This window comes from Schistocerca americana, chromosome 7 (assembly GCF_021461395.2).
Source record: "Schistocerca americana isolate TAMUIC-IGC-003095 chromosome 7, iqSchAmer2.1, whole genome shotgun sequence".
In the NCBI taxonomy this organism is placed as follows: Eukaryota; Metazoa; Arthropoda; class Insecta; order Orthoptera; family Acrididae; genus Schistocerca; species Schistocerca americana.
The window spans coordinates 439,204,890-439,349,068 of record NC_060125.1 but is presented as its reverse complement, the minus strand read 5'-3'; the positions used below and the strand labels follow the sequence as shown (position 1 = coordinate 439,349,068).

Genomic DNA, 144,179 nt, shown 5'->3' with positions numbered 1-144,179 from the left:
AGTATAAGGCAAGCTTAATTATCCAATCCTCCACAGATCTACTGACAGTTCATAGTATCCAGCATCATAAGGAACGATTTGTGTAATCTCGTGCAAAGGAATGTGGTACTGTTGGGTAAAACTGTAGAATAAAATACCACACTAGCTAGGGACCTTGCATTTGCCACACGTGTGATGCACAAAGGGTATGTGATGAAATCTCACAGGCACTGCATAAATAAATAAGCAACTAACTCAAATACCACTTCACCGTTTTCCAATTTTAAAATTTCAATCTTTCAATGCATAAATCAATCAATTTAGTAAGGTAAATGTGTACATTTGTGTGTAAGAAGGATGTGGTACCGATGTGTAAAACTGTAGAAGCAAATACCACACTTGCTAGGGACCTTGTGTTTGCAACATGCATGAAGCTCAAAGACTGCGCATGCACCCTCCTGAGGGTGCATGTAATGATGAAATCTCACAATCACTGTATAAGCAGTCAACTCAAATATTACTTCACTGTTTTTCAATTAACAAATTTCAATCTTTCAATGCATATATCATTCAGATTAATGAGGTAAATGTGTATATTGTGTGAGAAGAATGTGGTACTAATGTGTAAAACTGTAGAGGCAAATGCCACACTAGCTAGGGACCTCACATTTGCAACATGCATGATGCACAAAGAGTCAACATTTCCCTGAGGGTTCAAGTTAATTAGTATTGTACAGTTTCAACTGAACAATATTTGTCAAAACCAAATACTTTTATTGATCTTGGGTAAATAAGTTGATAATCATTAGGATGTGGTATATCAGAAATTTCAAAAGGTCCAATGTATATATCAAAAAACTTCTTAATTTCTTTGTTTATTGCTTTAGATTTCTCGTAGCTTATGGTTGATATCAGGTCACCATCTTTGTACTGTGTTTCCTTCAAATCTTTATCATGCCTTAACTTTTTCTTATTATAATAGACTTCCATATTTTTCCTCACGTTATCCCCTCTCTCATCAGATGAAAGTTCAGAGCATACAGGAAACTTAACTAAGTCATACAAAAGGTTTGCAGGCTTCTCATTGTAATAAATTTCATATGGAGAAAACCCAATAGTGGGGTGCTGAAAATGGTTGAGGATGTCCTCAAACTGCTTTGATGCAATAATACCAGTTAGTTTGGTCCTTAGCACAATAAGTCCTATAAAGGTGTCCAATCTCTCTCATGTACCTCTGTGCTGGATTGCAAGAAGGTGAATAAACTGAAATGCATTTATGTTTGATGTTCTTATCTATAACAAACTGCTTCCAAACATTGAATGTAAGTTGACTGCCATTGTCAGATAGGAATGCTTTTGGTTACCCACTTTGGCAAAGTAACCATTGACAAAACATTGAAGCATCTTGTGGCTAGTGGCTTTCTTCAATGGACACAGCTTAACTAATTTAGTTAACAAATCCACAACTACAAACCCGTAAGAGTATCTCTCTCTTGAACGAGGAAGTTGACCACAGAAGAGGACTCCAATGCACTCAGACTTACCTTTAGGAATAATGCTATGTAGGAATCCTTTATGACGTTGCTTTGTCACCTTTACCCTCTGATATCAGTCACAAGTTGCAATATAAGACTTTACTCTTCTAGAGATATTATTAAAATAAACATTTTCCTGCAACTTCTGGGTGTGGTTCATACTGCCACAATGTACAAAGTTGATAATTAAATCAATGTGTTGTTTAGACCAGCATACTTACCACTGATCTGAATCAGGTCTAAGTCTTCTAAACAGAATTCCCATGTGTACCTGGTAGAACTGTGCAACTTTCTCATAACCCGTTTTTTCCAAGTAAGCTCTTTACTAACTTAAGGCCATCATCCTGATTGTGATGTATCCTCGGCTGTCCACATAACTCAACTATTTCTTTTTCACCTTTTACACCTTTGATAAACATGATTTTGAAGTTCTTATCATCCTGTATTCCAACATTTTCCTGCTCATTCCCTATTGGAAAACTAGACGAAGCATTTGAAACAGTTCTGTATACCCTTAATATGTAAAATAGTATAATCAAACTGCTGTAAGAATAAGGCCTAATGTGTTATCCTGTTATGATAAAGTTTATATTCTTGCAAATAGCATAAAGCTTTATGATCAGTAAAAACAATGACGTTATGTCCAGTTAAATAATTTCTAAACTTTTTGAATCCCTATACAATGGCAAGTAGTTCCTTTTCTGTTACAGTATAGCTTCTATCAAATTTTAACAAACTACAGCTTGCAAACCTGATTGCACGCTGCTTCACCTGTCTATCTACCTCCTTTTGCTGGAATAAGTAAGCACCAAAATCACAGCCACTACCATCAGTCATAAGACAAAATGGTAAAGTAAGATCAGGTCTGTGTGAAATTTGGCTGTTACAAAGTTGTTTTTCGATCTCATGAAAAGGTAACTGGCAAAAGATGATATAAACTAGGTGCATTTAAAGCTTGAGTCCTAATGTATTTGTGATAGAAATTGCATAGTACAAAAAATGATCTTAATTCCTTCTTATTTCTTGGTTCAGGAAATTTAGCAATAGCTTTAATTTTGTCTGATGAGGTAATGTTCCTTCTTTGCAAATGCTGTGTTCTAAAAAGTTCAAAGTTCTTACATCAAACTTACACTTAGCTAACTTAAGTGTCACACTTCCCTGCCTAATCTTATTAGCTAGTTCTTTGATTGTACTGACATGCTTGTTCCAGGTTTTGCTTGTTATGAGTATGTCAACAATTCTTCAGTCTCTCTCCACAACCTGTCTTTTAAAAACAGGAACTGAATATGGTTTTATAAAGAAAGGCTGGTGCTCTTTAAGCCTTAACTCTAGCTGGTTTCTCACTAAACATATCTGTATAGGATCTAAATACTTCTGCCATTTATGACTACTCATCTCCAGGAAGCTTGTCTGTCTATTTTACCTTGTCAGTAACAAATTGACCAAAATCTCTATCAGTTGTATCTTTATTTGACAAATCATCATCATCTATATAGCCTCTTTCTACGTCAAAACCATATATTTTATTTGTAGATGTGTCACCAGCTCTTAAGTGTAACCTAGTGTAACCAGAAAAACGTGTATTGGCGCTAGAAAAATTTACTCTAAACTTTACCCAGTCAAATGTTAGATTGTTTTTCAATATCCAATCCATGCTTAGCAATATCTCCTCATTCAGATCACTGACCACCAGGCATCCTTTCTCAAAAACTGCATTGTCAACATGAAATGTGATTAAAGCTTGTTTGTTTACAGCATTACTGAACTTACCTGTAGTACCTTTAATCCTAACTCCTGTTATAGGAAATTCATTGTACTCAGAACTCTGCTTAGCTCCATCCCTGAACTTTTCAGAAATAATAAAAATAGCACTACCTGTGTCAATCAAACAATAATAATGTCAATCACCAACTGTGGTTTTAATGTAAGGACTACCACATAAATCCTGCTGTTTGTTGGTGTTAGTTTCTCTAAGCAAATCAGCCTCTTTATCTTCAAAACATAAATCTTTCTGCAGATGGTTCTCAGCTGTACAGGGCAAAGTGGTACATGTGTGCTTGTGTCATGGATAACTTCTAATGCATGATTAGACTCACAAATTTGACTTGAATAAGTGCACTAATTAGTGTTGTAAGCAAAACCTGGCTGAGAATGATCAATAAAATAAATATCTGACCTGAAATCTGACTCGTCCTTACCAATATCTCTGAAATGTTCAATAATCCTCTTATGTACCTCAAAATGCTGTGTTCTAATGTCCTGGCATTCACACAAAATCTGGCTGAGAATGATCAATAATATAACTATCTGAACTGAAATCTGACTCACCCTTACTAATGTTCAATAATCCTCCTATTTACCTCACAATGCTGGTTATAATGTCCTGGCATTCATGCAAAATATCTCTAATGTCAACTGGGGCACATTGACTCTCCTGGGCCTCACCACAGATCTGATCATGATCAATTACTTCAACATGAAAAATAATGTCCACCTCTTCTAAATGAAATGTATCAGCTTCACTTTCAACCACTAAATCATTAGTGCTGACACCGCTCACCTGGATGTCACACACTTCCACTACTGACTCAGGATAAGTCTCCCCCCTCCTTATCACAATTAGCACACCTTGGGCGATGCACTTGCCGTGGCTCCGCCCCGTCACTCGGCTCTCAATCGCGATCTCGCGCCTCTGCTCGAGATTTCGGCTGCACCGGCAGTTGACCCGCCCACACCTACAGTGCTGTGCTTGTCGTGTGGCCGTACAGATTCCATGCCTGCAAGGGCTGGATACCACGTCTCACCTACACAGCTAACAGACGTTCAACACAACACATCGCCTGCCACTGAGGCACATTTTGCACCAGTGAACACCGTGCAGAATCCCCGTGCGTTTCGTGCCTCTCCTACAGCCCCACAAACACTGACCCCCGGCCGTTTTCCGACGCTGTTGCCGTTACAACCGGACAACCCAGTGACGTGGTTTACCATGGTGGACAACGTGTTGGACATACACAGTATTGCGGACGACAGTGAACCACCTGCACGACCACCCTGATCTCATCAGTGACTTATTGCTGAAGTCACCTAAGAGCAACAAATATGCCTTTGCTCGCGCATTACTTATCGAACGCCTCTATCGTCTGCTGGCCAATACTATTCACAACATAATTTACGATGAGACTTTAGGCGACAGAACACCCTCACAGCTGAGGCGACGCTTGCGTGCACAGGTTGGTACCGAGATCCTGCCGAACGTAGCACTCTGGGCATTGTAGTTGGTGAAGCTGCCGCAAGAACTACAGTTACATTTGCTTCCACATACCACAGCATCACTCGAGGATAAACTACGGCTGGTGGACCAGGCATATGCCATTATTCGACACAGCCACCTTCCCCCGTGCAGCACAGTGTCTAACACCGCCGAGGTTGGTAACCCTGTGGGTATACTTCCACTGTCGGGCGGTAGAGGCTGGGCACGTGCGTATCGCAGACAGCACACGGAACAGCCACCTAGCGGCCAAGACTGGGAACCGCCAGTGGGTCAGCAACAGCCGCTCCCCACCCCAACCCGGCTAGCGCCTGCCCGCCCTGCCTTCCCTCCACCTGACGCTTCGGCTGGCGGGATGAGTAAAGCCGACTCACACATATGCTGGTTTCACACCACTTTCAGGGACGCCGCTCGCAACTGCCGTCCGCCCTGCGCGCTCCCAAATGCCGCATGCGGGCCGCAATAGGCGCCATGGCCCGCGGATACAGGCAGGGGCGCCCACAGACATTGCATTCTGTCAGATCCCCCACCCCACGAGGACGTCTGTACGCCTTGGATGTAGGTTCGTGCCGGTATTCTCTCGTCGATACCGGAGCAGACGTTAGTGTCATACCTCTCACATTTTCTGTAAAGGACACGACACCAACCAAACTGTCCCTTCTAGCAGCAAATAAGTCGACACTTCGTATCGAGGGTTTGGCCAAGTTACCTATTGAACTCATACCTGGTAAACAGTTCACTTGGTCCTTCTATGTGGCTGATGTCGAAGATCCAGTATTAGGCATCGACTTCCTTTTCCACTTCGGACTGTCTTCAGATCTTCAGTCAGCCGCATTATTGCACCACGCCTCATCCACGCACATTGCATGTTCAGTCGCCTCTTCGGCCCCCCCTCCCCCTCGGCTGCCCGACGACCTGGACACAGCTCCCATCAAGTGCTCTTCATTGGCGGACAGCCTCACAATTTTCACCGCCCATCTCCAGCCCGAACGCCATGCAGTCGACGATCTCTGTGCTCACAACGTCGAACAGAACCGTGCCAGATCATCGGCTACGCAAGCCCTCACCGAGGCACGACGCCTCGTACAACGCCTGCCAACGCCGCCACCACCTGACACCGGAGATGCACCTCATGGAACTTTGTCGACACCAAAGCAGACAGCTTCCCTGGCACATCAGGTTAGTGACTCTTGTGTGCTACCAATTCCTGTTCACGACGGCCCCCAAATGAGTTCGCCACCCAAGCTGAACACCATCATGAATGGCACGCCACACAAAATTGTCACGACAGATGGGCCTCCAGTGCACCATAAAGCGCGCCGACTGCCACAACATAAACTACGCCTTGCTAAATCTGCAGTGGAGGAACTTCTAAGGACAGGCATTGTTTGCCCATCGGACAGTAACTGGTCCTCCCCCATACATTTAGTTCCCAAAACGGACAGCACTGTGTGCCTGTGTGGCGACTATCATCGCCTCAACGCGCGGACGGTATTAGACAATTACCCGATACCTCACATACAAGACTTTGCGCAAGTACTTAGCAGAGCACGCATCTTCAGTGTCTTGGACTGCCGCAAGGCATATTTACAGATACCAATAGAACAGAGTGACATCCCAAAGACAGCAGTAATCACACCTTTTGGCCTGTACGAATTTTGTTACATGCCTTATGGTTTCAAAAACGCGGCCCAAACTAGGCAGCGTTTTATAGACTCACTTCTTTTTAACTGCACATATTGCTACGCATACCTCGATGACATACTAATTTTCTCCCCCTCTGACAGGGAACATGAACTCCACCTGGCCACGATACAGGACTTATTGACACGTAAGGGAGTCGAGATCAATAATGACAAGTCACAACTCCGCTGCACCGCTGTCACTTCTCTGGGGTACACAGTCTCCTCGGATGGTATATGCCCCCCGCAGGAGCGGGTTGACTGCATTCGTGAGCTACCCCTCCCAGTGTCGTTTTGCGAATTACGCCAGTTTTTAGGAACTGTCAATTTCTACCGTCGTAACCTGCCGATGGCGGCAGCAATTCATGCCCCTTTGACTGATGCATTGGCCGGCAAACAAACCTCAGGCAGTCGCTGAGTACCGTGGTCTGACAACATGGTGAGAGCTTTTGAAGACCTTAAATCAGCGTTAGCACGTGGTGTCACTCTCGCCCATCCTTTGCCAGATGCCTGCATCTCGATTACAGTGGATGCAAGTGATTTCGCAATCGGTGCAGTCCTACAACAGCATGTCAATGACACGACTCAACCACTCCGGTTTTTTTCCAAAAAATTATCTACAGCTCAACGTAAATGGTCAGCATTCGATAGAGAATTGCTTGCAGTTTATGAAGCTGTAAAATATTTCTGCACAGACATTGAAGGAAGGAATATAACAATTTTCACGGACCACTGCCCCCTCGCGGAGGCTGTCCTTAACCCCGCTACTGACCTTCCCCCACGTAGGTTCCGGCAAATGGACTTAATTTGCCAAAACACAACAGACATCCGTTACATTCGAGGGTCAGAAAATGTGGTGGCTGACTACCTATCATGTATCACTGCAATTTCATCCCCCATTAATTTCGATGAATTGGCCCACTTACAGGACAGTGACACCAAATTGCACAACCTCCGACAGGACCCAGATACTTCCCTTCAGATCGTTTCGTGCAACCTACCGGGCTCGGCCAAGCCACTGTGGTGTGATACATCCATGGGCACCGCTCGGCCTATTGTTCCCCCTGCGCTGCGTCGCCAAGTGTTCACTACTTTACATAACCTGGCACATCCTGGTGCTAAGGATACTACGCGCCTGGTTACAGAACGCTTTGTGTGGCCAGATGTGAAGAGGAATTGTCGTACTTGGGCTCGTGTTTGTTTACAGTGCCAGCACAGCAAAGTCGGCAGGCACACACAACCCAGTCTAGGTAAATTCGACATCCTGAAAGGCTGCTTCCATCATGTACATGTGGATCTCGTAGGACCGTTACCCGTGTCGGATGGTTTCAGGTATATCCTGTCTGGCATTGATCGCGTTACACGTTGCGTGGAGGCAATCCCCCTGCAGGACATCACAGCAGATTCCGTAGCACGTGCATTTGTATCCTCCTGGATAGCTCGATTTGGCTGTCCTACATCCATCACCACCGACCAGGGAAGACAGTTTGAATCCCTGCTGTTTAACAAACTCTGCGCCCTCTGTGGAGTGGATAGATTCCGCACTACGACTTACACCCCCAGAGCAATGGACTGGTCGATTGGTGGCACAGAATGCTGAAAGCAGCACTCATGTGCCACGGGGGTGAGTGGTGCAATGCCCTTCCCTGGGTTATGCTAGGAATACACACGGCTTACAAGACAGACCTCCAGGCGTCACTCGCAGAGCTCCTGTATGGCGAGACCCTAGTCCTCCCCGCAGAGTTTGTCAACGACGAAGCAATCACCAATATGTTTGACCTCCCCATGCTAGTTGAACGGATCCGGACACACATAGCCGTGATCTGCACGCCTCCTCCACGGCCACATACCCGCCCTTGCGTGTTCAGGCATGCGGCACTGGACTCTTGTGAGTTCGTTATGTTACGGAACGGCATTACAACCACCCTACTCTGGCCCACATCGAGTAGTGGCTCGCAGGGACAATACTATGGACATTCTCGTCAGTGGTCACCAGCAGACAGTTTCCCTCCAACGCGTGAAACCAGCCTGGATGATCGAAGAATCTGTAACTCACCCCCCCGAGTCGAGTGTTCTTCCATCAGATGGTGACGACCCCGATCCCATACAGACCACCCACCCTCCTGCGTCCCACCATGATCGTATGTGCACCGAGCCGACACCTGAGGGCAACTCAGCGGTTGCGTACAATGATATTCTACCCTCGTTCCAAACAGTGTGACAATCCACAACCTCAGGCTTATGTGTGACATTACACCATCCCAAGTGTTGGTACCCAATACCTCCACAGAGTGTTCCAATGTTTCTCCTGAACTACGTTACTTTTCGCCCCCACCCCCCCTAGTGCACCCTACATCCACTGTTGACGAAATTTGCATCGCAATCAACGCCTCTGAGTGCCAACCCGACGAGCTTTCCTTGCAGCTCCACGAGGGATCCATCTTCATCCTCTGCATAGGGGACACTTCACGTGGGTCCACACCCATATCACACATCACCATCCTGCGCACAGTCCCTATCCCAAATGGGGTGGATACGGCTGCCATAACCGCAACGTTCAGCACCAATGGGATGCTCAAGATTCGCATCCCCCTCTCCGCCGGCATTGCAACGACATCTCCTGTGCCCGTCCAGTTCACACGCGCAGGTCGACCAGTCCGCCCCCCCCACTGGATGGCGGACTATACGAGTGCTAGTCCACCCTGCACAGACAGTATGGACACTTAGCATACGCTGCTATCAACCAGCGAGCATCCCACAATGCCACTACACAGGAAGACACCCACGTCCTTCTCCCAGTGCTCCGCACTCCCGGGGGGTGGGGGGGGGGGGGGGGGGGCGTGAGGGTGGGGGGGGGGGGGCTCTGTGGCGACAGTTGACTGCCAGTAACTTCACCGGCGAAGTGCAGAGTAAACGGTCTTTGGAGACTCGAGCTTCTTGGGCAGTCCTGTCTGCGACTTGACTAGTGATACACGTGTCGTGAAATTGTGCATTGTTTTTCTTGTGAATATACGAACCGTAATAAAAGTGCCTTATCGTAATAAGTTGGAGTTTTCGGTGCGTGGTCCGCCACTATAGCCATAAAAACCCACAAACTTATCAAAATTTTTTGTAGTAACAACATTTTGCTTTTGCATATTACATATCTATTTCTATATTAGATATACATTAAAATATATACCTATATTACATAAATCTGTATGTTCATTGGAGTATCATGTGAAAATCTGAAATAAATGTAATACCTTTTGAGATTTTTGCTAATAATGTTTCCCCTTTGTATATTACATATATATTTATATATTATATACCATATAAATTACAAATACGTAGCCTGTGCCTGTTTGAAAGTTTATTAGAGTATCATGTAAAAATCCGAAGTAAGTTAGTCACCTAATTCTCAAGATTTTTGCTAATAAAATTGAGCATTTATATAGTATATATAAATACTTACATACCACATATATTAAAATAATATGTAGTTTACGTCCATCCAAATGTTTATTAGAGTATCGTGTAAAAATTTGAAGTAAATTGGTCAAGACCATTACGAGTTTCCCGTTAACAATATTACCCCACTATGTAGTAAATATATGTACTTAGTTACCAGGTATAGTAAGAAAATCTGTAGCTTATGTATGTCCAAACATTTATTGGAGTATTGTGTGAAAATTTTAAGTAAATCAGTCACAAAATTTTAAAGATTTTTATGACAATGTTAAACAATAACTTGTCATTATAAGATAGTATAGATTTTGATTACATATTTATGTACCATATGTATTAAAAATACATAGCCTATGTTGATCAGAATGTTTATTAGAGCATTGTATAAAAATCTGAAGTAAATCGATCAAGAACTCACTCAGATTTTTGCCAATAACATTGTCCCTTTTTTGGTAACAATGTTAAATGACAACTTGTCTTTATATGGTAGTATAGATAGTAGGAATAATACAAGATTACTTTGTAATTTATTTTGAGTATACAAAGTGCAAAATTTAGTAAACAAAACTGACACTTCTGGCAGTAACACAGATTCTAACCCAGATGGGCGTCAATTCAAACAGAAATTGGATGACAAATATGGGTATAACATACCATGGTGCTCCAACTCTGTGCAGCAGTTCATCAATTGCAGTGGTTGGCAAGTGGTGCTGTCCCAGGTTCTTAGCAACCCATGGCCTGATGTTTTCAAATGGTGAGAGATTTGCTTCTGTATTGAGGTAGATCAGAACAGCGTGGGCAGCATGGAGTCTCACATTATCTTGTTGAAAGATATCATGAAGACTTGAAGATAGGGCACAATCACCAGCCTTAACACATCAGAGATGTAACACGTGCTGTCCAGTCTACCAGCTATGAGAACCAGAGTGGTTGCATTGTGTACCTGATACAGTCACACCAATAGGACAATGATGAATAGAATCTGGCAACATTTGACCTTATGGAATGTTGCACATATCTGATGAATTACACAGAACTGGGACTCATCTGCATAGATAACACAATGCTATTCCTGTATCCAGTGTCATCATTGGATGCACCATTGTCACTGCTGCCACATCAAGGGAAGCTGCAACAAAGGTTGCCATGCTGACAGCCCATGGTGCTCCAGATGTCACTACGATGCCATTGTGGGTACTTGTCTTGTTGCATACATGCTCATTTCCTGATTCAAGGTACATGATATGACTATATGGTCCTGCATGGCCAAGTGGAAAGTATGTCTGTCCTCTTAGGTACTGAGTGCACAGGGCTGCTGAAACCCTGCACAGCATTGAGTATGGTCCTCTTGGATGCATCAATTCTACATTTGCATAACAGTCATGGAACTCCCTCCGAAGTGAGCAGCAATATGACAGAATGATAAACCACAGTCTTGATAGCCGGGGTCCTGCTGCTGTCAAATGCCGACACATGCTAGTAGAACCTTCTCCTTCTTACACAAAGCATAACAGAATCTTCTCACAATAAACACACCATTCAAACGCAATTTTTGAATGAGAAATCTGCTTTGTAATCCTACCTTATATACAGAATGTAGATGGCATCACTGAATTGGCACAGTATACTCACATTGTTAATAATAGAAATTGCTTTTAGAGTCTAGATGTATTAGAACAGGAAAAGTTACTTTGCAAAAAATCTGCTGTCTACCTGTTACACTAATCAACTGCTGTTTTCATCTAGTACTTCATACTAGGCATATGACTCCCCTGGTTTCAGAGACTACTATACCTGTCTGTATAATGGGACTGTTGAACCCAGTTTCAAATGAACATTAGTGTTAATCAGAATATACATCCCTGAGCCCAAATGTTCTGATAAATTACAGAAAGACTGGCTAAGGTACTCTTCCATTTTGTTGTTGAATACCTGGGATATTCAGTTTCCTGTCTAATGGCAACTTTATGTAGACTTTTGGACCTGAATATAAAATTCAGTTTTAGAACCTTGATAAGGAATCACACTCTATGTGGAAATTATTTTTACTTCTAGTAGTGTGGTTGTGAATTTCACAGTTCATTCTAAATACCATTAAAGACTAAAGGTATTGGCATCTATGTGTAAAAATCTCAATGTTCTTTATTATGCCATAGGTTAGTATTCTAGCAATTTCATCTGCTGGTCAGAACAGTGAGATTTCTAAGTACAAAACTAGCATAATGTAGCTTCCTGGTTAACTGGTTCACATGCTGGTACAATTTCAGTTTATTGTTCATCTGGATATGTAGGAAATTCACTCATGAAGTCCCATCCAGTATCTGCATACTGAGTTGTACTTCCAATATGTGTAAGTCATTTTTATTTCTCTGGCATTACATAATATGCGTCTTTGTAAGAGAAACATTTCATCTGTTTACTGTGAATTACTTGTAAGCCCATTCCATTATTATCTTGACTGTGTCTAATATGGATATGTCAAGTCCTTTATCAGTATACTTGTACTATCAGTAAACATGAAAGTTTTTGAAAGGCTCTCCGGTGTTCCACATAAATCATTCATATAAGTAAAAACAACAAAAGCAGATCAGGCAATGAACTTTATGAAACACAGTTTTTATTGTTTCTTCAGTCCAAATTTGTTCTTATTCTTGTTGTATCATTTGTTAACACAACCCTTTGTCTTCTGTTGTTATTAAGATATAGCTACAATTGAAAGGGGGGGGGGGTCTTTTAACAACATATCATTCTAGTTTTTCTAGTAAAATTTTGTAATCTACACAAAGGCCTTGGCTAGTTTGCAGAATATGTGTATTTCTTTCCTGAATTGTAATGCCAAGATTAAACGTGTGCAGGACCGACACTCAAACTCAGAACATTGCCAAAAGTGCATATTGTGCTGCAGAGTAAAACATTCATTCTGGTAATTTTTCTTATTTAGTTCAATCAAGATGGAGTTTGTGAGGCATTTACTGCCTTCTCTGCAGAGAAGCCTTTATGGAAGCAGAACTGAGCCATTCTTGTAAGGTTATTCTCATAAAGGTGGTGCAATATTCTGTAATAAACTTCCTTCCCAAAAACTTGTGATAATATATCAAGGAGGGAGATGGATCTATAATCAAAGGCCACTTGCTTATCTCCACTTTTATAAATGAGGGTTCCCTATTGCAAATGTTGTAACCAGGCACATAAATGAAGCTCTATTATAAGTCTGTATTTACAGAATATTTTTTAAAATATATATAACAACTTATTCAATGGCAGATGACAGTAAAGCACACAGAAAATAAAAGCATCTGAAAAATGGAAGTTAATTCAACCAACAGAGCATTAACATTTTACAACTAACACTCTCCATAAGTGCTGATCATCAGCATTACAAAAATTAATGACAAGTTTTAAATAAGTCTACATCTATATTCTGCAAACCACCATGAGATGCATGGCAGAGTGTATGTTTCTTCCTGATCCAGTCACGTATGGGGCATGGAAAGAATGATTGTCTGAATGCCTCTGTGTGTGCAGTAATTATTTCTAATCTATTCCTCATTGTCCCTATGTGACAGAGACATTGTAGTATACTCCTAGGGTGATCATTCAAAGCCAGTTCTTGAAACTTTGTAACTAGACTTTCTTGGGATTGTTTCCATCTTCCAGTTCAGTTCCTTCAGCATCTCTGTGACAATCTCCCATGGATTCAACAAACCTTTGAAAATTTGTGCTACCCGTTCTCTGTATACATTCAATATCCTCTGTAGGTCTTATTTGGTATGAGTCCACACACTTGAGCAATATTCTAAATCCAGTTGCATGACTGATTAGTAAGCAATCTCCTTTGTAGACTGATTGCACTTCCCCAGTATTTTGCCAATAAACCAAAGTCTACCACCTGCTTTACCCATGGCTGAACCTATGTGATCACTTCATTTCATATCCCTACCCAGGTTTTTGTATGAGTTGACCAATTCCAACTGTGACTCATTGATATTATATTCATAGGATACTACATTTTTTTCATTTTATGGAGTGCAAAATTTTACATTTCTGAAAATTTAGAGCAAATTCCCACTCTTTGCACCACTTTGAAATCTGATCAAGATTTGACTGAATGTTTACACAGATTCTTTGAGATAGTACTTCATTATAGATAACTGCATCATTTGCAAAAAGCCTGATTGCACTATTAATATTGTCTGCAAGGTCATTAGTATACAATATGAACAGCAAAGGTCCCAACACAGTTTCCTGGGGCACACCCGAAGTTATTTCTACATCTGACAATGACTCTCTATCCAAGATAACATACTATGCCCTCCCTACCAAAAAGTCCTCAATCCAGTTGCAAATTTCACTTGATATGCCATAGGATCATTTTTTGACAGTAAGTGTAGGCATGGTACTGAGTTAAATGCTTTTCAGAAATCAAGAAATACTGTGTTACCTGACTACTTTGATCCAAAGCTTTGACTATGTCATGCGGGAAATGTGTGAGATAGTTTTCACATGATCAATGTTTTCGAAATCCTTGTTGGTTGGCACTGACGAGGTCATTCTGTCCAAGATACCTCATTATGTTCCAGCTTAGAATATGTTTTAAGATTCTACAATAAACTAATGTTAAGGATACTGGTTGGTAGTTTTATGGGTCACTTCTACTACCCTTCTTGTAACCAGGTGTGACCTGTGCCTTTTTCCAAGAACTGGGTGCAGTCATTTGTTCAAAGGATCTAGTTAGAAGAGGAGCTAACTCAACTACAAATTCTATACAGAATCTGAGGGATTCCATAGGGCCTTGGAGGTTTGTTTAGTTTTAATGATTTCACCTGTTCCTCAACACCACTGACAGTAACATTGATTTCAGTCATCTTTTCAGTGCAAGGATTAAATTTGATCAATTCTCCTAGTTTTTCCTTTGTAAAGGAACATTTGAAAATGGAGTTAACCATTTCAACTTTTGCTTTGCTACCTCAATTTCAGTTCTGTCTCACACACTAGGGAGTGGACACTAACTTCAGTGCCACTAGCAGCCTTTACATATGACCAGAATTTCTTTGGGTGCTGTGAAAGATCATTTGACAATAATCTGTTATGGTAGCCATGGAAGGACTCATGTATTGCTCTCTTGACAGCCAAATGTATTTCATTCAGCATCTCTCCTTCTATGACCCTATGCTTTGTTTTACATTTCTTATGCTGTAATCTCTTTCTCTTTAGAAGTTTCTTTACAGTGACTGTGTACAATGGAGGTTCCCTCCCATTATGAACTGTTCTATGGGGTACATGTCTATCCATTACATAGTCAACTATTCTTTTAAACTTCTACATCTACATCTACATTTATACTCCGCAAGCCACCCAACGGTGTGTGGCAGAGGGCACTTTACAAGCCACTGTCATTACCTCTCTTTCCTGTTCCAGTCGCGTATGGTTCGCGGGAAGAATGACTGTCTGAAAGCCTCCTTGCGCGCTCTAATCTCTCTAATTTTACATTCGTGATCTCCTCGGGAGGTATAAGTAGGGGGAAGCAATATATTCGATACCTCATCCAGAAACGCACCCTCTCGAAACCTGGTGAGCAAGGTACACCGCGATGCAGAGCGCCTCTCTTGCAGAGTCTGCCACTTGAGTTTGTTAAACATCTCTGTAACGCTATCACGGTTACCAAATAACCCTGTGACGAAACGCGCCACTCTTCTTTGGATCTTCTCTATCTCCTCCGTCAACCCGATCTGGTACGGATCCCACACTGATGAGCAATACTCAAGTATAGGTCGAACGAGTGTTTTGTAAGCCACCTCCTTTGTTGATGGACTACATTTTCTAAGGACTCTCCCAATGAATCTCAACCTGGTACCCGCCTTACCAACAATTAATTTTATATGATCATTCCACTTCAAATCATTCCGCACGCATACTCCCAGATATTTTACAGAAGTAACTGCTACCAGTGTTTGTTCCGCTATCATATGATCATACAATAAAGGATCCTTCTTTCTATGTATTCGCAATACATTACATTTGTCTATGTTAAGGGTCAGTTGCCACTCCCTGCACCAAGTGCCTATCCACTGCAGAACTTCCTGCATTTCGCTACAATTTTCTAATGCTGCAACTTCTCTGTATACTACAGCATCATCCGCGAAAAGCCGCATGGGACTTCCGACCCTATCTACTAGGTCATTTATATATATTGTGAAAAGCAATGGTCCCATAACACTCCCCTGTGGCACGCCAGAGGTTACTTTAATGTCTGTAGACGTCTCTCCATTGATAACAACATGCTGTGTTCTGTTTGCTAAAAACTCTTCAATCCAGCCACACAGCTGGTCTGATATTCCACAGGCTCTTACTTTGTTTATCAGGCGACAGTGCGGAACTGTATCGAACGCCTTCCGGAAGTCAAGAAAAATAGCATCTACCTGGGAGCCTGTATCTAATATTTTCTGGGTCTCATGAACAAATAAAGCGAGTTGGGTCTCACACGATCGCTGTTTCCAGAATCCATGTTGATTCCTAGATAGTAGATTCTGGGTTTCCAAAAACGACATGATACTCGAGCAAAAAACATGTTCTAAAATTCTACAACAGATTGACGTCAGAGATATAGGTCTATAGTTTTGCACATCTGCTTGATGACCCTTCTTGAAGACTGGGACTACCTGTGCTCTTTTCCAATCATTTGGAACCTTCCGTTCCTCTAGAGACTTGCGGTACACGGCTGTTAGAAGGGGGGCAAGTTCTTTTGCGTACTCTGTGTAGAATCGAATTGGTATCCCGTCAGGTCCAGTGGACTTTCCTCTGTTGAGTGATTCCAGTTGCTTTTCTATTCCTTGGATACTTATTTCGATGTCAGCCATTTTTTCATTTGTGCGAGGATTTAGAGAAGGAATTGCAGTGCGGTCTTCCTCTGTGAAACAGCTTTGGAAAAAGGTGTTTAGTATTTCAGCTTTACTCATGTCATCCTCTGTTTCAATGCCATCATCATCCCCGAGTGTCTGGATATGCTGTTTCAAGCCACTTACTGATTTAACGTAAGACCAGAACTTCCTAGGATTTTCTGTCAAGTCGGTACATAGAATTTTACTTTCGAATTCACTGAACGCTTCACGCATAGCCCTCCTTACGGTATCTTTGACATTGTTTAGCTTCTGTTTGTCTGAGAGGTTTTGGCTGCGTTTAAACTTAGAGTGAAGCTCTCTTTCCTTTCGCAGTAGTTTCCTAACTTTGTTGTTGTACCACGGTGGGTTTTACCCGTCCCTCACAGTTTTACTCGGCACGTACCTGTCTAAAACGCATTTTACGATTGCCTTGAACTTTTTCCATAAACACTCAACATTGTCAGTGTCGGAACAGCAATTTTCATTTTGATCTGTTAGGTAGTCTGAAATCTGCCTTCTATTACTCTTGCTAAACAGATAAACCTTCCTCCCTTTTTTTATATTCCTACTAACTTCCATATTCAGGGATGCTGCAACAGCCTTATGATCACTGATTCCCTGTTCTGTACATACAGAGTCGAAAAGTTTGGGTCTGTTTGTTATCAGTAGGTCCAAGATGTTATCTCCATGAGTCGGTTCTCTGTTTAATTGCTCGAGGTAATTTTCGGATAGTGCACTCAGTATAATGTCACTCGATGCTCTGTCCCTACCATCCGTCCTAAACATCTGAGTGTTCCAGTCTATATCTGGTAAATTGAAATCTCCACCTAAGACTATAACATGCTGAGGAAATTTATGTGAAATGCATTCCAAATTTTCTCTCAGTTGTTCTGCCACTAATGCTGCTGAGTCGGGAGGTCGGTAAAAGGAGCCAATTATTAACCTAGCTCGGTTGTTGAGTGTAACCTCCACCCATAATAATTCACAGGAACTATCCACTTCTATTTCACTACAGGATAAACTACTACTAACAGCGACGAACACTCCACCACTGGTTGCATTCAATCTATCCTTTCTAAACACCGTCTGTACCTTTGTAAAAATTTCGGCAGAATTTATCTCTGGCTTCAACCAGCTTTCTGTACCTATAACGATTTTGGCTTCGGTGCTTTCTATCAGCGCTTGAAGTTCCGGTACTTTACCAACGCAGCTTCGACAGTTTACAATTACAATACCGATTGCTGCTTGGTCCCCGCATGTCCTGACTTTGCCCTGCACCCGTTGAGGCTGTTGCCCTTTCTGTACTTGCCCAAGGCCATCTAACCTAAAAAACCGCCCAGCCCACGCCACACAACCCCTGCTACCCATGTAGCCGCTTGTTGCATGTAGTGGACTCCTGACCTATCCAGCGGAACCCGAAACCCCACCACCCTATGGCGCAAGTCGAGGAATCTGCAGCCCACACGGTCGCAGAACCGTCTCAGCCTCTGATTCAGACCCTCCACTCGGCTCTGTACCAAAGGTCCGCAGTCAGTCCTGTCAATGATGCTGCAGATGGTGAGCTCTGCTTTCATCCCGCTAGCGAGACTGGCAGTCTTCACCAAATCAGATAGCCGCTGGAAGCCAGAGAGGATTTCCTCGGATCCATAGCGACACACATCATTGGTGCCGACATGAGCGACCACCTGCAGATGGGTGCACCCCGGACCCTTCATGGCATCCGGAAGGACCCTTTCCACATCTGGAATGACTCCCCCCAGTATGCACTCGGAGTGCACATTGGTTTTCTTCCCCTCTCTTGCTGCCATATCCCTAAGGGGCCCCATTACGTGCCTGACGTTGGAGCTCCCAACTACCAGTAAGCCCACCCTCTGCGACTGCCCGGATCTTGCAGACTGAGGGGCATCCTCTGGAACAGGACAAACAGCCATGTCAGGCCGAAGATCAGTATCAGCCTGAGACAGAGCCTGAAACCGGTTCGTCAGACAAACTGGAGAGGCCTTCCGTTCAGCCCTCCGGAATGTCTTTCGCCCCCTGCCACACCTTGAGACGACCTCCCACTCTACCACAGGTGAGGGATCAGCCTCAATGCGGGCAGTACCCCGGGCAACCACAGTCGATCGGGGGATGCGTGGGACGAGCTGGCCGTCCCCGACAAACCCCCATCCGGAACCCCACAGTGATGCCCATTGGCAACAGCCTCAAGCTGTGTGACCGAAGCCAACACTGCCTGAAGCTGGGAGCGAAGGGATGCCAACTCAGCCTCCATCCGAACACAGCAGTTGCAGTCCCTATCCATGCTAAAAACTATTGTGCAAAGAACGTCTGAACTAATCTACAGATAGCACAAACAAATCAACACAAAATTTAAACGGTTATTAAAATACAAGATTGTCTAGTAAATGCAGTAATGCTGCTACTTGCGCACTGCTGACACACTGCTCGGCGGCCACAGTTTATCTGTATGCTCCTGCCCAGTGACACACACACACAAACACACACACACACACACACACACACACACACTTGTTTTAGTTGTACTTTGTTAATCATTGTTGCCACGACTGTGTCATGGTCGCTAATTTCACTTTCAATGTGGACATCCTCAAAGAAGCCAGGTCTAGTTGTTGCCATTAGATCCAGTGTATTGCCATCATGAGTGGGAGTTCCTAACTATCTATTCTAGATAGTTTTCAGAGAAGGCATTTAGTAAAATTTCACAGGATATCTTATGATGCTCACCACTAACAAAATGTAATTTTCCAATTATTTGTTGGATGATTTAAGTTTTCTCTAATGATTGCAGTATGACTGGGGACATTATATGCAATTGAACTGTGGTTATCTCTAAGGTTTCTAGTTATATCAGGAGATGGGTGAGAGAAGGATTCAGTCATCAGTTTAAGCCCACCCCTGATACTGAAACTTGCCCAAACAGTCTCACATGCCACTTCAATTTCTATCTTGGTGCATTTGTGTTTCTTGTCTACTGCAACAAATATGCCTCTTCCATGTCCCATTTGCCTAGCCTTTCAATATACGATTAAATTTTCCCCAAAAATCTCACTGATATCAATTTCAGGTATCAACCAGCTTTCTGTACCTAGTATTAAGTGAGTTTCACTGCTTTTCATAAACGCTTCAAACTCTGGCACTTGGTTATGAATGCTTCAGCAGTTTACCATTAGGATTTTAATGCTCTCACCTGTGGGAGATATTTCTTTTGATCCTACACCTCCGGCTGCTGTGGCCGAGCAGTTCTAGACTCTTCAGTCCGGAATCGCCCTGCTGCTATGGTCGCAGGTTAGAATCCTGCCTCAGGCATGGATGTGTGTGATGTCCTTAGGTTAGTTAGATTTAAGTAGTTCTAAGTCTAGGGGACTGATGACCTCAGATGTTAAGTCCCATAGTGCTTAGAGCCATTTGAACCAATTGATACTACACCTATAATTCTGGTTTTCCTACGGCTGTTGTTACCTGAATTTATTGGAGAGTCACCTAATCTAAAAAACCCTTGTGTGCATCCCACACTCAGTCAGCTTCCTGAATAGCACCCTCTGATGTGTAGCACACACCTGACCCATTTGGGGGGGACCCTACAGTTCTCGACCATATGGCGCAAGTCCAGGAAGTTGCAATCTAGCATGCCACGGAACCTTCAAAGTCTCGGGTTCAGTCCTTGCACTCAATTCAGAACCAAAGGGCCATGATCATTTTTGTAGATATGCTGCAAATTGTGATATTCATTGAAATTCCATGCACAAGACTGGTCTTCTCAACCTTCTTTGCCAGCTGCTGGAATGACCAAAGTATGACCTTGGAGCCCAGATGAAAGGCACTATTTGCAGGTGATTGCTCCCCGTACGCTCAGTGGCTGCTGGAATAGCCTCTTCAAAATGTTGAATAAGGCCCCAAGGCGTGCACCTCGTGCCATCATTCACTGTACATTTGAACTGCCAATGATTAATAAACCCCTACCCTTTTGTGTTTGTTTTCTCTTGACACTGGGCAAAACAGATTTCTCCAAAACAGTTGAAGTGAGTCCCACTGGCTCATTTTCAGTTTTTGTGAAAGACAGCACCTCGAACTTGTACTACCAAGTCCTAACAAGGCTCTAAATTTCTCAGGTTTTATTTTACCTAGTGCCTTTGTCAGAACATCATCTTGTTGATCATTTGTGCTAATGTGCTTTAAAAGAATTTTTGAAGCAAACACTTTATCCCTCACAAAAGAAATTTTGACATCTATATGCTTTAGTATATGATGGAACTGTTGTTTCTTGTAAAGGCTTATTATTGGCACATCTTCTTCATAAAGTACTCATTGTCCAGTTCCTCTGGAGCAGTCATAGAATGTGAATCATTATTGTTGATTGTTGCTACTACTGTGTGAAGGCTGAGCAGTTGTACTCATTGGCTGCATGCACCAGGCAGACTTGTTGTGTAACTGTTGTTACAGCAACAGCAAATTGTCATGTGTGTGTGTGTGTGTGTGTGTGTGTGTGTGTGTGTGTGTGTGTGCGTGTGCCATGGGCAAAGGAAGATGTGGAAAGCAGAAAAAGCTGACTGTAACCAGAGGCTCGTTGATGACGTGTCTGAGGACTTGACAGAGAATACAGTCTTGGAAGATTAACTGGGTAGTCCTGACAGCCATGTCTCATAGCTGACACTTGTGTCAGCTCTGAAGAGGAAGAAGCTTCTGACACAACGGAACATGTCCCTCATGACCATGAAGAAGAACAACATGGCACTAGTGATCCTCCAATCACATAGCAGGCCTCCCCAGTCATCAAAGTGCTGATACCACAATCCTACACCCCTACACAGATGGAGACTGGCTGGACTATCTGAGTGTACTCAAGGATGCCACAACAGGAGAAATCAACATCAGGTGTGTTGACAATGGTGCTCTTCTGGAGGTGAGAGTAGACTGCTGGCTTGTCTACGAGGTCATGCAGACCCTGCCTAAATTTGACCTCATCACAGTGCCAGAGAAGAAACCACAACAAAAGAAGAAGACAGTGCCTAAGACCACCACATCCCTCTGTGACAGATCTGCAGTGAAGACACAGTCTGCCAAGGGCTATTGTGGGCTGGATTTGGCAGTGTAGCCATCAAACTTCACAATAAAAACAACAGAAGAACACCACAATTGTTCATCCTAGTGATGGATGCAGACCAAAAACATGCAGTGGGTTGCATGTCGCAAATTGATGTGTCTGCAGTATCTTCACAGGCTGTGAAACCTCCAATGCGTCAAACAAAGTGAGATCTTCAAACACTGATCAAGCAAAGAAGAGACACAGAAAGAGATGTAGACAGCACAGCCTTGGCTTCACATCCCAAGCAGACCAGTGATGATCAGATAGCAGGCCCCACTCCTGCAAAGCTCACTACCCCCTCCAACAGTGAGCATGGAGGAGTGGGAAACCACCCGCATACAGTAGAGTACAGGCTGTCTGCACCGCACCGCCTTGCTGACCAGGACACTGCAGTGGCAGAAGGTAGTACATGCTCAGAACAGAACTGGATTAACATAACCCTGGAAGAATCTGTAACATGCTTCGAAAAAGCGCTCCATGTAGAGCTGGAGGCAGCATGTCCATTGCTGTGCGAGACCTTCCAACAGCAGCCACAACTTGAAATGCAAGCAGCCCAGACCAATGTTCACACCAGAGTGGTGACAATCTCCTAAAGAGAGGAACTGATACCACACCAGCAGAAAGCACAGTCAACCCAGATGTCAGACAACAGGTCTGTGGCCAAGGAAGGTCACAGAAGAAAAATGCCTCCCCAACCAATGATGGTCAACGAGGAAGTGATGACAACTGAGTACGTCAACAGACAGGGTCTCCTGGTAAGCACTGACTTACTCAAGAAGATGGACTGGATTAACAACACAACTCATGTATATCATATGAGTTGGTTGAAACCCCACAACAAACTAAGAGGACCACAAAGAAGCACACCAAGGAACCGCAACAAAGCTATGTGGCAACACCAGCTGCTGTGGCTGGGTTTTGCAGGTTTTCCTCAAGCTGACCCCCAAATAAATTCCCAATTGGGAGAAATAAGCTCCCCTTCCCAAACCCTAGTTGTAAGTGCCAATGAAGTGTCAAAACAGCATTCCATAAGCAAAGACCCCAATAGAGTGAAATGCTCTCCAGTGATCCACCTGATTCCGTAAGGATAGAGAATGAAAAAAAAAAAATCATAAAGTACAGTTAATGAGCCAACAAGCTTCTCTAATAATAGTATCCACCTTAAATTCTGAACAGTTTTCATTCCCAAGTAGTTCCTAATCAGACCCAAATTCATCATATTAAAGGTATCACTTAACAACAGCTTTAAATTATCAATTTCACTCTGGAAAGTTGAAGCTATCAGTGTATCATCAATGTAAACAAGTAAGTATGTTTTATGGCTATTTTCTGTCTTTATTACTGTGTGGAATTAAACATTTCAATTTTTGGATATGTCCTTTAAACACTACAGAACCTTTTTAAGTTTACAAACTTTACCATTCACGTTATTGAAACATCCAGCAGATAATGTAACATAAAAGTCTCCAACTATCTCTCCACAGGAAAAGCACTTCAAACATCCAGTTGATAGATGGGAAAGTTGTTCTTATTACAAAAAAACAAGAAAAAGTCTCAATGATGTTAATGTTGCTGCTGGACTGTGTATTTTTTTATAAGTCAATCTTTATTGGAAACCTTTAGCTACAAGATGAGCTTTATAAGAAACTTCACTTCCTTCTTCATCTCTTTTTCATCTAAAAATCCACTTTGTGTCAGTAAAATTACAATAATTTGGCTTACATACATAATCCCATATATTATTTCCTTCCAGGGCTTGCAAGTCTCTTTCCAGTTTTCTGCATTACTGTGCTGTGCTCATCATCATTCACTGCAGTCAACAAGCCCAGTCATAATCCTCTAAGTAATGTAGGTACTGAATATTCCTCCTGTGTCTCAGATTGTATTTTCTTTCATTCTCATCATCTATACTGTCTCTGTATCCTCAAAAGAAATGTCACTGTTTTCTCTGTCTTCACTGATATCTTATTCTTCTCTAAGATGACTTCTATTTTCTTCCACAACATCAATCCTCATTTCTTCTCTCTGACTCTCTTATTCTGAAATTTTATCTATGTTCTCTTCATCACAATAAGCAATATCTGATTCTATTATAGGAATATCAGTTTTTGTTACCCATTCAGATACCGCTAGTAGCAAGAAAACTACATCTCAATGCACCGCAGTTTTCTTTGTGGAAGGTATAAATATTCTATACCACTTCACATCATTATTATAACCCATAAATAAAATATCTTGGGGTCTAGTTTCTGTCTTTTTACTTTGGGTGCAAGGACAGACACATAAACTCCAAATATTTTCAAATCTTTTAAGGGCAATTCTCTTTCACAAAAGGCTTCAAATGGAGTTTTACCTCTGACAGGACTTGGACCAGTTCAATTTAGTACATAAGCTGCCATGTTAAGTGCTCCAGCTCAGAAATGTTTGGACATTCCTGAAGTCATCAAACAAGCAGCTTCAACCAATGTGAGCATTTCTCTCTCAGCTCCTCTATTTTGCTGTGTTGTGTACACAGTGCTTCTTGGATGGGTTGTGCCATTTTCACTCAAAAATGTACCAAAGTCAGTATTTATAAACTCCAGTCCATTATCATTCCTTAGAACTTTAAGTTTCAGACCAGTTTCCTGTCAGCTTCAACAGTAAAGTTCTTGATCAAACCTTTAATTTCATCCTTGTGTTTCATAAAGAATACTTTGTGACAATCTTAGTAGCCATCCTTCAAAAGCAAAAAATTCTTGCTCCTCCATGTGAATGCATCTCCATTGGTCTGCAGAGAACTGCATGAACCAATTCAAGTTGGGCATTAGATCTTGACAAACTGATAGGGAAAGGCAAGTGATGTTGTTTATCCACTAAACGCTCTTCACAATTGACAAATTCATCAACAAAGTCCACTTCTTTACATGCCAAGAATTCTTTCAAATGCATTATGCTCTGATAGCACAATTTTTTAAAGCCAAACACTGCAGTTTTCAACACATTGAGACAAATTTACCAGACCACTATAAAAACTGGCTAATGAAAGCTCATTAGTGTCATTACTGTCAACTACAGAGTACATTTTAGCTGAACACTTCAGAGTAACCCTGACAGTTCTGTTGTGTTCCATTTAGGGAAAACAACATATGATACATTTTACTGACATATCTGAATAATGCATAAACTTCACCTTTACTGTTCAAGAATTCACATTGTTCCTTGTTTGACACTAAACACATACCTTTGTCCAACACAGTTCCTACTGAAAACAGCTTGAATTTCAGTTCAGGCACAAGATGCATTCCACCATGTACTGTTTTTATAAATTTACCCTGTTCTGTGCATATCATTCTACAGTATCACATCCAGTCACATCAAATAATTTACTGTCACCCATAGTTACCTTATTTTATGGACTATAAGACACTACAAACTATAAGATGCACCTTAATTTTAAAGCAATTTAAAAAAAAATAACATTTTTACCATTTTCATTACTTGACTTCAAAGCCAGATAAATAAAATTCTTAGTTTATAAAACCAAACTGATCTTTAAAATCCTTGAAAACTGTCATCTGAACTTTCTTCTTCTTCTTCTTCATCATTATTGTTGTCCTCTTCAAATTAAGATGGTCTTCACTGCCATCAAGAGTGTTATTTATGCTGCACTTCTAGAAAGATTTAACAAGTATGTCTTCTCTCACTCTAAATCATAATTATTTTATCCACTGATGCACTTGTTTGATTGTAGGTTGTTTTAAAGCTCCCTTTGGCATGAACTAATGTTGGGTTCCATCCATCATCCATTTCTTCCATTCTTCTCTCATGTTGTTGTTGTGGTCTTCAGTCCTGAGACTGGTTTGATGCAGCTCTCCATGCTACCCTATCCTGTGCAAGCTTCTTCATCTCCCAGTACTTACTGCAACCTACATCCTTCTGAATCTGCTTAGTGTATTCATCTCTTGGTCTCCCTCTGCGATTTTTAACCTCCACGCTGCCCTTCAATACTAAATTGGTGATCCCTTGATGTCTCAGAACATGTCCTACCAAACGATCCCTTCTTCTAGTCAAGTTGTGCCACAAACTTCTCTTCTCCCCAGTCCTATCCATTACCTCCACATTAGTTATATGATCTACCCATCTAATCTTCAGCATTCTTCTGTAGCACCACATTTCAAAAGCTTCTCTTCTCTTCTTGTCCAAACTATTTATCGTCCATGTTTCACTTCCATACGTGGCCACACTCCAGGCAAATACTTTCAGAAATGACTTTCTGACACTTAAATCTATACTCAATATTAACAAAATTCTCTTCTTCAGAAACGCTTTCCTAGCCATTGCCAGTCTACATATTATATCCTCTCTACTACGACCATCATCAGTTATTTTGCTCCCCAAATAGCAAAACTCCTTTACTACTTTAAGTGTCTCATTTCCTAATCTAATTCCCTCAGCAACACCTTACTTAATTCGACTACATTCCATTATCCTCGTTTTGCTTTTGTTGATGTTCATCTTATATCCTCCTTTCAAGACACTGTCCATTCCGTTCAACTGCTCTTCCAAGTCCTTTGCCGTCTCTGATAGAATCACAATGTCATTGGTGAACCTCAAAGTTTTTATTTCTTCTCCATGGATTTTAATACCTACTCCGAATTTTTCTTTTGTTTCCTTTACTGCTTGCTCAATATACAGATTGAATAAAATCGGGGAGAGGCTACAACCCTGTCTCACTCCCTTCCCAACCACTGCTTCCCTTTCATGCTCCTCGACTCTTATAACTGCCATCTGGTTTCTGTACAAATTGTAAATAGCCTTTTGCTCCCTGTGTATTACCCCTGCCACCTTTAGAATTTGAAAGAGAGTATTCCAGTCAACATTGTCAAAAGCTTTCTCTAAGTCTACAAATGCTAGAAATGTAGGTTTGCCTTTCCTTAATCTTTCTTCTAAGATAAGTCGTAAGGTCAGTATTGCCTCATGTGTTCCAATATGTCTATGGAATCCAAACTGATCTTCCCCGAGGTCGGCTTCTACCTGTTTTTCCATTCGTCTGTAAAGAATTTGTGTTAGTATTTTGCAGCTGTGACTTATTAAACGGATAGTTCGGTAATTTTCACATCTATCAACACCTGCTTTCTTTGGAATTGGAATTATTATATTCCTCTTGAAGTCTGAGGGTATTTCGCCTGTCTCATACATCTTACTCACGAGATAGTAGAGTTTTGTCAGGAATGGCTCTCCCAAGGCCGTCAGTAGTTCTAATGGAATATTGTCTACTCCCAGGGCCTTGTTTCGACTTAGGTCTTTCAGCGCTCTATCAAACTCTTCACACAGTATCATATCTCCCATTTCATCTTCATCTATATCCTCTTCCATTTCCATAATATTGTCCTCAAGTACATCGCCCTTGTATAGACCCTCTATACACTCCTTCCACCTTTCTGCTTTCCCTTCTTTGCTTAGAACTGGGTTTCCATCTGTGCTCTTGATATTCATACAAGTGGTTCTCTTTTCTCCAAAAGTCTCTTTAATTTTCCTGTAGGCAGTATCTATCTTACCCCTAGTGAGATAAGCCTCTACATCCTTACATTTGTCCTCTAGCCATCCCTGCTTAGCCATTTTGCACTACCTGTCGATTTCATTTTTGATACGTTTGTATTCCTTTTTGCCTGCTCCATTTACTGCATTTTTATATTTTCTCCTTTCATCAATTAATTTCAATATTTCTTCTGTTACCCAAGGATTTCTACCAGCCCTCGTCTTTTTACCTACTTGATCCTCTGCTGCCTTCACTACTTCATCCCTCAAAGCTACCCATTCTTCTTCTACTGTATTTCTTTCCCCCGTTCCTGTCAATTGTTCCCTTATGCTCTCCCTGAAGCTCTGTATAACCTCTGGTTTAGTCAGTTTATCCAGGTCCCATCTCCTTAAAGTTCCACCTTTTTGCAGTGTTTTCAGTTTTAATCTGCAGTTCATAACCAATAGATTGTGATCAGAGTCCACATCTGCCCCTGGAAATGTCTTGCAATTTAAAACCTGGTTCCTAAATCTCTGTCTTACCATAATATAATCTATCTGATACCTTCTAGTATCTCCAGGATTCTTCCATGTATACAACCTTCTTTCATGATTCTTGAACCAAGTGTTAGCTATGATTAAGTTATCCTCTGTGCAAAACTCTACCAGGCAGCTTCCTCTTTCATTTCTTAGCCCCAATCCATATTCACCTACTATGTTTCCTTCTCTCCCTTTTCCTATTCTCGAATTCCAGTCACTCATGACTATTAAATTTTTGTCTCCCTTCACTACCTGAATAATTTCTTTTATCTCATCATACATTTCATCAATTTCTTCATCATCTGCAGAGCTAGTTGGCATATAAACTTGTACTACTGTAGTAGGCATGGGCTTCGTGTCTATCTTGGCCACAATAATGCATTCACTATGCTGTTTGTAATAGTTTACCCGCACTCCTATTTTATTATTCATTATTAAACCTACTCTTGCATTACCCCTATTTGATTTTGTATTTATAACCCTGTATTCACCTGACCAAAAGTCTTGTTCCTCCTGCCATTGAACTTCACTAATTCCCACTATATCTAACTTTAACCTATCCATTTCCCTTTTTAAATTTTCTAACCTACCTGCCCGATTAAGGGATCTGACATTCCATGCTCCGTTCTGTAGAACGCCAGTTTTCTTTTTCCTGATAATGACGTCCTCTTGAGTCCTTCTCTCATATACACTTCAAATGGTGTATTTATTGAGAGATCATGAGGTTGCAATTGTGAAATAAGTTCTCCAGAAATAATAGTAAGCTCTCTATTTCCCTGTCTCAATTTCTCTTTCACAGAATTTTTCAAATTACTACTAAACTGTTCTAGCACAAGAAGAGAACTCTGCTTCAATAAAGCACCTTCTCTTCCACACTCTATAAATACATAATTTCATACTAGCTTTAACCATCCAACCCTTGTCATGTATGTGCACAACACCTGGCTGTATTTCAGAAGATTTTGGCATTGTTTTGCACTTGAAAATTACGATTGGATTAAGTTTAGTACCGTCAGCACAACATGAAAGGACCATAGAGTAGTGTATTTTTTTTATGTCCACTTGTTTTTATACACACATCAAAAGTGTTTTACACCAACTTGGTTCCCAGAACTTCTGAAGATAGACATTGACTGTAGATATTGTATCACAGACACAGTCCCTTTGACTGTTTAGAGATGTTTCTCAACCCACCTAAAGGTGTAAACAACCATGCATGAGCAGCACCTATTAGACGGAGGGGGTCCGACAGCCAATCAGTTCCAGTACCAGGAGACATACGGCTCTTGTTATCTGTAGTTCAACCATTCCTAGACTGTCAGTACCATGGTTTGGTTGTGTCTGCATTGTTACTCTGTGCCAATAAGGGCTCTCAACAAGGGAAGTGTGTAAGTGTCTCGGAGTGAACCAAAGCGATGTTGTTCGGACGTGGAAGAGATACAGAGAGACAGGAACTGTCGATGACATGCTTTGCTCAGGCCGCCCAAGGGCTACTACTGTAGTGGATGACCGCTACCTATGGATTATGGCTCAGAGCAACCCTGACAGCAACACCACTATGTTGAATAATGCTTTTCGTGCAGCCACAGGACGTTGTGTTATGACTCAAACTGTGCGCAATAGGATGCATGTTGCACAACTTCTCTTCCGATGTCCATGGTGAGGTCCATCTTTGCAACCATGACACCATGCAGCGTGGTACAGATGGGCCCAACAGCATGCTGAATGGACCACTCAGGGTTGGCATCACATTCTCTTCCCCGATGAGTGTCACATATGCTTCCAACCAGACAATCATCAGAGATGTGTTTGGAGGCAACCCAGTCAGGCTGAATGCCTTAGACACACTGTCCAGTGAGTACAGCAAGATGGAGGCTCCCTGATGTTTTGGGGTGGCATTATGTTGGGCTGATGTACGCCGCTGGTGGTCATGGAAGGCGCTGTAATGGCTGTACGATATGTGAATGCCATTCTCCGACCGATAGTGCAGCCATATCGGCAGCATATTGGCGAGACATAGTTACTCAGCACATCATATATCAGAGGTGTTTCATCCATATTCACTATTTGGCTTAGTTCCACATTGGTTTTCTTCCAGCATTGGATAATAAAGTGATGGAAAGGCAATATTTTCTCTTCACACTCCTGTGACATTTTCTGAGATATTTTGGTTTTGGTTCACATGCTAAGCCCATGACACTTCATAAACCTGTAACACCAACCAGCTCCACCCTTAAAGTCTGTTAAGCTCTACTGTTACGCTAGCTTATGAGTGTATATTTGAATCATTTTTCTATTAATTCAAATGTTATTTTGATGATGTCCTTAAATCCATCTCAATATGTCCTCTTATAGTTTTGGCCATTTTGCATTTAGTCCTCTATTTGCACATTTAGTCTTCCTCATTTTTAAAGTCTTCATAAATAGTTTTTTTCTGTTGGTGGAGGGCTGGTGCCCAGCTGCTCTGTTTCCATGTACTTCTGCATATGCAGTGTTAGCAAGTTTGTGAATCCCCGCAACTCATGTTCATTTCATGGGTGCAAGATAGGTTTCCTGTGGCTTTGGATATATGACCATTTTTAAGACTGGCAGGAATTTTAAATCAAACACTCAACAATTTTATATTAATTTCAAGTATAAGATGGACTTGAATTTTGAAGGCAATTTTTTAAAGAAAAAAGTGTGTCTTATAGTCCATAAAATAAAGTACTTTGAGCTTTGCACACTATCCAGTTTTTTTTAATAATTCTCTCTTCTTGCACATATGCTCACTAGCACCCATATCCATCAACTAACAATGTTCTAGGTCAGCTCCCAGACTCATACACCTAAAGGCATCGATATCTCAAGCCTTTTTGCTTTCCTTGGACTCCAACAATCTGCACTATGACTTCAAATGACGTCTTTTCTTACAATAACTGCAGCTTCTCAGTTCTCTTTCTGCTTTATTTTTGCAATCCCTTGCAAAATAGCCCTCCTTACCTCAAGCCTAACAAGTAATTTTTGCTGCCTGCTTACACTGGCCAATATTACCTCCTGCTGATCAGAATGATTGTTTCTGTCTTCTTCAAAAAGTAATCTGGAAGTTTTTGCTTCTCAAAGGAGAGGGACTCCCATGTTGAACAGAAATGTTTACATCACTCTGGCAATGACATTAACACTTTAGTTATTATAATTTTATCTAAATGAGGGTTCACACACTTGCTTCAATTTAAAGTTAATTTCTTGTACTTTCAACATAACTGTAACTGATGAGTCATCACTAAATTGGAGCAAGAAAAACTTTTGCTGAAGTAAGTGAATGCTCATCATGGACTCCTTCTCATAAACAGTTGTCAGTTTAGTTCACATGCCAGCTAACATTGTACATAAAAGTCAATGAGTCAATGATGCTACCATCATCTGCCTGACAATAAGTTCCTGTGCTTTTTTCCTCAGCTTCTTTCTCTTTTGGAGATTTAATAGCCTATGCCACTGACAATATCTAAAAAGCCTATTCTTCTGAATATCAGTTCCATCTGGAAATTCCACATCGCCCAATTGTCCTCTCCAGACAACTTCAAACACTGATGCATAGATAGTTCCATTGTTCCATGCCAGCAGTACACCAGTAACGTCAACTTTGCCACTACACTGAAGAACAGACTTATGCGCCTGGGGCCATAACTTGTAACCATGTGCAGTAAATGAAGCTCTATTACAAGTCTGTTTGTACAGATTACACTCAATGACAATTTTATGAAAAGGATGTTTGCTATTCACCATATAGTGAAGATGCTGAGTCACAGAGAGGCATATCAAAATGACTGTGAAACAAAGCATTTGGCCAAACAGGCCTTCATCAAAATTATGCAACATACACACACAACACACTCACACAAATGTAAATCACCCTCACATGACCACAGTCTCTGACTGCTGAAGTCAGACTGCAAGCAGCAGTGGATGATGGGAGAAGCAACTGAGTGGTGGAGTGGGAACTAGTAAGGGATAGATGGGTAACGGACAATGACTAATGAAGATTGAAGATAGTAGTGTTATGGGCATGTAGAATACATTGAAGGGAGAGCTCCTAACTAAACATTTCAGAAAAGTTGGTGTTGGTGGGAAGAATCCAGACGGCACAGGTTGTGAAGTGGTCATTGAAATGAAGAATGTTGTGTTGCGCGGCATGCTCAGCAGCTGGATGGTCCAGCTGTTTCTTGGCCACAATTTGTCAGTGGCCATTCATGCAGACAGACAGTTTATCAGTTGTCATGACCACACAGAATGCAGCACAGTGATTTGAGCTTAGCTTGTAGATTCATGACTGGTTTAACAGGTAGCCCTGCCTTTGATAAGTTAGGTGATGCTTGTGACTGAATTGTAGTAGAAGGTGGTGGGAGGATGTATGGGACAAGTCTAATCTCCATATAACTTCTGTCTAAGCTCCCAACTGCACCTAGCTGCCCTATCCTCTCCCCACCTCATTCCTGTAGGCTCCCACAAGCAACACTTTACTGTCCCCCATTCCTACCCAGCTACCCCTCCCCATCACTGCCCCAATCTCCTTCTTACCCCCACCACCCACTTGCTTCTTCCATCATGCACTGCTTTTTGCAGTCTGCCCTAGGCAGCCAGAGACTGTGGTCATGTGTGTGTGAGTTGCATTTGCATGAGGGTGCATATATATGAAGGCCTGTGTGGCTGAAAGCTTTGTTTGACAGTCTTTTTGTTGTGCGTATCTGCTACATGGTGAGTAGCAACTACCCTTTTCATGATTTTGTCATTATTCTATCCTGGATTTTCCTTTGTTTCAGCATTTTACATATTCATAAAAGTATAGTTGTTACTAATTTTTACATTATAAATTATATATACTCATACATATACATACATCATCATTTTACATATGCATAAATAATAAATACATAAAAATACATAAATACATAAACTTATTACTAATCAGAAGATTTCACTAATAATCATTATACAGTTTACTATCAAGAATTAATTATACAGTTTTACACATTTAGTTAATGATAGTTACATTATTTCATTGTTTATACATTCCTTCCAAATTACTTCCAAGATATTCTTCAATTGAGTAGTATGCTTTATTTTTAAACCATGTGTCTAATACCTCCTTAAATTGAAAGAGGGTGAGGGTTTTGACTGATTGTGGCAGTTTATTATATAACTTTAGGCTTAGGTGTTTGTGACTGTTGTGTGTCAGTGACAGCCTAGAATATGGTATATCAAGCATGCAGTTATTTCTAGTGCTGTGGAAATGTAAATTCATTCTCTGTGTAAATTGTTGTATATTTTCTTTCACATGTATTAAGCATTTATACATATAGAGACTTGGGAGGATCATTATGTTTAATAGGCTGAAGTGCTCCTTACCGGTTCTTCTTGGACCAAATCCTTGTATACATCTAATTGCTTTTTTTTTTTTTTTGCCATTTGAATACACAGTTTGTGCCTGTTGAATTACCCCATAACTGAATCCCACATTGTAGTTGTGACTGAAAGAATGCATAGTAGCAAAGCATCGATAACCTTTTACTGACAGAATATCTTAGTTTATACAGGAGGAATATCACACATGCAAGTTTGCCTGTCACATAGCTTATATGGTCATCCCATGAGAGCTTTTGGTTAATTTTTAGTCCCAATAATTTGACACTGTGAATCTCTTCTTCTTCTTTCTGGACCTTCGGGTTAAAATAATTATGGTTAGCAATACACCACACCCTACATTTTTCAAAAAGTTCATTATTTTTGTTTACCACCTCTTGCATACTCTCACCTGTGGAGATCATGGTCATATCATCAGCATATAAAACATTCTTGCAGGCTATACAGTTTGAGAAGTCATTAACATATATAATAAAGAGGAAATGTCCAAGAACGGAGCCCTGTGGAATTCCTCTCTTAATTTTCATTAGTTCTGACCTTTCATTGTTCACATACACTAACTGTTACCTGTTATTTAGGTATGACTTAAATTAAGTGGTTTGTCTGCTGTACCATAAATTCTAATTTTTTAACAATTATCTCATGTGATATTCAGTCAAATGTTTGCTTAAGTCTATGATTGTTGCACAGGTGGTCAATTTCCTTTCAAATGCATTGTGGATTTTAGTTATCAGGCATTTAATGTCTTTTATGGTTGATTGACTAGTTCTAAATTGAAACTGACTGTCATTAAGTAATTTATTGCTCTCAAAATGCGTGTAAATCTGTGTGTGTTTGAGCAGCTGTCTATGATTTTGGCCAGTCTAGAGACAGTTGATGTTGGTCTATAGTTATCTGGCAGTTCTCTGTCACACTTTTTGTATAAGGGGAGTGTGACCATAATTTTAAGGCAATCGGTGAAAATACCATCATCAAGGATTTTATTTGCAAGATAGAGTAAAGGAAATCTAATTTCCTTAATTATAGCCTTTATTACAAAGTTACTGAATCCATAGTAGTCTTCTGTTCTAGAGTCATTCAGCTTGTTTACAGAGTTATTTATATCTGTAGCAGTTATTCTACTCCAATTAAATCTTTTATCTGTTTTATTCTGTGGTTACGAAAGAAAACCTTCCACATCAATTAAATCATCACTTTTTGGTACATAGGCATTTACTGAATTTATGAAGTGTTCGTTGGGAGTGATACAATTGAAACTTCCTGGCAGATTAAAACTGTGTGCGGGACCGAGACTCGAACTCGGGACCTTTGCCTTTCGCGGGGCAAGTGCTCTACCAACTGAGCTACCCAGGCATGACTCACACCCTGTCCTCACAGCTTTACTTCTGCCAGTATCTCGTCTCCTACATTCCAAACTTCACAGAAGCTCTCCTGCGAACCTTGCAGAACTAGCACTCCTGAAAGAAAGGATATTGTGGAGACATGGCTTAGCCACAGCCTTAGGGATGTTTCTAGAACGAAAGTTTCATATCAGCGCACACTCCACTGCAGAGTGAAAATCTCATTCTGGAGTGATACAATTAATTGGGTTACTGATTTCTTCCTTTCCCATCTTTATCTCACTTTTAACTAAGTTCCAGGCAGCTTTACATTTGTTTTTAGAATTTAAAATATACTCCTCATTAGCTTTCATTTTGCTTTAATTTCAGATTTGTTTATTTTTCTTAAGTTTATACATCTATTCTTGTTTTCTTGACTGTATTCAATTTTGTCCTTCAGCGTGAGTAGAAGGATTCTGATTTTATTGAGGTGTGGGGTGTACCACTTTTTTGTATGCTAGGGTTACATCTCTCAGTAATAAGAGGGCAGTTACTGTCTAATGTATTTTTTCACATTGGACATGAATGCAGAAAAGCTTTCACTTATATCCTTGTCAATGGTTAGTATTCTAGCCCGTTCTATTCTACTCAGTTCATTTCTCATTATTTCAGTGTTCTCTTCCTTGAGAGCTCTATATGTAGTTAGCATCCTGGTATCATCAAGTGTCAGATTTCCAATTTTGAGCCATATGCCATCATGGCCAGATCGTCCTAGTTTGGTGGTATCCCACTCTACTTCATTCCTACACACATTGCTAATTATATTGTCAAGGCTTGCCTCCATTCTGATCAGTTTTTCATTTAAGCAGTAGTAATTAACTGATCTTAAGATATTTAGGATGTGTAGCACAGTTTTTCTCTTTACTCTTACATCTATATTAATGTCTCCTGTGATAGACGTTTTATATTGCTTATATTTGGCAGTCAGTGAGATTAATTCAGAGAGTTTTTCTATGAATATCTCATCATCAGAAGCTGGTGGTCACTGAACTGTTGCAATAATGAGTTTCTGGGTGTGCTTTAAAAAGTCCTTCAACAGACAGGCTTGTCAGGTCTGTGGTTGAATATTTTAGATTCAAGTTTTTGTTGATATAAATGGACACTCCACCATGGGCATTGTTTGGTCTACAGTAGCTTGTTGCCAGTGAGTAGCCATATGGTACAAATAAGCTTATTTCCTCACTTCTAATCCAAACTTCATTCACACAGAGAGTACCACACTGAATTTCCTCCAGCCAGTACTGTAGTTCACTGACTTCATTTCTTAGGGACTGTACATTTATATGTAACAAAAGTAATTCATTTGTGTAAACATCCTCACTGTTGGTAAAACCCTTTCCCCACAAATGTTCTGTCAGCTTATAGATGGAAACACTCCACGTGGGAAAAATATATCTAAAAACAAAGATGATGTAACTTACCAAACGAAAGCATTGGTATGTTGATACAGATACTAACAAACACAAACACACACAAAATTCAAGCTTTCGCAACCCACGGTTGCTTCATCAGGAAAGAGGGAAGGAGAGGGAAAGACGAAAGGATGTGGGTTTTAAGGGAGAGGGTAAGGAGTCATTCCAATCCCGGGAGCGGAAAGACTTACCTTAGGGAGAAAAAAGGACAGGTATACACTTGCACACACACACACACACACACACACACACATATCCATCCACACATATACAGACACAAGCAGACATATGTAAAGGCAAAGAGTTTGGGCAGAGGTGTCAGTTGAGGCAGAAGTACAGAGGCAAAGATGTTGTTGAATGACAGGTGAGGTATGAGCAGCAGCAACTTGAAATTAGCAGAGGTTGAGGCCTGGTGGGTAACGGGAAGAGAGGATATATCAGAACTCCAGAGATGGGAACTTGTCCTTCAATATATCCTCTCTTCCCGTTACCCACCAGGCCTCAACCTCCACTAATTTCAAGTTGCTGCTACTCATACCTCACCTGTCATTCAACAACATCTTTGCCTCTGTACTTCCGCCTCGACTGACATCTCTGCCCAAACTCTTTGCCTTTACATATGTCTGCTTGTGTTTGTATATGTGCGGATAGATATGTGTGTGTGTGTGTGTGTGCGAGTGTATACCTGTCCTTTTTTCTCCCTAAGGTAAATCTTTCCGCTCTCGGGATTGGAATGACTCCTTACCCTCTCCCTTAAAACCCACATCCTTTCGTCTTTCCCTCTCCTTCCATCTTTCCTGATGAAGCAGCAGTGGGTTTCAAAAGCTTGACTTTTGTGTGTGTGTTTGTGTTTGTTAGTATCTCTATCAAAATACCAACACTTTCGTTTGGTAAGTCACATCATCTTTGTTTTTTTATATATATTTTAAAAAATGGAAATTGTATGAAGCAAGATGTGGACTGTCTGGTGGATGCTTACAAACCACTACAACAAATTAAATTTTGCCTATTAATTAAGTACCATGCAGAGAGACATGTATATCCTTGAACTCAATGTGCTAGAGTTGAAGGAATAATTTTGTTCTTCTTTTATATAAAACAAAGAAGGTTCCTGAGAGTCCTACTTACTTCACTCTCTTTCTTCTGTCTTGAAGCATGTAAGATTGCCATGTTCATTGCTTTAAGTTAATTATGAATAATAATCTTGCTATTGAGTTAAAATGACTTACTATTTATTGAGTATGTACCTTAAATATCACTAATTGTCTGTATAAATTTATTACATGTTTCAGCAGTTTAATTTCACAGGGAAGCAAAAATTTGGTGATGTGACAATTACACATCATCAGAATGCTGTCATATGCATATTTGCAACCTTCCTCTAAGACCTGCAGTCTAAATTGCTTGTTATATAAAGTCAGATTATTCTTGCTATGCACTGTGATGTATTTCACCACATTGTGCTGCATTTCAACACAGTCGCCCAACACCCAACTTATCACTCTCCTACAGTAATCTCTGCACCTGGTTTCATCATAATAGGAAAAGTAATGGTAACAATGTGCAGAATCAGCTTCAGTAAGGAGTTTCTTCAAATCATCTCTTAACGGAAAACTAAATATGATTATTTTCAGTCCCACTGCAACCTTTGTGATTTATCCCACCTCAGAACAATTTGTTTTCAAGGTACAATGCAGCCTAGCATTCCATCTTTATTTTGATGAAGTTACAGGATAAAAAAATCACACCTCCCTTTAGAAATGCTGAAGCAAGGTTTGTGTCATGTGCACCATGTGGACTGTTGCATTGTCTTATAGGAGAGCACTACCTTTGATTAATTTTCGACTCTTCTTCTTTATGATGTTGTGCAGCAACATTAGTGTTGGACAGTAAGAGTCAGGATTAATAGTTGTGCTGTTTTCCATGAACACTGTATATGCAACTCTTTCACTGTCAAAGAAAATGGTGGCCATCACCTTTCCTACTAGTGAAACAACTTTGTATTTCTTTTGTGGCAGTGGGGAGGTGTTTCCATTCCATAGACACTCTCTTTGTTGCAAGTGTGAAATGACGGTCCTGTGTTTCATAGCCCATCATGACATGGCTTAGGAAATCATTGCCTTCTACAGAGAAATACTCAAGGAATTTCAGAGATGACATAGATCTTGCACCTTTGTGTGTAGGTGAAATTAATCACAGAACTCAGTGTGAGCACCAGCATATGCAGCTGATTGCCGAACAATTCTACTGCTGCCATCATATGTTTTGTATGAGGACTGCAAAGTCAAGATAAGAGAAATTAGAACTCGTGCGGAGACATATAGAAAGTCGTTTTTCCCTTGCTATATTTGCAAGTGGAATAGGAAAGCAGTGGTATGAAGTACCCTCCACCATGCATTTTATGGTGTCCTTTGAAGTATGTATGTAGATGTAGAGCACAATTTTCAATACTACAGGTGATCTGGGGCAATGAAATGATCACTGCCTATTGAGATGCACTTCTGCTAAGCAATGTCCCTGATAGTCTCACTGCAATTGCTGCAAATCAATTCCTTGACTGCCTTGACATTGTTGTCTGTGGTCAGCATTGGTGGTCTTCCTTCTTGATCTGCATTACCCATGTCCCTGGAGCCTTGGTTAAATTGTTGGCACCATTTCACTACACTGCTGGACACGACATTTCATTTGGTCATTTACCGCCATAATTTCGTGGTGCAGCTTTGAGTGATTTAGTTGTTTAACAATAATGGAAATTTCTGGATGGAGCAATACATAAAATTATGGAAAGACACCCATTCACCTGTAGCACCCATTCACATAACAGCATTCACACTAACTTTTGAGCACTAGCTTTTTTTACAGCAATAGTACACACAGTCACACACAACCACACAGACACTCAAATGCATACTCAGTATGTAAGAGCTAGTGCTCAAAAGCTAGTGTGAATGTTGTTTTTTGTTATGTGTTTCACTGCTCCATGCACTGATCCAATTTAGATGTTTTTTTTCATGTACTTCAACTCTGCCGTATGTTTCTGGTTGCTATGCCATTCTGCAAACACACTGTGATGCATCTGTTATCCATACAGCTGCAGAACTATGTTTGCAGGAAACCTGGATCATGTAGTCTCTCCTGACAATGTGCCACTCTTCTCGCTATCTTAATGTAGGACTTTTACTTTCTGAAGTCCATCCGTTCTTTTTCAATTTTTCATTTTCCTGTAGTTATATGTGAAGCTCATATTTCACTATGTTCAAATATATTATGATTGCTATTCTTTTGTGCTATACCAGCTGATGGGGTTTTTTATTACTTTATTAATTGTTGCAATGTGTCTGCAGTTATTCTACAGTAGTATTTTGCAAATATTTAATTCGTGTGGTGGATGAAGACTGATATTTTATAACTGTTTCTGTATGAATATGTACACACTTTTTGCTACACTTTGCCCTGACACTACAAACTTTGTATATTGTAACAATACGAGGCCTTCTATGTGTGTTAGTGATGTAGACTACACTAGTAATAGCCAATCACATAACGAATTGCGTAGATTTATTCACCATGAAAACACAACACAACACGAAACTTTACAAAGCATGGTGCAAAAACTACTAAGAAAATAGGCCCCAGTCAAAGAAGTCAGCATAGAGAATACAAAACCAGCAATTATGCTTTGGCATGGTCCACACTCGCCAAAAAGCATCTCCCCCCCCCCCCTCAAAGATAGTGTGGAGGTGGGGTAGGTGCAGAGCTGGAAATAGTGTCAATAAGACAAAGTCTCGAAACCATCAGGGAGGACTTACGCGGCAACCCGTGCAATAGTAGAAATGGTCTCTGGCAGTCGGGGGTAGAATGGTCAATGGCAGGCAGAGAGGCACGTAGATTGAAAAGATGCCATCACCTGAAAGAGATGCTGTTAGAGTGTTGATGTTGGCATTGTTGGGGACACCGAATGTGGCAAGAGGGGGGTGACATTAAGTGCACTGTGCACTGATGTGTCCTGTGGTGGGGCTGAAGGAACGTTGAGGATGAAGATAGTGCCATTGCACACTCTGATAGATAGGTGATTGGTGGTAAGGCCATAGACAGGTCGTTGATGGTAAGACCGTAGACATTGACATGGAACACTGACCTATCTAAAGGAAAAGAATCTCACACAGAGGAAAGGACAGTGCACTCAGGCAGTGAAGAATCCCTAAAGGAATCACTCAGAAGAGAAATGGTAAACTCACCCTGGGGACCAAAAATTGTAGAATCAGAACTGTCATCTATACCGGAGGAGGGGAGGGGGGGGGGAGGGACACTTGCTTCCTTCTTCCCATTACAGATAATGTTTAAGGGGGTTCGTCCTTTACTGAGTGCTCTGTGTGGGCCAGAATAGGGAGGCTGGACTGTGGCTCAAACTGAGGCATTACATATCATAACATAGTCACAATGTTTGAGGTCTTTATGCAGGAATATGTGAGGAATGTCTTTTAAAACTGTATTTGCACACTTGTTTAACCAGTTCTGGACATTCATTCGTGGTTAGAATGGGCACTGGCTTGACAACCTGAGTGGGTAGGACATGGGCTTCATCATATAAGACCTGTGCTAATGAGAGGTTGTCTTTATGTACTATGTGCACTCTAATTAGAATCCATAAGAGTTCCCATGCTCCATATGTGAATGGAACAGGAAGAAACCTTAACAACTGGTACAATGAAACATAACCTCTGCCATGCACCCCACAGTGGTTTTCAGAGTATAGATGTAGATGCAGGTGTAGAGTGCGGAGGACCAAGATCCACCATGGCACATGAGTGCCACCTTCAGAGTGTGATGCCATCTCTCCCTGAAGCAGTAACTCTGAAGATGGTGTGCTGTCATATGGAATTTCTCCAACCCACAGAGCCTGCACAGGCAGAAGAACAATGCTGATACAAATTGGCAGCCCTGTTCCACGGTAACAGTGGAAGGACAACCAAATTGAGCAATCCACACATTGATAGAGTAGGACAGCTTCAACCCACCATGTCTTACAATCAATAATAGAATGGATGTAAAGGAATCAGTCAGATAGGGATAGAGGACAATGATGTTGATGTGCACATCTTGTAACCTGCCCTTCAGTATGCTAAACATTCTGAGAGGTGGCTGGGCATGTCTACTGACTTTGGTCCTTTGGAACAGTACGCAAGCACGTGTCCATTCCCTGCAATCCCAGCCAGATGAAGTGCTCCATTACGATGGTAGTCATAGCTTTAATCCCTGGATGGGCGAGGCCATGAAGGGTGTCAAAAACTGCACAATGGAGAAAGATGGGGATGATTGGGTGGAGTGTGCCTGTGGAAGTGTCACAGAAAATATGTACTTGGAGTGCAGGACGAGGCACTGCTCAAGCATTGAGCACAGTTCAAATCCTGAAGCATTTACAACAATTCTGGGTCATCTGCTTGGAGGTTGGCAAGCTCATCCATATTAATGGGGGAAGTTACAGAGTTCAGGTGGGAGAGATAGTCTGTGATGACACTGTCACACCCCATATATGCTGCACATTGGTGGAGTATTGACAGAAGAGGTCCATGTGGCATAAGCATTGTGCAGGTATATCCTAGCTTGGATTTTGTATCGCATCTGCCAGTGGACGGTAACCTGTACAGATGGTGAACTCGCAGCCCTCAGTGTCATCACAAAAGTATTGTACCACTCCAAAGACTGCTGGTAATTCACAGTCAAATGTGGACAATTTGTGCTGAGAGGCTGTCAGCTTCTTGGAAAAAAATTATAAAGGCTCTGTTGTACCACCCACAAGTTGTTGTAACGCTGAACCTATTGATGAATCACTTGCATCTGTTGTAATGGATAAAAAGTGTCTGGGATAGGAAGGGCCAAAGTGAGAGCATAAGAAAGAGCTGACTCTAGTGTGTCAAAAGCCCAATGCATGTCTCCCAGCCAGGCAGTCTTCCTGGTGCCATAAGTGTTTTTGCCTTTAAGGGCATCAGTGAGGGCAGCCTGAAGGGCATCTGTAAAAGCTGATAATGCCAAGAAATCGGTGCAACACGAAGTTGTCACCAAGAAGTCACCCAGTCAGAGGTAGGATGGATGCCACCCACCAAACCTGCATGGTCAAGGAAGGTGACATCGCCTTTCTGCAGTTGAGATTTCTCATGGTTAATCTCAACACCATTCCTATGTAATATGTTCTGAACATCAGCAAGATGTAATTCATTTTCAGTCTCAAATTGCCCCACAAATATGGATATTGCAAGATTCGACCACAATGAGGTGTCTTTCAAACTCTGTCAGGCCCTGATAATGCTGTACCACATGAGTATGCAGCATCTCTGTGACCTTCACACTGATCACTCAGCATCTGATGCTGTTCACGTCCCTTACATATCTTACCACACCTGTTAACAACACTAAAAAACTTAAATTAAAATTTTAAAAACCCAACACAAAAAAAACTCTAAACAGTAAAAAAAAAAATGTATTGCCGCTTCAAGTTTAATACAAGTAGTAATATTTTGATCCAAGAGCTGTCGTGTCGGCGAACCACTAAGTAAATGAAAAAAATACGAAGCTGTTCTTTCGACAACAGCATACTTTCATTATTGCTGGGCATAAGCCTCTTCTGTTTGGCGTCATCTCTTCCAGTCCTGTGTGTCCCAAAACCACACCTCAAAATAGCTAGTGAAGTTATTACTTATTATGTAAAATAAAAAACCAACCCATCTATAATTAGCTTAAAATTGTTAAGAAATTGTGTTACCTATTTATTTTATATAACATTTTAACAAAACTATGTACAAACTTAGTTTCATACATTAATCTGTCTTAAGAGGCCTATGTCCTACAGTGGTTTGATGATTGTGTACTAAGTCACACTTCTTTGAACCACAAGTTTGACGAAGTTTGTGACCCAAGTGCAGCAACTCAATTGGGCAGTCACGGAAGGCAGGTGTTGTTGACGGTATAAACTATGGTGGTAAAACCATTTGATGGAGTATTGTATTCTAGGCCTGAAAAAGAACTACAAAAATGTCTATGAGGTCATATGTTTATGTTTTACAGTTGAGTCACTATCACCCTTTTTCTGCTTTGTAGGTACTGGAACGGACCACTTCAAAAGACAATCATCATTTTGGTCAACAATAAAAATAAACATATTTTCTCAAGGACTTTTAGTTAGACCTTTTTGAGTTCTACAAGCTTGATGTAGCTCTTACATATTATGTAGCATATATTGATAGAACATACTAGCGCAAAACATTTTTACGTAATCTACTGATGAAATGTAAATGGTTGAATAGACTTTCATAGAACATAGCTAAGGACTATCCTGATTAAACCAGTTTTTTTTTAAAAAAAGGAAGAGCATTAAAATTGGACCTTTTGTTGGACAGTATGATACACACATTAAACTTACTGTATTATATAACACCCCTCTCAACTGCAGCTGCAATCAGTTACATACACACTAACAGTGAGTACCTGTACAAAATTACATTGTCATCTTATGAGTGCCTCACATTTTTGTCACACATTGCGGCACTAAAGAAACAAAGTAAAAACATACACTGCTAGTCATTACAATTGTAATAATGTGAATATGGCTTGCAAGAAAAATTACGTTGATGTGAGGTGTACTTCATGCTTGGATGGGCAAATGATTAGCACTTCAGCACAACATCCTAACACCATAACTGTGAAGTGGATGTTCACGCATGTCTTTAAAGCTTTTGTCTGACCAAGAGTAGAAGCTGCTGCTGTTAAAATAATGAGGTAAATGGAAATGAGCTCTGTTGAGCACTGGGAGAACAAAGTTAACTGTCATCAGTTCAAGCAAATTTTTATGGCCATTTTATAAGGTTGTTGGTGTAAATTGTAATGAAATATTTATCTTGCACTGCTATCAGAGATGCATTGCACAATTGTATTTACAGTTTGCTTGGTGTGGGCCAGTTCCCACTGTGTGTTTTACTCGCTGAATGTTATCTGGTGTTCCAGCTGACAAGGACAATCTATTGACTTCTGTTTAAATATAAACCTGATTCTTTGATGCTGCCTATTCATTAAAAAAAACTGTGTTACAGGATGAAACACATCATCTTTGATCGCCGCTGATATGATGGCAGAATTGAAACTGACTTGGAGTGCAAGAATCTTCACTTAAAAAAACTTTCCATAATAAATGCTTGGGGCCTGCATTATCACAGTCCCTTCGCAATTGAAATGGCATCAGATAGGACACAATGAAAATGTGTAAGAAATGTGTTGTTGTGAATTTAAACCGTCAGATCTTTTCGCCACATCACGTAAACCATAAATAGCAGTGGTCCCCACCCAGTTTTCTGGGGCACACCTGAAGTTACTTCAACATCTGTCGATGAATCTACACCTATGATAACATTCTGCATCCTTTCTATCAATAAGTAGTCCATCGAGATGAAAATTTTGTTTAAAACCCTGTATGATGAGACATTTGCTAATCTTTGTTGATGGTTGGCAAAATCCTTCGCCTATTTTTATGGCCACGGAATAAAGTGGTTATCGAGGTTAGGATGTAGATTAACACAAGCTCTGAGTAAGTCTCTGACGAAATTTTAGCAATGTCCTATTACTCATTTGTGCAGCATGCTAAATAGGAGCTTATAATGTAATCAGATAGATAAAAAATCTACTCTTCAAGTGGCTGCAGAAAAACACACGTACAAAGGTACTGAAACTTGCAATCTTTCGGAACCAGTGGCTCCTTCTTCTGACAGGAGGGTTCTGGGGAAGGAAGGGGGGTGAAGGAAAGGGCTGGTGAGATTTACGAAATGGAGAAAAAGTCTTCCCTGATCTGGGCAACTTTTCCAAACTCTCATCATTTCCTAAACCTCACCAGTCCTCCTCCTTCACCCCTCTTCCTTCTACTGCAAAGATGCTCCCAGAAGAAGTCACTGGCTCTGAAAGCTTGCAAATAATTTCAATACCTTTATTTGTGTGTTCATTCTCCTGTGGCTTTATGAGTAGATTTTTTTTTATCTATCCACTCACATTATATTTTCAAAAATTATTTTCATAAATGGGAACTTAGGAATTGCCTGCAGGGCAATACAGCCACACATAATTTCAAGTGTGTCCACAACTGGACATCCAACAAAACAACACAAAGTCAGGTTTCCTTTCACAGGAGTAGCTGCTATTCTACACTCTGAATATTATAAGCTCCTAACAAATTTTAACTTCTATTATTGGAAGAAAGTAAAAGATGCAAAGTATATGTAACTTGCCAAATTTTATTTAACATTTAAAAATTTTACAAAAATATTCAATGTAGCAAACATCAACAGTGCATTTGTAAACTCTGAAACAGTACAATATACAATAACAATACTTACTTTAAAATGGAAAAAAGTTACAAGTGTATAAAATTACAAAGATTCAAAAAGACAATAACAACATTATGATTTGTTTAAACTAGCATTTGCACATTATTCAGCTATATACTCAATGCATCATCTTGAGGAATGAAAGTTTTACTGGTGCAATGCATATCACAGTCAAAGGGAAAAAAGCTAATCTGTACATCTCCAGTTTTATACTAAACTGAATAGATACTTCATAACAAAGAGAGAGAGAGAGAGAGAAACAGGCAGTTGGTATTCCATACAAACAGAATCTGAGGGGGATCTAATTACAAAAAATTGAACATAATTAATTTTCAGTTGGATACAGGAACCTAAGCTGCATGCAGCAGTTTAAATTGAGGAGTACAAGACATATATATCAATTTCGAACAAGCAACATTTTAGGTTTTTTAAGTGAACTCTCATTTTTTAAAAATAAAATTCAGTTCAATTTTAATGTCCACTCAACTGTTATTCTTCCAAAGCCTCAGTCGATTTCAGCTCACTCTGGATAAAATTCATAAAACTTCCATATTTTCTCCTCTCATTCTACACAGGACTGTTTATAGTAGTAGAAACAATTGCTCATGTGGAAACTAATCACAAGAAATTTTCATATTTAAATAAATTGCATTTTAAGTACAAAGACTGCATATCTTGTCACTTTGTATGACAGTCATACATACACACAATATATCTGTTTATAAAGGCACATGTTTTGTGAAATTCTGAAACAAACGGCTATTTAATACAGAGAAGGATGGTGGATATGTATCAATAAAAAGTACAATTAAGTCTAAACAAAAGGTAAGGGTGACTTGCGTGATTTACTATGTGTAAAAATTTGATGACTGATGTCCATTGCTAATTTAGACGTGTTAACCCTTTGACTGCCGTGCATGAGTTAAGTTGTCATGCTCTCCCACGCCCCAGGTGGCTTTTGGGCCAAGGGTAGGAGCATTTCGCGCAAATAGACATGCAACTGTTGAGCAACTGAACCAAGCACAGTTGAACCAAGCAGCTCCCAACAATGTCTCCTCTATGCCCGTTCAGCAAACATTGCTGCATGTGGGCCTCTGCAGCAGGTGCCTGGTTCATGCACCCATGCTGACTACTGTTCATCAGTGACAAAGGCTGGAACTGACACACCAATATCAGAACTGGACATCCACTGTGTGGCAACAGGTGGCCTTCTCAGATGAATAACTGTTTATGCTCTACAGAACTGAAAGCTAACATCGTACAACAATTGTTGGGAGGATCCTGGCTGGAGGAAAGTGCATGATAGTCTGGGAAATGTTTTCCTGGCGTTTCCTGGATGATCTCGTCAAGGTGGATAGCATGGTGGATCTACACACATATGAATTTATCCTTGGATACCATGTCCACCCTTACATGCAATTTGTTTTTCCTCAGTATGCTGGCATCTACCAGCAGGACAATGCAACATGTCACACAACTCATGGTGTACATGCCTAGTTTGAAGAGCATCAGGATGAACTACATACTCCCCCAGCCATCAAACTCCTTTGGTTTAACCCAATCAAGAGTCTGTGGGACGTGTTGGTACCTTCCAGAACATCACTGACTCTCTCTCTGAACAGCTTGCAGCAGTCCGCACTGCAAAACATGGTTATTTAGGCTTTTGATAGTTTGTCACATTAATGTGACTGGACAGTGTTTAAGAATTTATGCACTTCTACAAAACCTGATATATGAAAGGCATTTCATGGGGCATGAGTAATGAATGCTATGTCAAACATTTACAAGTCTGCAAATGAAATTCACAAAAATAAGCAGTACATAATAGATATCCACTCTTAATGCACAAGTTCAGCAGATTACAGCCATAACATCACACTAAAATATTTTTAGTAGACTAGTTACTAAATACATACAAGCAAAAACAGAAAAAAATGCCAACTGTTTTCCCTCTGAAACAATATAACAATTCTTTGTACTCATACTTAACATGAAAGAACTATTACATGGCTAATACAGAAGTGATGGCTGTAACAAAAATTGAAAATCTGAGCCAGATTGGGACTCAAACCCGCATTTCTTGCTTTTCGCTATCAGTTGTCTTAATTGTTAGGCCTGACTCAAACTTTCATTGTCACTGACATCATTTCATGTCATTACAACTTCCCTGATTTCTATCTCATTGATTCACTTATTTAGTTTCAGTGCATTTAATTTGCTTCATAATAAAGAAGTTTAGCTAAATGTCTAATACGAAACTGTAACAAAAAATATGGTAATCTGCTTTCAAAGGAAAAAAGGTTATAGTTTAATGTCCTGTTGATGATGGGGTCATTGTGGACAGGGCAGAAGCTCAGATTAGGGAAAGATAGGAACCATCCCAACATTCACTTTAAGCAATTGAGGGAAATCATGGAAAACTTAAACATGGATGACTTGATGGGGATCTGACCTGCTGCCCAGTCACGTAAAAGACCAGTGTCTTAGCACTGCACCATCTCACTCAGCATCTGCTGTCAAAACTGACAATGATCTCTGATGTAAGGCAGTAAGTTAAGTGATCTATTTAAAAAAATGGAGACAGGAGGTCTGCCCCTCTGTAACAGCATGGCAACTAACGTATTAGTTCATCTGAGTATTTATCACAGATGACAGATAAGACAATTTTTTTTTAAGTGTCAGAACATGTCGTGTATATTCCCAGAACTTAATGACATCACATAAAATTTCATTTTCACATAGTACAAACCTGTCATACATTATACAACTTGGAATTTAGAGTATATAAAGCATTCTCCTGTTTATTTCAACTGGAGTGCATGTAAACACATAATACCAGTTATTTTTTCTTTATTTTGTTATGAACTGGATGAAAGATAATCTTTAACAGTAAGTCATTTAATCGCCCATTGATGTAGATCCACAAAATCTTGTTTCTTTTAATTGCTTCATTTATACACCACACTGAACTGCAATTTATTGTTGTGTGGCACTTAAGATTCACTACACCCATACTTGATCAATAACACCACACATTAAATGTATTGTAGCGACTAAAATTTTCAGTGAGTAACTTTTCAGCAGTCTATATCTTGTAACAACTGAATTATACAGGTGGAATACTGAATATTCACTGACACTCAAATACAATAAGAACTGCAACTGCAAGGCTATACTCAGCACACACAAAATAAGGATTTTTTTTTAAAAAAAGTGACATACATACAACAGATTCCATTACATAACTCATCCAAACTTATTAAGCTATGTGTATAATAGGCAAAATGCCTCCAATACAAAAATTTCCGAAGACACAACTTTTGCTAAGTAAATATTTGAAACACACATTTAAACTGGATACAATAAGCATGACTGATTTACTAAGAAACATGTTCAAGTATGTCTCCGTCAGTGTAGATCTTAATAAACCCAAATTACACATATTCTTATTATGTCACACAAGTCACAATTATTTAATCATCTGAAAGAAGAAAGCTTAAAGTTAAACAATGCTGTGCAGTTTTCTGCAGCTGCACAAGTCATTATGATTATAAAAGCAAACTTCTTCCTCCCTGAATCAATTTCAGTCTGTTAAAAACCCATGCTATATGTAATTTAAGAGAAACTTAAGCAATGCAGTGCTCTCAAGTTAGAAGTAACTTTCTTCATAGATTGTGTTATTGATGATCTGTAAATACAGAAAAAGTGCTGATGACTGCTAAGATACAGCACACTTCGCTGGTTGTACTGTGTGTTGCCTGTTTGGTTGTCTTCTGCCATCTGAATCTTCTAATGATAAGGCAATGGCACGTGCAAGAGCTTCATCTTCACTCTGCAACAAAAATTGAGAGTTCCAAGCAACTTTAATAAGGAACAACATAATGAAACTTACAAATAATGGTAGAAAAATGGATCTGTACCAGACAGTTGCAGTCACTAACAAAAAATGCTACTTTTCAAAAGCATGATTTCTTTCATTATGCAACAGAGAACATGGTGCAATCAATCTATAAACTGAAGAGCAAGCAATTTTCATAGGGGGGAGGGGGGGGGGGGGAGTGGTTGTTCCAGGAAGAATGCTACAACTGCCCTAAAGGTATACTCTGAATCAGTTTCCGGTCTAGCAGTGTAGTGCAGTGTGCAATGATTTATGTAGATTCTGCTTGTGTACATATCTTGTGTGTTGTATTAACTACTGGCAGCAGTTAGTTCTATTTAAATATTTTGTGAGTGCTTGCTATTTGCTGTTTGCACAACATCAGCAATGAGTTAGAAATATCACCTTCAACTCATCAATTTTTTTCACCAATATTTCACGCAATGTTCAATCATTTAGTTAAAGAGTCCGTGTAGTCTGTCCAAAATTACTATAGCACTAACAGCAAGGATGGAAGTGATACAGGGGGAAACCCACATGGCAAGTTCAAGCTACTTCATGCCAGTATCATGCTTCCCATTCCCAACGTTGCCAAACCTTCATCCCACACCACAACACTTCCCGCTTGCAGTGAACTTGCTGCACTGTGCAATTTTTGTGCCCTGTGACTTTCTGTGTGTTCATTTTCATTGTTGTAGGAGTTGTTCTTTTTGACAATGAAAGTTTCTGCATCAGCAATGCGCCAGAAGGATGGACATACTCTAAGTATAAACTGACATTTTTGTATAAAAGTATGTAAATGTATGAGAAGATTTGTGAGTGCAGCGTACAGCAGAACAGGTGTGAAACTCAAGGATTTGACTGTGAATGTGTTCATTGGCGCATGTGAAGGATGAACACACTTGAAATGCGAACCTGTACTACCCAGTAAAATTATAAGATGATGTACAAAATAAAATGATTACTGGAAGATATGTCAAGTGTGAGGAGGTATTACCTAATTTACACTGGCTGCTATTGGAAAGCTGTGTCTATCATAATACTTCTGCTCTCTATTCAGAAATTTTATTCTGTGCCAATAGAAAGTCGGTCCTCCTGAGAATTTGAGATTAAGTATTAAATTTTTATGAGTGGTAATCTCTCTTTCCACTGAACGTTTTGATTATTAAATGTGACTTTTTTTTAAAAAAGTGATTTTGTGTCTGACGACATTAACTCAAATTTGACCTGACAAAGCATTCCAGCACTATTTCAGTTTTAGTTTGACTCACAGGTTGAAGGTCTTAGATCTACAGTTACTGTTGCAATTTTATCACATGCAGTGCTGAAGGGTAGTTAATGTTAGTAAAAGGCAATAACACCAAGTCATTTTCATAATTAGTGCTGTGATGAGTAAAGTGCCTCATTCATTTTTTTTTTTTTAATTATGAAATTACAAGAGAGACCAACTCGTTTTCAAATTTGTCAAAAGATTATTATTGAAAAGTGGTGGTGAAGTTGTCTTTACATTACAACAGTGAACAGTACTTTGACAAACTAAGTAAATGAAATAATTATCACAAGGTAGATTTATTTTCTTTTCAAACAATAATGCATGATGCAACCATTACAGTAATTTTCACTAAAGCAAATAAAATCTTTTAAACCATACTTTATCTTACAAAAGTATTTTTCTATGTCCATTTTCTATGTATTTTTGTAGTATATGCATGCATGAATGGGAGTGTATTAGGCAGCCCCTATAAATGTGATTCGTCACAAAGGGAACAGTTTTGTCATTTTTGTTGGTTGTCATTTAGATGCAAATAGGGTATATTCATTACAAATTTACACCTCATTTGATAAGAATAAATATTTATCTGGGACTTAAGTATAGGAAAAATCACAAAATTTTACAACAGTGTCATGGCACCAGATACTTTTGTAATATAACTGAATAAAATTTCTCCACAATTATTATTATAGTGTGAGTATTGTTTCTGATGAACTCATCAATGTGTATGCGGACAATCTTCTCACAACTTTCTCAGGTTTGTGTGATAATGGTTAAACTTTTTGTCTGTAACTGCATAAAGTGGTTCACCTTCAGCAATACACTTTTCAAATACTAAAAATGTGATTGCAATGATAGTCTTTCAATTCAATCATGTGGTATTTGTTTTATGACTGTTCTTTTTCTATCAGGACGCACACTGTTCCAAAATACATGGCTGCCTGAAAAATTAACGTAGTTCTATGGTCAAGTACGCACACTATCTAAAATCATCACAAGTTGCCTACACTTCTATGCCAGGGTGGTAAGCTCACAGTTTTGTCTTTAGGATATATTATGTAAGACTTTTTACAAATTATAAATTCGGCCTCCAAGTATCTGTACAACAGTGAAATGTGTGTCAAAACAAAAACTGCTGCTTTGTATTAGAGCTTTATTATTAGGCACCTCTGTAAAACTACAGCTTGCTACACAAAAATTATCACAACTAATTCACTATTTTCCCTTTACATTTTACTACTAGTAAGATGGTCATGTAATTCAGCACTAGATCACCAGGCTTATCTTTCCAGTTTACAAAAGTCAACAACACGTAGTTCCTTTAACATAATCACAAATTTCTAGTTCTTTAAAAGTCACATTAATCATTTGAAAATACTTTCTTCAAACATGGTCTCAATCTTAATTACATTCTGACCAGTTTCCTTCTATGATTAATAATTAATAGTACTGGAAAGTATCTCTTTAAGACTCAAAGGAAGTGCCGAAACCCATACACACATCTCAAGAAATGTTTGGAATCTCACAGAGTTTACTACAATGACTTCTCACAGTACACCAACTGAGGTTTGTACAATAATTTATGAACAAAATAACCATAACTCCTTCTGATAACAACACTGATTTCAGTTAGTTACAAAAAAAAAATCATTACAAACAAAGCAGGCTCTCTTCTAAGTGCACTTCTTGAAAACAAGTCCTTCTTGAAAACAAAGACAGTGAAAATCTGTATGTCATGATGATGATGATGATTATCAGTCATTAGTAGTGAGTATGTCCTCCCCACACATGGATGTGTTGTTCTACTTGGCAAGGCATGTTCTGGATGAGATCATCAAGTGTATCTTGGAGAATGAGGTACTGCTCCTCAATGACAACTCCAGTGAGGTCCAGAAATTGTCAGGTGGGTTTGAATGCTGTACAACAGCCACCTTCAACATGTCCTGCACATGCTCAGTTGCATTCACGTCTGGGGTCTGTGCTGGTCAATGCATTCGGTTGATGTCGCATCTTTCAAGATACCAAGAAATTGCTACAGCACAGTCTGGCCTTGCATTGTCATTGACTAGGATGAAGTTGTCACTGACTTCACGCCTGTAGGGCCTTACAAATGTTTTAGGACCTCTTGGCTTTATTAAGGAGCAGTTACATTACTGTAGATGGGGATTAGAGGGGCCCACCATCCCATCATTATTGCCACCCAGAACATTACACTTCCACCTGCAAATGGATGGACCTCCTGAACATATCACCATTCCTGGTGTTGCCTAGTGCTTCTACAAACCTGAACATGTCTAGAGTCTGGTCATAAACCAATCCCAGTCTCATCAGCAAACATGACATTTACTCCATTCTGCACTGGTCCAATGTTGTTGTGCACAAGCCCAGGTCCTTCAATTGTGTCAGTTTCATTTGTTCAGCGCAAAACTTCTCCTTAGTCTTCTGGAAGGAAGACCATTCTGATGCAATCTTCTACGCACTGTTTGGTCTGAGATACAAATCCGTTATTCTCAAGAGATGTCATATCCAATATTTTTGGCAGTTGGTGTCAGGCTCCTGTGAGCTGATAGCTGGAGGAAACGATCTTGAATTGCTGTTGCCATAGGAGGATGACCACTGTGAAGTCTATCGTTCACATTCCCTGTCTTTCACCACACCTTGGACACACCACACTGAGTGACATGTAACTGATCATCAACACCTTGCTGTGTATGACCTGCTGAAAGTAATGCCACTATCCTGACTCTATCAAGATGGTGTATGCCTCTATGTGACATGTTCCTGCAATGCTGAACACAAACTGAATGAAGCTGTTGTTGATATTGGACTGCTTGGGTGTGTCACTGCAGCAGCAGTATGTTTACATGACTGGGAAACAGCCACAAAGCATAACAGTAGTAAATACCATCCAGTATGCGGGCTCTAACTGAATAATGCATGAAATCCCTAGGTGAATGAGACCTTTAGTATCACACACTATATTTTACAATAGTATTCCAAACTTTTCTTGAGCATGTAATTCAATGAAAGCCAATTCTGACTGTGGTCAGAAATACTTTAAGCTACTTGGCTCTATTCCAGAACATGAAGCACACTTTTCTTTTTCACTGTTTTTAATGAAGAAGGATTTGTGATAATAAAAGCTGAAGTTACAATAAATAATATATATTACAAATTATTCCTCTGGCTAGTAGGACTACAAATGACCAAGTGAGCAGAACAAGCTCTCTCCAGATGGCATACTAAGGCAGCAGACTCCAGAATGTAAGAAACAATAAGGCTAAAGCCATTTCTGATACAAAATTGTAGAAACGGTTTGATGTGTAACTTACCAATCCACCCTGCAACTGTGCAGCAGTGGCTGTTCGTGTGTTTGTGGAGCTGGACACATTCTTGTTGTAGCCTGGACCATTCTGACGAGCAAGAGCTGCCTCCCTGCACAAGTAATATTGTTTTAAGTATAGCTCAGATACTTCGTATTGCATTAACTCAATAATTTACTGTTTTAACACTTTCAGCAATCTGAAACATACATACACAAATATCACATGCATGGGCGAGGGAGAGGAGCTGCCACTTCTAGATTGACGGATGCTACCTGTTCCAACTACTGGAACTGTTATTTTGTAAAGTAGCGACAAATCATTTTCATAGTTATGTATGTAATTTCAATTGTGAATTTAATGTAAAAGCATTAAGTTTAATCACTCTAGAGGGTAACTGAATCTGTTATTTAATTACACTGTAGGAAATACTGCAACCAGCCACAAGTTTTCTTGAAATGATTTTATTAAACTATAACTAGTTTCAGGCCTGAGCCCATTGTCAGATGATAGCACAGATTTCTTGCAAGTTCTTCGTCTGTGTCTTCCCGTAAAGCCCTCCTTTATGTATTGAAGGACAAAGGTTTGGTTTTCTTTTACAATCCATACTGATCTTGCTTTTAGTTCAGTTCATTGGTCAATATGGATTGTGAAAGGAAACCAAACATCTGTCTTATAATGTGTGAAGGAAGCTTTTCTGCAAGAAACAAATGTAAAACTTGGAGGAGGCAATGCTATCATCAGAAAAAAGGCTGAAATGCGAGACCGTCACAGCCTTGCTGCTTGTACAGAGCAGATTTAAATATGTAATTATTTCTAATAGGGGACAGAGCTCCAGGAGTTGTCATATTTTAGAAATAGACATGTGGCATGCCTGGAATCTGTTATTTCTGTTGAAAACTTTGCTTAACCATTCCACTTAAGACGGGCAGCTCTAAGTTTGAAGTTTCAAACACCGATGGAAAAAAATAAATAAAATGAAATTAAAGAAAGATTAGCTTAATTGCTCTTTAGTGTGCAGTGTGTTTTTAATTTTGAGATACACAACATGAAACCAGATGGAGGCACATTTTATTGTTGTCATGAGGGCCCAAGTATGAAAGGTCCTAATCAGTGCAACTGTCATGAAAAGCAAGTGAGTACTAATTCCAGATCAATATATTTCACTCATCACCAAATCTAGCAGCCTTGGTCACTTTGAAGTTTACACAGTAAAAACAAATGAAATAGCGAATTTTAAAACATGATGGATCCCTTTATACAAAAAGATCATCTCAGCTGGAGCAATGGTAAGAGGCACTAGAAAACAGGACAAAGTATCACTTGTTTTTCATTAGTTTCTGTACTATGATGATATTTCAGAAAAGAAAAGGCTAATAGCTGCTTAGTCCTATATCGAATGACCAGAAGTCCTCAATGCCTTTGCATTACCGAAAGCCAGGAATATTTTCCCAACAAGCACTGGGTTTCCTGAAACAGTTGCATGTTATGGGGAAGGACCAATTACAATAAGGAAAGAAGACAATAAGAAACCACTTAAGTATATTACGAATAGAAAGCATCAAGTTTTTATAATTACCTGCAGATGTAACCTTCAACAGAAGTGGATGAAGGTGACTCAAAATTGACTAGACTGAAGCATTTTTGTAACAAGCTTAATACAGTTTTGTGAATAAGTGGCCAATTATCATTTATAACATGTTTTTTATTCATTTTTTTAACTTATGGCAGTTTTCTATCTTGTAGTTATAAATGTTATATTAAACATATTCAGTGGTTTAAGTTCAACAATTAGAAACAATCAGTTATTTGGTTATCATTTAAGTGTACATCCTATCATGATGATGTATGCCAATTTTTCTGTACGCCCCAAATAGACACATATAATTTACATTACATTTATTGCACACAAAATACTGTCACTCATAAAATATAAGTTTTTAATTTCAGGTAATTCAAATAAGTGGCTTAAAATATATTTGCTTTCTTATTCAACAATGGAAACTCCATGTTAGAATGTCAACAATGTAGGAATGACATATATTGCAGACAGGCAAACTTAAAAGACACGTACACACAGGCTTTCAGCCACATCCAATGTCAGGAAAAGGAGAGACACAACACCATTCATTCACACAAGTAACCACACCTTATGCACCCATTACCACCAACTCTTGCAGCTCGGACCAGTATGCAGCTGTCATGTGGAATGGAAGCAGCAATCTGGAGGGGGCGGGAAGGAGAAGGGATAGCAGTGTACGGGTGGGGGGAGAGAGGAGCGCTGTCTGGCAAAGTCGCAGCGTCAGGAGGTAGTGGGGCAGGGAGGTGGGGAAAACTGAGTGGAGTGGGGAAAGGTGGGTGTAAGAGGGTGGCAAAGAGGGTGGTAGATATGAATGGGGAGGAGTTGATATTCAGAAAAGCTTGTGGTGGAGGGGAGGATCCAGATTGCTCAGGTAGTGATGTAGCCATTGAAATCAAGCATGTTGTGTTCAGTTGCATGTTGTGCCACAGTGTGGTGTACTTTGCTCTTGGCCACAGTTTGGCATTGACCATTCATTCTGGTAGACAGCTGGTTGGTAGTAATACCAATATAAACACGAGGGTTGCCCAGAAAGTAATGCACCACAATTTTTTTCTCAGCTAAAAACAATGCTACAAATGCAAAACATTACATGTGTATTATTTGAAGTCTCCTGAGTGAGCATGCCAAATTTCTGTCACTTCTGACAGACAGCTGCAGGACAGTTTCAAAATGGGATCTGTAGGTGATATACATTAGAAGGAATGTGCCGTCATTGAATTTCTCGCTGCAGAGAAAGAAACGGTGGGGAATATTCACAAACACTTCTTCAAAGTCTATGGAGCACCTCCTGTCAATAGAAGTACAGTTAGTTGCTGGGCACAGAGGGTGAGGTCATCAGAAGGCGGTCGACAGAGCTCCACGATTTGCAGCAATCGGGGAGACCTTCCATGACTGTCAAACCTGACATGTTGCAGAGAGCTGATGTCATTCACAAGGACAGATGCATTATGACTTGACAGTTGGCACTGGATCTATCCATCAGCAAAGGAAGTTCACACAGTGAAGCACTGGCTCCGCCACCAGGACAAGGATTGGTACCGACAGGGCATACAAGCCCTTGTTTGCGCTGGAGGAAGGCCACAGAACGGGATGGAGATAACGCGGAAGAATAGGATGTGCAGATAAAACACCATTATTTCATGTGTGTAATTCTCATTATGTTCAACAGAGAACTGTTGAAGAAAAAAATGTGGTGCATTACTTTCTGGGCAACCTTCGTATATATAGTATGAATACCAGCCAGCTGTCCACCAGGACGTATGGCCACCAAGAAACTGTGGTCAAGAGCAAGGTAGACCACCCCGTGGCACAACATGCAACTGAACGTAACACACTTGACTTCAATGGCTGCTTCACTACCCGAGCCATTTGGTTCCTCCCCTCCACCACCAGCTTTTTTGAACAACACAGATGGAAGTTATCCTTACAACACATTGTCTGCTCCTGTAAAGAGCTCCTCACCTGGCAGCTCACAGGCACTGTGGGCAGCTCAGTTGCTGTAAGAGCACAATACACACGGGAAACGGCTCCACAGATGCTAATGTACTTATTTCGTCATACAGTTTTAGTTCATTTCGTTTTGAAAAGTTGAAACATATTTTAAATTTCATGGTCACAAGCAGAACACACACAATATATTCTGGTAACATATTTCAATTAATCTTACACACTTAATCTTACACACCTACTAGTGGGAAAAAAAGAAAAAAAAAACATTTCTACAGCATGTAACAAAATTTTAAATGGCTTTTAGTTAACATGTTGATATTTGGAGTGGAAGTACTGGTCGTCAAATGGACTGCTATGGTCAGATGAATGTCACTGATATGGACCATAAAGTTTAATTTTGTTAATTTCACATCTGAAAATACACTTTCACATGAGTATGCAGTTCTAAACACATTGCAGACTAGAGCTGCGAACTGTCAACACCACAAACTGTGCATTCTGACAATCAATATGTTAATTGTCTTTACAACTATGTCCACAGTGCCATTTATTTGAGCACATTTTGCTGATATACCAACACGATATAAGATGTAGTGAACTGCTGGTATTTTCTGCTGGATACCAGCTTTTTTCAACTCTTTTCTCACCAAAGCAATGGCAACAGACTTGTGATCAATCATTGTAGCAGCCCCATGTGCTGCGACTGAGGAAAAGTTTTCCCAACATTAGGCTTCTCCATTATATTTTCCAAGAAAAAAAATTTATCTGCCATGGTTGGTTGTGCAAAAGGGTCAAATACCAAAGAGTTCCTACTTCATGTTGAACTCAGCATCAACATCTCATCCTGTTGAACTCAACGTCAACACCTCATGAACATGTCAAGTAGGCCACTACCAGTTACATCAGCACTTTCGTCTAAATAAAAAGAGAAAAAAAAAAAACCAAAATGATTTTTAGTGTTATTTTGACTGCACTACCACTCTCTTCTTCATTTTTTCATTAAGTCCACAAACTGTTCACCTCAAATGTGAAAAGGTTTTGAAAAGAGGATTTTAAGCCAGAAATGAAATTTTTGTGGTATTATAAATTACTTCTTCCCAAATCTTCCATTGGCAGAAGGTCATACTGCTTTTATTTTAAAAGCTATAATATAGCTCAGGTTCATTGCAGCGTTCTTATGTGTTGTTTGATATTCCTCCTATGAATATGTTAAAAAGCTGGAGGTAAATTTGAGGATAAAATGACATAATGCATCATCCATAACAATCTTTTTTTTAAATGACATCCATTTACACACAACCTTTTTTCCTCCCTGTTCAGCATTAGCTAAAGAAATTTGGCTTTCCTTTTTTCAGTATTGTAACTGATGAGTAATTTATTATGAAGCCATTACAAATATCACATCACAGTATATTTCTTCAAAGTCAATAATTCTATTATACAAAATAAACACTGAGTATCACTTTCTGCTTTAATGAAAAAGTAAAGTTTTTCTCACTGCGAGACAAAGTGTAAGGACTCATTATATTTTCATTTTGGAGATCTGAACTACTCCTCTGCCACTTTAGTCTCACTATTTGTGCATTATTACCAAAAACGAGACTTTAACATGGACAATGTTAACAACAAAAGGGCCTTGTTACTGCGTGCATGTAGGATTTAAATGTGAAATGCTTGAGTGGCTAGTGGGATGGAGCATGGAGTAATGACTGCCAGAGAGTGGGAGAGCCATGGGAGGCACTGGAAGCCTTTCAGTGTCCCCCACACTCTATATAAGAGCGTCATTCAGAAAGGAAGATCTAAATCACTGCAGCTCTGGCCTGCTGAGGAGCACCACAGTCCTGGGTCCGTGGATAAACTATGAAAATTAGCTGCATTACGCCACGCACAAATAGACCTTGCCTGCGAGCATATCAGTAAGGCTACATCCAACAGGCAGGGCCTACACTTCAGTGGGAACTGAACGGCTTCAGATCAACAGGCCCGATCCATTACGGATACCAGCAGAAATGGCCTGCATTTTTGGCCCGCCACGGAAGTCCACTTGTGTGGCGAACTATTCACAAGCTCCAGAAAGCATGTTGATGAAATGAGACTGCGGTGATCAATCCATGTAACAGAAAACTTTCTCAAATACTCTGAGAATCAATAATAATGGGAACAGATAGCAATTCACCATAAATATGCTTGATGAGCTGCAGACAGTCACATGGAAAAGGCAATCACGCTCTCACAACTAAGATTTCAGCGACAGATTTTGTAAAAAAAAAAAAAAAAAAAAAAAAAAAAAAAAAAAAAAAAAAAAACCCGAGAGAACACACACATTCACACAACCACTCAGACACAACTCAAGCACACATGACCTCCGTCTCTTGCCATTGCATCTACAGTCTCTGAGAATCAGATCCAAACAAACTAAGCCTCATGCCTCCCTGCTGCTTGTCGGTAGCTGCTAGGCTAGTGGCAAGAAGGGTGGCAGCACTGACTGCAAGCTGAGGGAAGTGGTAGCAAGGGGAGAGGCAATAGTAATGACGGGAGCAGGGAAGCGGTGCACGTACTCAGCTGCACCCAACCACTGAAAATGCACGACACCTCAATAAACAAACCATTTCATCTACCAAGACAAAAATGAGATTTTTGATTTTTCCAGTTTTTTTTTTTTTTTCTCTTTTTCTTCTTCTTCTTCTTCTTCCAAATTTCCCTGATGTGTTTGAAATTCCATGATTTCCAGAACCTGTGTCTAACCTGGTAACACTTGTATATCTCATTTGCTCAGCCCTAACCCAGGGCCACTAGTTTCACCTTTTGTAATAAATCTTTGTATGTCCATCCTTTTAATGGATGGTTACTAGGACTTTATCTGTTCAACATTAAATGAAAACTAAAACACTTGCAGCCATCATTTTTGCATTTAATTTATTTATGCATCTAGTTTCAGTGTTTCATCACACAATGTGCAAGCCCAAGTGTAAAAAAAATAACACTCAAGTTAACAAACGTACTAGTACCCAAAATAGGATCAATAAGTGGATGATCTACGGGTAAACTGGTTGGTAGTTAGTTGCCACAACAGATTACAGATTCCTGATTTAAGCCTACAAAAGTGTATGTAAATATCTGCAGAGTATGGTAGGTATATGAAAGGATATATTCAATGGTTGGCTTGCTAGATGGCACTGCTATAGGTCAAACGGATATCAACTGCATTTTTTAAAAAAAAATAGGAACCCCCATTTTTTATTACATATTCATGTAGTACATAAAGAAATATGAATGTTTTAGTTGGACCACTTTTTTCGCTTTGTCATGAATGGCTCACAATTTAAGACGAACAGTTGGTAACAGGTAGGTTTTTTAAATTGAAATACAGAATGTAGGTACGTTTGAACATCTTATTTCAGTTGTTCCAATGTGATACATGTACCTTTGTGAACTTATCATTTCTGAGAACGCATGCTGTTACAGCGTGATTACCTGTAAATACCACATTAATCCAATAAATGCTCAAAATGATGTCCGTCAATCTCAATGCATTTGGCAATACATGTAACGACATTCCTCTCAACAGCGAGTAGTTCGCCTTCCGTAATGTTTGCACATGCATTGGCAATGTGCTGACGTATGTTGTCAGGCGTTGTCGGTGGATCACGATAGCAAATATCATTCAACTTTCCCCACAGAAAGAAATCCGGGTACGTCAGATCCGGTGAACGTGCGACGACCAGTCCACCTGTCATGTAATATGCTATTCAATACCGCTTCAACCGCTCGCGAGCTATGTGCCGGACATCCATCAGTTAGAAGTTCATCGCCATTCTGTCAAGCAGTGAAACATCTTGTTGTAACATCGGTAGAACATTACGTAGGAAATCAGCATACATTGCAGCATTTAGATTGCCATTGATAAAGTGGGGGCCAATTATCCTTCCTCCCATAATGCCGCACCATACAGTAACCCGCCAAAGTCACTGATGTTCCACTTGTCAAAGCCATCGTGGATTTTCCGTTGCCCGATAGTGCATATTATGCCGGTTTACGTTACCGCTGTTGGTGAATGATGCTTCGTCGCTAAATAGAACGCATGCAAAAAAATCTGTAATCGTCCCATAATTTCTCTTGTGCCCAGTGGCAGAACTGTACACGACGTTCAAAGTCGTCGCCATGCAATTCCTGGTGCATAGAAATATGGTACGGGTGCAATCGATGTTGATGTAGCATTCTCAACACCGACGTTTTTGAGATTCCCGATTCTCGAGCAATTTGTCTGCTACTGATGTGCGGATTAGCTGCGACAGCAGCTAAAACACCTACTCGGGCATCATCATTTGTTGCAGGCCATGGTTGACGTTTCACATGTGGCTGAAAACTTCGTGTTTCCTTAAATAACATAACTATCTGGCGAATGGTCCGGACACTTGGATGATGTCGTCCAGGATACCGAGCAGCATACACAGCACACACCCATTTGGCATTTTGATCACAATAGCCATACATCAACACAATATCGACCTTTTCCGCAGTTGGTAAACGGTCCATTTTAACACAAAGCAAATATCGTCTGCACTGGTGGAATGTTAACGTAATGCCACATACTTATACATTTGTGACTATTACAGTGAAAAAAGTGGTCCAACTAAAACATTCATGTTTCCTTACGTACTACACGAATATGTAATAAAAAATGGGGGTTTCTATTTAAAAAAAAAGAAACGCAATTGATACCCGTTTGACCTATGGCAGCGCCATGTAGCGGGGCAACCATAGTGCCATCTGGTTCCCCCCTTCAAGCTAGATGAGTTTCATTCTTTGTAGTTTTTTCGTTTGATGCTTATTTTGTGAGATATTTGGCCCGGTCAGTATCAATGGACCACCCTGTATAAGGGGTGTTCAAAAAAGAAACAAGCCGGAGGCATAATTACAGAACGTCAGCATAACCTTTCCTGCACTCGTGTGGATGGTGACATCCAGCTGTATGTGTGGAACTGGTTAACATCTCAGCCCAGGGAATTTTATGAGACAGCCATTCACCGCCTTTTATCACAGTGGCACAAGTGCCTCAACAGCCAGGGTCAATACTTCTAATATACAGGTACTGGTTTCTGTAATTATGCCTCCAGCTTGTTTCTTTCTGAATGCCCCTTATATATCTACATGTCACATAGTAAATATGAAATGTTGAGATGGAAGACATCAAGATTGCAACGAGAACAGACAGTTATGACGTATGTATCCAAAAATGGTTGGTTGGTTGGTTGGTTGGTTTGTTTGGTTTGTTTAAAAGAGGGGGGAAGGGACCAAACTATGAGGTCACTGGTCCCTTGTTCTGAAGGAAACAATGCCACACGGGTGAGAATAAGACAATAAGACAACATAAAACAGAATGAAAGGAAAAACCACAAGAACGACTGAAGGGCAACAAACACTTAAATGGACAAAAGGGGACAAGAACACCACAAAGACATGCAAGAAACAGGTAGAAATTAAAACAAGAAAGTATGTTATCATGGCTGGCTGACCATGAGAATAAACAGGAAAAGCCAGCGACTCTGCAACACGTTAAAACCCCCACCCTGAAACCACTAGGGTAGACACACAGGGACAAACAACATGTGCTAAAACTTAGAGCAAATGATAAAACTCACCCTCATGAATAAAACTTAATACTAAAGCTGCTGTTGAGGCATTGTCGTCCAACACCGAAGGCAGGGTGCTGGGAAAGTTAAAAGTCCGCCGCAGTGTGCCTAAAAGTGCGCAGTCAGCAAAAGATTTGTGAGCCACAGCAACACCAAGGTGGGTCCTCGCAAAGGAGGAGGTAACCATTCGTCATCCATGTATGGCCAACTACGAATGTGTCTTCCACACATTCGTAGTTTCCTTAATGGCATGCAGCTCATTGTGAGTACTGAGGTTATACCATTCCGTCTCCCAAGGCCGCAAAGCCCTGCAGCATAATACTGAACGCAGGTCAGTTTCAGAGAAGCCGATCTCGACAAGCAGTTTCTGCATAGCCTGTCTGGCCAGGCTGTCAGCAAGTTTGTTGCCTGGGATTCTGACGTGACCTGGGGCCCTGGCAAACACCACTGAATGATTGGACCATTCTGGGGCATAGATGGACTCCTGGACGGTCGCTACCAAAGGATGACGAGGGTAGCACTGGTCAATAGCTTGTAGGCTGCTCAAGGACTCAGTACACATTAGAAATGACTCGCCTGGGCATGAGCAGACATGCTCAAGAGCACGAGATATGGCCACCAGCTCTGCAGTGAAAACACTGCAGCCATCTGGCACAGAGTGCTGTTCTATATGTCCTCCATGAACATATGCAAAACCAACATGGCCATCAGCCATCAAGCCATTAGTGTAAACCATTTCATGGTCCCGGTACATGTCGAGAATCAAGAGGAAGTGACAACGGAGAGCTGCAGGGTTAACTGAGTACTTAGAGCCATGTGAAAGGTCCAGGCGAAGCTGCGGCCTAGGTGTACACTATGCAGGTGTACGTGAATGGACCTCAAGTATAGATGGTAAAGGCAAGGACTCCAGTTCGGAGAGAAGGGATCACACACAAACTGAAATTGTAAGCCCTGACCTAGGCTGCCGATGCGGGAGATGAACCGCCATGGGCGGGAAAAGGAGACAGTAATTCAGATGTGCAGGAGAACTACGAACAACATAAATGGAGAGCAACTGCGCACGCCTAACCTGCAATGGAGGGACTCCAGCCTCCACTAGGAGGCTGGTCACCGGACTCGTCCTAAAAGCTCCTGTCGCTAGGCGAACGCCGCAGTGACACACTGGATTGAGTAAACGCAATGCTGAGGGTGCCGCCGAGCCATAAACCAGATTTCCATAGTCAAAGCTCGATTGAAAAGGGCTCTGTAGAGCTGCAGCAGCATACAGCGATCTGCACCCCAGATGGTGTTGCTCAGGCAGCAGAAGGTATTGAGGTGCTGCCAGCACTTCCGCTTAAGCTGACAAAGGTGAGGAAGCCAAGTCAACCAGGCATTGAAAACCAGTCCCAAGAATCAATGTGTGTCCACTACAGTGAGTGGATCATCATTCAGATAAAGTTCTGGTTTAGATGAACGGTACGACGCTGACAGAAGTACAAAACACACGACTTTGTGGCCGAAAACTGGAAACTGTGGGCTAGAGCCCATTACTGCGCCTTGTGGATGGCTCCCGGTAGGCACCGCTCAGCAACACTAGTACTGGTGGGGCAGAATGAAATGCAGAAGTCATCTGCATACAGAGATGGTGAGACAGACGGCCCTACAGCTGCTGCTAGACCATTAATGGCCACTAAAAATAGAGATACACTCAATACAGACCCGTGTGGGATCCCATTCTCCTGGATGAGGGGGCAAATTATGGGAAGCACCAACTTGGACACGGAAAGTACCGAAGCGACAGGAAATTTTGGATCAAATTCAGGAGCGTGCCTCTGAGACCCCACTCGTATTATGTGGCAAGGATATGATGTCGCCAGGTCGTGTCATACACTTTTCGTAAATCAAAAAAGACGGCAACCATGTGTTAGCATCTCAAAGAGGCTGTTCAGATGGCAGACTCGAGGGACACAAGATTATCAGTGGTAGAGCAATGCTGGCGGAAGCCGCCCTGACATGGAGCCAGTAGGCCACCTGACTCCAGCACCCAATCCAACTGCCGACACACCATATGTTCCAGCAGCTTACAAAGAACATTGGTGAGGCTGATGGATCAAGCAGGTTTTTACCGGGTTTAAGCACCAGAATGATGGTGCTCTTCCACCACTGTGATGGAAAGATGCCATCGCACCAGATCCAGTCGAAGATGATGATGAGATGTCACTTATAGTCAGATGAGAGATGTTTAATCATCTGACCGTGGATCTCATAAGGCCCAGGAGCTGGGTCAGGGCAATGTACAAGGGCATTGAGGAGCTCCCACTCTGTAAATGGGGCGTTATACGGTTCACTGTGGTGTGTAGCGAACAAGAGGACTTTCCTTTCTATCCGCGTTTGAGGGTGCGAAAGGCTGGGGGGTAGTTCTCCGACGCAGAGGCTCAAGCATAGTGCTCAGCAATTGCGTTTGCATCGGTAGATAAGACGCCATTGATGTTAATACCAGGGACATCTGTTGGGAGGTCTGGTACCCAAAAAGACATCTGATCTTTTTCCAGACATGGGAAGGTGACATATGGCATCAAATGGTCGAGACGTATCTCTCCCAACACTCCTTCACACTTCCGTCTTTTGATAAGCTGGTGAACGCGGGCACGGATCCACTTAAAGGCTATGAGGTGCTCCAGGGAAGGGTGCCGCTTATGCCGCTGTACAGCTTGCCAACGATCCTTAACTGCCTCAGCGACTTCTGGCGACCACCAAGGGACTGCCTTTCGCCGGGGGCACCCTAAAGACCGAGGGATTGCGTTTTCTAATTGTTGTAGTCACCTGCTCGACCATCACATTGATGTTACCATGTGGGGGAAAGTCAATGGTGACCACAGAGGTGAAAGTTTCCCAGTCTGCCTTGTTTAAAGCCCATCTGGGCAAGCGTCCATGGGCCTGACGCCGGAGCAGTGACAGGAAGATGGGGAAGTGGTCACTACCACACAGGTCATCTGTGCTCTCCAGTGGATAGATGGGAAGAGTCCTAGGCTGCAAATGGATAAATCAATGGCTGAGTAACTGCCACGAGCCACACTGAAATGTGTGGCGGCCCCAGTATTTAAGAGGTAAAGGTCGAACTGAGACAGTAAGCATGGTGCCACCCCACAAGGGGTTATGGGCGTTAAAATCTCCCAAAGGTAGGAAAGGTTTACGGAGTTGATCAATCAGTGCAGCTAATGCATTCAGGGATATTGCACCATCTGGAGGAAGATATACGTCGCAGACAGTTATTTCCTGTGTCATCCTCATTTTGACAGCCACAGCTTGAAGAGGGGTTGAACAGGGCACGGGTTCAGTACAGACTGAGTTTAGGACATAAACGCAAACACCACCTGACACTCGATTATAGTCGCTACGATTCCTGTAATATCCCCTATAGCTGCGGAGGGCTGGGGTCCGCATTGCAGGGAACCAGGTTTCCCGGAGGGCAATGCAGAAAGCACGTGTAGAGCTTTCCAGTTGCCATAGCTCAGCCAGGCGGTAAGAATAAACCACCACAATTCCACTGGAGGATGACATCGTGAGACTGGGAAGGCATCGAACACAGGGTCACCTGCTGCCACGGCTGTATTGCCTGAGCAGTCTATATCCACTGTATCTGAGGGTTCGGCAAGATCTAGGTCCTCAGCGGACACTAGAATCTCCACCTCATCCCCAGACGCAGAGCTTGTAGGTAGTGGTAGTTTGAGTGCCACTGCGTATTTCCTTGGTCTTAAGGGTCTTCTTTTTGGACTTTTCACACTGATCCTTGGATTTCTCTGGCTGGGAGGGCTTCACTGATTCAGTCACCAGGACTGAGGAGGATCATGAAGCCCTATGACCAGCTGCTTTTGGGCACTTCAGCCATTGGCGGGTGTCATCTTTCCCACTAGCAGAAACGTGGGAAGTGAGTGGCCGAAGGGATCTCATCCTGACGGAGCAGCCGAAGAAGACTTACGCTTCTCCGGCTGGGAAGTGGGGACTGATGTCCCCGATGGTTGGAAGAGCAGTGCTCTTGAGGTACGTGGTGCAGGAGCAACAGGGGGGAATTGCCCCCCCCCCCCCCCACACACACACACAATCAAGAGGGCAGGTGTAGCCTTCTGGTCCTGACAAAACTGATGGGGCTCCAACTGTTCTCGTAATGGCGGCATACGGGGTGGTCAAAGCCACAGGATGTAGGTGCTCATATTTTCTCTTAGCCTCACCGTAGGTCAGTCGGTCCAGGGTCTTGTATTCCATGATTTTCCTCTCTTTCTGCAAAAGGTTGGTTGGTTGTTCGGCAGAAGAGACCAAACTGTGAAGTTATCCTTCTCATAGGACTAGGGAAGGATGGGGAAGGAAGTCGGCCATGCCCTTACGAAGGAACCATCCCGGCATTTGCCTGGAGCGATTTAGGGAAATCACGGAAAACCTAAATCAGGATGGCCGGACGCGGGATTGTTTCTGTAGAATCCTGCAGTCTGGCAATCAAGGTGATTGATGCTCTCCATAGCTGACACAGATGAGAGGTGGGGCAAATGGAATATTGGGATGTGATGGACATCCACAATCTCGACATGTGATGCTGGAAGTACAGCGGGAAGACATATGGCCAAACTTCCAGCACATAAAGCACCGCATCGGGGGAGGGATATATGGTACGACATCACAGCAGTAGGCCATCACCCTGACCTTCTTGGGTAAGGTGTCACTCTCGAAGTCCAAGATGAAGGCACCGGTGCCAACCTTATTATCCCTTGGACCCCGATGGACTCGCTGCACAAAATGAATACCTCGCCACTCTAAATTGGTGCGCAGCTTGTCATCAGGCTGCAAAAGAAGGTGCCTAAGGAATATAATACCCTGGACCATATTTAAACTCTTATGTGGCGTGATGGTAACAGAAACATCTCCCAATTTGTTACAAGCGATTTAAGCCCGTGACTGGAGAGTGGATGCTGTTTTTATCGAGACTGACCCAGAGTGCATTTTGGACAAGCCCTCCATCTCCCCAAACTTGTCCTTTAAATGCTCTACAAAAAAACTGTGGCTTCATCAAAACAAAGGAGTCCCCATGAGTTCTCGTACATATGAGGTACCGGGGTGAATAAGTTTCGCTGCCATCCTTAGCCTGGCGTTCCTCCCATGGTGTGGCCAGGGAGGGGAATGATTTAGGGTCACACTTTCTTGCAATGTACTGTGACTTGGAACGCTTAGAGATTGCCGGTGTCTGATCACCAGCAAGTGATGACACGGTACGCTTCATCGCGAGTCATCTGCTCTGATGTCACCCACTCCATTTAGGGGCCACTCAGCCACAGCAAGGGCCACCTAGCAGGATGGCCATTGCTGGGAGTCCCAATGCCCCAGGGTGACGAGCATCTACTCCTTGGCATACGTGGGGAATTAACGGTGCAGGCATCAGCAGAGCGATCCCTGTGTAATCAGGGGGCTACAACCAACAGGGTACATGGCGGCCACACCACAACAGACTGGCTACCATGCTGGATATGAGGTGCAAAGAATTCCATGGCCATCGTCAGCACAGAAAGCCAAACTGCATATTGGGTGGAGGAAAACGCACCTAGGAAGGTGTCCTTGCTCAAGAGATGGAAGGTGAATCGGACTGCTATACCACGACGAGAAAGTGGGGTAAGGATCTCAATGGACAATGGACATGATGCACCATGCAAGGTGTCCTTCCCCAGCTGGCTCGCTCTTTGGGAAAATTTTGAAAAATGGTGACCAAACCCTACAGGAGATCATCACATAAAGGCCGAAAGGTGTGAGACTCCTCTTAATCACCTCTTACGACAGGCAGGAATATCTCGGGCCTATTCTAACTCCCGGGCCCCCATGGGGGTCGAAAAATGTGTCAAAGAACCAGGTATAAACAAAAACCTTTGTCTTAACATGCCAAGAAATATATAAATAATACACTAAAAGATAATATCAATACGAGGTGGATAAACTGAAAATACGAATGTATCCACATCCCTTGTAATAAATATAAAACAGTTACAGTAAAACATATACAGGGGATATACTACAGAAAATTACCTATTTTGTACAATATCAGTAACACACACAAATATATTCCTACATGTCATGCAGTAAATACAAAAAGTTAAGGTAGGAAGCACTAAGACAGTCGACAAAGCCAAAAAATACATATTCTCTGATGGTGTCCTACTTTAATTTCATTAATAATATATGGAAACATTCCAAGTTTCATTTTGTCCACTTTATCTGGAAATTACCCAGTGATGTATTATGACTTATTTATGTGTCTGTATCTGGTTCTTCAAACATATTTTTTGGATAAATATCACATATTGTGTGCCTTTGTTACTGTCTTGATGTTTCCTGCTTTAACATTTCTTACTTAGTATACGACATATACATTATATTTACATTTTTGTTTTAACCATTTTGCCTGTTTCGGATACTCTGATGATAGTTGACACTATCCTCTGACTCGTCCCTTGCAATGACTACTTGTCATATAGATGAACATTTCTTTGGTTCTCTTGCTTTCTGATGCCATTGAATAAATGGAATGCAAAAGTGATGGCTGTAGGGGTTTTAATTTTCGTTTCATTTTCAAATAAAAGTAAGTATAACTTTCAATCTGTTTTTTGTGAAAGTTTATATCATTTCCGAGATGTCATTATTCGATACTTTGTGCATTATTCAGCACTTATCATTAAAATGTGATGGCTTCATAAAGGGAGTAAGCTGGCTATATGAGTAGGAATATTCATTCCAGATTAGAGAGCGAAAGCTAACACACACACACACACACACACACACACACACACTCTCTCTCTCTCTCTCTCTCTCTCTCTCTCTTCCTGAGGACACTCCAGGTAGGAATATCAGCAATGCTTAACATTTCTGCCTGCTTTATTTCTTCATTTGTTGTCCTCAGTGTTGACGTACTGGCTGAAAAAACAGGGGTTGTATGTGCAACTACTGTCTACAGTAAATGATGTAGCCGACAGATGCACAGTTGCGTTTCACAATCTTTTACTTTCACTTTTCACCCCCCCCCCCCCCCCCCCCCCAATAATACATAGTTATATATGGGCAGTGCACTATTGTTCAACTTTCAAGAAGCCTCATTACTAGTTTGCAGGTGAATGTCCACATACTGCTACAATAGTTTACTGTTGAACATCTATGAGCAGTAAAAACATAACCACATAATTCACAGTTTTTTTGGAATAATCATTGCTTTAACACATGGCCTATTGGTGTAACATTTATTTCACTGTTATGCTGCTGCATCGTTGTCGTTCTAACCAACACAGATTCCTCGTCTGAAACTCTGCCGTAGACTGACTGTCTTGTGACCAAAAATTGGGCTTTATATATTGTCGCAGTAATGGGTACTGAAACTACACATTGTTCGAAGTTAACAACCAATTACATACATAAAACTATGCACAAAATTAGATCTGGTGTTATATTCTTTAAAACTGAGGGCCAACCTTTCTCTTTTATGAAAATGCAGATTATACACATGCATGTTAATGGTAATTAGTCCAAATTGAAAAAATGAATTTAAGGAGGCAGATGGCAAAACAAAAGGGGAAGTAAAATTATCCCAGCTTGTTTCATCACAAATGTAGGAGATGACAGATTGCTACTCATCGAAAAGAAGACACTTTAAGTTGCACACAGGCACAATTAAAAAAAGACACTCCCACAAAGCTTTCCGCCACAACCTTCCTCAGCAAAAAAGAAGTTTGTGGCTAAAAGCCTTATGTGAGTGTCTTTTGCTTGTGCCTGTCTGGAACTTAACATGTCTTCTTTATGGTAAGTAGAAATCTATCTTCTCCTGCATTGTTGATACAAAAAATACATTTTTAGTTAGCAAAAAATTCTGATGCCAAATACTAAATCACAACAAAAAAGGTGAATGTGTCCTTGTTTTGATGTGATTCAATGGTCACCTTGCACTGAGGTAGTTGAGGTAGATTATACAATTAGCATTGAAATGGTTTAAGAATATTAGTTTAGTTGAATATGACCAAGACCAAATCCACTCAGTCAATACGAACAGTTTTTGTCACATTGTTACAAAACACTGATTTACTCACTGTCCTTCTGAATAGCTTCTGTGCTTAGGTCAATGCAAGAGTGATGCTGTGAGTCAAATACAACTGGTCCACAGTAGTTGCCACAGCAGGGTAAGCAGTTTAGTAAAATGCCAAATGGATACAATATTTTGCTACGAAAATTTTTTTCGGAGAGGAGTAACTATTCTCGGAATTACTTTTCAGATTGTTTAATATATATTTTACAGGCTCTCTGATCAAAAACTCGTTATTTGGTAATGCAAATGATTATGCTTCCCTTTGACAGAATTCACACTGTGTATTCTATGTATCCACGACAACTACAGAGCTAATGGATAGAGTTCATTACTTGTTATTGATCAGTGTTCACATTGCACTTATAAGTCAGCATACTACTTTTCAGGAGTCCAACAAGGAAGAGTGAGACTGTCTGGACAACAAATTTGACATACATGTGTCAGAACTTGCAATATGAGCAAAAAAATTTATGTCTTCTTTCTTTACATATCTTAACTCAACAGCAAGCTCTGCAAAGACAGAACTATCAGCTTATATCCTTCCTTCTTTTATAAGCTAATGTCAGAAGCATGACTGCACATACAATATTCTACAATTTCTTTAATAAAGAATCAGCAATTTTTGGCTCATATATTAGCTTATGCGTATCCTTTTATCTACTTTTGCTGTGACTCTTCATCTCTGCCTCTTTTCTCGAATATACTACCATTCAAAAGACAGACACAAACATTATTTTCTTTTGAAATCAGAGTTAAACATTCACACTTGCCTACCTCAATTTCCCTACATCAATATTCATGAGAAACTGCAAGTGAAGCTGATCACTTTCAGATTTGTTTTGTTCATATATAAGAATACACCAATAAAAATCAAATAGCATGCATGTGAACAGTTTTACTGTGAGATCAGTATCCACTATTCAACAATATTGGTAGGTGAAGTTTGTATACAGTACTACTTACACAGCTCTCCTCCTGCGAGCTGCTTCAGCACCTTCACAATTATGATCAACAGGGTGGCGGTGCCTCAGACAGAAATTCAGACGACACTCTGCACATTGTACACGGACAACTTCTTTTTGCTTGCAGCCCTTAGCAGAGCAACGGTTAGCAAAGACCTGTAATTACAAAACACACCAGAAACTTTAGTTCATTTCATTAATTTCCAACATGACTTTCTTAATTAAGTTTGCTGTTGTGTGCAGGAGAACCAACAGAAAAAGATAATTACCTACAAAAGACTGTAAAATTAAAAACTTTTGTCCTTCTAATAACATCAATGATTAACACATGAATACCAAAATGACAAAATATAAACAGTACTGACAACACTGCATCATTAGCAATAAAGAGAGCATTACAAAAAGTGTGGTGATGCAATGTTACCTTAGAGTGCTCGTAAAATAAAGAAATAATTAAACAGAGTTTTCAAACAATGGAAACTACAGGTTGGAATATCAACAATGTAGAAAAAGATAAGATTGCAGATAGCATTCTGGTCAGAGCTGCCGGAGTTGGTCATGTGTGCACAAGTTGTGCTTGCTTGTGCGAATGAATGGCAAGTATTTCTCTTTCTTTTTCTTATGAAGACTGTAGCCGAAAGCTTATGTGTAAGTGTCTTTCAATTATGTCTGTCTGCAACTTAATGTATCATCTTTACAGTAAGTAGCAATCTATCTTTTCCTACACTGTTAAGCATAGTTTTTATTTGGGCCATTTCAATACTGATTTAACTAACTTTTCTCTCACATGCTATTAGCAGATGATGGGTTCATGTATCAGGATTTGTTCATTCCTGCAGACAAGTTCTTCTATCATGTAAAATGAGTTGACAACCAGGTGTATTTTTAATTTATTTCTAAGCAAAAACAAAATATCTCTTGAGCATTAGATATTAAAAAGCAGATTTTAGTACCAGTGTACTTTACTCCCTTTTGCATGAGGACCAAATCTTCTGTTCAAGGAGGGAAGTCACCTTTTCTTCTACTGTTATGGACACAAAGTGAGCAATTTTTTACATATTAAGCCGAGTTAGTATTGACAAAATGCATAAGAGAATATATGTATTGAGATATTGTTGCTATCGCCCCTAGTTGTTTGTTGAGATTATGGCATGGGGTTAGTGAATGTGCCCCACATGACCACAGGGTCGCCCATAATAGGGGCGGGGTGGGGGGGGGGGGGGGGGGGCAACCCACCAAATGTTGAAGGGAGGGGGATGTTTGGGGGGCCTGTGGGAAAAAATTATATCTGTAGTATATGTATTTTTGATCTTTTAGAAGACTGAAATTTTCGCCACACTGTCTGTGCTGGGAGATCGACAAGCACGTATGGTCAATGATGTTACTGCTTGGCAGTCATCGATGGAATTCTTAAGTTTTCTTGAAATTCGCCACTGAGCTTGTCACTCTGTCAATTTATACAAACTGACACTCTGTGGCACTGCAGTAGCTATAATGCAATATGATCACATTTGAAACTGAGCCATGGCCTTAATTTAATTTCATATCACCTTCATTGCTACACTCATGTATCATATGTTACCATCGACTAGGATGTACGAGCTCTTGGCCTGAATTCTTAAGCAGAGCTAAAATATGGTAATTGAAAATGGCATTGAGGCAGTATGTTCAAAAAAGACTGGAAGCAAGCGGAAGGTTACCTCTGATAAATCTGATTGGGATTGTAATGGAGCACCTGACACACACCCAGATCAAACTGAATCAAATCAATTTCAAAAAGAGGTTTTTGACATAGACATAGGCAAGATGGATTCTCAGTATGAAGGAACAAGAAATATTTGTGTAACTTTAGAATCTATTCTCAGAGTAAATACAAATTTGGATGATTATGATAAAATGAAGAAATTAATCAGACCTTATCCTGATGATCTGAGTGATAATCTTATCACAGAAATACAAATGTTTAAGTCAGTGAGTGCACTTACTTTTCCACATTTTACAAAGACAACAGAAAACGAAGAGCTTCCATTTCTTCCTCTAAATGAAATTTATAAGTTGAGATTACAAACTGTGTTTCCTGAACTTTGCACAGCACTCAGGGCTTTCATTACCCTACCACTGACTGTTGCTTCAGTGAGAGAGAATTAATAAATTAGCATCCATAAAAAATCATTTATGATCTACTGCATGCTAAGAGGAACTTAATCATCAAGCACTGTTATCACAGAGCATGAATTTGCTCCTGAAATGAGCTTCAGTGATACAGAAAATAACTGTATCACCTGCAAGAATGGAAGATTCAGTGTTCCACCTAGAGTAGTCTGAAACCATTCAGCTGACCCTGACAGTCTGAAATAAACTCTTTAAATCAAGATGACAAAGTATGCTGGAAAGCTTTTTTGCTATAAGTTAGGTTTGTTTTGTTCAGTAGCCATTACTACTATTATTATTATTACTACTACTACTACTACTACTTCTATTACTGTGAGTACTAATTTTTGTGTATTTTCAAATACGGTATATACAATTAGAAATAAATTATTGACAGTTCACAGTGCAGGCAGCATTTACTTACTGCTCATTTGTAAACCAATGTACTGAAGAATCAATATTTGTTATAATTAAGCAATGTGGGCTGAGAAAGCTTGCATACCCTCACAAAAGTTTGTCTAGGGGCCCATGAAATCTACAGGTGGCCCTGATGACCATAACTGCTCTTTGAGCCATGAAGTTGTCTCCTCCCCCCTTACAAACAATGGCACATTGCCCTACAAGATTTTCCTATTACGCATCATGAGTGAAAATAGTCAAAGGATGCTGACTTAGATGTACTGCAGTTACGAAGACAAGAGATCACTGTTAAAGCAAATACTGCTGATGACAACCAATTTAAAGTTTGGAGCACGTGATGTTCCCAATTCAGCCAACTATCAACAATGGTCAAAAAATTATATCTTAACATTCTTTGACAGGTGTATTTTGAACTCTATACAGTTGATGGCACTTTTAACTCTCATGCACTCTTTGTAATATCTATACTGATCACATTTACTCTGCCCATTGTGTGTGTGTGTGTGTGTGTGTGTGTGTGTGTGTGTGTGTGTTCAGACCTATGTATCTTGTTAAAAAATTGCATATCATCAGGATACCACAATTGCCACATTTGTTGACTCCAGACTATAAGTAAGTTTAGAAAAGTTTAAACACAATATTCAACAGTTTTCTGTCATTGGCAGGTGACAAAACGAAATGTGTATCTGTGGTGTCATCGAGTATAGAGAGTGGCGCAAGAAGTATCGAGCACCATAGATATACTGCACAGCAAAGTAGTGTCACAAGGCGTCAATGAGATGATAGGAAGAAGTCATGCTTCCCGTAGTTTCGTGGCAGCACTATTGCCGCACTTCTGCCATGAAATAGCATCGCCAGAGGCCGGGAGGGAAGTTCTGCTTGAAGTCTGATCCTCCCCACTTCCAGCAAGTTTCTGTCAGAGTAAAGTGTTGTGCTGCCTACTCGCTATGCCACGCCCCATGGCAACTGCCAGGGAGAGAGATTTTCATCTCCTGTGAACAGCGCCTACTTGCCAACGCTATCAGAACTATGTCTACAAACTTTTGTCTTCTAGTGACTGTAGTAAAAACACAGTATGACCACCCTGAACTTTGATCAATTCACCACTCAGAAATTGTGGCGCATTTAATGTTTTCCGAATTACAAGTCCATGTATGCAATTTCACAGCTTGTGAGCAAAGATAAGTATTGTTGTAATTAATACATTATTACTTATTCAGAGTATTCTAGTTAACTATATTATTACAAGCCACCTCAGTGTCCAAGAAATCAGACACAACAGTAGTTTTCATTGTACATGGAGACAAAAATGCAGTCGGAACTGTGGACTGGAGGAGGCAAATGACTAAAATTATTGTGCTAAAGAACGATGTACCTGCTGACAGACTGGTCAGCCACTGCAGTGACAAAAGAACACAAGCCAGTGTTCAAACAAGTTGTGTGGCCAGCCTGTTCTCCAGATTCAGTTAGACTTTTTTCCCATTCCTCAGATCAAACAAATGACTGATGGAAGAAATACTCTTTGCATAAAAAGATGCCGAGTCGGACCTACGCACAACGAAAAAACTGTCACAAATACAGCTTTCGGCCAATAAGGCCTTCGTCAACTTTCCTTTTCATAATATTGTTACATTCCATCCTGGTTTTTCCATTGTTTGATCTTCACATAAAGAGAGCATTCATACATTTAATAATAATAATAATAATAATAATAATAGTAATAATAACGAATATTATTATATTATTATTATTATTATTATTATTATTATTATTATTATTATTATGCAGAGTTGGAAGCAAACATTCAGTACGTTCTATCATCTTTCAGGTGTGCATCCAGGATATTATTAATTCTTGTTATGATAGCTCAGCAAACACTCTCACATCCATTTTCAACGTGAATCGCCTGCAAAATTTTTAAATCACTTTATACAGTATTTTGGAGTAAATACATATGTGCAAGAGATAACACAGGTTCGTAACAAGAGCATCAGTCAAAACTTTATGCATTTAAGAGTAAAACAAAGCAAGTACAGAGTCAGTAAATTCACACTTCTTACAAAGTATGTGGTTGACAATTGTGTTGTTGTTGTTGTTGTTGTTGTTGTTGTTGTTGTGGTCTTCAGTCCTGAGACTGTTTTGATGCAGCTCTCCATGCTACTCTATCCTGTGCAAGCTTCTTCATCTCCCAGTACCTACTGCAGCCTACATCCTTCTGAATCTGCTTAGTGTATTCATCTCTTCGTCTCCCTCTTCGATTTTTACCCTCCACGCTGCCCTCCAATATTAAATTGGTGATCCCTCGATGTCTCAGAACATGTCCTACCAACCGATTCCTTCTTCTGGTCAAGTTGTGCCACAAACTCCTCTTCTCCCCAGTTCCATTCAATACCTCCTCATTAGTTATATGATCTACCCATCTAATCTTCGGCATTCTTCTGTAGCACCACATTTCAAAAGCTTCTATTCTCTTCTTGTCTAAACTATTTATCGTCCACGATTCACTTCCATACATGGCTACACTCCATACAAATACTTTCAGAAACGACTTCCTGACATTTAAATCTATACTCGATGTTAACAAATTTCTCTTCTTCAGAAACGCTTTCCTTGCCATTGCCAGTCTACATTTTATATCTTCTCTACTTCGACCATCATCAGTTATTTTGCTCCGCAAATAGCAAAGCTCCTTTACTACTTTAAGTGCCTCATTTCCTAATCTAATTCCCTCAGCATCACCCGACTTAATTCGACTACATTACATTATGCTCATTTTGCTTTTGTTGATGTTCATCTTATATCCTCCTTTCAAGACACTGTCCATTCCGTCAACTGCTCTTCCAAGTCCTTTGCTGTCTCTGACAGAATTACAATGTCATCGGCGAACCTCAAAGTTTTTATTTCTTCTCCATGGATTTTAATACCTACTCCGAACTTTTCTTTTGTTTCCTTTATTGCTTGCTCAATATACAGATTGAATAGCATCGGGGATAGGCTACAACCCTGTCTCACTCCCTTCCCAACCACTGCTTCCCTTTCATACCCCTCAACTCTTATAACTGCCATCTGGTTTCTGTACAAACTGTAAATAGGCTTTCGCTCCCTATATTTTACCCCTGCCACCTTTAGAATTTGAAAGAGAGTATTCCAATCAACATTGTCAAAAGCTTTCTCTAAGTCTACAAATGCTAGAAATGTAGGTTTGCCTTTTCTTAATCTTTCTTCTAAGATAAGTCGTAGAGTCAGTATTGCCTCACATGTTCCAACATTTTTACGGAATCCAAACTGATCTTCCCCGAGGTCGACTTCTATCAGTTTTTCCATTTGTTTGTAAAGAATTCGTGTTAGTATTTTGCAGCTGTAGCTTATTAAACTGATAGTTCGGTAATTTTCACATCTATCGACACCTGCTTTCTTTGGAATTGGAATTATTATATTCTTCTTGAAGTCTGATGGAATTTCGCCTGTCTCATACATCTTGCTCACGAGATGGTAGAGTTTTGTCAGGACTGGCTCTCCCAAGGCTGTCAGTAGTTCTAATGGAATGTTGTCTACTCCGGGGGCCTTGTTTCGGCTTAGGTCTTTCAGTGCTCTGACAAACTCTTCACGCAGTATCATATCTCCCATTTCATCTTCATCTACATCCTCTTCCATTTCCATAATATTGTCCTCAAGTAAATCGCCTTTGTATAGACCCTCTATATACTCCTTCCACCTTTCTGCTTTCCCTTCTTTGTTTAGAACTGGTTTTCCACATGAGCTCTTGGTGTTTATGCAAGTGGTTCTTTTTTCTCCAAAGGTCTCTTTAATTTTCCTGTAGGCAGTATCTATCTTACCCCTAGTGAGATAAGCCTCTACATCCTTACATTTGTCCTCTAGCCATCCCTGCTTAGCCATTTTGCACTTCCTGTCGATCTCATTTTTGAGACGTTTGTATTCCTTTTTGCCTGCTTCATTTACTGCATTTTTATATTTTCTCCTTTTATCAATTAAATTCAATATTTCTTCTGTTACCCAAGGGTTTCTACTAGCCCTCGTCTTTTTACCTATTTGATCCTCTGCTGCCTTCACTACTTCATCCCTCAGAGCTATCCACTCTTCTTCTACTGTATTTCTTTCCCTCATTCCTGTCAATTGTTCCCTTGTGCTCTCCCTGAAACACTGTACAACCTCTGGTTCTTTCAGTTTATCCAGGTTCCCATCTCCTTAAATTCCCACCTTTTTGCAGTTTCTTCAGTTTTAATCTACAGTTCATAACCAATAGATTGTGGTCAGAGTCCACATCTGCTCCTGGAAATGTCTTACAATTTAAAATCTGGTTCTTAAATCTCTGTCTTACCATTCTATAATCTATCTGATACCTTTTAGTATCTCCAGGGTTCTTCCATGTATACAACCTTCTTTCATGATTCTTGAACCAAGTATTAGCTATGATTAAGTTATGCTCTGCGCAAAATTCTACCAGGCGGCTTCCTCTTTCATTTCTTAGCCCCAATTCATATTCACCTACTATGTTTCCTTCTCTCCCTTTCCCTACTCTCGAATTCCAGTCACCCATGACTATTAAATTATCGTCTCCCTTCACTACCTGAATAATTTCTTTTATTTCCTCATACATTTCACCAATTTCTTCGTCATCTGCAGAGCTAGTTGGCATATAAACTTGTACTACTGTAGTAGGCGTGGGCTTTGTGTGTGTCTTGGCCACAATAATGCGTTCACTATGCTGTTTGTAGTAGCTTACCCGTACTCCTATTTTTTTTATTCATTATTAAACCTACTCCTGCATTACCCCTATTTGATTTTGTATTTATAACCCTGTATTCAGCTGACCCAAAAGTCTTGTTCCTCCTGCCACCGAACTTCACTAATTCCCACTATATCTAACTTTAACCTGTCCATTTCCCTTTTTAAATTTTCTAACCTACCTGCCCGATTAAGGGATCTGACATTCCACGCTCTGATCCGTAGAACGCCAGTTTTCTTTCTCCTGATAACGACATCCTCTTGAGTAGTCCCCGCCCTGAGATCTGAATGGGGGACTATTTTACCTCCAGAATATTTTACCCAAGAGGACGTCATCATCATTTAATCATACAGTAAAGCTGCATGCCCTCGGGAAAAATTACGGCTGTAGTTTCCCCTTGCTTTCAGCCATTTGCAGTACCAGCACAGCAAGACCGTTTTGGTTAGTGTTACAAGGCCAGATCAGTCAATCATCCAGACTGTTGCCCCTGCAACTACTGAAAAGGCTGCTGCCCCTCTTCAGGAACCACACGTTTGTCTGGCCTCTCAACAGATACCCCTCTGTTGTGGTTGCACCTACGGTACGGCTATCTGTATCGTTGAGGCACGCAAGCCTCCCCACCAACGGCAAGTTCCATGGTTCAGGGGGGGACGTTGACAATTATGGATGGCATATGGCGGAGTACCAGGCAGTGAATACTTAGAACAACATTTCCTTTAAGAACATTTCCATTTTAATAGAATATCTAAATATCTCTTCCAAGTGTACCAGTTCACCCTGTATGCTGCCAGCATCGAACACTATGTGAGCCCTCTGTTCTAAAGTTTTAAGTACATTACTCATAGTTTGCGAAAGGATATGAGAGCTAGGTGCCTACCAGTATAATCAGTATGGGTGAGCTTACAGTAAATGCAATGCCCTAAAAACCCATCTTCCTTATGTCTAATAACAACTCCAGAAACAGTAGACAGCCATTAATTTCCCATTACATTATAAATTTGATATTTTCTTGAATGGAGTTAAGATGTTAGAGAAACACAAAAATTCAGTAAATTTTTATTGGATCATAGCACGGCTTTCCCAAAAATGTAAAAAGTTCTTGGGGAAATATCAGCAAACAATATTAGAAAACTAGATGGTTTAAGTGATGTTAGACAGCCAATATCTAGGGAAAACGTGCTGCCAGAATGCAGACAGTTGCAACTAGTTGTCAGCTATTTCTTGGTATGGTGAATCCAATACTTACATGCAGTTCTGAGGTTTTCTTAAGAAACTGAAAGAATTATGTTCATGCTAATGTGATTACAATCCACACCACAGTTTAAACAGTATCTGATTAACACTATTTTACTATGCACAAGATTTTCAGTATGAATCTCCCACCTACATAAATTTCTTTACAGAACTAGGCTTTGAACCACAGCTCAATATGAACATGTCTTGTATGAGCACCGGCCTCCCATTTCTGCTCACCTGGTCTTGTACATGCAAATTTAATGTATTTTATTTACTCTTGCCTTCTACTGTCCTATCAATGAACATATCAGATGCCATATCTCTACAGCAGCACAAGTATTAATGCTGGATACAAAAAGACATACAATCTGATCACTGCGTACAAGCATGTCGAACATAAATGTCTCATCACAAATAACTCCCTAACTCCGTAACTCCCACATGGTAAGGTTGCAAACTGACATCTCCACAATAAGAACATATACTCAAGTCTAATAAAAGGTATGGCACTGACTCACCTTTCTACTAGTTTTGGCAGTGTGAGACTGACAGTCACTGTCAATGTGCGCACCAACTGTGATATCAGGCGGTTCTCCTCGTTTCACAGGTATAGGTACATTGCACAGTGGACACACTGGCACCTGTACATCTTTTTTATATGCTGAAGGACAGCTGTGGCTGTTATACGAGACATGATCTTTACTGCAAACAATCAAAACACAACATGTATTAGCTCGTAAGATATATGAATGAGTGTCATGGAAATGGAAATTAAGTCCCATGCTTCTTGACAGAGCGTAGGGAAACAATGCGGGAGACCCACACTGCCGTACTAGGCAAGAATGGAGGTGGTTTGCTGTTGCCTTCCTCCGACCATAATGGGGATGAATGAAGATGATGAAGACGTCACAACAACACCCAGTCATCTTGGGGCAGGTGAAAATCCCTGACCCTGCCAGGAATCAAACCCAGCAACCCGTGCTCAGGAAGTGAGAACGCTACCGTGAGACAACGAGCGGCAGACTAATGAGTGTTGTAGATTAAGTAATTTAAGGAGACAAGGTAACAACTCACCAAACTGTTATTAAAGCACTGAGAGAAACATAAACAAGACAATGTTGCTAGCTATTCAACAAATTCTTCTTCAGAGCTACAGAACACATGCAAACACGTCAATCTCCCCCCCCCCCCCCACCCCCCCCCCCTCCCACACACACACACACACACACACACACACAGCAACACTGTCCCTAATCAACAACATCGTGCCACACTGCGGCTTGAACAGGGATAATGGGTTGTGTCAAGGGATGTGGGAGAGAGAAGAAAGGAGCAGTGAACAGGAGGGAATACTGAGGAAGAGTGGCTGATAGCTGCAAAGGTAAGACAGCAGATGTAAGAGACAGGAATGTTCCACAGGTGAGTTCTTTTTTGGGAGAGTGAGATAAAGGAAGGAGGAGACTGGGGAGGGAAGCATTTGAATGCAGGATGGATCATGGGGCAGGAGTGGAGCAGTGGGGGGAGGGGGGGGGCAGGGACTAGCAGGCACTAAGCCAGGAGGATTACATGATCACAGAATGTGTTTAATGGACAATTTCAATCTACATAATTGTGAGTAGCTCATCTTGGGTAGCAAGGTTCCAGAAGACATAATTTTTGAAGCAGCAGTCGAAATTGGGCATATTGTGTTTAGCAACATGTTTAGTCGTTTTGAGTGACCAGCTGATTGCTGGTTATGCCAATACAAAATGCTGTGTAGACATCACAGTAGAGCTAGTATATGAAAGAACTGCTTTCACAAATGTTCCTGCCTCTGGTTGGATGGAATAAGTCTGTGATGGGACTGGAAAAGCCTGCAATAGGTGGATTTACTGGCTATCAAGAAAAAGTGTTCAGAAAAGTGGATTCTGAAAGCACGGAAAAGGAAGAGAAGCTTCGAATGACAGTAACAGGACACTGAATAACGCTAATGAATGTAAGGAATTCTACAGAAACATCAATAATTTCAGAAAGGAATTTCAATCAAAAACAGCACAATGTAGAGGACAGAATGGTGAGCTAATAGTATCACAGGAAAGAGTGTTACATTGTTTGGCAGAGTACTTTAGAGAATTATTATTCTCAGAGAATGCTGAAGTATGAGATCTACCTGAAAACAAACAAGTGAAAGAAGAGGAAAATGGGATGCCCTCAATGCAAGAGGTTCGGTTAGCAATAAAGAAACTAGCCAAAAATACATCAACTGGCAATGACAATCTGCCAGCTGATGTGGTGGAGAAAATCTTGTTAGATGCAAGCATGCCCTGATCTAAAATATATGGAGGCAAAAAGTCATCCCAGATGATTGGAGTGACATGTGCTACACATAAAAGAGAGACATCATGGAATGTGTAAACTACTGGGGAATTACATTACTGAACACCACATATGGAATATTCTCCTACCTGCTTTGCACCCATGTAAATCTTTTGCAGAAAAAGCAACAGATATATCAGGCAGGCTTTAAATCTGGTAATTAACTACTGACCAAATATCCAACCTGAGGCAGATATTTGGGAGGGAAAAAAAACCTGAGGGAATACAATATAGAAAAACATATTACATTTGTTGATATTAAAGCAGCATATGACACCACAAAAAGTAATAAGCTTATTGATGCCATTAATGAACTGGGCATACCATGACATTTAATACACCTCACAATTTTGACTAAGGAAAAAGTTGTATGTAAAGTACAGATACAAGGAAAGTTAACACTAAGTTTTGGAACTAACTGTGTGTGAGGCATGGGGATGCACTCTCATGTATGCTTTTTAACATAGCACTAGAGAAACTAATAAGGACAGCTCAAATCAACACAACAAACACAATATACAACTGAATGGTGCAGCTTCTGGCCTATGCAGTTGATGTAGGTATTATTGCAAGAACAGAACTAGCTGCTAAATAAACATATAGGCTACTGATGGTAGAAGCAACAGGAATGGGACTGGGGATGAACACCAATAAAACCAAATACATGTGAATAATACGACTAGAACTAAATACACTGTTAGAAATTGACCAAGTGCAAATAGAATCTGTTATTGAATTTGTCTCTCTGGGTCCACTGGTAACATCACAGAATGATATTATGATGGAAATAAAGTGGGGCATCCACCCAGCTGATAAATGACTTTATGGGCTGGACTCAGAAGTCCAGAAATCTGTCCAGAAGAACAAAGTGTCAGCCATATAAAAATTTTAATACATCCAGCATTAACGTATGGCTAAGAAGCCTGGTCACTGACAACTATGAGAAGAGCTAATAAGATGTTTTTGAACGAAAGGTGTTGTGTAAAATCTTTGGGGCAACTAATGAAGATGAAGCATGGATGGACTACATAATTTTGAACTTAACAGATTATATAAAGATCTTGAAATCATAAAGTTCATTAAAATCCATGTTTTTTGCATGGAACATGAAAACCAAACTGTGTAAGGGACTGCTCATCACTGCACTTGTACTATCTGTGTGTAGCCAGACTAAGGTCGGTTTATGGGATTGATGGGACCAGACTACTAGGGCCATCGGTCCCTTTTTCCACGAACTTAAAACATCTACAAAGAATAAAAACGAACAGCAGAGACGACACAGGACAAGAAAGACACAGACCAGAAAATAGAAATTAAAGTCACACCGAGTGTGACAGTGATTGGCCGACCATAGAAAAAAAGGAAAAGCTAACCACCAAGAAACGCACTAAAAACCCCAGTCTAAAATCGTAGGCCAAAGGTCAGACTCAACACAAAAAAGGACAAACACTTAGATCAAACAATAAAAAACCCCTACACAAATAAAACTCAAAACTAAATCTGCCATCCCAACGTCATCTGATAAAAGTGCAGGAAGCGTATCAGGCAACGCAAACGTCTGCCTGAGCGGAGTTAAAAGCGGGCAGTCCAACAAGAAGTGGGCCACCATCAAAGCTGAAACGCAGCAAGATAAAGGTGGGTCCTCGCGGCACAAAAAATAGCTATGTGTCATCCAGGTGTGGCCAATCCGCAGCCGGCAGAGGACAACAGAGTCCTTGCGAGAGACCCGCAAGGGGGAGCGCCACACACCGGTAGCCTCCTTGATGGCCTGAAGTTTGTTGGGTGAAGGAAGGGTGCACCATTCTTCACCCCAGGTGCGAAGTATCTTCTGCCACAAAACTGACCTGAGAGGTCGCTCTCCGAAAGGCCAATCTCCAAGGCTGGTGCACCGACAGCCTGTTTGGCCAGCGTGTCAACACATTCATTTCCCGGGATGCCTACACGACCCAGGGTCAAAACAAAGACCACAGAGTGGCCGCAACAGGCAAGAGTTTGGAGGGTCTCCTGGACAGCCATCACCAGATGAGAATGAGGGAAACACTGGTTCCGCTAAGTAGTTTACAATTGTGTCGGAGTCAATACAGACTGCTCCATTCAGTGAAGTGCAAGCACACTGACAGGGGTCCAATAGCCATAGGGTCGCCTAATCTTAGCCCAAACCTGTGATGGAGAGGTACGGAGGCCAATAGTGGAAACATACCCTTCCCAGCACTTCTGCTTGCATTGGCGAATGAGGCAGCGGGCTCGCGCACGGAGCCGTTTAAAGGCGATGAGGTGTTCCAATGAGGGATGCCACTTGCGACGCCGGAGTGCCAGCCTGCAATCTTAAATCGCCTCGGCGATCTCGGGTGACCGCCAAGGCACAGTCCACCGCCGAGGGGACCCAGAAGAACAGGGAATGGCAGATTCTGCGGCAGTAACGATGCTGATGGCGACCGGGTGAACCACCACATCAATGGCGTCATTGGTAAGAGCCTCAATGTTGGCAATGGAGGTGAACAAGTCCCAGTCAGCCTTACTCATAGCACATCTGCCGGGGCGCCCAGAAAAGTGACACTGTGGCAATGACAGAAAGATCGGAAAGTGGTCTCTACCGCACAAGTCATCATGCACACTCCGCTGGACAGATGGTAATAGGCTAGGGCTGCAGATCAAAAGGTCAATGGCTGAGTACGTGTCATGTGCCACACTGAAATGTGTGAAGGCACCAGTATTTAAAAGAGAGGTCGAGCTGTGACGATACTTGCTCAACAACACGGCCTCGGCCTGTTGGCACTGATCCACCCCACAGAGGGTTATGGGCATTGAAGTCGCCCAGTAACAAAAACGGCGGCGGCAATTGGTGTATCAGTGCAGCTAGGACATGCTGTGGGACATCACCATCCGGTGGAAGATAGAGACTGTAGACAGTTACAGCCTGAGGCGTCCACACCTGAACAGCCACAGCCTCTAAAGGTGCTTGTAGAGGGACAGACTCGGTGTAAAGAGAGTGAAGGATGTAGATGCAGACGCCACCAGATACCCTCCCATAAGCTGCCCGGTTCTTGTAATAACCCCGATAGCCATGGAGGGCGGGGGTTTGCATCACCGAAAACCAAGTTTCCTCAAAAGCAATGCAGAGGAAAGGGTGAAGGCTGAGAAGTTGCGGAGCTCAGCAAGATGGTGGAAAAAACCGCTGCAGTTCCACTGGAGGATGACATTGTCCACGACCGAGAAAGGCATGAAGGGACCAAGGAGGCAGATTACGCTGCTGGGTCACCTGCTGCCACTGATTGAGTACCGATGGGAGCGACATTCATCATGTCTGAGGGACCGGTGAGATCTAGGTCCTCAGCGGACGCCAGAATCTCCATCATGTCCTCAGATGCAGAGCTTGTAGGTAGCAGTGGAATGGATGCCACCGCGATTTCCTTGCTCTTAGGGGTCTTTGATTTTGATTTCTCACGCTGTTCCTTTGGTTTCTCTTGCTGGGAGGGCTTCTTTGATTCAGTCTCCGGGACTGAAGAGGACCGCGAAGCCCTACGACCAGCTACCTGGGGCTTCTTCAGCCCCTGGCGGGTGTCTGGTTTGCCACTGGTAGGAACCTGGGAAGGGAGTGACCCTAGGGATCCCTTCCTAGTGAGAGAAGCCAAAGAAGACATGCTTCTCCGGCTTAGAAGTCGGGACTGGTGTCCCCAATGGTTGAGGGGGTGCAGTTCCCGAGGTAGGTGGTGCGGGAGCAGCAGGGAGGGAAGCGCCCCCCACCATCAAGGGGGCAGGTGTGGTCCTCTGGCTCTGAGAGCTCACTGTACGTGGTGCAACGGATGGAGCTGTAACAGGAGCGACAGTGGCAGCATAAGATGACGTCATGCGCACGGGATGAAGCCGTTCAAATTTCCGTTTAGCCTCAGTTTAGGTCAGTCGGTCCAGGGTCTTGTATTCCATTATTTTCCGTTCCTTCTGTCCAGTGACCAAGGGGGATGGTGCTCTCCGCAGTTGATACAGATGGAAAGCGGGGCACATGGAGTATCGGGATGGGATGGACGACCACGATCGCGACATATGAGGCTGGATGCACAGCGGAAAGACATATGGCCGAACTTCCAACACTTGAAGCACCACATCGGGGGAGGGATATATGGCTTAACCTCACAGCAGTAGACCATCACCTTCACCTTCTCGGGTAATGTGTCACCCTCGAAGGCCAAGATGATGGCACCGGTGGCAACCTGATTATCCCTCGGACCCCAGTGGATTTGCCTGATGAAATGCACACCTCGTCGCTCTAAGTTGGCACACAGCTCGTCATCGGACTGTAAAGAAGGTCCCTGTGGAAGATAATGCCCTGGACCATATTTAAGTTTTTATGGGGCATGATAGTAACAGAAACATCCCCCATCTTCTTACAATCGAGTATGCTCGTGACTGGGCAGAGGATGCTGTTTTTATCAAGACTGACCCAGACCGCATTTTTGACAAGCCCTCCACCTCACCGAACTTGTCCTCTAAATGCTCTACAAAGAACTGAGGCTTCGTGGACACACAGGATTCCCCATCAGCTCTCATACAGACTAGATACCGGGGCGAATACATCTCACTGTCATTCACAGCCTTTCGTTCCTCCCAAGAGATGGAGAGCAAGCGGGACTGCAATACAATGACGAATAAGCTGGCTAAAGATCTCAATGCACGATGGACAGAATGCACCAAGTAAGACGCCCTTCCCCAATTGGCTAGCTCTTCGGAATAATTTTGAAATATGGTGGTCAAACCCAAGAGGGGCCATCACATAAGAGCCAAAACGTTTGAGACTCCTTTTAGTTGCCTCTTATGACAGGCAGGAATACCGTGGGCTCCATTCTTACCCCCGAACCCGCAAGGGGATAGCTGGACTAAGTAGTACAAAGAGTATTACTTCAGTCAATATCACAGAACCAGAGCAATATTTCATGTGCATCCCTGCACTTACTTGCTTGAAGACATTAGAGAACCACAGGAAAACAAAATCATGATGATCAGATGGTAATTTGGAATATGCTCTTAAATATGAATCCATAGTTCTACAACCACCCCATTCATTCAAAATAATCTAACACACTGACAATTACACTCACTAATTACAAACTGTTATTTCAATGACAACTGTTTCCAGTTTTCTTACATCACCTCCGAATATATTTGATTTGCCAGCATAACAACAGCCTCTGATGGACAAAATCCAAAATCTAAATACCGCATTCCTCTTCTTTTAATAATTAAAATCACATTTTCATTCCATCAGCTTCTCAAGCTCTATGTTTATGATAGAAGTAAATTGTCCATAATATATATTTCATATTTATTAATTTGTTTATAATAATAGCTGATGTTAACAGTTTTCTGGACAGTATGCCATGTATGAATTATGTACCAAGTGCTGATACCTGACTGGTACGCTTATGCACAGCAAAGAACTGCTATGATCCTAGCAATGCTCAGCTATATTTACATTATGTCTAACTGAAGTGTGCAAATATTACAACAATGGAAAGTTTTTTGTATAACAAAAATAAAGACATATGGAAGATCACTATTTAACTAAAAGAAAATATCACGATCAACTTTCTTTTAGTTTAAATAATGGCAAACAAAGCAATGAACAGTAGCTGCACACTAATTTGTAAATCCTAAAAGCAACTAAGTTAACTAGTAAAATAAAATAATAATAAAGCACAATAAAAATAAAACAATAAAATACTTTTAAAAGGATAAATGCACAGAAATATGTAAGAATAATATAACATGCTGTGAACTTGAAGAATTTGTGAGATTGGGGTGTAAAAGCTAGCCTAAGGAACAAACTAATTGTTCCTTCCCAAGCTGTAAAAATAAATGCAAAAATTTAGTACGCATTTACACTGACACTGTGTTACCATCCACAACAGATGCCAAGTCACCCTTCATAACCACACACTGCCCTCAAATGTGTAAACTGTGTGTTGTCATCAACGGACAGCTGTTGCCAGAGTAGGAACCTGTGCCTTAGATGACAATGCCTAATCTGCAAGCAATTAGACCTTCATTTCACCTCTGTTAAAGGTTAAGTTAAAAATGAGACCAGCAATCTGTGCCTAGACAAAATCAGACCACAGCCAAAGTGAGGCACTAGCTAGTGGACTGCTAGGCCAGCATTTCGCAACCACGTCTGCGATGACAAATTGTACGTGCCAAAACTGGGCCAGCCTGCTGGGGGTATTACAGCCTGAGCACAACAACTGGGTCATCATCCCATTCCGGACTATTCATCGTGGCCAGCCAGCACTGCCATTACCATGAAACCGGCATGGAGCAGCAGTATCTAAACGCAGCTGAAGGCAGGGCAATTGTGTGATGTCGAGCCTATGCTGTTCTGTGCCATGTCAATTACACAGACGCGTGCACCTCTGCCAGAACACGAACTGCTGCCTAAGCACCTGTGAGCCAGGGCAAGTGAACACTTTGCCGCCATGCTGGGAGTATGACGTGAAGGATCAGCCATCTCTGCTATTATCAGGGTATCAACCGAAAACCTCTACACTCCAAGTCCTGGAGCATGATGTGGCCTGATGTTCTTACAGCAGCAGCCACCACCCTGTGCCACAAAAAGTCAAGAGTAATGGTTGCCCACTGCTGTCAACACAGTACTGGCATACCGCGAATGTGCTGTCTCAGCTCACTGCCTCCCAAGCAACGTATGCACACTGCTCACAGTACACCATTACTGGCCACCTCAGTGTCAGAATATTACGAGGGAACATTGGACTGCACCACAGAATAGGACCACATGCACGTGCATTCCCATGTACAATTCCTCTCAGTTCCCTAAATACAAACACAGAGTCTCCAGTAACAGTCTAAGTAGAAGATTGCGGAGCCACTATTTACTTTCAAAGTGATGTAACAATGAATGTACCAGTACAAATTTTACTTTGTAGTGGAGTGTGCACTGGTTTTAAATTTCTTGGCAGCTTAAACTCTATGCCAGACTGGACCTAAAACAAAGGACCTTTTCCTCTCGCACAAAAGTACTCTACCAACTAATCTCAGTTCCCAGGTTCCAGTCCTAGTGTGGCACACAGTTTTAATCACTGTGGAAGTTGCATAACGTACAAGTCCTATAATCACAGTTGGAATTGGGTATCGGAATTTGTAAAGAACTAAACATACGATTTTAGGTAGTTGTCGAAAGCTAGGATTCGTGGTTTATCTGACCTGTGGAAAGGTGCACTGACCTTGTGAAATGACATCCAACAAAGGCTCATGATTGGTTGCATCCTCTGGATCACTTCGAAGAGCCTGCAAAGGTTTCGTGTGTCCAGTGATAAATCTTTTTCAGATGTGACTGAGGCACAGTGTGGATTTGCAAAATTGAAAAGGAAGTGTACGCCACACCTTTCTCACATTTTCTACTCTCTTCATTTTCGCAGGAAGAGCATCAGAAGGAAATATACAAACACACAAGGCTGAGGCCCAGCTGTGATTAGTAGTGATCTGGGGATGGTTAGTGGAAAACAGAAGATGTGATGGGTATGGAAGGGGAGTGATAGCATGGTAGGAGTGGGAAAGATGCTGTACTGCTGGCTGTGAGAATGTGCAGGAACATGGCAGGGTCAGGATAGTGGGCCACTAAGTGCAGCATTGGAAGGCTGAGCTGGAGGGTAGGAAGGGGGGAAGGAGGAGAATGAAGAGAAGCAGAGAAAAGGAAGGACTATGCAGAAGTGCTGAGGGGATGAAATGTACATGTGAGGCTGGAACATGAGCAAGGAAAGGCCAACAGAGGCAGTTGGAAGACATGAAATTGTAAATGTTGAGGCCAGGAGAAACAAACAAAATATTGCAGGAAGAGCTCCCACTTGCACAGTTCAGAAAAGCTAAGTTAACATTGGTGGAGAAAGTCCAGCTGTCACCGGCTGTAAAGCAGTCACTGAAGTAGAGCACACTATGCTGCATGGCAACTGAGTGGTCCAGTTTTTTCTTGGTATTTGGCAATGGTCAAACAAGCAGAAAGACCATTTGCTAGTGGTCACACCCATATAGCATGCCACACATAGTTGCATCTAAACTGACATACTAAATGGCTGCTTTCGCAAGTGGTCCTGCCTTTGATGTGCTACAGAATGACAGTGACAGGACCGGAGTAGTTGGCAGTGGCAGGATGTGTGGGGCCGGAGTATGAGACATAATTGGTTGGGAGCAGAGGTAGAATAGGGATGAGCAAGGATGTTGTGTAGTTTGGGTTGGTGACAGAATACCACTGTGAGAGGGGTGAGAACGATACTTTTCAATTTAGAGCAAGATGAACCATCAAAACTCTGTTGGTGGTGGAGAATGAGATTCAGTTGCTCCAGTCTTAGGTGACACTGAGTTACAGAATTGGGGGGGGGGGGGGGGGGGTCCTCTGAGACGGCCAATCAATGGGTATGTAGGGATGGTATAGTCTGTCGGTAAACTGAAGAGCGAGTGAGCGAGCGAGCGAGTCCCCACTCTGCCAACCCAGCTACGTCACAAGACACTTCTACAGGCTGCTTCACAATGTAGTATCGGCCCTGCCGCAGCGCATGCTTTAAATCTGTGGTGATGCCACGTACAGATACGTCTCTGCTGCGTTCACTTTTAGACAAATGCATTAAGACCATAAGGAATACAAAAAACAATAGCTTCTTCCAAAACACAACATTATACAGTAAATAATATTAAGATAAGAATGGAAGTCAGGATTATACTACAAACATAGAACCGAATGCCTGTTCATGTGAATTTATTGTATGTTCCTCTATTGCTATTCATAAAATGAACCCCATATAAGGCAATCAATCTGTAGAATTTAAGGCTTGTTCTTACTTTGTGTTTCAACTAAAAGGTAGAAGTTTTCTTTGAAGGACTTGCAACAAGAAGAGTTTTTAAAAAGTAAGCAGAAATTTATAATTTGGTGTGTTGTATTAGTCCGATTGGCACTACTACTTTGTTACTGTCTTTGTAAACATGTCTCAAAAGTATGTGTACAATGTTATGCATATTAGGTATTTACTCTGTTGTCAGCTGTCAAAAAGGTTGTGTGTGTTTTTGTAGCATCAAGGATTATTTGTTTTGCATAAAAACAGATTAGAGAATCTGTCTTAAATTTTGTTATAGGAATGGAATAAAGTGTATGAATTTTTTAGAAATTTTAAGTATATGAGTGAACCAAGGGCATACAAGTGGTATAAACATTTCAAAGCAGGCCTTAAAGGACAGCAGTTTTACAAGCATGCATGAGATTAAAAATGCACAGTTAAGAGACCTATAAACTATCCCGAAGAAACAGTACCTAAAGAATTGGAAAAAGCACTGGCACAAGTGTATAGTATGCAATGGGGAATATTTTGAAGAGGATAACATTGCTGTGTACCAAAAAATAAAAATTAATATGTGAACGCACCTCGTATGTCAAGGTTTTTGCTTAGAAGTACAGAATAATGTACATGTTTCGAAGAAAATTTCAGCAGTGTTTAGACTAGCTATTGCACACATATTTAAAGCAATATGTCTCAGAGTCAGTTGAATAGAGACTCAGATAGAGATTAAGTGTTCCATAATCATCAAAGGTTTTACGTGATTTTGAAACTGTCTATAGCGATCGGTTTCCTCCCAAGATTATTAGTTTTCCTTCATGGCAATTCCACTAAACCATGCGGCTTATTTTTGCGTTCATTCCTTATGCATCCTATTGGATGAGGCTGACATTTGTATAAATTGTAGCCCTTTGATTGGGACAGGTCATATTAGTCAACAGTTCTTTTTGGCCACCTCTTTAATATACGCTGTAATAACATTAGAGATGATCGAACTCTTGTTTCTCCGCAAATACCTCCTCTTCCTCGTATTCTGCACATTTTCTTGCAATGCTTGATGATTATCCATCATTTTCAGACATTGAAGTATATCATTAAGTACACAAACTTAACTGGCTGACACTGGCAACTAAGATTCCACGAACAGAAACGACGTATATCACTGCACGCCGACCTACACAGCTAGACAGCTAACGGGCAACACATTTTGGGTTCCCCTGTAGGCCGATGGCAGCGTTCTTCCGGGAAAGGCCACTTCCCCAACCTCGCTCTTGAGTTTACAGACAGACTATAGATGGCTGAGGAGACAAGAGACAAGGCATGGGAGATCTGTTTCTGGGCAAGGAGTGGAGGGTTTACCATTGTTTGGTTACACTGTGCTAACAATTTCCAGAGCGATTCTTCAAGCATAAAACATTTTTTCAATAGCACATGTTGCAAAGTGTCGAAGCAAATTTTCAGCTTCAAGACAGCTACAGAAATGTAGTACTGCTGCCAGTTTTGGCAGATCCTTCAATGATTTTACATGATGGATCACATTTATTAAGGCTATGTCTTGACAACAGGTATCACCCTCTCCCTTCTATCATCATCTCCTACACAACACCATTACGGTCATCAGCACTTAACAGATACACTTCCATACAAAGCTTTATACTTCGTGATGGAAAGGTGTCTGTGGGCACTGAGAATAGGAGAAACCTTTCAATTAGGTGGCTGAACCTGCTCTTCAGGACCTCCCACCCATTCATGCCATACGAGTTTACTTTCACTTTTACTAAATTCCTATGACACTCTTCACTAAATTTGGAATTCAAAAGTTTTTTTTACCTTCTGATCAAGACAACAGACTCATGATGTTTGATCTGTATTACATATGGGACAGTCAATCAAATGTAACTTTCGATTCTCTGCCATACAACATACTGTGGTGAAAAAAGAAGTACCAAAAATGGGAAAGAAATATTAGTGCAAAAACCAGTGAATGAAACAAATTATATTTGTGCCAAACAGTGGAAAAGTTAGAGCAAGCTCAAATCTAAATTTGTGCTGACATGACAAAATCCAATAAAAGCGGTCAGAGTAACCAGCTTTATGTCCAAAGAATATCCTATTTAAACAACAGCAAGATGTGCCTGGGTTAAGAAGAATTTAGCATACTGGAGTATCCAAAAAATAGTTTTATCTTTACATAATAAAATTATAAATTACTGTTATTTTCTTTGCTGTGCAAATTAATTGCAAAACTAACATAGGAGATTAGATAACATATTTTCTTACATCATCTAAAAAAAAGAAGTCAGGAAAGTTAACCTACCAGAAAATTTTTTCACATGCATCACACTTCAACGGCAGATAATCTGAAAAATTAAAATAACAAAATAAACACATTTATATAAGCTTTTCCAAAATAGTAATGAATTATTTCGCTGTGCAAAATAAAAATAATTTCACACCAGTTCTCTTCAGCTATTTCTAGAAGTAGTTAGATAAATTAAGCTTATAAAACTAAACCAGTTAGCACATATAAACATCTAAGGGAAATTGCTTTTGTTGACTGCACCACAAAAAATTTTGGGTTATTAAACTTCTAAAGTGAAATAAAATGAGTCACTACTGAAAAAGGAAACATGCAAAATTATTGACTATCAATGGAGCTAAGATGGAGTTTACACAAATATTAAAAAAAAAACAACGATTTTAGATGTCTCAATTCATACTGAATTAGCAACACGATGACAAAGTGACATTATAAATGTAACTGGCTGAGTGACTTGGTTCATGTACTCAACAAAGACCATTTTTCTAGACAAACAAGAGCTGGTATGGTTACTTAAAGCTCTCACAGAGGTCAGAGACAGAATGTATGAAAAACAGCTACTGAGCTAGTAGTTTCCAGCTTCAGCTATTATAGCATGTAGGCCTCAGTGTACTGCCTTCTATAAAGCTTAAAGTCATTTTGATAAATAAACACTTTATTTGCATTGCCTCTGACGAGTTTGTTTAGCTTCTGCTGTGTGCTTGTACATTACTTTTAACTTATGTCATTTCAATTATTTCTTCACATTTAAGTCATCAGCCTTTTGACTAGTCTGTTGTGGTCTTCCATTCCTGGATGACTAAGTGTTCTACGGACAAATTGCGCTTCACGCGCCTTTAGAGCAGTGGTTTCCATAATAAAACCTCATGCTTTTGACCATTGCTGGGTTATCTGCCTTTGAGCACAGCTTCCCGTCAGAAGAGCAGGAGGATGCCCTAAACCTTTTAAGCTCCTTCATCTTCTTTGACAATGTAATTAACTGAATGAGTATGACTTCTTATATCAAAAATCTTTGGTCAACATAAATCATTTCATTAATTTGTAAAAAGGTAAATTTTTTGTGAAAGAGAAAGTTGATTTGAACATTATAGTATTTTACTAAGCACGGTTCTATTGAAATTGGTATGTCCTTGCATTCCTTTGGTCTTTGAAGTGACTGAACCAGACAGCCATGGAGGAGACAGTTTAGCAAGGACTCCAGTTTATGGCACAAATTGCCATTTTTCCTATCAATGAATCATTGCCAAAGGTGAAAGAAGTCATAAAAAAAATAAAAAATATATCATAGGACCAACATGTGATTGAAACACAAACATTTGGATTTAGTATCCATTACACCACAGATGGGCCACATCAGTGAAGAACCGTCTTTATAAAAGCTTTTATTTCACGTAACCCTAGGACGCCTGGGGGGGGAGGGAGAGGGGGGGGGGGGGTCGCTGAACCCACAATTTTTTTATGTCTCCTGCTTTTGCCCAAGGAATTTTCATACTACATATTCCCTTTGAATTATTGTTTGTTGGCTACTTTATGAAACGTTAGTGTCAATATATTTTATAGAAAATTCCTGCTTTGAAAGAAAAAATAAACAAACTTATTATGGGTCCAACAACCCCCCCCCCCCCCCCCTTAGGCTTCCATGCTATAGAAAATTTCCCTTAGTAGGATTTCGTATTTCTCATCTCTACAACAATGCAAGTTAGTTTCTTGTTGGTTGGTCTTCTTGATATTCACAACAATCGGTTTACTTTCAGAGGAAGTGACTGTTGATGTCAGTCAGCTGTTATTTATTTCGTAAACTTGCAGTGAGTTAGTGCAGTTCCTTACTGTCCCCACCCAGACTTAGAAATGACTAAAAGAATACGTGACTCATCTTTAGAAAGTGTTCTGAATGAAATATTAAATGAAGATTCTGACTCTGGGAGTGAAAGTTAACATGAGGATGGTATTATGGAGTATGATTCAGATCGGGAAAGTGATGCGGATGTTAGAGAAGATGAAGATAGCGCAGCTTCAGGCAGTGACCATCGGGATGTTATTGTGGCCAAGTCTGGAAGAAGGTACGTAATCACACACCCTAGAGTTCCTCGGAGGTCTGTTGCCAATATAGTAAGGGAGCAGGCAGGAGTAACTCCAGCTGGTGTTTGCCATTCACTTGGAGAAGCCTTGAAGTTGCTTCTTACGCCTGACATCATGGATGTTATAGTATAACATTCAAATGAAGAGGCAGTTAGGCGAAATGTTAATTTGACTAATGAGAAAGAATTGTATGCCTTTATAGGAATCCTGATATTTATGGGGGCAAATAAGGACAATTCTGTCAGTGTACACGATCTTTGGTCAGACCTAATGGGTCAGCCATTTTACAAGGGTATTATGGCATGAGAATGTTTCAAGGAACTTATTGCAATCATAAGGTTTGATGACAAAAGTACCAGCCAGCTAAGAAGGGAAGCAGACAAGTTCACAGCAATCCGTGATGTTTTCAACAAAGTGAATGATAGGTTTCCACTACTGTATAAACCAGGGGTCCACCTCACCATTGATGAAATGCTCAGCTTGTTTAGAGGGCACTGCCCCTTCAAAGTATTTATGAAGGATAAACCGGGCAAGTATGGCATCCTTATACACATGATGTCCGATGCAGTTGGCAGATACGTCTTGAATATGGAACCCTATGCAGGTACTGTTCAGAATTTGTCGAAAGAAGAATTGGGTTCAGCAGCTGTCGTCAAATGTCTGGTAGCATCTGTGAAAAATACTGGTCGAAATATTACTACAGACCGATACTACACATCGGTGGATTTGGCGGAAGAGTTATACCAAGACTACAAAGCTACTACAGTAGGAACTCTCCAGTCAAACAGGAAGCATATTCCAGACATAATGAAGAATACGTCAAATCGAGAGCTATATTCGTCAATGTTCTTGTTACAGACCCATCAACAGGTAGGCCTCCAGTAACTTTGGTGTCCTACATAGCAAAAATGAAACCACGTAAAAACTTACTGATGTTGTCAACAATGCACCAAGATAAAGGCACTGTTGGAGGAGAGAAGAATAAAACCGAGATAAATGCATATTATAATTCCACTAACGGTGGAATTGATACCATTGATCAAATGGCGCGTCTGTACACCTGCAAGATCGGAACAAAGAGATGGCCTCTATCTGTATTTTACTCTCTCATTGACATTTGTGCTATCAATGCAACCACCATATTCATCCAGCAACATCCAAGATGGAAGAAAAGAAACACAACAAACGGAAACTTTATCTTCTGCAAGCTGGGATGGAACTAGTGAAATTGCAGGTGGAAGAAAGAAGTGCCAATGCAAGAGGGTTATCTAACCAAATTGTTCCATCAATGGATACTATTCTACAAAAGAAAATTAAAGAAGTGACAACAGAAGCATGTCAGCCTCTTGCAGGGAAAGGTCAGTGCCATATTTTTGTACGAGAAGCTAAAACAAAGAAGCAGAAGTACAACTATCTGAGTAAAACAAAATAGTATTGTGGACACTGTCATAAACATGTGTGTAACACACATTCAGAAAAAATTGTGAAGAGTGTCTCTTGCCTTGAAGTTGAGGACTCAAGAGTAGTCTATTGTATATGAACACATCTTTATTTTGTATTGTAATATGTCAATTTTTTATTCACTCAATCCAATATTTATAACAATTAACAACATTTATAAACCGATGCCTTAGTTAAAATACATAAACCATTTTTAAAGTTGTAATTTTTCGTCAGTAAACTTATTTAATACCTGTGGGCTCACCGAACCCCCCCCCCCCCCCTTAGGCATCCAAGTTAGAAAAAAATGCTTGGGCATCCTAGGGTTACAAGCCCTAAGCAATCATTTGGTATCCTCTGCCTGATAAACAAAAACAAATTTCTATGTGAGAACTGCACAGGAAAGAATGTTCTGCATTTAAACAGGCTGGGGTCTGTAACACTCAGCAGAATATTTACAGATGTCTGCAAATGCATTAGGAACAATGGAAACTACTGTGGCCTAATGGGATGAAAAATCAGATGTTCTACTTGAAAAAGCCAAATGTAAGCACCATCCAAACCAGGAAGCCTTACAGAATACACTCTCCAAACATGTGAGTCAGCAAAAAGGAACTTATACAAAAAAAACTACTCTAGAACATCCAGTACATTGGTAACAAGAACCTAGAACAAAAATAGAAGTACTTATAAGTGAAACACAAGCAGATATATTTTATAATCACTGAATATAGGCTAACTCAAAGTCAGATAGGTAATCTGACAATAAAGCAGTATATCTTCTCCATTTACATCCGTAGTTCTAAACACAGAAGTTGTGGAGTTTCAATGTCTATTAAAACAGGAAAATTCCTAAAGACTGCAAATAGTGAAGGTGTGAGATTATTCATAGGTAATGAACAGTGATTGAAATTACTGGTGTTGTGACAGATGACATATAAGTGGGTTTTGTATGTACAGAACAACTAACTTAATACGAATGAATATGGAGAGATATTTATTATATGTCGAGATTTCAGTACCGATATGGGAAAAGGAACAAAGACAAGTCAACATTTTGAAGAACTATTAATACAGTATAACATTGCCACAAAAATATATGTATAACAAGGGTGACTTCTCGAAGTCAGACAATTATTGACAACAACAACATTAGTAATATTAGTTCTAATATAACTACAGGTTTGCCACAAGTTTCCCTAGTGAAATCCCCTGATTTCCAGACAAGTTTTAGCATCTACCCTGACAAATTTTGGGACCTCAAGGGTAAGGAAAGACATAAGCTGACAAAAAAATGTATGGACTTCTGTATTTCTAAAGGTGTGAGCCATCATCTTAAGTACCAACATCAACATCTTGTGTGATGAACTGCTTTTAGATGGAGGAAGCAAGCCAAATGGTATATATGTTTCATTAGGACCAATGATGTTATTTCATTTCAATAAAGCAAAACACATTTGGTGACAAAAATAGCCTACAAATTTTGTTTGAGTCGCAAGACAGATTTAAAATACCTTCACTGCAATCAGAAATAACCACAGAAAAAGTAGGCCACCTGAAAGAAATGTATAAGTTGGGGAACTACTACTACTACTATTACAAATATTCGGTTCTACAGCCCTTGGAGGGCCTTGGCCTGCATCACAATATCCTGCCATTCCATCTGGTCCATGGCTTTCCGTCTCCATCTTCTGACACACAGCTTTTTCACGTCTTCAATTCTGTCCATCCATCTCTTTCTGGGACGACCCTTCTGTTGTCTGCCTCCAGCCCTGCCATCAAAAATCTTCTTACATGTTCTGTTTTCCTCCATTCTGACCATGTGTCCTGCCCATCACAGTCTTCTTGTTTTAACAGTAGTGACAATGACAGGTTCTTCAAAAAGTTGTCCTGATTCTGCATTCGTACGGATGCACCAACCTTCTTGATCGTATATTGACCCATATATTTTACGCAGAACCTTTCTCCCCCGAATGCTAAGGATCCTTTCCTCATTTGCAGTCATGGCCCATGTCTCAGCATCATACATAACTACTGGTATTATAATTGTTTTGTAAATAAGGATTTTAGATTTTCGTGATAGAAGTGAGCTCCTAAGCATGGGTAGTGTGGCAAAGTAGCATCTGTTGCCTGTTGCTATTCTAGCTGATGTCATTTGTCTCTGTGATAGTCGATCTGAGGTATTTGAAGTCTCTCACCCTTCCAAACTGTTTGTCGGCTATCCTGAGATTTGGTAGGTTTCGCTGGTTGGTCATTGCCATATATTTGGTCTTTATGACATTGACTACCAGGCCAAGTTCCCTTGCAATTCTCTCCAGTTGTTGATAGGCATCTGCCAGCACAGCGGTGTTTCGTGCGAGTAATGCCACATCATCTGCGAAGGCCAGGTACTGCAGTGAACAATTAAAAGTGGTTCCTCCTCTATTTAACTCTACCTGACTTATGACTTTTTCTAGGCAGGTTGAATAGCAGTGAGGAGATATTGTCACCCTGTCTCAGTCCCTTCTTCACTTCCACTTCTCTGGAGATTTCGTCCTGTATTTTTACTTTACAGTTGGTTTCACTGAGGGTCATCATAGTAAGTTTAACAAGCTTCTTCGGTATTCCTGCCTCTTCCATCACATTCTGCAATGTCACTCTTGATATGCTATCATAGACTTGTTTAAAATCGATATAAAGCTGATGTGTGTGTAATTGGTGTTTATAACATATTTCAAGTAGCATGTGTAATGTGAATATCTGGTCAGTTGTTGACCTTTTCCTTCTAAAGCCACTCCGATAGTCTCCAATTCTCTCTTCCACATAGAGAGTAAGCCTCCTAGTTAGGATCTTGGAGAACACTTTATATGTAGTATTTAGCAGGGATATTCCTCGGTAATTCTGTCAGTTTAATTTACCTCCTTTTTTATGGATGGCACACATAATAGCCATTTTCCACTCCATTGGCATGCTCTCTTCCTGCCAGATGTTCAGTATTACTTTATGTATTGTTTTCCACAATGCTTCCCCACCATATTTGAGAAGTTCCACCTGGATGTGATCTTCTCCAGGTGCCCTATTATTTTTTAAGATCTTAGTGGCTTGTATCACTTCCTCCAGTGTGGGTTCTGGTGTTAAGACCTTTTGTCCATAATAAGTTATTTCCACCAGTCTTCTTGTTCTAATCTTCTACTTCTGGGTTCAGTAACTCTTGGAAGTATTCTACCCATCTGTCAAGTGTCTTATTACTCTCCCCTATAAAATCCCCTTATTTATTTCTACATAAATTTGTTATGGCTTGAAACTCAGCCTTTCTTTCTTTAATCTTTTGGTATATTTCACATACTTGCTTCTCTTCTCCTAGCTGTTCCATTTCTTCCTTTTTTTTTCTTTTCTAGTGCTCTTTTCTTCTTTCTGCAAACCCTCTTAGTTACATGGCACTTCTCATTATATTCATTCAGATTTGCTCTAGTTCTTCTCTGAAATAATTTCATTCGTGCTATGTTACGCTCCTTAATTCTTCTCATACATTCTTCATCAAACCAATCTGCCTTCCTTTGAGCCTGTACATGTCCCAAAACCTCCCCAGCTGCCTCAATTATTGCAGTCTTACATCGTTTCCACATTATTTCTACATGTTCATTTGATGAGTCAGTATTGTTCTTAATCCCCTCTTCTATTTTCGCCTGATATGCTCTCCGTATTTCTTCTGACATTAGTTTCTTAATGTCAAAATGTTTCTGTTTGTGGTCTTTTTGTTTACTCAATAGTGAGATCCTTTGCCTGTACTTACTTCTTACTAGATTATGGTCTGAACTGCAGTCAGCTCTACGTTGGCTTCTAACATCCATTACATCTGATCTGTGCCTCCTGTTAATATATGGTCTATCTCATTTCTACTCTGTCCATCTGGTGACATCCATGTTTCTTTGTGTATATTTTTGTGTGGAAACCATGTACTGCTGAGTCATGTTTTTACTTATAGCAAAATTTACAACCGAAATTCCATTATCATTCGATATTTCATGGCAGCTATGTCTTCCTATAGTTGGCTGATAAGCCTCTTCTTTCCCTACTTTTACATTCAAGTCTCATATTAAGATCTTAACATCATGTTTAGGAGCCTGATTGTACAACTCCTCTACTTTGCTATAAAACTCATCCTTCTGTTGTTCATCTGCCTCCTCTGTGGGTACATGTACATTTATAATTGTTATGCTGAATACTTTTCCCTTTAATCTTAATATGGACATTGGTTCGTTGATTGGTTCGAAGCGCATTACAGCATGCTTCAGTCCTTTAAAGGCCACAAAAGCTGTATCAAAGGTATTCATACTCCCGCCACTATAGAAGATTGTGAAATTTCTCGAGTGCATTGTGTCACATCCCTTCCACCTACTTTCCTGGAGAACCAATAGATTTATAACGTAGTTGTTTGCTTGTGTTAGCAGTTGCTGTAGGGCTCCATCTTGGGATAGGCACTGCACGTTCCATGTTCCTATGTACATATCTCTCAACCTTTTTTTGTTTGCTGGGGTCATCATAAGGTGGGGAAGAGTTGGGTAAACCAACACCATAAGTGACCGCGATTAAAATGTTGGTTCTACTATGTCCGTTATTGTTGGTTATTACCCAATGTGTTATGTCTATTATTCTACAGGTATTGTGTAATTTTTCTTTCAGGAAGTGCATTGAGTGCATAGTGTACAATCTGCCAGCGACTGCCACAACTTTCTTCTTCTTGTCGTCCATACTTTCTAATATATAAACTACTTTCGAAATGCAAAAATGTACTAGAATACATAGAAAGCCTATAAAACGCCGCACTGTACAACGTAGTTGTGGTGAGACAGTCGCAATTCCTGAAATCCATCGCCCACGGCCTCTGGCCTGCCGAGGAGCACAACAGTCCTGGGTCCATGGGTAACCCACGAAAATCCACTGCATTATGCCTCACAGAGACAGACAGGGCCTGCACATTAGTGGGAAACTATGGGCTTCAGATCGGCAGGCCTGATCCGTTAGAGATACTTGCAGAAATGACCTGTGGTTTTGGCCTGTCATGGAAGTCCAATCATGTAACCAGTTATTCACGTGTCACAGACACCATGTTGATGAAATGAGACTGCGATGATCAACCATGCAACAGATAACTTGTGCAAATACTCTTGAGAATCAATACTAATGACGATAGGTAACAACTCACCAGCACACACACACATTCACACAATCACTCAGACACAACTCGTACACACATGACCATTGTCTTCGGCCGCTGCATCAACAAGCTCTGAGAATCACATCCAAACAAACCACTCCTCACACCACCCTGCCTCTCATTGGCAGCTGCTAGGCTAGCAGCAAGTAGTGGTGGCAGCACTGACTGCAGGCTGAGGGAAATGGCAGGAAGGGGAGAAGCAGTAAGAATGAGAGATTTGGGAAGCAGTGCACATATTCCACTGCGCCCAGCCAGCGACGAAGCATGACATCTCAGTAAACAAACAATTTCATGCTACTGAGCCAAAAATGATATTTTTCCAGTTTATCCCAAATTTCCCTGATACATTTGAAATTCCCTGATTTCCAGAACTTGTGGCAACCCTGTACTATGAGTCACATGTAGTTAAACAGAAATATTTGGTCACACGTGAGCTTATCTGCTTTTGCAGATGTAATGACATAGTATCAGAAACAAAATGAGCCACCAAAGAAATCAGAATCAGGAAGCAAAATGTTAACATCTTAAAAACAATATTAAGCAAGGAAACAAGGAATGAAACTCTACATGAGCCATGCCCCAAATTGATAGGTCATGTCACATTCTCAACAGTATTCATCTTTGGCCAAAGAGAATAACTGGTGGCCTGACGGCCATGCCAGCAGCGGCCTTGCTCTCTTGAAGTTCGGTGGTGGAACCGTGAAGTTGGTCGAAGAGCAGAGCCAGGAGTGGGGTCGCAATTTCATTTGGTATTGGTTCAAGTGGCCTCATATTCTGGTTCATAGTCGCAATCCTTCCTGGTGCACATGAAGCGTGCTGGCCACGGTGACTTGGACTGATCAGAGTGGAACGAGGAGTAAGCCCCCTGCCATTTATCACCATAACAGTGCTCATGTGGACAGCAGATAGTAGAGAGGGAATCCTCAAGGGGGAAGCAGCTCTCACATTGATATCAACTTCAATTTTCTAACAGCCTGCCAGATTTTATTCTGGGTGAGCACATTCTGCAACTTTCCCAGTCAATAACAATGTTGTGTTGCACAGTGTAGCCTTAGTGTAAGAAAGTTTGCTGTGCAACCAATTCTTTCAATCTCTTTAGAGGTGTTAACCAATGATGCTGTGTATTCTGCTCCACGTGTTACTGGCTGGTGTACATCTGATTTTATGGGGCCGGACAAGCATGTTTTAGATAGCTAAATTGCATGCAGTGCAACTCAGCCTCCCTTGGTATTTCTGGTTTTCATAATTATGTTTTTAACAACTGTACTGTTTTATATTTTGTGATTCATAAAACAATTCTGCAACACACTCCCAATTTGTGCTTTGTTTGAATGCCTGATCAGTGCAATTTGTAAGAGAAATTTGTGGATTAATTCTGCTTGCTTCCGATGTGTTGACGGGAGCTGCTTTTGTTTGGTGCAGTAGCTTTGAGTGCAGCAAGCCCTAACTGTTGTTTATACAGTGAAGTGGAACTGCTTGCACTGGATGTTGGCATTTACCTCACCTGCTGAAGAACTTAATTTTTATTAAGCTATTAACTCAGATGTTGCTCGAACATCCGTTCACTCATTACACTTACTCAGCCTGAGTCCTCTAGTTCACATGCGAATGCAGTTGCATTTATTTAAATCATATGGGTTCAAAATAAAGCACTTTTTAAATTTCTTGTAAACTGTTAAGCTTTCAGTTCTTGTCTAAGTGCATGTGTGTTCATTAAATATCGGATACCTTGCTGTCAAATTTTGGTGTGTGACCACTGATTGATTTAATTGGTAATTACCTTAAGCTGCACGTTTTGTTCGTCATTTTGAACACACAAGTGCCATTAGAAATCACTGGGAATTTATTAGGTTCAATTTAAATGTATTTGTTGTTGAATATAAGATTCCTGTGGTTAACGGCAGCACCTAAGGCGTAAATTTGACCAGTTGTTATCAAACACACTTTAAAATTACTGTATGTTTGTGTTTTACAATGAGATGGTGTCTCGCTTTTGACGAGTCTTGCACGTCAAGTGTCCCGATTAACTGGTAGTGTCAGAACTGAAACTTGTTCGTCTGATTTCAGTTGACACATTCCAACTGTCTGCATCTATGACGTCACTACATACACATGGCTACAAAAACTTGGGGGGGGGGGGGGGGGGGGAGGGGGGGGAATACAACATTCTCCTATACCAACAAAATCTACAGGAATCAGACACTTCTCTTGATTTATACAACTCAACCACAGCTGACGATATCAAAACACCAAAACATCTACAGCTATAACTACAAAATTGGAATCTGACATTTCCCTTGACCTATATTGGCCAACTGCAACTACTGATACGAAAAAAACTAAAAATACAATGAAAAATAAAACTAAAACCACACCACCTCAAAAATCCAAAAGGGTCATGCCACATCAAAGGGACCAGTATTGAAAGGAGTCTCCACATGACCATCTCCAAATCTAATGAAATTTGGTGTGAAGGTTCTATATGGTTTTTCATGCTTATACACCATATTTGAGTGCAGTATCTTCAGTTGTTGAATTTTTTAGGGACTTTTAAAGAGAGGCTACTCAAATATGCATCATTTATGAAGGTGCAAATGTGCCAAGTTTGCTACGCTTTTTTTTTTTTTACAAGTTCTAGCACACATTTGGTCATTTGCTTTAACACACATTGACAACTTTTTATGCTGAACCACACCATGGCAAAAATTTGTGATTTAGCCACACTTAAATATAGATACAAGCCTCTAAAGTGGCTAAAAATTCATCAAGTTATTTTGAGAGCAAAGGTTTGACTGCTAGGGAATTAACTGTGCTAATAAGTGTTTTACATTATTTTACAGTATAGAATGTAAATATAATAAAACTTCAGCAAATGCTCATAAGGTCATAAAATCTAGACGATCATGGTGGAATGTTATGTTGTTCAGAATGTTTTAACCCTACAATGCATGGTGGTGCATATACGCATTGTCACACTCAGTTTCCATAGCCACTATAAAGCAGCAGTATTTTTTAAGGCTCTATCCTCGCAGCAGTGATAGCATTATTGGCAATTTTCACTGTGTCAGTCTGCTGTGAGGTGTAATCTTTGGTGTTGACACTTCGTGTTGAGTACTAAGTGTCTGAATTATCAATAATCATTGTTGTAGCTGAAGATAAGCACTAAAATAATATATTTTGATGGCCTAATTTGGATATTTTATATAGGCCTACAAACAAGACTGAAACTTCAATGCTTCAAACCCGGATATTCATAAACTTTAAAAATTGCTTGTTATAGGTTAATAAACTATTGTATAAAATGAACTAAGAGACCCCTTCACCCAGCTACTTTGGTGGACCATGGAGCTGACTGTCATAAGTCATCACCATTCTATGATGACAAAAGTCAACTGCAATCAGTTAGGGAAATGTTACCAATGGTCAAGGAGCTTTTATGATGTAGGTCTTGATTTTACTGATGATGCCCAAATTTTTCCATACCATAATGCCTGGTTGATGACAAAATCTCAGTTCCTGTAGAAGACTTGCTGCAACCCATTTTGTAAGAGAAAAACACATAACCAAGCGGTGACCACTACAATGTCTGACAGGTTGAAGTTACTGACTAATGTTTTTAAATCTGGTCAGAAAATTTGTATCAAACGTAGACAAGAAGTGGCCCAAAAAGAATCATCCCACTGAAGACATGGACGTTATTGATGCCTGCTCTAGTGCTAATACTTCATTATCATCACTTGGAGAGTTACCATTAAAGGTTCAATGGATCAGCAAAAGGGGTTCGATGGGATACATAAAGTGCAAAGTTCTGAAAGCCCAAGGTAGCATTAATAAGGTAATTGCTAAGTTGCTCGTGTGAGCCAAATAGATACTGCTCAAATACAAAAGGAAGAGTGCCAAAAATTTAATTGAAGAACTGAAGCTTCAGGCTTCAAGAAATTATAACAAAGTTCAAATTTTGAACCTGGCAACAAATAGCTGGACTACTGGAAAAAAAAAAGCTAAAGATTTTGCTGTATCTACTAAAACAGAGAAGCTGTCTAAGAAACTAAAGATAGAAGATGGGATTTTAGCAACACGTGCAAACCAAAAATGGAAAAAACTAAAACAAAATGTCCTCACTTTTTTCTTTTTTTGAGATGATGAGTTTTCTTGTTTATGCCCAGGCTAAAATGATTGTGTTGCAGTAAAAATAAATGGGAAAAGGATTCACAAGCAGAAATATCTGCTCCTTCGAAACCTGAAAGAAATGTTCATTGCAATATGTAAATCAACTGAACTTCTCACTACAGTTGGTGCTTCTGGATCACATTCAATATGTGTATGTGCAACTCATCAAAATGTAAAATCCTGGTTTTGAGAAAAAAAAACTGTACACAGTTTGGAATCAAAAGATTGTATGCTGCAATGTTGTGAGGAATGTCCAGGAAAAATACAAGTAGAGGCTTTTAAAGACTATGAACCTTAAGAAACAATGTAATACTGACAATAGGTGAATACTGACAGACACACATTGGAGACATGTCAGAGATGTTTAAGATTTCATGGAGACACTAATTTTGAAAATTACCGGTTTAGGAAGCCATCACTTTGTGACAAAACCTTAAATTTTATACCTTAAGCAGCTAAAAAGAAAACTTGCAGAAAATGAATTAATTATATTGAAGTATTTTGCTGAGAATTAATCATTTGTTGTTGAAGGGAGCTCATACCAGTCAGAAACCATAGCTATGTAATGTGGACATTGCTCTTTAATCTGTTTTTGAGTGATATAGATATTGAAGAGAAAGATAAGAACATATTGTATGCGGATGAAATGACAGTAAAGAACAGTGATCAAAATGTGTAACAACTCAAAAGAAGAATACATATTTTTGCAAACATCACAGCACAATGGCTCACGGAAAATGACCTAGGATTATAAACCCTAAAGAGACTATGCATAAGCATTCAGAAATAAAGGGAAGTCTGTGGGTCGGATGACACAAAGCCAGAATAAGTAAAATTCACAGTGGATAATGTGCTGAAATGGAACAGCATATTAATTCTTTGTGCAAAGTTCACCGTGGACTTTTTAAACTGTACTTGCAGTGTGGGGAAACTAAAACATTCAAATAGTGCATTCACATTACAGAAGGAAGTAATTAGGATCATTTTAAGAATGTAGTTGGGCTATGTATTGCCACACTTTCCACTTATAAAACTAAACCTATTCCAACTAATTGTTATACAATCAAAGTTTCCCCCATACATTTATTTCACAGCTCTGGCAAGTGTGACTGCAAAATGTGTATTAGGGAGCCGAGGGATGAAATTTTCAGTTACATCTCCTGGTGAATCAGATAGCTGGTAAACATACCAAGTTGTAAGCTGATTTCCAAACAATTTTGCAACAACTTCTATTTTCGTCAGTATATTTGGTACACTAATGTGCGTTTGAACCAGTGCCCTTTGTTTCAAAGGTTGTTAGTACATAATCTCCTGAAACTTCAGTTTTGTATTTTAACTCGCAACCTGCCCGTGGTCTAATCTGTTATAACTACTATTAAAGGGCGTTTGTTTCTGTTTGAATAAAATCTTTTATATTTTCCTAGAAAGTCGTGACAAACTTGAAGAATATTCTGTAGATTATGGAGAGAGTAATCGGTAATGACACATACTTTTCGACTTAAACATTTAGTGACAGCCCATATCATCAGAAATATTAACAAATGTTATCTACGCAAACTCTGTACCAAGTAGTGTAGGAAACTTTGGAAACACACTTCAAGGTGCTTTCAGTCAAATTTTTCCTTCTCAGCTGCTGTGGTACTCAACATTAATTACTCTACGACTCTAGTTTTCCCCTTTCAGAGTGAATGATATCCATATAGCTTACACCAATGAAACAAAAAATATGGAAATTTACAAAAACGAGCAATAAAGCATTTCTAAACTGCAGAGAGAAAATATCTGTCGTGACAAATCAGGCATAGATTTCTGAAACCATACATACCTAACTGCTTACATGACAGCTCAGAACACTGCTCACCCAGATGCGGAAATTCCATCACTACGGTGGTACACGCCACAAACAAATATCAAACAGCAACACACCCAACATCCAAGTACGTGCACTCTAAGGGGGGAACGCTGTATTTATAAAGTCCTTCTCAAGCGTCTGACACAATGTATGAATCATCACTGCAATACTACAGTCATGTTACACCAACTTGCCTGTAAGCATTAAACATCAACAACTTTCTGCAGCCAAGGAACATGGAATGTGCAGTAACAACAACTCACGTCCGTCAAAGATAGGAAATTCCGCAGGCAATCGAAAATATCGATTTCCACTGACATCACGGAAGGAAATGCGAAAATAATCAGCCTTGTTTTCACAGGCAATGAAAACATGGATTTCTTGTAGAAGTCATTTGGGGTATCAAAAAGTACTAAGAATGTTTTGGAAAGTGAAAGAAGCAAATGAATGGCTAAAATTGCTTTTAAATTCCACCCTGTAAACGAAAGAATATCATATCAAATTTACCCCCAAATTATTTAAATGCTACTCTTAAATGTATTTTTCTCCAACAAGTCACACAGAGAGATGAAGCTAAGGACACTCAAAAACAAATATTCAAATGGGGTCATTGATGTGCCAGTTTATGTATTTAAAAAGCCCTCACATTATGTAATAAAACCACCAATGTAAACAATAAACATTCCTCCGCATCTGGGACCGATGATGTGGCGCAGTGGTCAAAACATTGGATTCGCACCTGGGAGGGTGATGGGTCAAATTCACATCCGACCTTCCAGATTTATATCAGAGATTAGATTAGATTCAGTTTTCGTTCCATAGAACTGTGGGAAATACGGTAACGGAGATCAGCAAAATAGTGACGCCCCATAGAGATATGATTTACACACTATTTATCGCTGAGTACAATATACATAACTCGTGTATTCGTTACAAGTGTACAGAACAAACTAACTCTTACTACTTCCCAGGACAGCAATCTTCCTTTTCTCCAATCAGAGATGTTACGCCGTCACAGAGCCCCAGCCCCCCCCCCCCTTTTCCGTAGTGTGGAGCACTTGAGAAGAGTCTGCGGCGAGGCATCATCTGTCAGGAGTAATGTAGGCGCCTGAGTGACAGTGGATGCGATGCAAAACATGTAGTCAGCCAGGGCCGCAGGGCACACCCAAAGCACGACGCTGGGGGTGCAACTAATGGATTACAGTTCGCAGCGTTAGCAGATATGGATGGTCTCGGCAGCATCTTTTATTCTTGCTGACTCGGTGCCGTTATTTGAAGAGTGAGGCATGTTGGTCGCGTTACTGTGCTTTGTTGCATCCATAAGAGGTGCTGTGGGGCCTGCAGCAGTGTAAGCTGTGGCAGTGATGATGAGTGTATTGTCTGCTGGAAAATGGGAGGTGAGTCCTGCCATGTCAACTTCTGATGGGACAGAAGTGGTGTGCATGAAATTGTGTATGACAGTGCTTGCATCCGACCACTTGTTTGTGTGGTTAGCGGTAATCACAAGTCATGAGGTCGGTATCAAGTAATGCGACAGAAAATAATAGCAGAAAATAATGGAGATTCACACGTACTTGGAAATTGACTGACAGATGCATAGGAAGCGGTGGGGCAGGGAGTGCCTATTGTGACTGGTCCGCTAAAATCCACACCAGTTTAAGCTGGTTCACAACACTGTTGTTTGCTTTCTAGTAATTTCAATATCAAAAGTGTTGTATAGCATTTCAGTGCTCAGTATGGTTCTTGGTATGGCAGTTGTAGGACGGGTTTCATTGCGTGTATTTGTAGCATCACATGAGAACATGTGGTCAGGTCGTTATGAATAAACATTAATTGTGTCAAATAATAGGAAAGTGGTGGGACATGGATATTTTGTGTATGTGTGCACACATGAGCAACTAAGTCTGATAAGTCCCGGTCTGTGGGGAGCGCATTTCATGTGCTACAAATTCAGCAGGTAGGGGCTTTCCATATAGCATTTCAGCGAGTGATGCATCAAGGTCATCTTTATGTGTCATGTGAATGCCCAGAAGAACCTATTGACGGGTCTCAACCCTCGATTCTAAGTGACACGTGAGAGCAGCTTTCATCATTGAATGCTACCATTCCACGAAGCCATTGGATTGATGATGCTAGGTGGCTATGTGGAAGCGGTGGCGTCTGCTTAGGTGGCATAAGTCACTGAATTGTTGAGATTGGAAGAGCCGACCTTGGTCCGACATTAAGGAGGCCAGGTGGCTGAATCTGGCAATCCAACTGTTGATGAAAGTTCCCACTACCATCTCTGCTGATATGTCAGAATTGTGCTTGACCTCCACCCATCATGTCACATGATCTATCATTGACAGAATGTAAAGGTAACGATGTGGTTTGGGGGGTGGCCCTGCAATGTCAATGTGGACGTGCTAGGAGTGCCCCTTTGGAATGGGTAATTTACCAAAAGGAGGGCGGTGGGGTGGTGCATGGCTGCCAGTCTTTGCCTGCTTGCACAGAGTGCAAGTCCTGGCCCACGCGCAACAATCCTTTTTAACGTTACGTCAAACAAGCTGTTCTGTGATGAGGCATACAGTAGAGTGCAAGGTTGTGGAGAAGGTCAAAAATTGTCCTGTAATACGTCACTGGAATGACTGTTAAGACCCCTTCATTTGAAACTTCACACCAAACTTGTTTGGTCGCATTGGGTAGTGGTTTGTTAAACAAGCTGTGGAGATTGGCGTTTGTAACTTGTGAATCTGCGATCCTATCGAAGTCCAACTTGGTGTAGGTAGCTACAATATGGAAAAGATAGTCTACAACAATTGTCGTAGTGGTCCCTTATTGTCAGAGGGCCCGAGCAACCGACAAGCAAGATGGGTTGCTGACCCCTTTTCAGGAGTGGGGAGAGAAACATTGCCAGCGGACAGTCTTTCCAAATAAACAAGGAACTACTTCACCAGACAACATGTGACAGTGTTCCACCAAACGGAACTCATACGACTCATGTAGCACGCCGTCGACCTGGCTTTATAAGCACATCTAGACCATCAGACCGGCAGGGTTTACCAACGCTAGGAGCAGCTCCGGCCAGTACTTATGCCGGCCCTAGCATTTTATTCACTCACCGTAGCATTGTGGTAGCACGTTGTATTTTGTAGTGTAGATTTTGGTCAGTATTTTCTTCCATTGTCTTGCTTCCTTATCTGGTTTGCCACCACAAGAGTTATGAGTTTTTCTGTTAGTTCTTGCGTTTAACACATAGTGTATGGCAAGAAGGCGTTTTTCTTAAATTGTAATAAAGTGCGTTCAAATTGACTGTTAGTTCTCTCCTGCTGACCGCAGTACACTACAGGAAAATTATTGGCACCTTTGCCGTATTGCACATCGTTAGCAAACTGTGCTAAAAAATCTCTGTGGCAGAACCTCCTGGGTGCAGAATCCACCAATGGACTGCGGAATGTGTCTGCCAATGCACGACGGTCTGTACATATGGTAACAGGTCTCGCCTCAAAATCATCTTGAAAGTGACAAAGTGCTTCATATAAGGCTAGTAGTTTACAAGTAAATGTGGAACATTTGTTCCGGCTATCAGTAAGTTTGTGCGAGATAAACCTGAGTGACTGAGTGGTCCCACAGATCTGTTGCATGTTACATGATCACTAGCACTGGACACCATAATTAGATGTGCATCAAGCGATGGTTTGCAAGAATTGTGGCATTTACAAACATTATTTTATTTTGTCAAAGGCCATTTGCGTTTGCAATGTCCAATTGATGTGCTGTTTACCTCATGTATTCTTGCTGCACAATGCTTGTGTGGGTGGTAATTTCCTATAGAAATTATGACTCCTAAAAACCTAAGTAGCTCCTGGTAGTTATTAGGAGGTGGGAGGAGGTGTATATGGTTAGTTTTCTCAGTTGTAGGAAGCACCCCAGACACGACTATGTGGTGCCTAAAAAGGTCACATGGGTATATAAAACATTCTCGGTATTCTTGCCGTGTCAGTTCTGGATAAAATCTCGAGCCTTCGACGTTTACCTCCATCGTCATCGTCAGGAGCTGACTGTCTTCAATGTTGTTTTTTTTTCTTTGTTGAACTTGGTGGGCTGGCAGCAGCTTAGTATGCCGCTCTTCAGCCTACAGACTTTGTTTTAAAAAAGTGAAGATAATACATAATAAAAAACAGGCGGTAAAATCGAAGACTTAAAGGGTAACATGGCGAAAAAATCATGGAACTTAAAACAGAACAAAGAGATGATGATATTAATAAAAATACATATGAAGCAGACAGGTAAAATAATAAACAGACAATTAAAAAAACATGGCGATAGTCTGGTTTCTGTTCGCAAAGGACATAAAATTCACACCCAGCGACAGCATGGTTTCTGTTCACAACACGGGAAAAGATGAAACAACACTGACCATTCACTGGAACACTGCGCTAAAATATGACATACCAGAGCCGAGAGCATGTGAGGGGAAACTAGACAGATGAGGGGAAGATAAAAAAGGGGGGAAGGTGAGGAAAAGCGAAGGGGGGGAGGGGGGAAAGGAGCCAATGGAGGATGAGGACCCATAAGAGGGGTGGGGGGGTGCTGGGCAGACGCGACAGGGATTGGGGAAGGCAGAGGACATGAATACAAAGGGACTCGGGGGGGGGGGAGAAGGGAGGTAGGGAGGTAGGGAGCGGTTAGGCGGGGAGAAACAAAGTATGGAAGGGGGTAAGAGGGAGTCCAGGGAAAGGATGGAGGAAAGGAGGGGGGTGAAGATCAGAGTTGATAGGAGGGATAAATGGAGGGAGAGAGGGCATCATCTGGGAGGGGAAGTTGATGGAAGACACCTTGGGAAAGGAGATGAAGGGTGTAGAGATGGAGGGAAGGGGGGACACAATAGGGAAGACGTGGCAGGGGGTGGGGATGGGAGAGGAGAGGAGCAACCAAGGGGTGAGGGGGATCAAGGCGGCGGGAAGTGTAGAGTATGCGGATATGTTCGAGGAATAGGAGCAGATGGGGGAAAGGAATGAGGTCATAGAGGATCCGGGTGGGGGATGGCAGGCATATAAGGAAGGCGAGGCAGAGTGCATGACTCTCAAGGATCTGGAGGGACTTGTAGAATTTGAGGAGGGCAGATATCCAGGCGGGACTGGCATAACAGAGGATGGGACGGATTAAGGATTTGTAGGTGTGGAGGGTGGTAGAGGGGTGCAATCCCCATGTCCGGCCAGAGAGGAGTTTGAGGAATCAGAGGTGGTTGTGGGCTTTGGATTGGATGGAGTAGAGATGAGGGATCCAGGTGAGGTGTTCAATGCTGCTGTGGTAGCCTTTTTTATAGCCCGTGGATGGCTTCTGATTGGTTGGCTTATGATTGGTCGGCGATTACGTACTGCTGTCACAGACAGTGCCACTGTGTGCGCTGGTGGCGCCACCGCTTCCGTTGAAACGTAAACCTTGGAAGGAACGTCTCTGCTCCTCTCTGCATCAAGCGCTCTTTTCCATGCACAGCTGGGATGGTATCCGCTATCACGGTTAGAGTTCTTTTGGTTCATTCTTATTTCAACAGCCTCCTTAATAACAGAATCCCAGTACGTGGTCGGCATGGGTAAGAATTTTAGTTTCATCGAACAATATTTTATGTTTGTTCGTGAGGCTATGCTCCGCAATTGCCGATTTCTCCAGTTCTCTATTTTTAATGTGGCGTTGGTGTTCTGCACAGCGGTCGGAAACGGTACGAATCGTGTGACCAAATTGCTTCCACACTCACAGGGTATGTTATAACCCGAGGCACCCTGAGGCCAAGATTGTCCTTAACAGGGCGCATCATCTCCTTAATTTTCTTAGGAGGACGAAAATCGATCCTATACCTCGTCTACGCAGGACTCTTCCTATTTTGCTGGAAATCGCGCCACAAAAAGGAAGAACCGCAATCGGTGTTTCATCCTGTGAGTGTGCAGCATTTTCACGTTTCCTTTCTTTGGAGAACGCTGCCTTCATATCGCGTGCACAATAGCCATTCTTTCGGAACACGTACTTCAGATGGTTAATCTCGGACCTTAAGTGGTCCTTGTCAGAAACTGTTTTTGCTCTGTATACCAACATGTTCAAAATGGGTCCCTTCTGAGCAGGATGATGTAAACTCTGTGCATTCAGGTATAAATCGGTATGTATCAGCTTATGGTATACAGAGTGGCCAAGACGCCCGTCCGCCTGTCGTTGTACTAAAACGTCTAAGAAAGGCAGTCTCCCTTCCTTCTCCATCTCAACAGTGAATTGTATATTCGAATATATGCTGTTCATGTGTTCTATGAATACTTGGAAAGCTTGTGCGCCGTGTGGCCAGATCATAAATGTATCGTCAACGTAACGATAAAATTGGGATGGACGGAGGGGAGCCGAATTTAATGCACGTTCCTCAAAACTCTCCATAAAAAAGTTAGCCAAGGATGGAGACAACGGAAAATCCATCACCATACCGTCCGTCATTTCATAAAATTTGTTACCATACAAGAAGTAGGTGGTCGTCATCACGTGCCGGAACAACTTTATAGTTTCAGGAGGAAAATGCTGACGGAACTTTAACCGCGATAGCGAATACCATCTCAGCTGTGAATGGAAACGAGCGCTTGATGCAGAGAAGCAGCAGAGACTTTCCTTCCAAGGTTTACGTTTCAACGGACGCGGTGGGGCCACCAGCGCACACAGTGACACCGTCTGCGACAGCAGTACATAATCCCCGACCAATCAAAAAGCCGACCAATCAGAAGCTGTCTACGGGCTATAAAAAGGCTACCACAGCAGAATTGAAGACATTCAGCTCCTGACGATGACGATGGAGGTAATCGCCGAAAGCTCGAGATTTTATCCAGGACTGATGCGGCAAGAATACCGAGAATGTTTTATGTGTAAGTGCCGTCGCGAAAAACTTCGTTCCCGTAAGGTCACATGGGGTTGCCGAAGCTGGCACTTGTCACCATTCATCATGATCCGGTGGGAGGCCAGTTAATCAAGGATAATATGCAGGTTGTTGCCATTGTCTTGTTCGTTTTGCAAAAAGATTATATCTAGATAGGCCTAACAAAAAAGCAAACTGAACAGTACGCTATCAATGAATCTTTGCCATGTCTGTGCCGCATTTTGTAGTCCGTACAGCATGTAGAGGAACTCAAAGAGATATAATGCTGTGTTTATTGCAGTTTTTGATACATCTTTAGGTGCCATCGGAATTTGCAGGTATGCTGTTTTTCAGTCAATGACACTGAAAATTTTTTCCCCAGCCAAGATGTGGGAAAAATCGTGCAAGTTCAGAATGGGCTAGCTGTCAATGATTGTCTGAGCATTGAGGTAATGGTAGTCACCGTGTAGGCGCCAAGTACCATTCTTTTTAGGAACTAGTTTTATAGAGTAGGCCCAAGCACTGTCTCACGGCCTGACTATTCCAGCTCACAAAAGTATGTCCACTGCAGCTTTAGGCGCTTTATGTTTGTGGGGCGCTAGACAACATGGGTGGCGATGGACAGGGGGACCTGGTGTGGTGGTAATGTGGTGGATTGTACCATCCTGCACAGTACAGATTGTATGTGGTCTAATGAGGGGGCGTGGAGCAAGTCCAGGAGGTGGGTCACAACATGATTCGCCATTGCTATTAACGTCACACGACGTTATATCATGAGTGCATTCAAGTGAGGCTTGTGACATTTCACCAACCTGAGAAGTGTCCTTAGTAGTGGCGCTCTGTTAGTGATCATTGTCAAGGTGAGTAAGGTCGTTGGGATGCTGTTGAGCTGCATGTGGTGATGTGGTAGTATCCACGATTCGTCTCCATAGTTTTTCAGTGTTGAGGCGCATGACCTTATTGTAATAATGAGTACTTGGTTGCCTTTAAGCGTAGCTACTTTAAAAATGCCTCACTCTATAGCTTAAGGCCAATTGGTGTGTCAAGTGGCGGCATGGTGACCAAGAGAGTTACTAGAATGAGATTTTCACTCTGCAGCGGAGTGTGCGCTGATATGAAACTTCCTGGCAGATTAAAACTGTGTGCGCCGACCGAGACTCGAACTCGGGACCTTTGCCTTTCGCGGGCAAGTGCTCTACCATCTGAGCTACCGAAGCAGGACTCACACCCGGCCCTCACAGCTTTACTTCTGCCAGTATCTCGTCTCCTACCTTCCAAACTTTACAGAAGCTCTCCTGCGAACCTTGCAGAACTAGCACTCCTGAAAGAAAGGATATTGCGGAGACATGGCTAAGCCACAGCCTGGGGGATGGTAGAGCACTTGCCCGCGAAAGGCAAAGGTCCCGAGTTCGAGTCTCGGTCGGCGCACACAATTTTAATCTGCCAGGAAGTTTCAAGAGAGTTACTGTCCAGCAGGTAGTGTATCACTGACCACACCACTCATTGGCTGTTGGATGTCCAGTCATAATAGGATGACATTATTTAAATCCAGCAGTAGTTGATAGTGGTGCAGGAAATCAGCTCTGAGGACTGGTTCAACTCTCTCTGCCACTAGGCACCTCCGAGGTATTTGTGTATCTGTTCTGAGGTCGAGCATGATTCCAGCAATTGCAGTTACAGTGTCATTGGCTGTGTGCAGTTGCAGCAGCAATGGCAGGTGGTACACTGCTCACATAAACCCCAGTATCAATGAGGAGATACGTGTGCAGCCATCTATCATGGATGAATAGTCTGGAACTGTCTGCCCATTGAAACACTGTGTCGGTGCTGTTTTGTTGTGGTATGCAGAGTTGTCTTGTTAATGAAAAGTTGCCCAGTGCGCCTATGTCATATCACAGTTCTAGTCTGGGTAAGCATAGGGTTGTCTGCAGCACTGTGCATCCTGCTCTAATATCGTATGCAACCAGCAGTAGCATTGCTGTGTGTTGGGCGTGGCCAGCCGGAGTGGCCGAGCGGTTCTAGGCGCTACAGTCTGGAACCGCGCGCCCGCTACGGTCGCAGGTTCGAATCCTGCCTCGGGCATGGACGTGTGTGATGTCCTTAGGTTAGTTAGGTTTAAGTAGTTCTAAGTTCTAGGGGACTGATGACCTCAGAAGTTAAGTCCCATAGTGCTCAGAGCCATTTTTGTTGAGCATGAAAGTAAGCAATGCAATGGGTCGGCACAGCATTTGTTGATACAGAGTGGTAGTGGCCATGTGGAAGGGAAAACAATCTCGGCTATTGCAGTAAGCAACTGCTGTCCACCAGAGCCATGAAAGGTGCTTGGGGTGGTAGAGGCAGGGGGCATGGCCCAGTTCGGGTTGGTCCAGCCATCGTTGGGCAGTCTGTGGCTGCGTGGGATGTTGGGGCACCTAACTGGGATCATTCAAAATTAGTTTCCGTACAGGCCTACTGGGCGTCAACTGCAGCGTAGTGCTGTTGATTGTTGGTTAGAGTGGGATGTTGTGATAATGCCTGCATTCTGTTAGAAAGTCAAAGTTTAAACTCCAGAGGTGCCTCCTCATGCGCTATCATTGCTGTCTGTATGTTCACTGGTACTTTTAGGATCCAAAGTGTCCAAGGCATACAATCAGGCAGTAGCGCTGGGTCAATTAGAAATCGCAGCAGCACCAGAGCGAAGACTCCATGCTGTTGCCCAAATTAGAGTCGCTGATGATGAGATGTAGGTGCTGTTAGGCGTGTGTGTTAGTCACTGTAGCAGTGGTGTCTTGGCAGATTCGTATTTGTGAGAAGTCATACTGTCCAAAAGCGAGAAGCTAATGTCTGCACTGTGTGCGAGGTGGTTAAGATGAGTGACGAGCTTCTCATTGTCCCCAATGATGCCACAGGTTGACATAAAACTCTTGCTGAGGGCAAACCACATTGTGGGAGAATTTACGAGGAACAAAGGTAGTTTCGCACAGTGGTGGACAGTATGATAGTTGTCAGTGGGTTGATTGTAAGGCACCATCATGAGATGCGTATGGCACTACATGGGAGGTGCGGGATGTTGGTGCTTGAGATGGGCAGGAAATGCTGCTCAATGGAAGAAATCATGTGATAAGGCAATTCATGTCACAGCATGAATGGCGTCGGCATCACACAATGATGTGCATAGAACTTGTGTGTCTGTTTGAAGAACAGCTGTGTATGTGAGTGCAGTTGGTGCGTATGACTTTCCCAATATCAGATACCTGAGACAGATGTAAGAGTGCACATGAGCTCGTGACACCATAAAGAAGGAAGGCATGGTCCATTTATCATCCAGTGGCACACCCGGTGTCTCATGGAGATTGTGCAGACGTGCAGCCAATCGCAACGCCGCTGACATGGATGTGATGTCACCTGAACAGGAAGGGAGCAGTACCTGACCATGCGAAGTCGAGGTCGTGAAAATGACATCCTCGTAGCCCATAGTTGGTTTTGGTGCTGTGTGTAATTGATGCACATATGAAGCACGGTGCTGGACCAGAAACCAGTTGGTTGTGATCCCCAGTGTGGCTGGGATATGAGTGACATCATAGTCTGCCTAGTAAATCCGATTTCCCAGATACTGAAAAATGATGTAAATCCTGATCCTGTTGTTTGTTGGTAAATGGATGATAAAACATAATGATGGAGTAATATGGTACAGGGAGGCACCCATAGAGCTCAGGGCATTAATGGTGGGGTGGGGAGCATTGTTTATTGTGATTCTCTGCAGCACTTTTGTCTGAAGTACCTGGAATAAATTCACTCATTGTCAAATCTGGAATATTTATCGTGAAGTCACTCGGTAAATTCAACACTCGTTGCGGCACAGTTCACTGCTTGACATCAGTGGCAATGCAAGGTTGGTCTGAAGATGTGGCAAACAATGAAGGCATCGTCGCTATGGCACTCAGCACAGTAGTATCATCCAAGCCTTTGCAGATATCTAGCAATCTTGCACATGGAATGTTTGTGGGATACATGAGCAGTTGTTGAGAGATGTTGTCGACATTCCCGAAGAAACAGTGAAGTGGTACTGTTTGTAACGGCAACATTCGTAATGGCTTAACCAGTGCAACAGATTTTCGACTTAACAGCAAAATCGTGGTGTGACACGAAAATTCAGAATCACCACTGTGGGAAATGGGACACTGGAGGTGTGACAGCTGAATAGTGACACAACATTAAGATAATATTTCAACTCTATTTATTGCTAATAAGGAAACCTCCCCATCGCATCCCCCTCAGATTTAGTTATAAGTTGGCACAGTGGACAGGCCTTGAAAAACTGAACACTGATCAATCACGAAAACAGGAAGAAGTTGTGTGGAACTATGAAAAAAGTAAGCAAAATATACAAACTGAGTAGTCCATGTGCAAGATAGGCAACATCAAGGATAGTGTGACCTCAGGAGCGCCGTGGTCCCGTGGTGAGCGTGAGCAGCTGCGGAACGAGAGGTCCTTGGTTCAAGTCTTCCCTCGAGTGAATGCCGGCACGGTAGCTCAGCGTGTTCGGTCAGAGGGCTGGTTGCCCACTGTAATAAAAAAAAAGCTGAGTAAAGGCATCAACGATCAACTTGAACAGATGTCCTGTGACGTCCGCCCAGACCAAACGCAACGAACAATACCGAACAAAAGAGACGTACAAATAAAGAGAAGCATACGAGCCGTGTTCAAAACTCCTTCATGTCATTATTAAAAAAAAAGGTGAAAAGTTTAATTTTTTATTTTAGAGAGTATTCCTGCTAACGAGGCTCCCTGGCTGGCAGTTAACTGTTCGCTACTTTGGACGGGAGTGCTTTAAATACGTGAGATGTATTCCGTAGGCAATATGAATCCAGCAAATATAGCTCGCGACTTCAATAACAAGGTCAATGAATATTTTCCGACCTGTAAGGAATCGGAAAGTTCCTTAAGGGATCGAACGATTGTCGAACATTTTTATGATTGTTTCCTGCATTTGTTGATACATAGTACGTGTGGTGATGACGATACCTTGCTGATTGCTGCAGGGCTGTATGTACCAGATGATGAGATTGTTGACGATCCGTACGAAGAACACGACGAGGAAATACTGCGACTTCAATCTGATGGTATTTCTTTGGGTTACATGAAGGAAATGCTCCAATACAGGTTACTGTCCAAAGCAATTAAAAGACGCAAATATAGATTATGGAGTGAAGTAACAAATAATTTTAAGAAATTTAAAGGGATGGAGGAAAAAAGCACAATTAAATATTGCAAAGGAGTCGTGGAACGAGGTGGAACCAGAAGACACAAGTTCAGTGAACTAGAAAACCATGTATACCGACAATTTATTAAAGCCAGAAATGAATTAAGTGCAGTGCGTGATACAGACCTACAGATTTGGGGATTGCATTACGCTAAACACATCGGCCTGGACTTCAAGGCTTCATCTCATTGGCTTGTCACGTTCAAAAGAAGAGTGTTCTAAGGCATTTGTTACAGAAACTAATGTCAGATACCAACAGTATGGAGACGCATATGTTATCAACACAGATCAGTCCGGTTTTAACTATGAAATGAAATCGACCCGCACGTTATCGTTAGTTGGAGAAGGCGACACGGAATGTACTGTACACCAGCTGCATGCCACTTCGCCTGCCCGAGTGGCCGAGCGGTTCTAGGGGCCACAGTCTGGAACCGCGCGACCGCTACGATCGCAGGTTCGAATCCTGCCTTGGGCATCGATGTGTGTGATGTCCTTAGGTTAGTTAGGTTTAAGTAGTTCTAAGTTCTAGGGGACTGATGACCTCAGAAGTTAAGTCCCATAGTGCTCAGAGCCATTTGAACCATGCCACTTCACATGGTTATACCATACAATATGCTCTGAACAAAGCAGGATTTCTTTTGCCTACGTTTTATTTATGTTTGCAGGGAAAAAATGGTGTATTTGGACCGCAAATTCAGCAACAGGTGAATAGGGTACTTGCGCAAATGCCGAATGTCATTGCGAATTGCAGTGCGTCAGGAAAAATGGAGAAATGGCTAGTGAAAGACTTTAATGAACGTGTGATTGCTCCTTACGCGGACAAAGATTTTTGCCTTAGTCCTTGACAGTTATATAGGACAGAAGGATGAGGCATTGTACAATTTTAGAGTGAGACTAGACGTGATTACCATTCCTCCAGGTTGCACACCTCTTGTGCAACCGTTAGATGTGTTTGGTTTTCGGCAAGTGAAACACTTTGTGAAAAGATTCTATGATTTTGCGGAGCTGCGCAGGTACACAGAGCAGTATTGTTTACGTGATCGTGTGTCAATTATCAAAGTTGAGGCACTCACACGTAATCAACTTCGCTCTCCAAAATTCCAGGACATGTTCAGATTTGCTTGGACATACGCTTGATTTGACGGTTTACACACGGAAAAATTTGAAAACGTTAAAAACATATGTTTTGACAGAACACAGGGAAAACTGTGCGACTGTGAAACTGTTGCATTCATTTGTTGCAGTTTATGTGACAAACTCTTATGTTTTTATCACTTTTTTGCGAGTGATTATCACACACAGCCTAAATCGGGAAAGGTAGAAGAATCTTTTTACCCATTCGCCAATTGTACAAGTTAGGTGGGTCGACAACATATTCCTGTCATGTGACGCACATGCCGTCACCAGTGTCGTATAGAATATATCAGACGTGTTTTCCTGTGGAGGAATCGGTTGACCTATGACCTTGCGATCAAATGTTTTCGGTTCCCATTGGAGAGGCATGTCCTTTCGTCTACTAATCACACGGTTTTGCGGTGCGGTCGCAAAACACAGACACTAAACTTATTACAGTGAACAGAGACGTCAATGAACCAATGGACAGATCATAACTTTGCGAAAATAAAGAAAGTAAACTTTTCACTCGCGGGAAGACTTGAACCAAGGACCTCTCGTTCCGCAGCTGCTCACGCTCACCACGGGACCACGACGCTCCTGAGCTCATGCTGTCCTTGATGTTGCCTATCTTGCACATGGACTACTCAGTTTGTATATTTTGCTTGCTTTTTTCATAGTTCCACACAACTTCTTCCTGTTTTCTCGCTTGATCTGTGTTCCGTTTTCAAGGCCTTTCCATTGTGCCAACTTATAACTAAATCGGAGGGAGGTGCGATGGGGAGGTTCCCTTGTAAGTGCAATATATATAAATCATGTAATTATTACCAGTGTACAGAATATACTAACCCTCACTGCCTCCTGGGGCAGCAATGTTCCTTTTCTCCAGTCAGAGATGTTATGTCGCCATAGACCCAAAAATGAGATGATTATAATGGATGTGGAAGAAGTCAGAAAGTAAAACACAAAAATTATAAACCATTTTAATATAACACTCACTTCCCTGATCATCTGTCAGGAGATTGTCAAAATGTATGAATACATTACAGTAAACTGGAACTGCTAGGTTTTCCATATTTCCCTAAATTGTTCCAGGCAAATGCCAGAATGGTTCCTTTGAAAGGACACCATTCTTGCAACAATCTGAGATGTGCTCTGTGTAATGGCCTCTATGTTGATGTGACATTAACCCCAAACGTCCCAAGCATGGTCTCACAGACTGCTAAAGTTACTCCGTTGCTAATATATTATGGTGGGCTAGGAGATTACAGCATTGTCTAGTTGTTCTTTCCCGAAGCTGCCATTGTTTCCTTCATCAGTAGCCACTTGAATGTTATGTGGACGTATACTGTGATTTTTCATTATCTATGCACACTCATATGAGGCTGTTCACTCGAGATTTATTTCGTCTGGACCTATACTATTACTGCTTCTTTCATGATAGAGGTCTCTGAGACCACACGTGGGAGTTTTTGTTATGGATTCACAAGCCAGGCCTTCGTCACCTGTTCACATTTAACAGACCCTGACTTTGAAACTACTGTTTTAATGGTTTGAGGACATTTTAGGAAGTGATGTTAGATCAGGTAATGACAATAAAATTTAAAGTGAACATAATACAGTATAGGAACAGCGCGAAAGTGAAGACAAATTTATTTTGCCATCAGCGAATTTTTTGAATGAAACAAGTTATCAAAGTGATGAATACAGAAGTGTGGAGACTGTATCTTTAGCCAGAGTTCTGCTAGAAATGCATTAGGTCGAAACAAATATCACTGCTCATTGAAGCCTCTTCCAACGATGGCCAATGACATCATTTTTTCACTTGTTGGACATAAGTGGGGTGAATGCATTTGTTCTTCATAGTTCCTATAAAGACAACACTCAAGTCAACAGCTTTAATTTTGAAGACACTTATAAACTTGCTGGGACAGCACAGATAAAAAGCAAGTCAACCACATACCCCATGAACTTCTTGCACGCTTCACCGTGCTTTGGATGTAACAGAACCAAGAGTAGAAGTCAATGTAGAACGACTGGAGAAACGCAGAACATGCTCCACATGTGACCCAAAAAAGAAGAGAAAGACAGCTTATATTTGCCATTATTACGAGAAGCCAATTTGACATGAAATCTCTACAAAAATTCCAGCAAGTGCAAAGCAAACCTCTGAGAAGGAAACAAACTACTAGTGTAATTTTCATTTCTTGAATGTTTTGTGGGAGTTTTTAAAGTTTTTATTATTACATGTGTAATAAACTATAAAAAATAGCAAAAAGTAAAATTTATAGTGCAAGATATTTCAGTTTTCAAAGCATTAACATTATTATGTAATATTATGCTCATTTCATGTAGTTTTCTGTTTAAATGCATTTTCTCGGAAAAATAAACTTTAATATTTATTTGAATATATATACATTTTGTGTGGTATTAATGAAACCACTTCCATAAAATCTGAACAGTTCCACTGAAACAGGTCGATGCAATTTTTGTGGCTACTTTTAGTGGTCACTCAGACCACATCCAGGACAGTGTGTGACCAAAAAATGATCTGGGGAGGTAAAGGTTAACCCAACCATTGTTCCTTCTGTTCCTCAAATGGAATTTTCCCCAGTACTATAAAGACAGGACAAGTATCTCCTTTATCTAAAAAGGGACAATAAGAGAGTAAACAACTAACTCAGTGTTTTCTCCAAAATAATTGAATGAGTTTTGTATATAGGTGTCAAACTACATTGCAAACATTTCATTAGCATGATAGTAGCATGTATTTAGAAAATGTAACTCTGCTTCCACAATGATGTACGTGTATTTAGCTCCTCCCTCTGAAGCACTGGCACAGAGAATATTCTACTTGCATTTTTTTGGATGTGTCAAAAATATTTGACGCAATTAATGGTGATATTTTTATTCACAGATTAACCTGAAATGTGTCAGACAGATCCCAAATAAGTGGATATGGTCATACCTCTAAGAGATGTAGCAAATGATGGTATTAAGACACTATGACATCATCAAAGAAAATACGATTATATTCCGTTCATGAAGAGATAAATGAGGGCTCCCTGATTCTGGATTGGCAGAAGTTGATAGGAGCCAATCTCAGTGATCTAGTTACCATTTATTACCATAGGTATGTTGTTCGCCACTCAAGACTGGACAGACTGCATCAATGTTATAAGGTAAATATACGCAAGTGTTATAATACAAAAACTTAGCGTAAGTATATACAGTATATACAGAACAAATTTTCACAAGTATAGCATAACACTTAATGAAATATAGAGTGAGAAATTCTCAACAAGTACATATTCACTTAATTTCATATGGCAGTGCATTGTTTAGGGATTCCAATTTGCTGTTTCACTGTCAAAGAACCAATTTAAGCTGTACAGCGGTTTTTGGTATGGATTTTGCAACATCTTTCCTTGAAATTTCACCATGTCCAAGGATTGCATTTCAATATTTAGATGGTTGAACATTTTATTAGCTACTGTTGCAAAACTCACAGATATTTGACAGCATGAGTCTTCCTTACTATGCATGTTATAATTGTGTACATCACTCCTGTTTGTGAATGTTTCATGATTTTCTTAGACAAACATGAGACAGGTGAGGACATATTGACTGAAATTTGACATCACTCCTAGACGTATGAAGATGAGTTTACAGTGGTCCAGTTTCCTGCATGATGTTAGGATCCTTGTTGCTATTTTTGTAGTAGCAGAATTTTCTTGCAGTCTGTAGAGTGACACCATAGTAACAGGCCATAGCTAATATGGCTGTGGAACAGCGGCTAATATACCATCAGCAGATACTGATTAGTTGTCACATGGTTGAGTTTCCTCAGGATGTATGTGACTCGTTACAGTTTGTGACACACATGTGCAGTGTGTTCTTGCCAAGTGAGTTTACTATCCGCCATGAATGAGCTTAAATCATTTACAAATACTAAGAACAGGATGGGTCCTATTACTGATCCCTGTGGCATACCATATTCCACCCTCCGTTCACATGATAACACCCCTTGAACTGATACAATCTGCATTCTCTTTTCCAAATAAGAGTTGAGGGTAGCCAAAACTGTGCTTCCAGCTCCATATTTATGGAGCATATGTAGCCATTGCAAAGGGATTGTAGTGGCGTGTTGTGTTGCAAATCGTTCAGATGGCTCTGAGCACTATGGGACTTAACATCTGAGGTCATCAGCCCCCTAGAACGTAGAACTACTTAAACCTAACTAACCTAAGGACATCACACACATCCATACCCGAGGCAGGATTCGAACCTGTGACCATAGTGGTCGCGCGGTTCCAGACTGAAGTGCCTAGAATTGCTCGGCCACAGTGGCCAGTATTGTGTTGCAGATTAATACATTACTTAATAAGTGATGTAGTGATTCATGGCCCGTCACTGGCAGCACCAGAAACTCCTTGCACTCCTCAGGGAGGGAAAAGGACAGTGGACCTAGAAAAATAATTAATAACATCACTGAATCTTGCAAGCAGGAGAGCAAAAATATAAATGGTAACTCTATTCTCTCTCTCATCTAGAGAGACAAACAGTGTCACACACAGGAGCAAGCTTCAGCTCTGTGGGAAGAATCCAGTATTTATGCAAAAATAATCTAGGAAATCACCAGAAAATCCTTCATAAACCGTAAATTTCAATCGATAGCAATAATGGAAACTCCAGGATGGAACAAAAGGTAAAACAGGGAAAAGACAACCATCCACCTATAGCAGACTGATGTGTGGCTTGTAGACACACAAAACAGAAAGCGGTGTTTAGTAGCTTTCAAGCACACAAATACACACTATTGCAGCTGTGGCAAAACTGATCACTGATTAGCAGTTACTGAGAGAAGTTGCCAGAGCTGATTCATGTGGGGAGGGTGTAAGGAAGGATGCTCAAGTCAAGGAGGGGATCGCAGGCCAATGTGAAGCAGGAGTGGGAAAGACAAGTGACTCAGCAGCTGTACAACAAAACAAATGGAGTTCTGAGGCTCTTGCTGAATAAATATAGATTTTCCTTAATATAAAGGAGGCACAAAAATACATAACGACTGGAAACAGTCATTATTTCCAATCTTGTGAATAATGGCCTGTGATGCTCCCGACTCCTAATCAGTGTTATGATTCTTATTGCCTATTTTTGGAGTAATAGTACTTTCTTGCATCCTGTAGAGTGACCCCATAGTAACAGGCCATAACTGATATAGCCGTGAAACAATGAACAATAATCTATTAGCAGATACTGATCAGTTGTGTCATGTTACAATATTCTCTGGAGGTAAATTACTCATGACAGTTTGTCACACACATATGCAGTGAATTTGCTGTCCAGAATTTTCACAGCCGCAACACAGATTAGTTATCATTTGTCACTGAGGTTACATACCAATTTTTGCTTTTCTTCTTCTTTTATTTTTATTTGTTTATAGCAAATCATCGCTTTGTCACATCAAACAAAGCATTTGTCTCTTCTTGAGCCTTGCTGGCATTGATGCCTGTTAGGTACAAAGATGAGTCATCTGCAAACTGCAAGAATTTTCCATGAGAACTTAAACCATTTGCAAAAACTGGGACACAGGAGGAGGGCCATTACTAATCCCTGTGGCACAGAGTATTCCAGCTTTCATTCACATGATTGTGTTCCTTGGATTGATACAATCTGCCTTCTGTTTTCTAGATGAGATATGAGTGTTGCCAGAACAGTACCCCCAACTCCATACAGACTGAGGTTATTCAGAAGAACACTATGAGGAATGCACTCAAATGCCTTACTAAGGTCATAAAGTGTCAGAGCTAAAGATTTTTTTTCTTTCACAACTGTGATTTATCCCAGTAACCAGTGCTGCTGCTCGTTTGTTGTAGATATGTCTTTGCTGAAGCCATGTTATGCATTTGAAAAGAGTTCATTGATTTCAATGTACTTAGAGATTTGGTGTTTCTTTCCAGTCTCAGTGATTTTAGCAAAGACTCTGAAATCCCCCCCGCCTTCCTAATTTCCTCTAATGTCCACATATGCCATGCTTACTTTTGCAGAAAAGAGAACCCACCACAGCAATGTATTTCTCAACATGCCTCACTTCAAATTGTATTGTCATAAAAGATATAGGTTCCCATTATAAACATTACCTGGTGCAGAGTATTGCACGGAAAATGGCACACACAAAATTATGATTTGGAGCACTTTCCCTCATATTCTGGTACAAACAATGCAAAATATGATAACATTGGGCCTCATGTATATAACTGTTACAGCACATATGTTCATTCCAAAGTTAGAGTAACAAGGATGCTTTATTACTATTATTTTGTTTCATTAACAGTCTACCTCATTGTTAAGTCATTTAAGTAGAAATTGGCACCTGACGCTATGGCTGCAGGCCTGCAACTGACATGTATCTTACTTGTGTAAACTGCAGTGTTGCTAATCTGTTTCTACATATGAAGTAATTCTAATTTTAAGTGATTGGATGAAACTTAGTCCAGACCAAATAAGCTGTAAGCAGATATTAGACACCAACTAGGATAGAAGCAGTATCACTAACAGGACAAACACAGAGAAACAATTTGAACCGAGAGACAACTTTAATACATTAGACAAAATACAACATAGCACAAAAAATTTAAAAAATTCACTGTCACAGGAAAAAAAAGTCACGTGTCACTGGCATTTTTCTTCTTCCAGTACTTCAGTTTTTCTTTCAGGGCGAGAATCTTTAAATTTTTTATCCTCAGCTCCTTTTGGTGCTCTGCCTTCATCATGAGTAATTGGGCCTCCAGTAGTTCCACTCTCTTCTTGCACACATTGTCAATCACTGTTCCCGAACCTGATGGCCTTGGTTTTGCAGGCATCCTGCGACGATTCCATGTATTTTTTGGCGTGCAAATGTTTTTATTCGGTTGATCAGGAGACTGAGAAACAGATTGCAACTGGGTGACATCCGCCAGAACATTATTTGGTGTCTCTTTACTTAATAATACGACAGGTGAGTGGGAAGTGCTAGGTTGTGTGCACTCTGCTAACTCGACAACTGAAGCAGGTGGCATATTCTCACTACACTGCACTTCACTGCTCTCCATGTTGACAACATCCACAATCATGCTGAACTGTGCATCGGAATCATATGCATTTGTTAAAGGTTTCATTGAGGAACCAACAATTTCTAATAGTTTAGCCCGATCATGGATCGTGGTTTTTTGGGTAGGCTTCCCCCCACCTGTTTTATACACTTACACCTTTTCTTCTGCAAGGTCTTTTCGAAGTCTTCTTTTCATATTTTCATAACAGGTTTTCAGCCTGTCACAGGATCTTTTTGTCACACCTGAAATTAAATAAATGTAGTTTGTAGTACCATAAATTAATTCTTATATTATTTGCATTCATAAGTCCATTTTGCATTCTGGGGCTCTTAACTTATAACTGCAATAAACATCTAAGATCTGTATATGGCTTTTGTTTACATATCAGTTCATTAAAAAGAAAGTGGTATAGGCATATATGAAGAATACGGCACAGGGCTAAATGAGAAACGTATGTTCACAATTTTCAACATAAAAGCTTCCGTTAGTCACATAATATTTAGTTAACAGTAGCACGGCATTGGATTTTAAATTTAAAACTAACAAAACAATTCCAACCGTAAATATGCATAGTCCTATCACGTATTTCAGTGGTACGCCAATAACAGTTTTAAATTTCAAACTAAAAGCCAGTGTGTCCCATATCCTACGCTTACGATGAACCTAGAAAAGTTATTTATTTATGAGTAAACTTACCAGGAGTAGAATTAAATTGCGCCTCCACATGGGACCACATTGCCTGTTTTTCTTTTAAGCTGCAGCCGTCGGTTTTCTTATTTTCAAGAACGGATGCATTTGCACCCACCAGTTCAAGAAGTACATCTATCTCGTACTTCGAGAAATTCGGTGTTCTTCTTTTATTCTCCATTATTCTCCAAAAAATAAACCAACAGATCAGAAATAGGTACCAAGGTACGTAAACACACTTCTGCTTGTCAACGGAAAAAACAGCAAAGATAGAACGTGGCACCAGCGATTATCTGTGCAATTTCTTGTTTACTAACATCTTTGCGTTGCCAGGGCACGTTCCATTGCAATGTAGAGTGTTAACCGCGGTCAAATGCACAGTTGGCTGACGACGGTTTGCTGACCAGCGATTAACGTTGGTGCACTGCAGAAACATTTTAAACGCGATTTACTTTTAACCATGATCGCGGGACCTTGGTTATCATGCTTTTTGACCAGAGTTGGTGCACTCGGCCATATGATGAATGCAGTCAAATGCCTTACTAAGGTCATAAAGTGTGAAAACTAAAGATTTTTTTCTTTCACAACTGTGATTTATCCCAGTAACCAGTGCTGCTGCTCGTTTGTTGTAGATATGTCTTTGCTGAAGCCATGTTATGCATTTGAAAAGAGTTCATTGATTTCAATGTACTTAGAGATTTGGTGTTTCTTTCCAGTCTCAGTGATTTTAGCAAAGACTCTGAAATCCCCCCGCCTTCCTAATTTCCTCTAATGTCCACATTAAACAATATTCAGCCCAAGTAATTAATAACCAAAGTCTTTTAAGATTTGAGAGGAGCAAAGATTACAATAAATTTTCTAGTTTACTTAGCTTGTCATGTTGAGTTGGTTCTTATTGTCTAGGATCTAATTCTTGTAGCTGAAAATATCACACCAGGTCCTCATGGTTGGTTTGAGGTAAATAAATCTGAAGATTGTTGTTGCACCATTTTTTAAGTAAATATATTTGCTCACATTTTAGTATATCATACAGTATTTTGATTTTTCACATTAACAAAGCTAAAATAACATTGTTCGCACAAAAATACATGCAATCACATCAGAAGCATGGTTATAACTCTCACACTCTGTGGAAATAACAATATTCTACAGGATTTAGCATTTTTCTCAACAAATGAGTTTGTATTAGTTTCTGTTACATTATTAATTTAGATTATTATTTCATAAATAAATCCAGTAATAAACATAGTAAACAGCATGAGATTGCGTGATTAATAATAGAAATTTTAATTCTGCCAATAATTTGTAACTTCAAATGTTTCTAAAAAAATAATTTTAACTGTATATTCTGAACTAGTACTTATCTATTACAACATCAAGATTAAAATATTTTATAAAGTAATTCCTTTTCATAGATTTTAGCTTGAAATATAACATACTGTGTATAACATTATATGAAAGTTTTCAGAAAAGCAACTGAGATAATAATTGACTTGTCCAAAATTCGAAAAATAATACTGGTATCGACCACTACTGTTGAGGAAAAGTAATGCTAGAAGAGGATGTCACGTTACAATGGAATTATTGAAATTGGTGTGAAGCTTGTTGTCATGTCTGGGTCACATTTTTTGGAGGATGCTAAGTTCACCGGACTTGGATACGATGTGACGTCATTATGACGTATACACACTACATCGAAAACGATAGAAACCGTATATCGACTATTCGACTTTTGTGAACTTTCAAGAGGTTGTGACAGGGTAGCGCTGTGCTCTGCGCCATTCGTTTAAATGTGTTTTGCGTTCCTTGCGTTTAATCGTGTATTGTACTGTGTTTGTGACCTGTGCGTTGTTTTTCGTTTGCTCGTCTCTAATTATGTGTTCAGCATTCGAGAGACTAATGAGAGAAAAGCTGAAAGAGTTCAGGATCGATGACGACGGGCAATTGTGTGGTTATTGTGACTCTCAAGCAGAAATTGATGTACTTCTGACCCAGCTGAAGTGCGTCGGTTATTCGTACTCGGTGAGAAGAAGCACTCAGCAGCCAAAATCTTTAGATGCGTCAAGACACTAACCTTTGGTTAAGATTACATTGTGAAATCCACTTCCCCTCGTATTTCATCTCCGGTCGACGATTTTTCTTCAACAAGGCCTCATATTATTCTTTTTAATTTAGAAATTCAATCATTCTATACACCAGTCATTACTGGACACTAAGGTACCTGTCTCTGCGGTCCGAGTGTAAAATTATGGTTGATAAAAGACTATCTTGGGGTGGACATATAAATTACTTAGCTAACAAACTTGCACGAGTTCTCTTTCAGCTATATAAATTAAGAAAAAAATGTCAGCAAGAGTATGCTGCTACAATCTAATATGTACTGACAAGACCAATTGTATGAAACCATACTAAAATATTGATAATAAATAAATATTATTTTCGGCATAAGCGTTCAATACAACAATCACACAATCTAATCTGGTCAGGACATAAGAAGACTTCACTTTTTTACTAAACGTGTTGTCCGTGGTGTTTTCAAGGCCACGGTCAGGAATATTTCTATTAATATCCAGCTCTTTTACTTTTATTTTGGCGAAATACATATACATAGGACATGTTCTGAGGCATCAAGGGATCACCAATTTAGTATTGGAGGGCACCGTGGAGGGTAAAAATCGTAGAGGGAGACCAAGAGATGCAGATTCAGAAGGATGTAGGTTGCAGTAGGTACTGGGAGATGAAAAAGCTTGCACAGGATAGAGTAGCATGGAGAGCTGCATCAAACCAGTCTCAGGACTGAAGACCACAACAACAACAACATATACGCTGCCACACTGAGCTGTTATCAGAATCGCACGTGTCAAAACAAACCACTAGCTGACGACAGTTTAGAATCTCGAACGTTCGTAAAAGTCGATAGATGTATTAATCGACTAAAGCGTATATACGTCATAATGACGTCACATCATATCCAGGTTGGGTGAACTTAGCATCCTCCACATTTTTTATAAAGTGGCACTGTCCCGGCAGTCAGGAAATATACCAACAGAGAGACACAGATTAATTTCATAGTTGATGGTTCAGCAATCTCATAAATAATTTTCTTGAGGACATCAGTAAACATTCTATATACATTCTGATAATGAAAATGCATATATGATCTTACAATCTTTCTTTTTTCTACTGTTTATGATGGTCCACCTTTTGTCATTTCTTACAGTAGCTGTAGGGTCTAGATTGTAAGTCTGGGTTTGCACTTATGGTGATTTCCACAATGTCAATAAAACAATTGTTAAAGTCATCTGAACTACACAAGTTTGAGGGAGACGTGACAAGATGGCAGCGAATATGGGTGTGCGCGATTTTGCTGCTAAAATGAATTATAGCGATGCAGCTAAAAAGATAGCGTGTGTGAATTGCAAAAGTGAAATCGCTAAATATATTGAACGTACGGTATTTCAAGTTTACAATGTGTAATTAACGGCGTCAGATGAGAAAACGACAGCCTGAAGTACGAAAATATGCAACTGAAATCGAAGCAAAACATGGGTGATCTACCGAAAAGAATGTCGACTATTTGGCTGAATGGAAGAAAGTATCCAACAAACGGAACGCATTAGGCGCAAAAATGCCACCGACAGTAAATGTTGAAGGTTTGAGAATGTAAATAAATTTAATATACTCTGTTCTAGTAACACTTTTCCAGTGAGTGACTCAGAACTAAATCTGAATTCGAATGTTAAAGCGACCTTCGCAAACGTTCCTAAAAGTGTAAATTGTGATAAAAAGTTACGTTTGATTTGCCAAAGCCTGAAGTTAAAGCGTCGAGAAGAGAAATTTCTGCTGTGAATAAAACAGCAAAGCGCTTTCATATTTTTGCATACACTCATGGAAGAGGTATGGCTGAAATGGTAAAAAACGGTTTTAATAGTGCTGATGTTTGTGGAATCGTGAAACCTGGAGCGAAAGTTCAGGATGTCGTAGCAGGCTGCGATCCAGAAAGAGTAAAAAACGATTATGTAATTATAATAGGTGATTCGAACGATATAGCCTGCAATGAAAGTTTTGATGTTACACAATCACTCAAGGAGAAATTAACGGCGATTCAGTATTCTAAGGTATTTATTGTGAACATTCCAAAGAGACACGACTTAATCCCACAGTCCTGTGTAAATGAAGCTGTCTCTTAAACGAACTCTACATTAGCAAAGATTTGCAACAGTTTAGCAATACTTGTGTTTAAGATATGAGTAATTTTCAAAGAGAGTTGTTTACCAGACTCGGCATGCACCTTAACAGGTCAGGTAAACAAACCTTAGATACTCTTGTAAATTCAGCAATCATGAAAGAAATCAACAAAATATCTCCTCATTCGGAGCCTATTCCCCTTAAGTGGCTCTAGCAATCCCATCAGACTAATTTTCAAGCTCAGTATTTCCGTGAAACTTTTAACAATGTGCCTCTTGTTTCTGAGCCCACAAATGATTTTTTAGGCAAAAGCAGCTGCTTGCAGCAAATACCAAAGCTATGACAATTTTTCACCATAATGAAGGAGGACTTATAAACAAAGTTATCGAAATTACTGTTCATTTAGATGACCCACAAGAGATAAAGGACATATCATATAGCACATTGAATTTAAAGAGTCACTGTATTGAACAAGATATTGAAATACGTGGCACAGAAATTAATGTAAGTGACCATACAGTTGTAGTGTTAGCACTACACAGAGCTCCCTCGGGGAACATAAAGGTGTTCCTGAGGCAGTTAGGTTCTGTCTTATCACAAGTGTACTCAAAATCCAACGATCTAATAATTACAGGTGATTTCAATGTAGATTTCCTAAATGAAAGCAATGGTAAAGCAGATCTAGAAAATCTAGTTGATTCTTATAATCTGACGACAGTAGTAAATTTTTCAAATAGAGTTACTGAGAACTGTCAGAGTCTGATTGACAACATATTTATAGATAAGTCAAGAGTCAACAATACAAGTGTACATCCAATTCTTAGCCTTTCAGATCATGGTGGTCAATTCCTTACTCTCACTGACATCAAGCTGAGCAACAGGTCTGAAAATTCTTGGAAATCTTCTTAGGATAATAAATGATGAAACCCTCCAAAATTTCAACACCAGCCTGCAAGAGATAGATTGGAGTCCAGTTTTCAATGAAACAGATGTGAACAAAAAGTATAATACATTTCTGAATGAATTTATGTCTACCTTTGAAGCCACATCTCCCCCCCCCCCCCCAAAAAAAATTAGAAACACTCATATAAGCACTGTCAATAAGTCATGGATCACTGCAAGAATACAAACATCATGCAGAACAAAGAGAATGCTATATTATTCCCTCAGAACTTGTAATGATCCAAAGAAATGTCAGCACTACAAACTTTACTGTTGCACCCTAAAGAAGGTAATCAATCTATGAAAAAAAAATTGTGCATTAAGTCTAAAATTGATAAGTCTGACAACAAAATAAAAACAATTTGGAATGTAATGAAGTGGGAAACAGGCAAAAAAAATGGGGAACAGGACACCCATTGAAATTAAAGAAGGTACCAATATTGTGAAGAAACCTGTCATGGTTGCAGAAATCTTCAACAGGCACTTTTAGTCAGCAGCAGAGAAGACAAGCTGTAATGGTTGTGTGGACAAATCATTGTCTCTTCTACAGATAGCTATCAGTAATAGACCCCCACAATTATACTTACCTCATGTTACAGTAAAAGAGATTGAAAGAATTATTACCTCATTAGAAAATAAAAAATCTGTTGGTGTGGACAATATTTCCTGTAAAATAGTGAAATATTGCTATAAATATATAAGTCCAGTCTTATGCAACATATTCAATACATCTCTGCAAGAGGGAAGAGTCTCTGACAGGCTAAAACTGGCTGTAGTGATACCACTCTTCAAAAAAGGTGAGACAAACAATGTTACAAACTATCACCCAATCTCCCTCTTAACCATCTTTTCAAAAATTCTTGTGCAGGTTGATTGTCAACCATCTTAGCTTCCACAATATCCTAATCAGGAGTCAGTTTGGATTTCATGCTGGTCTTTCTACAGAACAAGCGGTATTCTGTTTCACCAACCAAGTTCTGGAAGCCATGAACAAAAAAATGACTCTAGTAGTTATTTTTTGTGACCTCTCAAAAGCCTTTGATTGTGTAAACCATCTAAGCCATTTAAAAAAAGGCAGAATATTATGGTTTGGGTGGTACCATTGGTTCATGGCTCCAATCATACCAAAAGGCCTGTGGCGTTGATAGGTCGTATCGACCATGATTAACACCATCTTCAGACTCTTATTGACCTGCCGAGCCTCCATGTTAGTTTTTAGTTCTGTTCTGTATCTCAAACTGTGTACACGTTAATGACTAACTACGAAATATATCTCTATGTGAAATTTAATGGGGATAGTTGTTGTTTTCGACCGATAATCGTATCTCATTCCCATACTGGTGACCCCAAAGTTACTACATTTTCCGCGACTTCCACGCTAGGTGTTGTAAATCAACAGGTTATGCACACGATGCCATGGCTACCTCACCCAACGATTTGTTCGAAGATTTGGAGGCCCAACTATGACAACCAGGCCACTCCAATCCTTTGCCAACGGTTGGCTCTCCACTAATCAACAGTGATTCACAATCTCCAACCAAGTTAACCTCAAAATTTGTTGTTCTACAACAGTCGAGTGCTACACCATTAGCTCAAACGATGGACTCAGGTTTTGTGTCACCGGACTGTGCTGCCAACATGTGAAATGTGAAATGGATAATTTTCAAAACTGTGTAACTACCGATTGATCGTGTAATGTTCAAAGTGATCTAATTCACACACGTACTTTGACTCTCAAGGGGCCACAAAGTTGGTTACAGTCATGCCGTGTGCAATGCCACCATTTGTGCAAAACGCACATGCTATCAACAACTATCAACCTATTCCGGTTTTGCATCACTCGCAAACTTAACGATGGACATTTTCATGCACCAAATTCCCCTTGCTCACCTACCAGAAGTGTTGCTCAGTTTTTCGACCAAATGGGCTCGAGCACATCTTACGGAGCTTCGCCTTTCAGGAACGTTTTATCGCAACAATGCGATCTTCAGCAAGTTTCACCGGTAATTTATAGTCCGACCACACGGGGTGTGTTCTCGATGTGCACAGAAAACTCACACTGTTGTCGCATGAAGTACCAACCCCCTTTCCCCCCCCCCCCCCCCCCGCCCCACACACACACACACACACACGCAGGGGAGGGCCCCGATTCCAACCGTTCAGCCGTTCCACCTGTCTCTGCCGCGCCGGCCTTCCGCGTCATTTCCCAGGTGGACAGTTTCAAATCTGTATCTCTAACCTCCGGTACAGTTTACGGGATCGTCACACGCGTTGCGCAACCACTCGTTCCCATGGTAACTGAGGTATCGATAGCTACGATGCCACAGTGTAGGTGCCTGTTCTTAGGTTGGCACTACGAGAGCGGAAGAGCTTCGCCGACCACAGCGCCCTCTAGCCGACGCTGTGCAGCTCTATGAGCGCCGCTCAACTTTCACCCAGTTCATCAAGAGCAGATGGCCAGGACACTTGGCTCCAGCTTCGTTTGGTGTAGAGACTTTGCACCACTTACGACGGGTCTAAGGCTTCGCACATACGTGCTCATCTGTACAAACTTATGTATATATTCATGCACCAGTAAACCCTTTTTACTTACTTGCAGTACCGACGTGTTTTACCTCACCTGCTCCTACTCGCTTCCTTCATTCAGCCAACCTTTAAGTTTTCGGGAGCAGACCCACGCGCCGCCTTCCAGGCAGGATACAAAAGTACCGACCATGCCAGCCACGTCGTGTTTTCGCCACTCGTCAAGGACAATGCAACCCGCCGTTGCTTCGGACGTGCTTGCCAATTACACACCTATGCCTATGGTGCCGAGCTGCAGTACGGCCCCTCCTACCATGGACCAGCAGGCCTTCCAAGATACACCGAAGCCGCCTTTGTCCCATCCCCTGGCCGTCTGCCAAAGCTGCCCCCTTTGTATGAGGACAACCACGTATCATGGTTTGCACTTGTGGAGCATCTGTTCAAATTACATCGTATGTCTGACGATAACTCTAAATTCCTATGTCTCGTCACGCACCTTCGGTAGCATTGCTGTTGCCAGTGTTTTCTTCAGTTCATTTTTCAAAGTACTTTGGCAACTGCAACAAACATTTTTCTAATCTTGCATTTGAAATGAGAATTGTTTCTAGCTCTGTATTTATTGCCGAGTTATCATTTGGTAATTCACTTGTTAACTTGAAAAGATTTTGTACTAATTGTAATAAGCTGACATTATTCTTAACACAATACTCTAATTTTTTACGTTTCTGTGTTCCTTTTTCACTGAAAAGTTTGATGACTAGCCTTTTGATGTAAGCTTCACAATAACATATATGCTATTTTGAACACCTCACAGAAAAAGCTTCACTGTTACTTCAGCCCACACAATAATTGTGGAAGAACTTTCTACAGCCGGCCGCGGTGGTCTAGCGGCTCTAGGCGCGCAGTCCGGAACCGCGTGACTGCTACGGTCGCAGGTTCGAATCCCGCCCCGGGCATGGATGTGTGTGCTGTCCTTAGGTTAGTTCGGTTTAAGTAGTTCTAAGTTCTAGGGGACTGATGACCAAAGATGTTCAGTCCCATAGTGCTCAGAGCCATTTGAACCATTTGAACTTTCTACACCACAATCTAGTCATTAAAACTATTTCTGTGCTTTTCACTAGTTTTCTTCCACTTTAAACGTGATTTACTATCATCACTCACTGCCATCTTGAGATCGCATTGTAGAGCCTCCACACAGGAGTGACGGATCGCAGAAATCCGTCGCGTGTGCAATCGATCACTACCGGCTAGAGATATTGAGTACCAGCAAACACTAATGCCTGCTTGACCCTCCCTTCTCCTCCCCCCTATTAGCAACTGCTGTGGGAAGTGATGTCAAACCAACATGACACTCGATGTGACATTCACCATATTGGTTTTCTGGCTTCTTGCTTTTTTTTCCCTTAAAACTTGCAGTATGCTGTTTCAATGTTTCGATGGAACAGCGCATTGAAGATTTAACATAAAAATATCATCCTTGGTACAGTTCTTGTAATCAAATGTCAGTAATGACATAATGACAATATGACCTTCAGGATATCTAAAGATCCATAATAATGTTGATTGTTTCATGTACTCAGAGTGGCCATGTGCATCAAGACATCGAGTTATGATGCCCATGAAAGGAGGTTCCTGTCCAGCTGTACTATTTTTTTTTATCTTTACCTTTTGTAAGAGATTCTGGTACCAACAATCACATTGTATTCATCCTCATGTGAAGCTAACATGTCGTATTTGGTGGTTTCTGTATTTACATTGGTGTATTATGAAAACACACAGGTTTTGTGGTGTACCACATTAAACAACTCTCCAAATTTCATCATTTTCAGCATGGTTAGTTGTGCTGAAGTGTTCAGGAAATGTACATAATTATGAACTGTGTGGAGGTATTGCACTGAGCACAGAACTTAAGTCAGAGCTTACATTGAACATACCGTATTTACTCGAATTTAAGCCGCGCTTTTTTTCGGTTTTTGTAATCCAAAAAACCGCCTGCGACTTAGAATCGAGTGCAAAGTAAGCGGAAGTTCTGAAAAATGTAGGTAGGTGCCGCCACAACTAACTTCTGCTGTCGAATATATGTAGCGCTACACAGGTATGTTTTGCAGACACAAAGATAAATACTGGCGCCAAAACCTCTGTGTCAGTAAATAAATTTAAAAAAAAGTAGAAGACGAGCTTTTTTCTCCACCCCGAGTTTCGACCACTGCATTTTCATACATTATCCAACGAAGTAAATAGGAATTCCGTATTGTTCATCTTCGAATGTTGTAGCCTTTCAAATATTTGTAGCAAAAAAAAAAAAAAAATTCGTTACACAAAAGCAACAACAATGCACAAGGCTTTAGGATTGTTGCACGAATCGATACGGTGGGGCTCATTAAGATTTCACGTAGCGGCACCTATTGCTTCGTGGAATTTTGTGAAGTGCTTGTTGGTGTTAGTGGACCATAATGAAGCCCTTTCATTATAGTTCCGAATTCAAGAGGGGAGTTATTTCTTATGCGGAACAAAGTTCTAATCGTGCTGCAGGTCTGCGATAGCCTATGGGATTGATGAGAGCAACGTCAGGCGATGGCGACTGCAGAGAGGCAAATTATTTGAATGTTCAAATAGTAGGAAAGCATTTAGTGGGCCAAAGTGTGGGCGATATCATGCGCTAGAAGCGATTTTAAATGAATTTGTTAAGTAACAGCGTCAGTAATTCCTGCCTGTGAACACCGAAGTCTTAAAAATTAAGGCACATGGAATTGCCAGAGAGCAAAAAATCGAAAATTTTATGGCTAGTCCCAGCTGGATTGATCTGTTTATGAAGCGCTGGGGTTTTTCACTTCGGAGGCGAACTTCAGTTGCACAGAAGCTGCCGAAAAATTATGAAGAAAAACTTGTGGAATTGCAGCGCTTCATAATCAGGCAGCGCACAGAAAAGCAATACCTTCTTGGTCAGATAGGAAATGCTGACCAACCTCCCGTATATTTTGACATGCCGTCAAATTATCCGGTTGACGCCAAAGGAAAGAAAGACATCAGTGTTCTTACATCACAGGGTGAAAAACAGCGGATGTCCGTCATGCTTGCTTGCACAGCAGATGGACATAGATTGCCGCCATTCATAGTTTTCAAGCGAAACACTTTACCGAAATGGGAGGTGTTTCCAAAAACTGTAATTGTACGAGCAAACGAAACTGGGTGGTTTCCGGAGGACATCGTACTGGAATGGTTGAGGCGTGTGTGGAATCGTCGTCCTGGCGCAATGCTTGGTTTACGCAGTCTGCTGGTATTAGATGCGTACGCAGGCCATACAACACCTGCAGCAAAACGAAAATTAGACGAAAGCAAAACGGACTTGGCAGTAATTCCAGGCAGGATGACGTCAATTTTGCAACCACTTGACGTTTGTTTGAATAAACCATTGCGGACAAGCTCAAACGCATGTACACAGACTGGCTCTGGAAAGGCGACAGACAACTGACACCAACAGGACGTGTAAAACGTGCAAGTTTGTCGCAAGTGTGCCAATGGATTTATGACGCATGGAAGTGTGTTCCAAATAAGACTGTGCAACAAGCATTTAAAAAATGTTCGATATTCAATGCACTAGATGGTACGGAGGGCGATGCTCTGTATGAAGAAATGAGCAACAAAGAATCGAATGATAGTGATTCAGAATTATGACTGGTATTTTAAACATTTGTTTTAAATTTCAGCGTTTAATTTCTAAGTTATTTTCGTTCTTATTTTATACGTGTTGTTACTCTACATTACACAGTATAGAATAGCGTGGAGAGCTCCATCAAACCAGTCTACGGACTGAATACAACAACAACAACACACACTGCATTTGAATTTTGAAGTCATCACTAAAAATCAACTACGAAAATTCGACTGGCGAGACTGTTTGGGATGTATGCTTCGACCATAGATATTTATGGTCGAAGGATGTATGTCAATATGGCCAACTCAACATTCTGAATTTTGTCCTACTTGTGACAAGAGATGGTTTCTAATAGGAACTTTTATGGACCGTGAATCACATGCAGTATCCTCTTCGTCAGAAGAATAATACGAATGTAAACATTATGCCATGTATTCTTGTGTTTGCTGCTATCACATTTAAATCCTGTCTGCCTAATACACTACGAAACTTGAGCGAGACAACAGCAAGCGCGGAAGACTATACATATCATGTCATGTTTATATTCGTATTATTCTTATGCCGAATAGTGATACAGCCAGAAATGAAGCACGGCAACTGATTAGATTTTTAAATCTAATATGACTCTAATTTCTGTGCAGAATGTAATGTACTAAAGATGCGTCTGCAAAGATTTTCAAACGGAGAAAAATTTTCGCTAAACTCTTTTTGCGAGCACCTTCTGTCACACACAGTCTATTATTTGGTTCTTGTTGATCTTTATCAAAGCAAGCAGCAGTGTAAGTAACAAAAAATAGCAGTCTCTTGCCATTGTTTTGCTAGTGAGACAATTTCTCTTTTTTTTTATTGTAAGCGGTGATAGCTCTCACAAAAGCAATCCATCCCGCGGGCGGCGACAGGTCGTAAACAGTCATTATCAGAAATTCAGAATGTGACGAATAGTACATGACATAGTGCAATAATGCATTTTCATCTTTGAGTGACGTAACACCTATAACAAAGAACTGCACTCATCAGATCAAAGCAAAGTAAGCAATCGATTCAAACCCGACGAAGCACGTGAAAAAGGGAGATTCCCGTATAAATACGGACGGAGCGCCGGACGCATAGCAATGGCTACGTGGCGAAGCTTAAATGCTAAGGTTACGACTCGAACCAAACTGCTGTAGCTGTATCTTCATCCATTCGACCTAAATTGTGTCTCGTGTTACAATGGTCCACCATTGTTTAGATTTGGAGGTGCGGTCTAAAACTTTGCTCTCCCCTTGAATTTCGAGTCTAAAATTTCAGGTGCGTCTTAGATTCGGGATATGTTTTTCCCTTGATTTCGAGTCTAACTTCTCAGTACAACTGAGCAGGTTATTTAAAAGTAGAACAGTAATTACTGATAACCAACACAACCTGATGAAAGACTGCGATTAACACTCCAGTTTTTAGTAGGCGGAGAGAGATGTAGTGACATATGCAAAGCAATTCAAGGAGTAATGAAATGTGAAATAGACATTGATAAAGTCTGGTACGTAGCTTTTTAGAGGTCAGGTAGCATGATACAGGGTAAACCATTTTTATTTATAGTCAAAAATCTCTGTCATAACAGCGATGTAGCTCACTTGTAATTACAAATAGCACGAATTTGGGTAACAAGCATGATCAGGTCTGTCATATATTTTTAATCAGCATAATAGATGCATACTCTGTCACAATCCTATGGCAGCCCAAAGCTGATTTATTAGCCGGCCGTAATGGCCAAGCGGTTCTAGGCGCTACAGTCTGGAACCGCGCGACCGCTACGATCGCAGGTTCGAATCCTGCCTTGGGCATGGATGTGTGTGATGTCCTTAGGTTAGTTAGGTTTAAGTAGTTCTAAGTTCTAGGTGACTGATGACCTCAGAAGTTAAGTCCCATAATGCTCAGAGCCATTTTGATTTATTAATTTTAAAGTAAGTTAATAATTTGAGCGGATGGTCACATTTCCACAGCACTTGGCACTCCGAGATAGTGAAACACTGCAGAGAATAGTAACAGCGGTAGAATTTGAATAAACAGTTTTCATAATACTCATCTGTTATTCTTCTTTGTTATAAGTTGTAGGCTCAAAGCCCATTCTCAAATGTAATTATTTATACTGATCTAGAGGATGCTCGGCTTCATTTTGCTAAATAATATGAACACTGGTGGACTGTGTGATGTTGAACACATATATTTTCAATCATTTCATGTCAGAGTGCAAATAAACATCAACCACGATGCTAACACAACACACATAACTTGTACTCCATTTTCACACTTCAAAATTGGACTACTAACTATCCAAAGACAAAATTTACCTCTAAAAACATGTAGCAAAGAAAATACTATCATTTATTGACCTATCTGTACAAAATCATCTTTGAAACATACATTTCAAAAATAAACTACAAATTATTGTTTATCATTGCTTATCTTTTTAAGAAGATCATAATCATCATAATAATTACATTAAGTGTTTCTATATGTTGACATTGCATGGAGAGCTGCATCAAACCAGTCTCAAGACTGAAGACCACAACAACAACAACATGTTGACGTTTTCACAATTTCGTATAGCCACATGTATAGTTCCCCTGTGGTCTGGGGTTAGTGTCTTTGATTATTAATCAAAACATCCTTGGTCCTGCATTCAAAACCTGCCACCGCTTAAATTTGTATTATTAATCAGTATTGGCGGCTGAAGACTTCCAGCATAAGAAGTCACTCTCATTCTGCCAAACAACCTTGTCAAATGAGGGTTGAGGAGTGGACACAGTTTCAGGGCATTCTCTTGTCCTTGGGATGGGGAATTGCCCCTAAAGCAATGATCAAAGGCATGAGGATGCAGAAGTCAATGGACACCACTGCATTAAAGACACATAATGTGTATCCACAGGACAT

The 144,179-nt window shown here is 40.9% G+C and overlaps 1 protein-coding gene across 1 annotated transcript; it reads right to left on the bottom strand.

Moving 5' to 3' along the window:
• Nucleotides 1–45,437: 45,437 nt before the first annotated feature.
• LOC124621844 (AN1-type zinc finger protein 2A) lies at nt 45,438–109,194 on the bottom strand. Its single transcript, XM_047147289.1, has 6 exons — nt 108,937–109,194; nt 94,223–94,265; nt 81,241–81,424; nt 72,170–72,324; nt 53,968–54,070; nt 45,438–49,317 (listed from the first exon to the last, which is right to left on the bottom strand). Exons 1-6 carry the CDS (start codon nt 108,989–108,991, stop codon nt 49,204–49,206), a joined length of 654 nt encoding a protein of 217 aa, XP_047003245.1. The 5' UTR covers nt 108,992–109,194; the 3' UTR covers nt 45,438–49,203.
• Nucleotides 109,195–144,179: the final 34,985 nt, after the last annotated feature.

What these genes read in the sequence shown, in the direction of transcription:
- LOC124621844 (XM_047147289.1), bottom strand. Translation starts at nt 108,991, where the DNA reads ATGGAATTTCCGCATCTGGGTGAGCAGTGTTCTGAGCTGTCATGTAAG. An exon ending in GCATGTGAAAAAATTTTCTG is followed by an intron (nt 81,425 to 94,222) that starts GTAGGTTAACTT and finishes GATTGTTTGCAG; the next exon opens with TAAAGATCATGTCTCGTATA. An exon ending in GCTCGCAGGAGGAGAGCTGT is followed by an intron (nt 54,071 to 72,169) that starts GTAAGTAGTACT and finishes TTACTTGTGCAG; the next exon opens with GGAGGCAGCTCTTGCTCGTC.